This window comes from Chelonia mydas, chromosome 1 (genome assembly GCF_015237465.2).
Source record: "Chelonia mydas isolate rCheMyd1 chromosome 1, rCheMyd1.pri.v2, whole genome shotgun sequence".
Lineage (NCBI taxonomy): Eukaryota > Metazoa > Chordata > Testudines > Cheloniidae > Chelonia > Chelonia mydas.
Genome location: NC_057849.1, coordinates 344,827,209 through 344,949,104, shown reverse-complemented (window position 1 = coordinate 344,949,104; position 121,896 = coordinate 344,827,209). Strand labels below are relative to the sequence as shown.

Sequence of the window (121,896 nt, the reverse complement as noted above, 5' to 3'; positions counted from 1 at the left end):
ACACAGGGCGAAACGATGGGCCGTGCCCCTGTCTGCATGACACAGCCTCACCATCGTCATGTTTCGAGTGGGCATCATGGCAGAGGAGAGCTTTAAGGAGGGCTCTGAAGGTGGCTGCCGAGGTGGCTTTGTGGATGCTTCCAGGGAGCTCCTCCCACACATGAAGGGCAGCGTGGGAGAAAGGACCAAGGAGCTTGTTGGCAAAGTTGACAAGGGGGTGATGGAGGCTGATGCCAGGAGCCGATTGCAGGCAGGCGTCAGATAGTGAATGAGGCCTGAGGAGCTGCACTTGAAAGTCAGTCTGGTGGAACTATTCTGGCTAGGGGTGAATACAATATTACAATACAATACTACTCTTGTGATACCAGTAGTGCGGACACAGTTATACCAGTATAAAGGTGCCTTGCACGGGTACTTTATTACCCTTCCCACGCAGGAATAGCTATACCCATCTAGTAGAATAAATGCTTCTCCACTAAGGGGCTCCTACTGGTTTAATTACACCAGGAGAGTTAAAGCGATACAACTGCCTAGCGCAGACAAGGCCTGAGAGATGATAAGGGGGATGAGGCTAGGCCCCGAAGGGGCTCAGACATGCAGAGAAGCCACGCAAGAGAAGGGGGAGCCGGGGGAGACATGGCCAAAAGGCAAATGGTCTTTGCAGCGGCATTGAGCCTGGCTGGGAGCAGGGCGGGATGGCATTTGTCAAGGCCAGAGACGGTGAGAGGTCTGGCTGGGTGGATGGCCGGGAAAGGCCGGATCTCAGAGCTATTAGGCAGAAAGCAATGGCAAGATTCAGAGGTCCCCGGCTGGGAGGACTAAAGAGAGGGTGGAGTGCAAGATGACCCCCAGGCTACGGGCTTGTGTGCCGGGCAGGCGGGTGATGCTGTTTAGAGAATGAGAAAGGACGGAGGAAGGGCGTGGGGTGAAAGATTAAGTGCTCTGGGTTAGCCAGGTGGAGCTTGAACTTCCTGAGCTTCCCCCGAAATGTCTGGGTATGTGACAAGGCCTCTAGCTCCACAGGGCCCGCTCTGCTGAGATGGCCTCTCCCCTTCCCCAGTGCGACCCCCTGCCTGGGGCACAGGACAGGCCACTGGTTTGTGCCTCTCAAGGACACAGATACGAGCTCTCTGGATCAGCAACAAGATCCTTCTCCCACCCCTGCCCCTCCTGCAGCTGTCATTCCTCAGCTGTCAAAGGCTCACACATTAATTGCTTTCCCAGAAGCTACTTCCAAGCAATGAGAGTTTGCCCCAGGGCTAGTTAACTGGTGACTCATTGCGCCCTGGGGTCAGCACTTCTTCAGGCAGGTTCTGGCCAGTCCTAGGCCCTCCTTGCGTAACTCAGGGGGTTTTATAAACCCAGAGAGACGCCTGCCCTGGCCCCAGAGACTACAGAGCTCCCCTCCTCACACACTCTCCTCCTCCAGGGGCTGCCAGGGTGAGGAGCCGGGATGAAGGTCATACGCTTGGTGAGTAGGGAGAGGCAGACTGGCCTGGGATCTGAATCCTAGAGGCAGCAGAGGAAAAGCCGTGGGGTCACTCCCATCGTGCCCAGCCATTGGCCCCCCCGCCTCCCATCCTCCAGGTCCGGATTTGCCTAGCGTCTATTAGCCAGGGCTAGGCCCTGGCTAGTTTTCAGTGTCCCAAGAGACAAGGCTCCCACTCATTCCATTGGGGACATGACTCACCAGCCAGGCTGGCAGGAAGGTTTTCCTGTGGTTCCCCTGAGATTTTCCTTTGCTGGGTTTGGTCCTACGGCTCCCTCTGGCTCCTCTGTCTACACACCCCACTGTACCCCCGCCACCCCCGTGCAGAGCTTGCATCTTCCACTGGATCCCCCACATGCAGAGAGACCCCTGGATCCTCTGTGTTCAGACCCCGCTGGACCCTGCTGCATCCCACACTCAGAGATCCTGCTGCTTCTCATCTGATCCCCTGCGCACAGACCCTACTGTCTGTGCACAGACCCCGTCGTACCCCATCAGGTATCCTGCACACACAGACCCTACAGGTTCCCAGGTGTGTGTGGATGCTCCTAGTCAATCCTATACATATAGATCCTGCCTTCCCCCACTGGCTCCCACGTGTACAGATCTGCCAGACCTGCTGTGCCCAGATGCTAGCGGACGCACAGGGCTCAGGGTCCAGCCCCTTCTCCTTGATCTCCTAGCAGTGTCAGGCACACTTGCCCACCTCTCACCCTTATGCTCGGGCCCTACAAGAGTTTGCTAGAGGATAGGGGGCTTCTTGTCCCCACACTTCTCCCCGCCATAGGTCAGGGCAAAATTGAGCCCTAAATAAAACAGTGAGCCCTGTAACCATCCGTAGAAGATAGACACACAGGCCAACGGATTGTTAGGGACCATCAGGAAATGGATAGGTAATAAGACAGAAAATATCGTAGTGTCACTAGATAAATCCATGGTCTGCCCACAACTTGAATTGTGCTTGCAAATGTGGTTGCCACATCTCAAAAACGACACCTTGAAATGGGAAAAGGTGCAGAGAAGGGCAACAAGCTTCCGAATGAGGGGAGATTAAAAAGACCGGGACTGTTCATCTTGGAAAAGAGACGACACAGGGGGGATAGGATAAAGGGCTGTAAAATCACGACCGGTGTGTGAATAAGGAAGTGTTATTTACCTGTACACAAGAACCAGGGGTCACCTGATGAAATGAATAGGCAGCCAGTTTAAAACAAAAGGAAGCACTTCTTCTTAAAGCACACAGTTAACCTGTGGAACTCATTGACATGGGATGTTGTGAAGGCTAAACATATAACTGGGTTCAAAAAAGAATTAGATCAATTGCTGGAGAACAGGCCCATTAATGGCTTTTAGCCAAGATGCTCAGGGACACAACCCCATGCTATGGGTGTCTCTAAACCTCTGAATGCCAGAACCTGGGACTGGACAACAGGGGATGGATCACTCAATAATTGCCCATTTCTGTTCATTCCTGCTGAAGCATCTAGCACGGATCACTGTTGGAAGACAGGATACTGGGATAGATGGACCATTGTTCTGACCCAATATGGCCGTTCTTCTGTTCTTATGGCATAAGTAGTGACATCTCTGTACCTTTCCTCAGCATATATTTTTGACAGGTTTCCAACTCCCCTTCCCCCATGATGTTGTCCCAATTAGACTTCAGCATTAGACCCTCTTTTTGGTCCAGTGAGTTGGCTGTATGGTTCTGGAAGTCCTTCCTATCATGCCCTCCCTTTCCAGGACCCCTAGGGTTTCTTTCGAGCCATGTGTGCATTTATGGTGCCATGGGCCCGGTTGGGAAAAAAATGAGATTTAAAAAAAATGTTAATTAATTAATTCTTCTGGAATCATTAAAAAGAAATGACTAAATACATATTTCATGCCTTTCACTCATTTTAGAAAAAATATGCTTTTTATGCCATTACTACAATTCTAAATAAAGCCAATTAAATAATGTGTATGAAAGTGCTAGCAAAATTCTCAAGACATATGTGCAAAAGGTTTAACAAAGGAATAAAAGTATCTACCCCCAGACACCTCCTCTATCTATCTATCTATCCCCAGACACCCGCCACATCTATCTAATGCATTTTCCTTTATTTTAGAGAAAAATATGCATTTATATAATTAGTTCAATTCTAAACAGATTAAACACTTGCAAAAAGGGTTAGTAACTGAGGAACAAAGAAGTGTTTATATATAAATACATAATGCCTCATGCATTTTCCTCGTTTTTCGAGAAAATATTCTTTTAAGCAGTTAGTACAATTCTAAATAAATTAAACACCCGCACAGACACAAACACTCACACACCACACTCTCCTTTGTGGCTGCTATTTAACAAATTAAAGCCGAACTGTAGGGCACCCTGGTTTAAACTCTCCCACACTCCTGAGAAAAGCACCATGAGGAAAAAGTTATTTTCTCTGAAATCTTCCTGGCCGTTTTGTCATTGTGTCGCTAGATAACACAGGTATCTAAGTGTGAAGACAGAGAACAGGTGTTAGTTGCTTTTTGAAGGCCAGTAACAAGGCTATGCAGGACCTGCAGGAGGACCTTCCCCCTCCCAAATTCCTCTCTCTCCACACCAAGCTCTGAAAGGATAAAGCCGGCAGTGCTGCCTTTGGCTAATGTTAATGTCTGAAATACCGACACTCTTCCATAGCACAGGTTTCAGAGAGGCAGCCGTGTTAGTCTGTATTCGCAAAGAGAAAAGGAAAAGGAGGACTTGTGGCACCTTCGAGACTAACAAAAGGCTTTACCAGTTCTGCCACCCTCCAACGTAACACTTTATGTAAGCAGGGGGAACTTTATGTAAGCAGGGGGAATGGGCCTGCTATTGTGGGGAACTTTCCTGGCTTATACGCTACCCCGGTGAAGTGGGCTAGGGAAAGGATCTGAGTCCTCACTCCCACTTCCTTTACCCAGGGGCCCACCTGACCTCGAGGGCTCCCCTTCCACCCTCCTGTGTGACAGAGTCCTTGTAACCCCGACAAGGCTGGGCCCAGGATTCCTGGGGGGCTCGATCCCCAACTTTGTCGTGGTCACTCAAGGCAGGGGGTAGGGTGTCCCCGCTCTGAGGGGCTCTCTCCGCACTGGGCATTTCCCTGACCCACTGATCATTACATATAGTTCAAAGCAAATACAACTGGTGAAACAGCAAGCAATCTTAAAAATAAGGAAACAGCGGGAAAGGTGAAAGGAAAACCCGTCACCCCGCTCTGTGGCCCGGGGACGTCACACCCAGCGTCTCTGGACTGTCAGGGCAGTTCAGTCTGCTCCTCACAAGTCCCAGGCCCCTGCCCGGGCCCCGGCTGTGCTGCAGGGATGCTGCGGGTCGGACCCTTGCTCTGCCGGTTCCCACACGCCCTCGGGCTCTCGGTGGCAGGACCCTTCTTCCCAGCGTCAGGCCCCGTCGGGGTTCTGATCCCCGCCTTGGCTGGGGGCGTCTCCCTGCGCTGGCCCCTCTGCCCAGGGTCCCCCACCCACCCACGCACTCTCCCCAGCTGCTCACTGCACCCGGCTCCGGACGGCTCCAGCCCCAGCCCCAGCCCCGGCCCCGGCCCCGGCTCCGGCTTCATTCTGCCTCAGCCTGGGTGTGGCTCTGCCTCCAGCTCCCTGGGCTGCTTCTCTGGCCCCTCTGGCTCTGGCCCAGCTCTGCTCCCCAGCTTGCCGTGGGCCCCTGCTGTCTCCTTAGCTCAGCCCCACGCTGTCTGCCCCAGGCAGTTCCAGCTCACAGCAGGATGGGACCCCCCTGACTCCCTGATTAGCCTGCCCGCCCTGTCAATCAGGCTGACCTGGAGCATTGGCCTCTCCCCATTAGTCCTGGGGACTGTCAGTCTCAGGGTCTTGATTCTCCATCGACTCTTCCCCTTTCTTTTGGTACTGGGAGCCAGCAACCAACCCCCCGCCCCCCTCCGAGTGTTAGTAAGGGGAGAACAGTCCCCTTGTGTTTAGAAAACGATGCACTCCGGGCGCATGTGGACAGCCAGCGCATGCATCACAAGTGCACGCAAATGGAAACTGGACATACGCAGAGGACCATGCCAAGCCCTGCTCAGCAACCGGTGTGTGCTGCCTGCACGTGGTCATATGGGGGTCGATAACAGTTATTTCAGAGGAATCAAGAATAAAAACCAGGCAATCGCATGACACACGCGTGGAAGCCTGTACACGTCCCCCTGGGTGCACACAGGCCATGCACAGACAATCCCCCAAAGCACACACACTCAGACTTGTTTTTCAGCCCTAGTTTATACAACACACACAGCCCAACTTAAAGGAACTCCAACTGTGTAAAATTGGTCAATACTCCCGGGCAGGAGACAAAATGCAGGCCTAGATTAAACTATTCCTACTCTATGTAAAAGAATTCATAACACTTTTCGCTTTTCTGTCCACAACTGCTGCCTGTTTTGTTAACTTGTAACTCGTTCAGTATTTAAGGCGCCTGCCTGGAATGTATATTGATAAAACTTGGATTTCATAAATGAAAAAACAATAATGGAGTGTTCGGGAAACCCATATTTTAATATTAGGGAGGCGATGGATACAAACAAAATGTTCAACGCCTCTGAAACGGTTTATATAGTCAGTATTTTCACATTATTCACTTATTTGACCCATTGAGCAAAATACAAAAAAGAAATGAAAAATCCTGAAACGGCCACAAACACCTACATTTTATCTAACTTAGAGGCAGGAATTTGGCAGTCAGATAAAAGACCCAGCTGCAGAATTATCACACTCTGCTCTCCCAGCACCCGGTTGAGCATCTGGTTTCGGGTCTGGCGAGCGCAGGCCGGGCCGAACCCAGTCGTGCCTTCAGAGACGGTAGTCTCCCGGTACTCCAAGGCCTCTGAGGAAACAGTGCTCAGCTGCTGAGGGATTTAAATACAAAACACAAGCCAGGTTTGATTTTAGTTTTTATGCCACACTTTAAAACCTTTCGACTTTGTGTCAGGAGGCCTCTTCGGCCTTTACAAAAAATTCACCTCAGGCTGGTCTTGCTCCACAGACCTTTTGGCGGGTGTGGGGCAACCAACTGCTCTAGCAAGTTCAGCAACCATAGCCTGCTCTTCTCACCCCTACCGCGCCTTTTGTGCAGCGCCTTAAACATTCTTACATGCAGCTTCATAGATTCCAAGGCCAGAAGGGACCCTTGTGATCATCTCGTCTGATCTGCATAACACAGGCCAGAGAACATCCCAAAATAACTTACGTGTGCCTCGTCTCTTCCACCCCACTGTTTGAATGACTTGGGGTCTCCTGATTGAGTTTCAGAGCCTCAAACAACAGCAGGGCTGAGGAGCCATCTTCTGGTTCTCTTCCTCTGCCCCATCCTTGCGATTACTTTCATTGTCAGTTACCATGGTCTCATGGCTTGTCTGGCTTGGTGCTGGTGTGCCCTTCTCTGCACCTTTTCCAGTTCTAATATATCTTTTTTGAGATGGGGCAACCGAACTGCAGGCACTATTCAAGGTGTGGGTGTATTATGGCTTTATATAGTGGCATAATGATATTTTCTGTTTTATTATCTATCCCTTTCCTAATAGTTCCTAACGTTCTGTTAGCCTTTTTTACTTCTGCTGCACATTGAGTGGATGTTTTCAGAGGACTATCCATAGTGACTCTAAGATCTCTCTCTTGAGCGGTAACATCTAATTTAGACCCCATCATTTTGTATATATAGTTGGGATTATTTTTTCCAATATGCATTACTTTGCACTTATCAATATTGAATTTCATCTGCTCACTTTGTCTAAGAACATTTGGTGTGGGAACTTGTCAAAGGCTTTCTGAAATCCAAGTACACTATATCCTCTGGATCCCTCTTGTCCACATGCCTGTTGGCCCCCTCAAAGAATTCTGTTAGATTGGTGAGGTATGATTTCCCTTTACAAAATCCCTGTTTACTCTTTCCCAGCATATTCTGTTCATCTGTGCTTCTGATAATTTTGTTTTTTACTATCATTTCAAGCTCACCAGCCTGTAATTGTGAGGATCACCTCCGGAGCCTTTTTTAAAAACAGGTGTTACATTAGCTATCCTCAAGTCATCTGGGACAGAGGCTGATTTAAGTGATAGGTTACATTTAACAAGTACCAGTTCTGCAATTTCATATTTGAGTTTCATATTTGGTGCAAAATACCTCTGAGCTTTACCGTTTTCTTCCAATCCTCTCTTACATCATATCCTCTTTCACTTCAGCAAGGCCTTCAATCCCTCCCAAACCCCTCTGCGTTAGGGCTTTAGTCACCACGACGCCTCTGTTTTCAATGATTTCTCAGGTCTATCAGATGCTGTCTTGTGTATTTATCTCTATCAAATATCTAGATCAGTGGTTCCCAGACTAGTTCCGGTGCTTGTGCAGGAAAAGCCCCTGCTGGGCTGGGCCGGTTTGTTTACCTGCCGCGTCCGCAGGTTCGGCCGATCGCGGTTCCCAGTGGCCGTGGTTCGCTGCTCCGGGAAGCGGCAGCCAGTACGTCCCTCGGCCCACGCCGCTTCCAGCAGCTCCCATTGGCCTGGAGCAGCGAACCGCGGCCACTGGGAGCCGCGATCGGCCGAACCTGCGGACGCGGCAGGTAAACAAACCGGCCTGCCAGGGGCTTTCCCCTGCACAAGTGGCAGGACAAGTTTGGGAACCACTGCTCTAGGGTCACAGTTTGTGTACAATGTAACGTTTGATATAAGAGCGGGGGAATTATTTCTTGGGATCCCTTCAATGTGATGACAAATACGTAATTTTAAAAATTTAATTGTTGCTTTGCAGATACTGCTACAATATATCACTGAGCATTTTTCTTGCCAGTTAGAAACGACCAAGCATGGAGTTTTGGCCTGTTATATATGCCCAATGTGTCCGATGCCCTTGTTAATGTAATTTATTTATTTCTCACTGCTGATCCCCTTGGGAAAACGATTAGAAAGACTGGCAGAAGAAAGGTGGGGAGATAACACCTCAGGAGGCAGGGGAGAGCTTTTATATTACGAGTGCTCACCTGTGCTAAAGTATGCCGACTGACAAACAAAGCATATAACATTTGCTTTGCTAAATAAAGGTTCCAGACAGTTGTCAAAGTTTCCCCTAAAAGCCAGGTCTGATGTCTTATCCTTGGGCCCTATTTATGAATTATACTTTTTAAAGGTTGGGTTACTCTTTCTCTTTCTCTCGCTGTACGTAGCATGTAAGAAATACTTTCTAAACCATTAATTGGGGTGATTTTTTATTTCATTAGACCTTTGACTAAAAATAGTACGTTTAGTAGAAGGAGATGGAGAGGACACAATTTTAATTACCAGCTATTAGCTTGAGAAAAATAGGGAAGGTGAGGTTGGGGGCACATGTTTCCTCAGATAACCACAAAAAACTCAGAAAAATGGAAGGGTCAAGGGAAGGTGTCAAATGGGGAACCTTTATCTCTGTCCTTCAGGCAGTGAGAAAGCCATGACTTAAAATTAGGGCTGTCAAGCAATTAAAAAAATTAATCGCGATTAAAAAAATTAATCGTGATTACTCGTGCGGTTAAACAATAATAAAATATCATTTATGTAAATAATGATTATTAAATAATAATTTTGGATGTTTTCTACATTTTCAAATATATTGATTTTAATTACAACACAGAATACAAAGTGTACAGTGCTCGCTTTATATTTCTTTTTACTACAAATATTTGCCCTGTAAAAAACAAAGGAAATAGTATTTTTCAATTTACCTCATACAAGTACCGTAATACAATCTCTTTATCATGAAAGTTAAACTTACAAATGTAGAATTATGTACAAAAATAACTGCATTCAAAAATAAAACAGTTTAAAACTTTAGAGCCTACGAGTCCACTCAGTCCTACTGCTTGTTCAGCCAAGCACTAAGACAAACAAGTTTATTTACATTTTCAGGAGATAATGCTGCCCGCTTCTTGTTTACACACTGTCATCTGAAAGTGAGAACAGGCGTTCTCATGGCACTGTTGTAGCTGGCGTCACAAGATATTTATGTGCCAGATGCGCCAAAGATTCGTATGTCCCTTCATGCTTCAACCACCATTCCAGAGGACATGCGTCCATGCTGCTGATGGGTTCTGCTCAATAACAATTTAAAGCAGAGTGGACTGACGCATGTTCATTTTCATCATCTGAGTAAGCTGCCACCAGCAGAAGGTTGATTTTCTTTTTTTTGTGGTTTGGGTTCTGTCGTTTCCGCGTTGGAGTGTTGCTCTTTTAAGACTTCTGAAAGCATGCTCCACGCCTCATCCCTCTTAGATTTTTGGAAGGCACTTCAGATTCTTAAACCTTGGGTCGAGTGCTGTAGCTATCTTTAGAAATCTCACATTGGTACCTTCTTTGCGTTTTGTCAAATCTGCAGTGAAAGTGTTCTTAAAATGAACAACATGTGCTGGGTCATCATCTGAGACTGCTTTAACATGAAATATATGGCAGAATGCGAGTAAAACAGAACAGAGGACATACAATTCTCCCCCAAGAAGTTCAGTCACAAATTTAATTAACACATTATTTTTTTAACGAGCGTCATCAGCATGGAAGCATGTCCTCTGGAATAGTGACCGAAGCATGAAGGGGCATACGAATGTTTAGCATATCTGGCACATAAATACTTTGCAATGCTGGCTACAAAAGTGCCATTCCTGTTCTCCCTTTCAGGTGACATTGTCAATAAGAAGTGGGCAGCATTATCTCCCATAAATGTAAACAAACTTGTTTGTCTTAGCGATTGGCTGAACACGGAGTAGGACTGAGTGGACTTGTAGGCTCTAAAGTTTTACATTGTTTTGTTTTTGAGGGCAGTTATGTAACAGAAAAAAATCTATATTTGTAAATTGCACTTTCACGATAAAGAGATTCTGTTACAGTACTTGTATGAGGTGAATTGAAAAATACTATTTCTTTTATCATTTCTAAAGTGCAAATATTTGCAAGAAAAATAATAATATAAAGTGAGCACTGTACACTCTGTATCATGTGTTGTAATTGAAATCCATATATTTGAAAATGTAGACAAATGTCCAAAAATATTTAATAAATTTCAATTGGTATTCTACTGTTTAACAGTGTGATTAAAACTGTGATTAATCCCTAACCCACATGGGGTAGCATCAAAGACTTACAGCCCATACTCGGTGGGGACCCCAAGCTGAAATAAATTTTTCCCGAATGCCCCTTCTGGCCTTCAAACAACCCCCCAACCTTGCCAAGTCATCATTAGAAACAAGCTCCCCACAGACTAGGACCCACCAATGCCAAGTGGCACCAGTCTCTGTCCGAACAACAGATACAAAACGTGCAGGCAAATCTCCACTGTCATGATAATCAACATCCCCCATAACACACCTTTCAAAATCCATGGGTCCTGCACATGCCTATCACAACATGCAGGGTACTTCATCCAGGAGTGGCGGAAGCCCCCTAAAAATGGGGGGCCCACCGTCGCCTGAACTGTGGTCCTGCCCCGCCCCTTCCCCAGGGTTGGATTGAAGTCTTCATTCTGTGCAGTTCATGTAGGCAAAATTTTACTAAAATGACGAGGCCTCTTTACGGTGGAAGCCACTAGGGGCTGATTGCCATTTGGGAGAAGAGGATGATGAGTAAATGGAATAGGGAAATTTGGGGGGAAAGCCTGGTACAGTACCGCAAAAGGCTACGGGGGTCAAAAAAACCTTCTGACTGGCGCAGAAAAATGTGACGCACCCTAATATTTTATGATGTGTGATTATGCAAAAGGCCGCGTGGTTAAAGACGACTTGCTAATTGGCTCAGGCAGGGGGGTGTGGTTTGTCGCCTGCTCCCAGAGCTGGGAGTTTTCGGTGGGGTAGATTCATAGGTTCATGGAGTTTAAGCTCAGAAGGGACCGTTAGACAGGGCGGGCCTTAGGGAAATGGCACCCTGGCTGAACCTGTATTTTGATGCTCTGGCCTCCACTACCTCCCTGAGCTCCCCACCCATCCCCCGTAAGCCTCCATTGCCGCCCACTGATCCCCCCATTGCCCCTGGCCTCCACTGTCTCCCCACCCATTCCCCCATCACCTATATCCTCTACTGTCTCCTTGGGTTCCCCACCGCTTCCATGCCCCTTGACCCCCGCTGCCTCCCCCACATTGCCTCGAGCTCCCTTCCATGGCCTTGCACCCCAGACCCAGCACACTCCTTCCCTCTTGACCACAACATCCTGGGTGGTCACCCACATTGCCCACCCATAAGGCCGGCCCTGCCGTTAGATCATCTGACCTGACCTCCTGCATTTCACAGCCCATTCAAATTCACGCAGTTCCCCCTGTATGGAGCCCAATAGCTTGTGTTTCACTACCGCATAACTTGTGGTGTAGCTAAAGTGGATCTTCCAGAAAGACAGCCAGTCTTGCTCTGAAGACCTCCAAGATGGACAAACCACCCCGCCCCCCTTGATAGTTTGTGCCAATGGTTAATCCCCCTCACTCACTACGATAAAATGTGCCTTATTTCTAATTTGATTTGGTCTGTCTTCAGCTTCCAGCTGCTGGTTCTTGTTCTGCCTTTCTTAGCTAGAGAACAGACCCCTTTAGTGCCCAGTCGCTTCTCTCTACGAAGGTCCCTATACACTGGAACCAAGAGTCACCTGTCAGCAGCTTGTTGATGAGCTAAACAGATGGTGCTGCTCTTTATGTCTCTTGCTTCAAGGCATTTTCTCCCCCCGCTTTGAGTTGTTTTTGTGGCTCCTTTCTGCATCTTCTTCAGTTTTTCAACATCCTTTTTAAAGTGTGGACCCCAGAAATGAGGATTGTGGAATCAAACATTTTATGTCATGATCACTGGGCCTCCGCAATCACCAACTTCCAGTCCAGTGATTAATTCATCTTTGTCCATCATAATGAGGTCCAAAATATTCACTTTCTGTTGCGTAAATGGCTTTTCTCATCTTTCTCCCGGCTCTCCCCATCCCTTTTAAAAACCTTCTTGGCCATCTCTGAAAGGCGGTCGTAGAACAACTAGATCCCGTACACACGTCATTAATCCTAAAGTTATATTTACCCTTCCGATCAGGAATCCCTTGCAGCCTTCGTGCATGTGTGTAATGTAGTTAGAAATGTTCTAACTGCATACAAATATTTTTTTCTGAAAATTAGAAAAATGCATGATAGATATCATAGAATTATACACAAACATTTCTCCTTTATTCCTCTGTTATTAAGTCTTTTTTGCATATATTTAATTGATTTAGAATTGAGCTAACTGCATAAGAGAATACATACCTTTAAAAATGAGGAAAAGTTATGTATATATGTAACCCTTCTGCCCGTCAGAGTTGGCAGCAACAAGGGCCGGGTTCAGTATCTGAGGTTCCGTTTCAATAACACAATGCAAAACTGGCTTGAGCCCCGACCCAGTGACCTGGGACAATTACACCCCCCCCCTTCCCCTCAAGTGCCTCTAAGGGGCAATACTTCCCCTCTGGCAAGCACAGAGTCTGAGTGTAGCAAAAGCCTTTTAATAAAGGAGGGAAACAATGAGGCATTATGTTGGGGAAACACCACAAACAGGATTCATAACACCAACCATGAGCAAAAGACCCTCCCCCAAGTAAGTTTGGCAGTGTCCTTTTCCCCTCAGGGTCTTAAGTCCAGCAACCCAATAGTCACCCGCCCCCCACCCCCAGTTTCTGTCCTTGGTCAGTGCAGCCCCCCAGAGTTCAGAAGTTCAGAAGCTGCTGAGTTTACCTCCCAGCCCAGGTGGAAGTGGAGGCAGGTGGGGGGCATCTTACATGCTCCGCTGCTCGGGTCAACGGCCAAGTGCCACGCCTCTCCATAGGGCTCTGCTGCAGTCTTCACCACCAGCCGCACCTCTCCGCCAGCCACCCTGCTATCCACTCCGCTCTCCACGCCTCTCCGCCAGCCACCCTGCTATCCACTCCGCTCTCCACGCCTCTCCGCCAGCCGCCCTGCTATCCACTCCGCTCTCCACGCCTCTCCGCCAGCCGCCCTGCTATCCACTCCGCTCTCCACGCCTCTCCGCCAGCCGCCCTGCTATCCACTCCGCTCTCCACGCCTCTCCGCCAGCCACCCTGCTATCCACTCCGCTCTCCACGCCTCTCCGCCAGCCGCCCTGCTATCCACTCCGCTCTCCACGCCTCTCCGCCAGCCGCCCTGCTACCCACTCCTCTCTCCACGCCTCTCCGCCAGCCACCCTGCTATCCACTCCGCTCTCCACACCTCTCCGCCAGCCGCCCTGCTATCCACTCCGCTCTCCACGCCTCTCCGCCAGCCGCCCTGCTATCCACTCGCTCTCCACGCCTCTCCGCCAGCCGCCCTGCTATCCACTCCGCTCTCCACGCCTCTCCGCCAGCCGCCCTGCTATCCACTCCGCTCTCCACGCCTCTCCGCCAGCCGCCCTGCTATCCACTTCGCTCTCCACGCCTCTCCGCCAGCCGCCCTGCTATCCACTCCGCTCTCCACGCCTCTCCGCCAGCCGCCCTGCTATCCACTCCGCTCTCCACGCCTCTCCGCCAGCCGCCCTGCTATCCACTCCGCTCTCCGCTCTCCACGCCTCTCCGCCAGCCGCCCTGCTATCCACTCCGCTCTCCACGCCTCTCCGCCAGCCGCCCTGCTATCCACTCCGCTCTCCACGCCTCTCCGCCAGCCGCCCTGCTATCCACTCCTCTCTCCACGCCGCTCCGCCAGCCGCCCTGCTATCCACTCCGCTCTCCACGCCTCTCCGCCAGCCGCCTTGCTATCCACTCCGCTCTCCGCGCCTCTCCGCCAGCCGCCCTGCTATCCACTCCGCTCTCCGCGCCTCTCCGCCAGCCGCCCTGCTATCCACTCCGCTCTCCACGCCTCTCCGCCAGCCGCCCTGCTATCCACTCCTCTCTCCACGCCTCTCCGCCAGCCGCCCTGCTATCCACTCCGCTCTCCACGCCTCTCCGCCAGCCGCCCTGCTATCCACTCCGCTCTCCACGCCTCTCCGCCAGCCGCCCTGCTATCCACTCCGCTCTCCACACCTCTCCGCCAGCCGCCCTGCTATCCACTCCGCTCTCCACGCCTCTCCGCCAGCCGCCCTGCTATCCACTCCGCTCTCCACGCCTCTCCGCCAGCCGCCCTGCTATCCACTCCGCTCTCCACGCCTCTCCGCCAGCCGCCCTGCTATCCACTCCGCTCTCCACGCCTCTCTGCCAGCCACCCTGCTATCCTCTCCGCTCTCCACGCCTCTCCGCCAGCCGCCCTGCTATCCACTCCGCTCTCCACGCCTCTCCGCCAGCCGCCCTGCTATCCACTCCGCTCTCCACGCCTCTCCGCCAGCCGCCCTGCTATCCACTCCGCTCTCCACGCCTCTCCGCCAGCCGCCCTGCTATCCACTCCTCTCTCCACGCCTCTCCGCCAGCCGCCCTGCTATCCTCTCCGCTCTCCACGCCTCTCCGCCAGCCGCCCTGCTATCCACTCCGCTCTCCACGCCTCTCCACCAGCCGCCCTGCTATCCACTCCGCTCTCCACCCCTCTCCGCCAGCCACCCTGCTATCCACTCCGCTCTCCACGCCTCTCCGCCAGCCGCCCTGCTATCCACTCCGCTCTCCACGCCTCTCCGCCAGCCGCCCTGCTATCCACTCCGCTCTCCGCTCTCCATGCCTCTCCGCCAGCCGCCCTGCTATCCACTCCGCTCTCCACACCTCTCCGCCAGCCGCCCTGCTATCCACTCGCTCTCCACGCCTCTCCGCCAGCCGCCCTGCTATCCACTCCGCTCTCCACGCCTCTCCGCCAGCCGCCCTGCTATCCACTCCGCTCTCCACGCCTCTCCGCCAGCCGCCCTGCTATCCGCTCCGCTCTCCACGCCTCTCCGCCAGCCGCCCTGCTATCCGCTCCGCTCTCCACGCCTCTCCGCCAGCCGCCCTGCTATCCGCTCCTCTCTCCACGCCTCTCCGCCAGCCACCCTGCCATCCACTCCGCTCTCCACGCCTCTCCGCCAGCCGCCCTGCTATCCTCTCCGCTCTCCACACCTCTCCGCCAGCCGCCCTGCTATCCACTCCGCTCTCCACGCCTCTCCGCCAGCCGCCCTGCTATCCACTCCGCTCTCCACGCCTCTCCGCCAGCCGCCCTGCTATCCACTCCGCTCTCCACGCCTCTCCGCGAGCCGCCCTGCTATCCGCTCCGCTCTCCACGCCTCTCCGCCAGCCGCCCTGCTATCCACTCCGCTCTCCACGCCTCTCCGCCAGCCGCCCTGCTATCCACTCCGCTCTCCACGCCTCTCCGCCAGCCGCCCTGCTATCCGCTCCGCTCTCCACGCCTCTCCGCCAGCCGCCCTGCTATCCACTCCGCTCTCCACGCCTCTCCGTCAGCCACCCAGCTATCCACTCCTCTCTCCACACCTCTCCGCCAGCCGCCCTGCTATCCACTCCGCTCTCCACGCCTCTCCGCCAGCCGCCCTGCTATCCGCTCCTCTCTCCACGCCTCTCCGCCAGCCGCCCTGCTATCCGCTCCGCTCTCCACGCCTCTCCGCCAGCCGCCCTGCTATCCACTCCGCTCTCCACGCCTCTCCGCCAGCCACCCTGCTATCCAATCCGCTCTCCACGCCTCTCCGCCAGCCGCCCTGCTATCCGCTCCGCTCTCCACGCCTCTCCGCCAGCCGCCCTGCTATCCACTCCGCTCTCCACGCCGCTCCGCCAGCCGCCCTGCTATCCACTCCTCTCTCCACGCCGCTCCGCCAGCCGCCCTGCTATCCACTCCGCTCTCCACGCCTCTCCGCCAGCCGCCCTGCTATCCACTCCGCTCTCCACGCCTCTCCGCCAGCCGCCCTGCTATCCACTCCGCTCTCCACGCCTCTCCGCCAGCCGCCCTGCTATCCACTCCGCTCTCCACGCCTCTCCACCAGCCGCCCTGCTATCCACTCCGCTCTCCACGCCTCTCCGCCAGCCGCCCTGCTATCCACTCCGCTCTCCACGCCTCTCCACCAGCCGCCCTGCCATCCACTCCGCTCTCCACGCCTCTCCGCCAGCCGCCCTGCTATCCACTCCTCTCTCCACGCCTCTCCGTCAGCCGCCCTGCTATCCACTCCGCTCTCCACGCCTCTCCGCCAGCCGCCCTGCTATCCACTCCGCTCTCCACGCCTCTCCGCCAGCCGCCCTGCTATCCACTCCTCTCTCCACGCCTCTCCGCCAGCCGCCCTGCTATCCACTCCGCTCTCCACGCCTCTCCGCCAGCCGCCCTGCTATCCACTCCGCTCTCCACGCCTCTCCGCCAGCCGCCCTGCTATCCACTCCGCTCTCCACGCCTCTCTGCCAGCCATCCTGCTATCCACTCCGCTCTCCACGCCTCTCCGCCAGCCACCCTGCTATCCACTCCGCTCTCCACGCCTCTCCGCCAGCCGCCCTGCTATCCACTCCGCTCTCCGCGCCTCTCCGCCAGCCGCCCTGCTATCCGCTCCGCTCTCCACGCCTCTCCGCCAGCCGCCCTGCTATCCACTCCGCTCTCCACGCCTCTCCGCCAGCCGCCCTGCTATCCACTCCGCTCTCCACGCCTCTCCGCCAGCCGCCCTGCTATCCGCTCCGCTCTCCACGCCTCTCCACCAGCCGCCCTGCTATCCACTCCGCTCTCCACGCCTCTCCGCCAGCCACCCTGCTATCCACTCCGCTCTCCACGCCTCTCCGCCAGCCACCCTGCTATCCTCTCCGCTCTCCGCGCCTCTCCGCCAGCCGCCCTGCTATCCGCTCCGCTCTCCACGCCTCTCCGCCAGCCGCCCTGCTATCCGCTCCGCTCTCCACGCCTCTCCACCAGCCGCCCTGCTACCCACTCCGCTCTCCACGCCTCTCCGCCAGCCGCCCTGCTATCCACTCCGCTCTCCGCGCCTCTCCGCCAGCCGCCCTGCTATCCGCTCCGCTCTCCACGCCTCTCCGCCAGCCGCCCTGCTATCCACTCCGCTCTCCACGCCTCTCCGCCAGCCTCCCTGCTATCCACTCCGCTCTCCGCTCTCCACGCCTCTCCGCCAGCCACCCTGCTATCCACTCCGCTCTCCACGCCTCTCCGCCAGCCGCCCTGCTATCCACTCCGCTCTCCACGCCTCTCCGCCAGCCTCCCTGCTATCCACTCCTCTCTCCACGCCTCTCCGCCAGCCGCCCTGCTATCCACTCCGCTCTCCACGCCTCTCCGCCAGCCACCCTGCTATCCACTCCGCTCTCCGCGCCTCTCCGCCAGCCGCCCTGCTATCCAATCCGCTCTCCACGCCTCTCCGCCAGCCGCCCTGCTATCCAATCCGCTCTCCACGCCTCTCCGCCAGCCGCCCTGCTATCCACTCCGCTCTCCACACCTCTCCGCCAGCCGCCCTGCTATCCACTCCGCTCTCCACGCCTCTCCGCCAGCCGCCCTGCTATCCACTCCGCTCTCCACGCCTCTCCGCCAGCCGCCCTGCTATCCACTCCGCTCTCCACGCCTCTCCGCCAGCCTCCCTGCTATCCACTCCGCTCTCCACGCCTCTCCGCCAGCCACCCTGCTATCCACTCCGCTCTCCACGTCTCTCCGCCAGCCGCTCTGCTATCCACTCCGCTCTCCACGCCTCTCCGCCAGCCACCCTGCTATCCACTCCGCTCTCCACACCTCTCCGCCAGCCGCCCTGCTATCCACTCCGCTCTCCACGCCTCTCCGCCAGCCGCCCTGCTATCCACTCCGCTCTCCACGCCTCTCCGCCAGCCGCCCTGCTATCCACTCCGCTCTCCACGCCTCTCCGCCAGCCGCCCTGCTATCCACTCCGCTCTCCACGCCTCTCCGCCAGCCGCCCTGCTATCCACTCCGCTCTCCACGCCTCTCCGCCAGCCGCCCTGCTATCCACTCCGCTCTCCACGCCTCTCCGCCAGCCGCCCTGCTATCCACTCCGCTCTCCACGCCTCTCCGCCAGCCGCCCTGCTATCCACTTCGCTCTCCACGCCTCTCCGCCAGCCGCCCTGCTATCCACTCGCTCTCCACGCCTCTCCGCCAGCCGCCCTGCTATCCACTCCGCTCTCCACGCCTCTCCGCCAGCCGCCCTGCTATCCACTCCGCTCTCCACGCCTCTCCGCCAGCCTCCCTGCTATCCACTCCGCTCTCCGCGCCTCTCCGCCAGCCGCCCTGCTATCCACTCCGCTCTCCACGCCTCTCCGCCAGCCGCCCTGCTATCCACTCCGCTCTCCGCGCCTCTCCGCCAGCCGCCCTGCTATCCACTCCGCTCTCCGCGCCTCTCCGCCAGCCGCCCTGCTATCCACTCCGCTCTCCACGCCTCTCCGCCAGCCGCCCTGCTATCCACTCCTCTCTCCACGCCTCTCCGCCAGCCGCCCTGCTATCCGCTCCGCTCTCCACGCCTCTCCGCCAGCCGCCCTGCTATCCACTCCGCTCTCCACGCCTCTCCGCCAGCCGCCCTGCTACCCACTCCGCTCTCCACGCCTCTCCGCCAGCCTCCCTGCTATCCACTCCGCTCTCCGCTCTCCACGCCTCTCCGCCAGTCACCCTGCTATCCACTCCGCTCTCCACGCCTCTCCGCCAGCCGCCCTGCTATCCACTCCGCTCTCCACGCCTCTCCGCCAGCCGCCCTGCTATCCACTCGCTCTCCACGCCTCTCCGCCAGCCGCCCTGCTATCCACTCCGCTCTCCACGCCTCTCCGCCAGCCTCCCTGCTATCCACTCCGCTCTCCGCGCCTCTCCGCCAGCCGCCCTGCTATCCACTCCGCTCTCCACGCCTCTCCGCCAGCCGCCCTGCTATCCACTCCGCTCTCCGCGCCTCTCCGCCAGCCGCCCTGCTATCCACTCCGCTCTCCGCGCCTCTCCGCCAGCCGCCCTGCTATCCACTCCGCTCTCCACGCCTCTCCGCCAGCCGCCCTGCTATCCACTCCTCTCTCCACGCCTCTCCGCCAGCCGCCCTGCTATCTGCTCCGCTCTCCACGCCTCTCCGCCAGCCGCCCTGCTATCCACTCCGCTCTCCACGCCTCTCCGCCAGCCGCCCTGCTACCCACTCCGCTCTCCACGCCTCTCCGCCAGCCTCCCTGCTATCCACTCCGCTCTCCGCTCTCCACGCCTCTCCGCCAGTCACCCTGCTATCCACTCCGCTCTCCACGCCTCTCCGCCAGCCGCCCTGCTATCCACTCCGCTCTCCACGCCTCTCCGCCAGCCGCCCTGCTATCCACTCGCTCTCCACACCTCTCCGCCAGCCGCCCTGCTATCCACTCCGCTCTCCGCTCTCCACGCCTCTCCGCCAGCCGCCCTGCTATCCACTCCGCTCTCCACGCCTCTCCGCCAGCCGCCCTGCTATCCTCTCCGCTCTCCACGCCTCTCCGCCAGCCGCCCTGCTATCCACTCCGCTCTCCACGCCTCTCCGCCAGCCGCCCTGCTATCCACTCCGCTCTCCACGCCTCTCCGCCAGCCGCCCTGCTATCCGCTCGCTCTCCACGCCTCTCCGCCAGCCGCCCTGCTATCCACTCCGCTCTCCGCGCCTCTCCGCCAGCCGCCCTGCTATCCACTCCGCTCTCCACGCCGCTCCGCCAGCCGCCCTGCTATCCACTCCGCTCTCCACGCCTCTCCGCCAGCCGCCCTGCTATCCACTCCGCTCTCCGCGCCTCTCCGCCAGCCGCCCTGCTATCCACTCCGCTCTCCGCGCCTCTCCGCCAGCCGCCCTGCTATCCACTCCGCTCTCCACGCCTCTCCGCCAGCCGCCCTGCTATCCACTCCGCTCTCCACGCCTCTCCGCCAGCCGCCCTGCTATCCACTCCGCTCTCCACGCCTCTCCGCCAGCCGCCCTGCTATCCACTCCGCTCTCCACGCCGCTCCGCCAGCCGCCCTGCTATCCACTCCGCTCTCCACGCCTCTCCGCCAGCCGCCCTGCTATCCACTCCGCTCTCCACGCCTCTCCGCCAGCCGCCCTGCTATCCACTCCGCTCTCCGCGCCTCTCCGCCAGCCGCCCTGCTATCCACTCCGCTCTCCACGCCTCTCCGCCAGCCGCCCTGCTATCCACTCCGCTCTCCACGCCTCTCCGCCAGCCGCCCTGCTATCCACTCCGCTCTCCACGCCTCTCCGCCAGCCACCCTGCTATCCACTCCGCTCTCCACGCCTCTCCGCCAGCCGCCCTGCTATCCACTCCGCTCTCCGCGCCTCTCCGCCAGCCGCCCTGCTATCCACTCCGCTCTCCGCGCCTCTCCGCCAGCCGCCCTGCTATCCACTCCGCTCTCCACGCCTCTCCGCCAGCCGCCCTGCTATCCACTCCGCTCTCCACGCCTCTCCGCCAGCCGCCCTGCTATCCACTCCGCTCTCCACGCCTCTCCGCCAGCCGCCCTGCTATCCACTCCGCTCTCCACGCCTCTCCGCCAGCCGCCCTGCTATCCACTCCGCTCTCCACGCCTCTCCGCCAGCCGCCCTGCTATCCACTCCGCCAGCCCTGCTATCCACTCCGCTCTCCACGCCTCTCCGCCAGCCGCCCTGCTATCCACTCCGCTCTCCACGCCTCTCCACCAGCCGCCCTGCTATCCACTCCGCTCTCCACGCCTCTCTGCCAGCCGCCCTGCTATCCACTCCGCTCTCCACGCCTCTCCACCAGCCGCCCTGCTATCCACTCCGCTCTCCACGCCTCTCTGCCAGCCGCCCTGCTATCCACTCGCTCTCCACGCCTCTCCGCCAGCCGCCCTGCTATCCACTCCGCTCTCCACGCCTCTCCGCCAGCCGCCCTGCTATCCTCTCCGCTCTCCACGCCTCTCTGCCAGCCGCCCTGCTATCCTCTCTGCTCTCCGCTCTCCACGCCTCTCCGCCAGACACCCTGCTATCCACTCCACTCTCCGCTCTCCACGCCTCTCCGCCAGCCACCCTGCTATCCACTCCGCTCTCCACGCCTCTCCGCCAGCCGCCCTGCTATCCCCTCCGCTCTCCACGCCTCTCCGCCAGCCGCCCTGCTATCCACTCCGCTCTCCACGCCGCTCCGCCAGCCGCCCTGCTATCCACTCCGCTCTCCACGCCTCTCCGCCAGCCGCCCTGCTATCCACTCCGCTCTCCACGCCTCTCCGCCAGCCACCCTGCTATCCACTCCGCTCTCCACGCCTCTCCGCCAGCCGCCCTGCTATCCACTCCGCTCTCCGCGCCTCTCCGCCAGCCGCCCTGCTACCCACTCCGCTCTCCACGCCTCTCCGCCAGCCGCCCTGCTATCCACTCCGCTCTCCACGCCTCTCCGCCAGCCGCCCTGCTATCCACTCCGCTCTCCACGCCTCTCCGCCAGCCGCCCTGCTATCCTCTCCGCTCTCCACGCCTCTCCGCCAGCCACCCTGCCATCCACTCCGCTCTCCACACCTCTCCGCCACCCGCCCTGCTATCCACTCCGCTCTCCGCTCTCCACGCCTCTCCGCCAGCCGCCCTGCTATCCACTCCGCTCTCCGCGCCTCTCCGCCAGCCGCCCTGCTATCCACTCCGCTCTCCACGCCTCTCCGTCAGCCACCCTGCTATCCACTCCGCTCTCCACGCCTCTCCGCCAGCCGCCCTGCTATCCTCTCCGCTCTCCACACCTCTCCGCCAGCCGCCCTGCTATCCACTCCGCTCTCCACGCCTCTCCGCCAGCCGCCCTGCTATCCACTCCGCTCTCCACGCCTCTCCGCCAGCCGCCCTGCTATCCACTCCGCTCTCCACGCCTCTCCGCGAGCCGCCCTGCTATCCGCTCCGCTCTCCACGCCTCTCCGCCAGCCGCCCTGCTATCCACTCCGCTCTCCACGCCTCTCCGCCAGCCGCCCTGCTATCCACTCCGCTCTCCACGCCTCTCCGCCAGCCGCCCTGCTATCCGCTCCGCTCTCCACGCCTCTCCGCCAGCCGCCCTGCTATCCACTCCGCTCTCCACGCCTCTCCGTCAGCCACCCAGCTATCCACTCCTCTCTCCACACCTCTCCGCCAGCCGCCCTGCTATCCACTCCGCTCTCCACGCCTCTCCGCCAGCCGCCCTGCTATCCGCTCCTCTCTCCACGCCTCTCCGCCAGCCGCCCTGCTATCCGCTCCGCTCTCCACGCCTCTCCGCCAGCCGCCCTGCTATCCACTCCGCTCTCCACGCCTCTCCGCCAGCCACCCTGCTATCCAATCCGCTCTCCACGCCTCTCCGCCAGCCGCCCTGCTATCCGCTCCGCTCTCCACGCCTCTCCGCCAGCCGCCCTGCTATCCACTCCGCTCTCCACGCCGCTCCGCCAGCCGCCCTGCTATCCACTCCTCTCTCCACGCCGCTCCGCCAGCCGCCCTGCTATCCACTCCGCTCTCCACGCCTCTCCGCCAGCCGCCCTGCTATCCACTCCGCTCTCCACGCCTCTCCACCAGCCGCCCTGCTATCCACTCCGCTCTCCACGCCTCTCCGCCAGCCGCCCTGCTATCCACTCCGCTCTCCACGCCTCTCCACCAGCCGCCCTGCTATCCACTCCGCTCTCCACGCCTCTCCGCCAGCCGCCCTGCTATCCACTCCGCTCTCCACGCCTCTCCACCAGCCGCCCTGCCATCCACTCCGCTCTCCACGCCTCTCCGCCAGCCGCCCTGCTATCCACTCGCTCTCCACGCCTCTCCGCCAGCCGCCCTGCTATCCACTCGCTCTCCACGCCTCTCCGCCAGCCGCCCTGCTATCCTCTCCGCTCTCCACGCCTCTCCGCCAGCCGCCCTGCTATCCTCTCCGCTCTCCACGCCTCTCCGCCAGCCGCCCTGCTATCCACTCCGCTCTCCGCGCCTCTCCGCCAGCCGCCCTGCTATCCACTCCGCTCTCCACGCCTCTCTGCCAGCCGCCCTGCTATCCACTCCGCTCTCCACGCCGCTCCGCCAGCCGCCCTGCTATCCACTCCGCTCTCCACGCCGCTCCGCCAGCCGCCCTGCTATCCACTCCGCTCTCCACGCCTCTCCGCCAGCCGCCCTGCTATCCACTCCGCTCTCCACGCCTCTCTGCCAGCCGCCCTGCTATCCACTCCGCTCTCCACGCCGCTCCGCCAGCCGCCCTGCTATCCACTCCGCTCTCCACGCCGCTCCGCCAGCCGCCCTGCTATCCACTCCGCTCTCCACGCCTCTCCGCCAGCCGCCCTGCTATCCACTCCTCTCTCCACGCCTCTCCGCCAGCCGCCCTGCTATCCACTCCGCTCTCCACGCCTCTCCGCCAGCCGCCCTGCTATCCACTCCGCTCTCCACGCCTCTCCGCCAGCCACCCTGCTATCCAATCCGCTCTCCACGCCTCTCCGCCAGCCGCCCTGCTATCCACTCCTCTCTCCACGCCTCTCCGCCAGCCGCCCTGCTATCCACTTCGCTCTCCACGCCTCTCCGCCAGCCGCCCTGCTATCCACTCCGCTCTCCACGCCTCTCCGCCAGCCGCCCTGCTATCCACTCCGCTCTCCACGCCTCTCCGCCAGCCGCCCTGCTATCCACTCCGCTCTCCGCTCTCCACGCCTCTCCGCCAGCCGCCCTGCTATCCACTCCGCTCTCCACGCCTCTCCGCCAGCCGCCCTGCTATCCACTCCGCTCTCCACGCCTCTCCGCCAGCCGCCCTGCTATCCACTCCTCTCTCCACGCCGCTCCGCCAGCCGCCCTGCAATCCACTCCGCTCTCCACGCCTCTCCGCCAGCCGCCTTGCTATCCACTCCGCTCTCCGCGCCTCTCCGCCAGCCGCCCTGCTATCCACTCCGCTCTCCGCGCCTCTCCGCCAGCCGCCCTGCTATCCACTCCGCTCTCCACGCCTCTCCGCCAGCCGCCCTGCTATCCACTCCTCTCTCCACGCCTCTCCGCCAGCCGCCCTGCTATCCACTCCGCTCTCCACGCCTCTCCGCCAGCCGCCCTGCTATCCACTCCGCTCTCCACGCCTCTCCGCCAGCCGCCCTGCTATCCACTCCGCTCTCCACACCTCTCCGCCAGCCGCCCTGCTATCCACTCCGCTCTCCACGCCTCTCCGCCAGCCGCCCTGCTATCCACTCCGCTCTCCACGCCTCTCCGCCAGCCGCCCTGCTATCCACTCCGCTCTCCACGCCTCTCCGCCAGCCGCCCTGCTATCCACTCCGCTCTCCACGCCTCTCTGCCAGCCACCCTGCTATCCTCTCCGCTCTCCACGCCTCTCCGCCAGCCGCCCTGCTATCCACTCCGCTCTCCACGCCTCTCCGCCAGCCGCCCTGCTATCCACTCCGCTCTCCACGCCTCTCCGCCAGCCGCCCTGCTATCCACTCCGCTCTCCACGCCTCTCCGCCAGCCGCCCTGCTATCCACTCCTCTCTCCACGCCTCTCCGCCAGCCGCCCTGCTATCCTCTCCGCTCTCCACGCCTCTCCGCCAGCCGCCCTGCTATCCACTCCGCTCTCCACGCCTCTCCACCAGCCGCCCTGCTATCCACTCCGCTCTCCACCCCTCTCCGCCAGCCACCCTGCTATCCACTCCGCTCTCCACGCCTCTCCGCCAGCCGCCCTGCTATCCACTCCGCTCTCCACGCCTCTCCGCCAGCCGCCCTGCTATCCACTCCGCTCTCCGCTCTCCATGCCTCTCCGCCAGCCGCCCTGCTATCCACTCCGCTCTCCACACCTCTCCGCCAGCCGCCCTGCTATCCACTCGCTCTCCACGCCTCTCCGCCAGCCGCCCTGCTATCCACTCCGCTCTCCACGCCTCTCCGCCAGCCGCCCTGCTATCCACTCCGCTCTCCACGCCTCTCCGCCAGCCGCCCTGCTATCCGCTCCGCTCTCCACGCCTCTCCGCCAGCCGCCCTGCTATCCGCTCCGCTCTCCACGCCTCTCCGCCAGCCGCCCTGCTATCCGCTCCTCTCTCCACGCCTCTCCGCCAGCCACCCTGCCATCCACTCCGCTCTCCACGCCTCTCCGCCAGCCGCCCTGCTATCCTCTCCGCTCTCCACACCTCTCCGCCAGCCGCCCTGCTATCCACTCCGCTCTCCACGCCTCTCCGCCAGCCGCCCTGCTATCCACTCCGCTCTCCACGCCTCTCCGCCAGCCGCCCTGCTATCCACTCCGCTCTCCACGCCTCTCCGCGAGCCGCCCTGCTATCCGCTCCGCTCTCCACGCCTCTCCGCCAGCCGCCCTGCTATCCACTCCGCTCTCCACGCCTCTCCGCCAGCCGCCCTGCTATCCACTCCGCTCTCCACGCCTCTCCGCCAGCCGCCCTGCTATCCGCTCCGCTCTCCACGCCTCTCCGCCAGCCGCCCTGCTATCCACTCCGCTCTCCACGCCTCTCCGTCAGCCACCCAGCTATCCACTCCTCTCTCCACACCTCTCCGCCAGCCGCCCTGCTATCCACTCCGCTCTCCACGCCTCTCCGCCAGCCGCCCTGCTATCCGCTCCTCTCTCCACGCCTCTCCGCCAGCCGCCCTGCTATCCACTCCGCTCTCCACGCCTCTCCGCCAGCCGCCCTGCTATCCACTCCGCTCTCCACGCCTCTCCGCCAGCCACCCTGCTATCCAATCCGCTCTCCACGCCTCTCCGCCAGCCGCCCTGCTATCCACTCCGCTCTCCACGCCTCTCCGCCAGCCGCCCTGCTATCCACTCCGCTCTCCACGCCGCTCCGCCAGCCGCCCTGCTATCCACTCCTCTCTCCACGCCGCTCCGCCAGCCGCCCTGCTATCCACTCCGCTCTCCACGCCTCTCCGCCAGCCGCCCTGCTATCCACTCCGCTCTCCACGCCTCTCCACCAGCCGCCCTGCTATCCACTCCGCTCTCCACGCCTCTCCGCCAGCCGCCCTGCTATCCACTCCGCTCTCCACGCCTCTCCACCAGCCGCCCTGCTATCCACTCCGCTCTCCACGCCTCTCCGCCAGCCGCCCTGCTATCCACTCCGCTCTCCACGCCTCTCCACCAGCCGCCCTGCCATCCACTCCGCTCTCCACGCCTCTCCGCCAGCCGCCCTGCTATCCACTCCTCTCTCCACGCCTCTCCGTCAGCCGCCCTGCTATCCACTCCGCTCTCCACGCCTCTCCGCCAGCCGCCCTGCTATCCACTCCGCTCTCCACGCCTCTCCGCCAGCCGCCCTGCTATCCACTCCTCTCTCCACGCCTCTCCGCCAGCCGCCCTGCTATCCACTCCGCTCTCCACGCCTCTCCGCCAGCCGCCCTGCTATCCACTCCGCTCTCCACGCCTCTCCGCCAGCCGCCCTGCTATCCACTCCGCTCTCCACGCCTCTCTGCCAGCCATCCTGCTATCCACTCCGCTCTCCACGCCTCTCCGCCAGCCACCCTGCTATCCACTCCGCTCTCCACGCCTCTCCGCCAGCCGCCCTGCTATCCACTCCGCTCTCCGCGCCTCTCCGCCAGCCGCCCTGCTATCCGCTCCGCTCTCCACGCCTCTCCGCCAGCCGCCCTGCTATCCACTCCGCTCTCCACGCCTCTCCGCCAGCCGCCCTGCTATCCACTCCGCTCTCCACGCCTCTCCGCCAGCCGCCCTGCTATCCGCTCCGCTCTCCACGCCTCTCCACCAGCCGCCCTGCTATCCGCTCCGCTCTCCACGCCTCTCCGCCAGCCACCCTGCTATCCACTCCGCTCTCCACGCCTCTCCGCCAGCCACCCTGCTATCCTCTCCGCTCTCCGCGCCTCTCCGCCAGCCGCCCTGCTATCCGCTCCGCTCTCCACGCCTCTCCGCCAGCCGCCCTGCTATCCGCTCCGCTCTCCACGCCTCTCCACCAGCCGCCCTGCTACCCACTCCGCTCTCCACGCCTCTCCGCCAGCCGCCCTGCTATCCACTCCGCTCTCCGCGCCTCTCCGCCAGCCGCCCTGCTATCCGCTCCGCTCTCCACGCCTCTCCGCCAGCCGCCCTGCTATCCACTCCGCTCTCCACGCCTCTCCGCCAGCCTCCCTGCTATCCACTCCGCTCTCCGCTCTCCACGCCTCTCCGCCAGCCACCCTGCTATCCACTCCGCTCTCCACGCCTCTCCGCCAGCCGCCCTGCTATCCACTCCGCTCTCCACGCCTCTCCGCCAGCCTCCCTGCTATCCACTCCTCTCTCCACGCCTCTCCGCCAGCCGCCCTGCTATCCACTCCGCTCTCCACGCCTCTCCGCCAGCCACCCTGCTATCCACTCCGCTCTCCGCGCCTCTCCGCCAGCCGCCCTGCTATCCAATCCGCTCTCCACGCCTCTCCGCCAGCCGCCCTGCTATCCAATCCGCTCTCCACGCCTCTCCGCCAGCCGCCCTGCTATCCACTCCGCTCTCCACACCTCTCCGCCAGCCGCCCTGCTATCCACTCCGCTCTCCACGCCTCTCCGCCAGCCGCCCTGCTATCCACTCCGCTCTCCACGCCTCTCCGCCAGCCGCCCTGCTATCCACTCCGCTCTCCACGCCTCTCCGCCAGCCTCCCTGCTATCCACTCCGCTCTCCACGCCTCTCCGCCAGCCGCCCTGCTATCCACTCCGCTCTCCACGTCCTCTCCGCCAGCCGCCCTGCTATCCACTCCGCTCTCCACGCCTCTCCGCCAGCCGCCCTGCTATCCACTCCGCTCTCCACGCCTCTCCGCCAGCCGCCCTGCTATCCACTCCGCTCTCCACGCCTCTCCGCCAGCCGCCCTGCTATCCACTCCGCTCTCCACGCCTCTCCGCCAGCCGCCCTGCTATCCACTCCGCTCTCCACGCCTCTCCGCCAGCCGCCCTGCTATCCACTCCGCTCTCCACGCCTCTCCGCCAGCCGCCCTGCTATCCACTCCGCTCTCCACGCCTCTCCGCCAGCCGCCCTGCTATCCACTCCGCTCTCCACGCCTCTCCGCCAGCCGCCCTGCTATCCACTCCGCTCTCCACGCCTCTCCGCCAGCCGCCCTGCTATCCACTTCGCTCTCCACGCCTCTCCGCCAGCCGCCCTGCTATCCACTCGCTCTCCACGCCTCTCCGCCAGCCGCCCTGCTATCCACTCCGCTCTCCACGCCTCTCCGCCAACCGCCCTGCTATCCACTCCGCTCTCCACGCCTCTCCGCCAGCCTCCCTGCTATCCACTCCGCTCTCCGCGCCTCTCCGCCAGCCGCCCTGCTATCCACTCCGCTCTCCACGCCTCTCCGCCAGCCGCCCTGCTATCCACTCCGCTCTCCGCGCCTCTCCGCCAGCCGCCCTGCTATCCACTCCGCTCTCCACGCCTCTCTGCCAGCCATCCTGCTATCCACTTCGCTCTCCACGCCTCTCCGCCAGCCGCCCTGCTATCCACTCCGCTCTCCACGCCTCTCCGCCAGCCGCCCTGCTATCCACTCCGCTCTCCACGCCTCTCCGCCAGCCGCCCTGCTATCCACTCCGCTCTCCACGCCTCTCCACCAGCCGCCCTGCTATCCACTCCGCTCTCCACGCCTCTCCGCCAGCCGCCCTGCTATCCACTCCGCTCTCCACGCCTCTCCACCAGCCGCCCTGCTATCCACTCCGCTCTCCACCCCTCTCCGCCAGCCACCCTGCTATCCACTCCGCTCTCCACGCCTCTCCGCCAGCCGCCCTGCTACCCACTCCGCTCTCCACGCCTCTCCGCCAGCCTCCCTGCTATCCACTCCGCTCTCCGCTCTCCACGCCTCTCCGCCAGTCACCCTGCTATCCACTCCGCTCTCCACGCCTCTCCGCCAGCCGCCCTGCTATCCACTCCGCTCTCCACGCCTCTCCGCCAGCCGCCCTGCTATCCACTCGCTCTCCACGCCTCTCCGCCAGCCGCCCTGCTATCCACTCCGCTCTCCACGCCTCTCCGCCAACCGCCCTGCTATCCACTCCGCTCTCCACGCCTCTCCGCCAGCCTCCCTGCTATCCACTCCGCTCTCCGCGCCTCTCCGCCAGCCGCCCTGCTATCCACTCCGCTCTCCACGCCTCTCCGCCAGCCGCCCTGCTATCCACTCCGCTCTCCGCGCCTCTCCGCCAGCCGCCCTGCTATCCACTCCGCTCTCCGCGCCTCTCCGCCAGCCGCCCTGCTATCCACTCCGCTCTCCACGCCTCTCCGCCAGCCGCCCTGCTATCCACTCCTCTCTCCACGCCTCTCCGCCAGCCGCCCTGCTATCCGCTCCGCTCTCCACGCCTCTCCGCCAGCCGCCCTGCTATCCACTCCGCTCTCCACGCCTCTCCGCCAGCCGCCCTGCTATCCACTCCGCTCTCCACGCCTCTCCGCCAGCCTCCCTGCTATCCACTCCGCTCTCCGCTCTCCACGCCTCTCCGCCAGTCACCCTGCTATCCACTCCGCTCTCCACGCCTCTCCGCCAGCCGCCCTGCTATCCACTCCGCTCTCCACGCCTCTCCGCCAGCCGCCCTGCTATCCACTCGCTCTCCACACCTCTCCGCCAGCCGCCCTGCTATCCACTCCGCTCTCCGCTCTCCACGCCTCTCCGCCAGCCGCCCTGCTATCCACTCCGCTCTCCACGCCTCTCCGCCAGCCGCCCTGCTATCCTCTCCGCTCTCCACGCCTCTCCGCCAGCCGCCCTGCTATCCACTCCGCTCTCCACGCCTCTCCGCCAGCCGCCCTGCTATCCACTCCGCTCTCCACGCCTCTCCGCCAGCCGCCCTGCTATCCGCTCGCTCTCCACGCCTCTCCGCCAGCCGCCCTGCTATCCACTCCGCTCTCCGCGCCTCTCCGCCAGCCGCCCTGCTATCCACTCCGCTCTCCACGCCGCTCCGCCAGCCGCCCTGCTATCCACTCCGCTCTCCACGCCTCTCCGCCAGCCGCCCTGCTATCCACTCCGCTCTCCGCGCCTCTCCGCCAGCCGCCCTGCTATCCACTCCGCTCTCCACGCCTCTCCGCCAGCCGCCCTGCTATCCACTCCGCTCTCCACGCCTCTCCGCCAGCCGCCCTGCTATCCACTCCGCTCTCCACGCCTCTCCGCCAGCCGCCCTGCTATCCACTCCGCTCTCCACGCCTCTCCGCCAGCCACCCTGCTATCCACTCCGCTCTCCACGCCGCTCCGCCAGCCGCCCTGCTATCCACTCCGCTCTCCACGCCTCTCCGCCAGCCGCCCTGCTATCCACTCCGCTCTCCGCGCCTCTCCGCCAGCCGCCCTGCTATCCACTCCGCTCTCCGCGCCTCTCCGCCAGCCGCCCTGCTATCCACTCCGCTCTCCACGCCTCTCCGCCAGCCGCCCTGCTATCCACTCCGCTCTCCACGCCTCTCCGCCAGCCGCCCTGCTATCCACTCCGCTCTCCACGCCTCTCCGCCAGCCGCCCTGCTATCCACTCCGCTCTCCACGCCTCTCCGCCAGCCGCCCTGCTATCCACTTCGCTCTCCACGCCTCTCCGCCAGCCGCCCTGCTATCCACTCGCTCTCCACGCCTCTCCGCCAGCCGCCCTGCTATCCACTCCGCTCTCCACGCCTCTCCGCCAACCGCCCTGCTATCCACTCCGCTCTCCACGCCTCTCCGCCAGCCTCCCTGCTATCCACTCCGCTCTCCGCGCCTCTCCGCCAGCCGCCCTGCTATCCACTCCGCTCTCCACGCCTCTCCGCCAGCCGCCCTGCTATCCACTCCGCTCTCCGCGCCTCTCCGCCAGCCGCCCTGCTATCCACTCCTCTCTCCACGCCTCTCCGCCAGCCGCCCTGCTATCCGCTCCGCTCTCCACGCCTCTCCGCCAGCCGCCCTGCTATCCACTCCGCTCTCCACGCCTCTCCGCCAGCCGCCCTGCTATCCACTCCTCTCTCCACGCCTCTCCGCCAGCCGCCCTGCTATCCGCTCCGCTCTCCACGCCTCTCCGCCAGCCGCCCTGCTATCCACTCCGCTCTCCACGCCTCTCCGCCAGCCGCCCTGCTACCCACTCCGCTCTCCACGCCTCTCCGCCAGCCTCCCTGCTATCCACTCCGCTCTCCGCTCTCCACGCCTCTCCGCCAGTCACCCTGCTATCCACTCCGCTCTCCACGCCTCTCCGCCAGCCGCCCTGCTATCCACTCCGCTCTCCACGCCTCTCCGCCAGCCGCCCTGCTATCCACTCGCTCTCCACGCCTCTCCGCCAGCCGCCCTGCTATCCACTCCGCTCTCCACGCCTCTCCGCCAACCGCCCTGCTATCCACTCCGCTCTCCACGCCTCTCCGCCAGCCTCCCTGCTATCCACTCCGCTCTCCGCGCCTCTCCGCCAGCCGCCCTGCTATCCACTCCGCTCTCCACGCCTCTCCGCCAGCCGCCCTGCTATCCACTCCGCTCTCCACGCCTCTCCGCCAGCCGCCCTGCTATCCACTCCGCTCTCCGCGCCTCTCCGCCAGCCGCCCTGCTATCCACTCCGCTCTCCACGCCTCTCCGCCAGCCGCCCTGCTATCCACTCCTCTCTCCACGCCTCTCCGCCAGCCGCCCTGCTATCCGCTCCGCTCTCCACGCCTCTCCGCCAGCCGCCCTGCTATCCACTCCGCTCTCCACGCCTCTCCGCCAGCCGCCCTGCTACCCACTCCGCTCTCCACGCCTCTCCGCCAGCCTCCCTGCTATCCACTCCGCTCTCCGCTCTCCACGCCTCTCCGCCAGTCACCCTGCTATCCACTCCGCTCTCCACGCCTCTCCGCCAGCCGCCCTGCTATCCACTCCGCTCTCCACGCCTCTCCGCCAGCCGCCCTGCTATCCACTCGCTCTCCACACCTCTCCGCCAGCCGCCCTGCTATCCACTCCGCTCTCCGCTCTCCACGCCTCTCCGCCAGCCGCCCTGCTATCCACTCCGCTCTCCACGCCTCTCCGCCAGCCGCCCTGCTATCCTCTCCGCTCTCCACGCCTCTCCGCCAGCCGCCCTGCTATCCACTCCGCTCTCCACGCCTCTCCGCCAGCCGCCCTGCTATCCACTCCGCTCTCCACGCCTCTCCGCCAGCCGCCCTGCTATCCGCTCGCTCTCCACGCCTCTCCGCCAGCCGCCCTGCTATCCACTCCGCTCTCCACGCCTCTCCGCCAGCCGCCCTGCTATCCACTCCGCTCTCCACGCCGCTCCGCCAGCCGCCCTGCTATCCACTCCGCTCTCCACGCCTCTCCGCCAGCCGCCCTGCTATCCACTCCGCTCTCCGCGCCTCTCCGCCAGCCGCCCTGCTATCCACTCCGCTCTCCGCGCCTCTCCGCCAGCCGCCCTGCTATCCACTCCGCTCTCCACGCCTCTCCGCCAGCCGCCCTGCTATCCACTCCGCTCTCCACGCCTCTCCGCCAGCCGCCCTGCTATCCACTCCGCTCTCCACGCCTCTCCGCCAGCCACCCTGCTATCCACTCCGCTCTCCACGCCGCTCCGCCAGCCGCCCTGCTATCCACTCCGCTCTCCACGCCTCTCCGCCAGCCGCCCTGCTATCCACTCCGCTCTCCGCGCCTCTCCGCCAGCCGCCCTGCTATCCACTCCGCTCTCCGCGCCTCTCCGCCAGCCGCCCTGCTATCCACTCCGCTCTCCACGCCTCTCCGCCAGCCGCCCTGCTATCCACTCCGCTCTCCACGCCTCTCCGCCAGCCGCCCTGCTATCCACTCCGCTCTCCACGCCTCTCCGCCAGCCACCCTGCTATCCACTCCGCTCTCCACGCCTCTCCGCCAGCCGCCCTGCTATCCACTCCGCTCTCCGCGCCTCTCCGCCAGCCGCCCTGCTATCCACTCCGCTCTCCGCGCCTCTCCGCCAGCCGCCCTGCTATCCACTCCGCTCTCCACGCCTCTCCGCCAGCCGCCCTGCTATCCACTCCGCTCTCCACGCCTCTCCGCCAGCCGCCCTGCTATCCACTCCGCTCTCCACGCCTCTCCGCCAGCCGCCCTGCTATCCACTCCGCTCTCCACGCCTCTCCGCCAGCCGCCCTGCTATCCACTCCGCTCTCCACGCCTCACCGCCAGCCGCCCTGCTATCCACTCCGCTCTCCGCTCTCCACGCCTCTCCGCCAGCCGCCCTGCTATCCACTCCGCTCTCCACGCCTCTCCACCAGCCGCCCTGCTATCCACTCCGCTCTCCACGCCTCTCTGCCAGCCGCCCTGCTATCCACTCCGCTCTCCACGCCTCTCCACCAGCCGCCCTGCTATCCACTCCGCTCTCCACGCCTCTCTGCCAGCCGCCCTGCTATCCACTCGCTCTCCACGCCTCTCCGCCAGCCGCCCTGCTATCCACTCCGCTCTCCACGCCTCTCCGCCAGCCGCCCTGCTATCCTCTCCGCTCTCCACGCCTCTCTGCCAGCCGCCCTGCTATCCTCTCTGCTCTCCGCTCTCCACGCCTCTCCGCCAGACACCCTGCTATCCACTCCACTCTCCGCTCTCCACGCCTCTCCGCCAGCCACCCTGCTATCCACTCCGCTCTCCACGCCTCTCCGCCAGCCGCCCTGCTATCCCCTCCGCTCTCCACGCCTCTCCGCCAGCCGCCCTGCTATCCACTCCGCTCTCCACGCCGCTCCGCCAGCCGCCCTGCTATCCACTCCGCTCTCCACGCCTCTCCGCCAGCCGCCCTGCTATCCACTCCGCTCTCCACGCCTCTCCGCCAGCCACCCTGCTATCCACTCCGCTCTCCACGCCTCTCCGCCAGCCGCCCTGCTATCCACTCCGCTCTCCGCGCCTCTCCGCCAGCCGCCCTGCTACCCACTCCGCTCTCCACGCCTCTCCGCCAGCCGCCCTGCTATCCACTCCGCTCTCCACGCCTCTCCGCCAGCCGCCCTGCTATCCACTCCGCTCTCCACGCCTCTCCGCCAGCCGCCCTGCTATCCTCTCCGCTCTCCACGCCTCTCCGCCAGCCACCCTGCCATCCACTCCGCTCTCCACACCTCTCCGCCACCCGCCCTGCTATCCACTCCGCTCTCCGCTCTCCACGCCTCTCCGCCAGCCGCCCTGCTATCCACTCCGCTCTCCGCGCCTCTCCGCCAGCCGCCCTGCTATCCACTCCGCTCTCCACGCCTCTCCGTCAGCCACCCTGCTATCCACTCCGCTCTCCACGCCTCTCCGCCAGCCGCCCTGCTATCCACTCCGCTCTCCACGCCTCTCCGCCAGCCACCCTGCTATCCACTCCGCTCTCCACGCCTCTCCGCCAGCCGCCCTGCTATCCGCTCTCTGCGCTAGCCAATTGCCACGTCAGCTATCCGCTCCACTCCGCTCTCCATTCTCCACGCCTCTCCGCCAGCTGTCCTGCTGTCTGCTCCTCTCCGCCAGCCGCCCAGCTATCCGCACCGCTCACTGTCCTGCTGTCCACTGACCAACTTGTCTTCAGGCCCCCCCAACTTAACACAGCTCTCTGACTTTTAGCTGGTAATAGGGGGAGCCTCAGTGCTGGGGCACCACTAGCCCAAAGTAGGTCTAATGCTCACACTTAGGTGCTAGTGATTTCAGCTCTGCAGTATAAAACAAGACTCCTAATGGAGCCAAAAGTAGTTTTGTTATTACACCATGGAAGAAGAGAAGGAATTAAAGTAATGTTTAGAGCCCTCAAAAGGGCCCACACTCCCCAGCACATATACCCTCCCCCAGCCTGTCTCAATTCACTGGGTTTTGGAACCCACGTCCCTTGCCTAGCGAGTGCTCTTTAGTTGAGGGCAAGTCCCTCCGTCATAAAATGCCAAGTACAGTTCTACTGTCCTTGATTCACATAACCAGGATAACAATGCTTTATTACTCCTGCCCCAGTAACAGAGAGACTGGGGATCCCACAGCAGCCAAAGTGACCATTTGGGCAAGCAGTCCATCATGCTAGGCAGGGTGGGTGTGCCCATGCAAACGAGAGTGCCCATGCAAACAAGTTTCAGAGTAACAGCCGTGTTAGTCTGTATCCGCAAAAAGAACCGGAGTACTTGTGGCACCTTAGAGACTAACCAATTTATTTGAGCATAAGCTTTCGTGAGCTACAGCTCACTTCATCGGATGCATACTGTGGAAAGTGTAGAAGATCTTTTTATACACACAAAGCATGAAAAAATACCTCCTCCCACCCCACTCTCGTGCTGGTAATAGCTTATCTAAAGTGATCACTCTCCTTACAATGTGTATGATAATCAAGTTGGGCCATTTCCAGCACAAATCCAGGTTTTCTCACCCCCCCACATACAAACCCACTCTCCTGCTGGTAACCATCCCACCATCAACCTCAGCCTGGTCCAGTCCACACAAGAGATCCACTTCCTGGACACTACAGTGCTAATAAACGATGGTCTCATAAACACCACCCTATACCGGAAACCTACTGACCGCTATTCCTACCTACATGCCTCCAGCTTTCACCCTGACCACACCACACGATCCATCGTCTACAGCCAAGCTCTGCGATACAACCGCATTTGCTCCAACCCCTCAGACAGAGACAAACACCTACAAGATCTCTATCAAGCATTCTTACAACTACAATATCCACCTGTGGAAGTGAAGAAACAGATAGACAGAGCCAGAAGAGTACCCAGAAGTCACCTACTACAGGAAAGGCTTAACAAAGAAAATAACAGAACGCCACTAGCCGTCACCTTCAGCCCCCAACTAAAACCCCTCCAACGCATTATTAAGGATCTACAACCTATCCTGAAGGATGACCCAACACTCTCACAAATCTTGGGAGACAGGCCAGTCCTTGCCTACAGACAGCCCCCCAACCTGAAGCAAATACTCACCAGCAACCACATACCACACAACAGAACCACTAACCCAGGAACCTATCCTTGCAACAAAGCCCGTTGCCAACTGGGCCCACATATCTATTCAGGGGACACCATCACAGGGCCTAATCACATCAGCCACACTATCAGAGGCTCGTTCACCTGCACATCTACCAATGTGATATATGCCATCATGTGCCAGCAACGCCCCTCTGCCATGTACATTGGTCAAACTGGACAGTCTCTACGTAAAAGAATAAATGGACACAAATCAGACATCAAGAATTATAACATTCATAAACCAGTCGGAGAACACTTCAATCTCTCTGGTCACGCAATCACAGACATGAAAGTTGTGATATTACAACAAAAAAACTTCAAATCCAGATTCCAGCGAGAAACTGTTGAATTGGAATTCATTTGCAAATTGGATACAATTAACTTAGGCTTGAATAGAGACTGGGAGTGGCTAAGCCATTATGCAAGGTAACTTATTTCCCCTTGTTTTTTCCTACCCCCCTCCCCCTCAGACGTTCTTGTTAAACCCTGGATTTGTGCTGGAAATGGCCCACCTTGATTATCATACACATTGTAAGGAGAGTGGTCACTTTAGATAAGCTATTACCAGCAGGAGAGTGGGTTTGTGTGTGTGTGGGGGCGGGGGGGGGGGGTGAGAAAACCTGGATTTGTGCTGGAAATGGCCCAACTTGATTATCATACACCTTGTAAGGAGAGTGATCACTTTAGATAAGCTATTACCAGCAGGAGAGTGGGGTGGGAGGAGGTATTTTTTCATGCTTTGTGTGTATATAATAAGATCTTCTATACTTTCCACAGTATGCATCCGATGAAGTGAGCTGTAGCTCACGAAAGCTTATGCTCAAATAAAGTGGTGAGTCTCTAAGGTGCTACATGCAAACAAGATCAGCCCCTGAAGTCCTTTTCCACAGCTCACCACCAGATGTCAGGGTAAAGCTCATTCTGACTGCTTACATAAATATATAACTTAACACTTCTCTTTTATTCCTTTGTTATTAAGATTTTTTTACATGTATTTATTCTATATAGACTTGTACAATTACGTAATTTGACTAAATTTAGAATTGTACTAACAGCAAAAGTGAGGATAATGCATGAGTATATATAAAAATTGATTTTTCTCATATATATATATATACTATTACTCTGTTACTAAGCTTTGTTGCATGTATTTAATTTATTTAGACTTGTACTACTGTAGTGGTTGTGTACAATTATTTAATCAACTTGATTTAGATTTGTGCTAATTGCACACAAAATATATTTTAAAGTAAAAATAAGGAAGAAGCATGAGATTTATATTTATTGGTTTGTTTTGAATGATTCCAGTAAGGATACATTAAAAAAAGTACCAAAAAAAAATCTTGTTTTCCCCCCCAAAATGGCTGAATGGTGGTATAAGTGCACATGTGACCAAACCTGCAACCTAGGGGTCCTGGAAAAAGTAGACAGGACTTCCAGAGCCATATGGCCATCTCATTGGACAAGAAGGAGAGCATGCAGGCTAACACTGGAGTCTGATTGGTGGATTATAATAGCTGGGGGGGGGGCATGGAAACCTGTCAGAACTATAGGAGGAGGAAAGGTGTAGAGTATCACTAGTGACACAGAGCTGGGCATTGGAGCTGGTTGGGAATTTGCCACTGGATCATGAGTCCATCAGAAAATGCCGATTTGTTGAAGTCGAACTGTTCCGTGGGAATGTGTCAATTGCAACAAAACTTTTGCAGGAAGCAGACGGGTCCCTTGCCGGCGCATGCACTTCTGGGCTCTGCGGAAGCCTGCCTGGCAGTCGGCTGGGGAGTCCGGGCTTCCGGGGTTCCCAGTGCCGGCCGGCCCGGCAGGTGGGCTGCTGGGGAACCAGGTCTCTGAGAGCTTTCAGGCTCACTGACATGTTCTGTGGAACTGGGAGTCCACTGTGGAACACGGACAGACAGACACATGCACAGACAGAGTGACGGACTAACGGACAGTTGGACATACTGACCCAGCATACAGACAAACATACCACCTGGGCACACAGTTTGATCTATTGAGGCAATAGCCCCTGGTAAGGGCGACCTGGCCAGGGCCGGGTGGGAGGGGCTGGCAGGGAGGGGAGCAGGTGGGCGCTACCCTCGCTGGTCCCTCATGCCTTCCCTCGCCCCAGGACGCAGACCCCTCTGAAGTTTACCGGCCGGAGGCAGGGGCTGAGCATGGCAAGCTGAAAACAGACTACAGGAATTACACGGTGAGCTCCCGCCGCCCTGTCGTCTGCCACTGGATATCTGGGACCTACCTCACGGGCAGGGGTGTCAGTCCCCCGTGTCTAGGCAGAGACGGGTCTCGGTGCTAGGCCCTCAGGCTGGAGCCGATCTGCTCTGGCCAGCAGGCTGGCGACCCGGTGACTGCAGGAACTGCACTCCCTGCTGGGGCTAGGAGGGGCCAAGAGAGAGGCCAGGGCTGGAATAGTCCCCTATGGCCAGCGCTCCCGCCCCACTCCCCACAGCGCCCTCTGCTGGGAGAGACCGGGACTGGAATAGCCGGGAGTCCCCTATGGCCAGCGCTCCCGCCCCACTCCCCATAGCACCCCCTGCTGGGAGAGACCGGGACTGGAATAGCCGGGAGTCCCCTATGGCCAGCGCTCCCGTCCCACTCCCCACAGCGCCCTCTGCTGGGAGAGACCGGGACTGGAATCGCTGGGAGCACCTCCCACAGCCAGCGCTCCCGTCCCACTCCCCACAGCACCCCCTGCTGGGAGAGACCGGGACTGGAATAGCCGGGCAGTCCCCTATGGCCAGCGCTCCCGTCCCACTCCCCACAGCGCCCTCTGCTGGGAGAGACCGGGACTGGAATCGCTGGGAGCACCTCCCACAGCCAGCGCTCCCGTCCCACTCCCCACAGCGCCCTCTGCTGGGAGAGACCGGGACTGGAATAGCCGGGAGCACCTCCCACAGCCAGCGCTCCCGCCCCACTCCCCATAGCACCCCCTGCTGGGAGAGACCGGGACTGGAATAGCCGGGAGTCCCCTATGGCCAGCGCTCCCGTCCCACTCCCCACAGCGCCCTCTGCTGGGAGAGACCGGGACTGGAATAGCCGGGAGCACCTCCCACAGCCAGCGCTCCCGCCCCACTCCCCATAGCACCCCCTGCTGGGAGAGACCGGGACTGGAATAGCCGGGAGTCCCCTATGGCCAGCGCTCCCGCCCCGCTCCCCACAGCGCCCTCTGCTGGGAGAGACCAGGACTGGAATAGCCGGGAGTCCCCTATGGCCAGTGCTCCCGCCCCACTCCCCACAGCGCCCTCTGCTGGGAGAGACCGGGGCTGGAATAGCCGGGAGCACCTCCCACAGCCAGCGCTCCCATCCCATTCCCCACAGCGCCCTCTGCTGGGAGAGACCGGGACTGGAATAGCCGGGAGTCCCCTATGGCCAGCGCTCCCGCCCCACTCCCCATAGCACCCCCTGCTGGGAGAGACCGGGACTGGAATAGCCGGGAGTCCCCTATGGCCAGCGCTCCCGTCCCACTCCCCACAGCGCCCTCTGCTGGGAGAGACCGGGACTGGAATAGCCGGGAGCACCTCCCACAGCCAGCGCTCCCGCCCCACTCCCCATAGCACCCCCTGCTGGGAGAGACCGGGACTGGAATAGCCGGGAGTCCCCTATGGCCAGCGCTCCCGCCCCGCTCCCCACAGCGCCCTCTGCTGGGAGAGACCAGGACTGGAATAGCCGGGAGTCCCCTATGGCCAGTGCTCCCGCCCCACTCCCCACAGCGCCCTCTGCTGGGAGAGACCGGGGCTGGAATAGCCGGGAGCACCTCCCACAGCCAGCGCTCCCATCCCATTCCCCACAGCGCCCTCTGCTGGGAGAGACCGGGACTGGAATAGCCGGGAGTCCCCTATGGCCAGCGCTCCCGCCCCACTCCCCATAGCACCCCCTGCTGGGAGAGACCGGGACTGGAATAGCCGGGAGTCCCCTATGGCCAGCGCTCCCGTCCCACTCCCCACAGCGCCCTCTGCTGGGAGAGACCGGGACTGGAATCGCTGGGAGCACCTCCCACAGCCAGCGCTCCCGTCCCGCTCCCCACAGCACCCCCTGCTGGGAGAGACCGGGACTGGAATAGCCGGGAGTCCCCTATGGCCAGCGCTCCCGTCCCACTCCCCACAGTGCCCTCTGCTGGGAGAGACCGGGACTGGAATCGCTGGGAGCACCTCCCACAGCCAGCGCTCCCGTCCCACTCCCCACAGCACCCCCTGCTGGGAGAGACCGGGACTGGAATAGCCGGGAGCGCCTCCCACAGCCAGCGCTCCCGTCCCGCTCCCCATAGCACCCCCTGCTGGGAGTGACCAGGACTGGAATAGCCGGGAGTCCCCTATGGCCAGCGCTCCCGCCCCACTCCCCACAGCGCCCTCTGCTGGGAGAGACCAGGACTGGAATAGCCGGGAGTCCCCTATGGCCAGCGCTCCCGCCCCACTCCCCACAGCGCCCTCTGCTGGGAGTGACAGGACTGGAATAGCCAGGAGCTCCTCCCACAGCCAGCGCTCCCGTCCCGCTCCCCATAGCACCCCCTGCTGGGAGTGACCAGGACTGGAATAGCCGGGAGCTCCTCCCACAGCCAGCGCTCCCGTCCTGCTCCCCATGGCCAGAGATCCATATCTACCTCCTGTGGAAGAGGCTGGGGCTGGAGTAGCAGGCCTGGGCTCTCATCTGAGTCACGGGTGTGTTGTTCCAGGCCGGGCCGCTGCTCGATCGCGTGTACAACACCTACCTGCTGATGCACACGCACCAGACCGTGGACTTTGTCCGGAAGAAGGTACGTCTCCTGGGGACTCCCAGAGCCCCACCTGTGCCCCTCCAGCACTGCAGATCCAGCCCCTTCCTGAGAGGGGACTATGAATCTCCAGCGGTTGTGTCTAGGAAAGGGTTAGCCACAGCCCGGCTCCCCAGGAGCCCCAGCCCATGGGAGCCCCCTCCGTTCCCCTCCCCAGCCCAACCCAGAGCCCCTTAGGGAACGCTGCTTCCCCGACAGTCCCTGGGAACCCCAGCCCACGGGAGCCTCATCCTCCTCCCAGCCCAGAGCCCCTTAGGGAACGCTGCTCCCCCAACAGTCCCTGGGAACCCCAGCCCACGGGAGCCTCATCCTCCTCCCAGCCCAGAGCCCCTTAGGGAACGCTGCTCCCCCAACAGTCCCTGGGAACCCCAGCCAAGGGAGTGAGGCTATTGCAGACATTTCCCCACCCCATTTCTGGCCCCTAGAGCTGGCAGTGACCCCTGTGCTCACAGCTGGGCCTCACCAGCCCCCCTCTCCCCAGAGTGCAGAGTACGGGGCCTGCGCCCAGCGCCGAATGAGCATCATGGAGGCCTTGGATTTACTGGATAACATGGTGGACGAATCAGACCCTGACGTGGACTTTCCCAACTCCTACCACGCGTACCAGACCGCCGAGGGCATCCGCCAGGCCCACCCGGACAAAGGTAGGGCCAGCCCCTCTGTGCGCTGGGACTGGGGCAGCTTGGGTGCGGGATCCCAGTGGGGGTCTCCACAGAGCCGGGTAGGTAGGGACCGACCCCCTTCCTTCTCCGGGACGAGAGGCTGCTGCATTAGCAGCTCCTCGTGGGTGCAGCCAAGAAACCAGCGTGGGTTTTTCTGCTGCCAAACAGCCCCGCCCGTGGGCTGCCCCCAGCCCAGCCCCAGGCTGACCCCTCTCTGCTCTCTCTGTCACAGACTGGTTCCAGCTGGTCGGGCTGCTGCATGACATGGGCAAAATCCTGGCCCTGGCCGGGGAGCCTCAGGTGAACAGCCGTGGAGGCAACGTGTGCTCCAGTCGAATGCACTCAGTATGACTGGTTACCCCCGTGTGACCCCTGGGGATCAGCCAGGGGAGGGGGAATGAGGGGGGGCAATGCCCTAAGGGGCTGGGTGCATGCCGGCCACCTGCCAGAGACACAGAGCCCTTTGCAACGGGAGCCAGTGGGGGTCGTCCCCCATCCCTGGCCAGCTCCTCAACTGTGTTTTTCCAGCGGGACGGGCCAAGCACCCAGCAAGATTCAGAGGGAAGGGCCGCGTCCGTGGGTCCTATGGAGATCTGGAGCTATTACAGTTAATGCTCACAAATGCAAGGCGATGGGTGAGCTCACGCTGATATCTGGCTACGAGAGCCCAGGATGGGGCTGGTGCAGGGCAGATTACCCTCCCCGCCAGCTACCCACTGAAGGGACCATGGTTGGAGCCAGGACACTGGGTTAGGTGGCCCTCAGCTCGGCCCTGGCTGGCAAGCCCTTTGTTCCCATGTTCTCTCTGCAGTGGGCCGTGGTGGGCGACACGTTCCCCGTGGGCTGCAGGGTCCAGGAGTCCGTCGTCTTCAGCGACTCCACCTTCCACGACAACCCAGACACAAAAAACCCCCTGTACAAGTGAGTCCCCTCCCCCCGCCAGGGCAGTGAAGTGACCCCTAGGCTCACCGCACCCTACAGGGCAGCCACCCACTGGGCCAGCTCTGCCTGCCCCCCCGGCCGCCCCTACACCCAGCAGCCTCCCAAGGTCTGCAGGCTGGAGCAGCAGAGCGCTGGGCCTGGGGTGATGAGAGCAGCTGGGCACTGGGGCGGGTGAGGTGTAATCCCCCTCCAATGGCACAGCTGTAGTCCCGAGTCCCCGCTGCGCCCCTCAGGGGTGGGTCTGGGTCCTGCCCCCTTCCCCCCCAATGGGGGGCACGAGGCTGAGTTTCCCCAACAATTAACACGCCGAGTCGGCCGGTTGTTACTGCGGCTCATATTCCGCACCCGCCTGCAGGCACCTGGCCTGTGTCTCGGAGCCAGTGCTCGTGCCCTGTCGCCCTGCGGGGCGCTCCCCCAAGGAGAGGGGACGAGGCGGGAGGGCTGAGGCCCCGCCGGGACCTCCGCTGACCGGCTCTCTCTCTTGCTCAGCTCGCAGTACGGGATCTACCAGCCTCACAGCGGCCTGGCCAACGTGCTTATGTCCTGGGGCCACGACGGTAAGGGCGTGCCTGGTGGGGGGCTCCTGGCTGCGGCCGAGGGCTGGGCCTGGCTCCGGAAGCCCCTTGGAGAACGAAGCCGGGGGTGGGGTGGGGATTTGCTTCCAGGGCCCTTCAGGGTGAGGGTCAATGCACCAGTGGGAGCAGATCCCTGCTCCTGGAGCTCTCGGCTGCCCTCTCCTCCCGGCTCGCCCTCGTCTCGCTCCTTGGGGGCCCTCCCCTGCCCCTTGTGGTCAATGTCCCATAGGGCTTCGTTTGCACTATCTCCCTCGCCCCTGGGACCACAGCTGCACCCCCCCTTCCCACCTGCAGTTCCCAAACCCACCGCCCTCTCCTGCCCCACTGTCCCACTCCCCACCTCCTGCACGCCGGGCCCTGCTTCCCGGGCCCTCTTCTCACCTTGCTGCACCCTCGGCCTGTGCACCCCTCCAGGCCAATAGCCGCCACCAAAGAGCAGCCGGCTGGCAGAGAAACAAAATGGTGGGTGCGGGGGCGGCTCTCCAGACACATGATCCTCTCCTCTGCCCAGAGCAACCGGGATCTTCCCCCCAGCGGCCCTTCCTCATCCACAGGGGCTTAGGGCACTGTGATGGAATACCCTTGCAAAGCATCTCTCCTGTCGCCCGCTAGTGGCTGGGCCACAGAGGATAGCAGCCTACTGCTGCTGCCAGTTAACGGAGGTGCGCCAGTAGGTAGTGCATGACTTGTGTATCCCCCGTTCACAGCTGGGGAAACAAAGGCACAGACTTGCCCAAGGTCCCATTGCAAATCACTGTCAGAATCAGGAACAGAAGAACCCAGTTCTGCCTTCTCCCACCCCTGCATCCTTCGGGCTGCACGCCTGCCCTGCTTTGCACTCTCTTTGGCATTGTCAGCTCCTGCGGTGGGTGCTCCGTCCTGACTGATCTGCACAGCGCCTGGCACCGGGGCTAATATTGTCAGATGTGGGCAGCGATCAAGGGTGCCAGCAAGAAGCACCCAGGGCCTGGTTTTCAGCTGGGGGCCCGGAGCTGCAGGGCTACATGCACTCCTTACTGCAGGTTCATTTCTGGCTGGCACAGCCCCCAAGCTCCGAGAAGGGTAGCAGGGTCTTGTGAGCAGACAGGCTGGGACAGGGCGTTGGAGCCAGTCTGGGTGCCTGGGCTCATGGGGCTAACACTGCTCTTTCTCCCCAGAGTACATGTACAAAGTCATGAAATTCAACAACTTTGCTCTCCCCCAGGAGGTAAGTGGTTTGGGATTTTTGGAGGCTTTTGGGGGGGTGGGGGGCAAAATGGGGGTATGTAGCTGTGAGAACTGGTTCATGCCTGCCCCCCAGCTGAGCCAATCCCCCAGGACTGTCTCCTGCTGCCCCCAGGGACAGCACGCTGGGCATTTGCCCCATCGGCTTTCCCCTGCTGTCCAGCTGGGTTATGCTACCCCCTGCAGCAGCAGGAGGTCTTCACAGTCCGGTTCCTCTGCCTCCACCTACTCCTTGATGCCCCATTGGCACAGGGCTGATACCCCCCCCGCCCACGCAGGCTCTCAGGATGAGGTACCAAAAGCCTTGGGGACACAAAGGGGAGATTTGGGGATTGGAGAAGGAGCAGCTGCCCCCTGGGCTGGGCTGCATCAGAGTTGGTGGGATGGCTGGGTCCAGGCCGATGCTGGCCCTCTCACCCTTTCTCCTCGTGCAGGCTTTCTACATGATCCGCTTCCACTCCTTCTACCCCTGGCACACGGGCGGGGATTACATGCACCTGTGCAACAACGAGGACCTGCGCATGCTGGCCTGGGTCAAGGAATTCAAGTGCGTGCCCAGCCCTGGGGAGAGGGGAAGGGGCTGCTGAGCCAGGCCCTGAGGATCGGCATAGCGGCCATGCAATCAAAGCCAGCAAATCTGAAACCGATACTAGGAAATATTCCCCCCCCCCACAACATAGAGTACCAGCGAGCTGTGGAACTCTCTGCCACATGAAGTCATCAAGGCCAAAAATTTAAGATTCACCCAGGCCTTGGACATTTTATGTGGCCAATAGGAACACACACAGTTATTGATGCTAACATGTTTTTGCACCGATATTAAGCTTTTGGGCTTGAGCTGTGTTCCAATTATTAGAGAGCAGGAGGGGACCTAATGTGGGATCCTCCCCACTCCCCACCTTCTATTACAGAGTGCTTGCACCTTTCTCTCGCACAACTGGTTCCATCCGCTCTTGGAGACAGGATCCAGGACTGGGGGGACCTCAGGGCTGATCCCATCTGGCAATCACAGGGTTTGAGATCAGGGTGAACAGAGAGAGGCTGGAGTCAGCAGGGAATGGGGGCAGGGCTGTGGCTGGGGAAGGGGGCAGGCTCGCTGGCTGAGGCTGGTCTCTGAGGGTCAGTGTTTGGGGACTGGCTTTGGCTAGGAGGCATATATGGAACGAGTTGCTGCGCCCACAGGGAGCCCTGGAGAGAGCTAGCCCAGTTACAGACATGGGACAGAATTGATCACCTCCATGCTCCACGGGGTGGAGACAGAGAGCAGCATTGGGGTGGATTATCCTTGCCTTCCTGGGATGTTTGCCCTGTTGCTATGGGGCAGGGTGCAGCCAGGTTCCTGGGAGGTGAGTGGGGCAGGGACAGCAGAAGGGGAACAGCCTAGTTCAGCCTTTGCTTTCTGCTCCCTGCAGCAAGTTTGATCTCTACACCAAGTGCAAGGATCTGCCCGACGTGACGCAGCTGAAGCCGTATTACCAGTCCCTGATTGACAAGTACTGCCCCGGCCAGCTGTACTGGTGACCCGCAGAGCAAGCACCCACCTGGCCCCGAGACAGCATCCCCACCCACCTCCACCCTCACCCAGCTGGCTGAGCTCAATCCCTGAGCACAACAGGAGCCAGCCTTCAGGGAACAGCCGCCTTCAGGCCTGGCCCTGCATTCCCCCACCGATCAGCCTGCAAGGAGGTCCCCTAGAGCCACTGGGCTGGGCTGCTAGGGGATCCAGGCGCCCGGGGCCGGGGAAGGTACATGCGGGTGGAAGCGGCGAGAGGAGATGGCTCCGCTCGTTGCCACATTTCTCATTCTGTTCCCCACTCCAGCTCGTGGACGCCCGGGTACTTTACAGAATGCCACATGGGCAAAGAGCAAGCTGCAGCCACCACCGCCCCTGTCTGGGCCAGCCAAGCTGCCCCCCCGCCCTGGCCCACCCCCTGCTTAGAGACACCGCTTCCTCCACAAAGCACCCCTCGTTTGCCCCTCACTCTGCCCCTGCACAAGCCCACACAGTCATTATCAAGCAGCTGAAAGCCCCCGGCCCGGCTCAGAGTTTCTAGCCCCCTGCAGCCAGGGCGGGGTACGCAGGAGCAGCGCCGCTGACTGTGTCTGATCTCCCCTTCAACGGGGGCGCCGCTGTGCTGGGGGTTGTTTTCAGAGCTCAATAAACAGGTTGTTAGCATACATGGTGCTGGACCTGTCCCATGCACGCTGTAGAGCTAGCATCACAGCAACTGGGGTAGGGAGTTAGGGTACTGAGCTGATGCTGGCATGTTGGGGGCACCGGTAACTCATCTCCCCTGGCCTGGCTCTCCTGCTCCTCCTAGGGGGCAGCCGCCACCATTGCCTCTACCATCTACTCAGACCCAGCCCCACTGGGCTCAGCCCAAGGCCCTCGTGCAGCTTGCCTCAGCACCTGCTCTCCGGGCCTGCACACGCAGCATCTCCTCCTACACCAAGGCTCCTTTGTTCACCCCAGGGGTGGTTCACATGGTGGAGAGCTTGGCTTTCTAAGGGGGCAGTGAAGGGCCCATGGCCCCAGGACACAAGCTGGGCCGCTTGAAGCCATGCAAGAGGCTAGAGCCGCAGAGAAAGGCAGCTGGCACTATCAGCAGCCTGCAGGAGGTGGTACGGGGAGGATGTAGGCCTGACAGAACAATAGAAACAGGTCCAAAGGCCAAAGAACACAGAGGCTCTGCGCTGAGACCCCGACCTAGAAGGGGCAGGAGGGGAGGGTGGCTTTTCATAGCACAGCTGCTGTAGCAGCTGCCCCCCGTGTGGGCTCAGCCTTGGAGCCCAGCAGGGGAAAACATGAGCCGTCTCCAGCACCTCACACTGTTACACTAGGGGTCAGGCGCTCTATGGTGTGGATGGACAGGGGAGGGGTGGGGGCACTGTGGTGTCATGGAGACAGCTAGGGCAGAAATCCTGGTACCACAGCTACGGGGGGCAGAGCACACAGGGGCTAGGCTAGATCAGGCTGAGCCAGGCAGCTGCCCTGCAGTTTCCGCAGCCACATTTCCAGGGCCCTGCTGGCCAAGGATCCGGGCCTCAACGTTCCGAGGGGGAGGGAATGTGTGCACGCACCCACCACGTATTACAACCTGGGGCAGCCTGGCAGGAACGGTCAGCCCATGCCCTACGCACCCCCGCTCCTGTCCCAGGCTGGATGCACTGGCTCCTGGGTGAGGGGCTAACCACCCCCCACTCCTGGAAGGGAGGCAGGGCTGGAATGTCAAAGGCTTTATTTAGAAAGTTACAGGAAATGTCTCCGCTCCATTAACAGCTGCTGGGAAGCACGTTCCAGCCAGGCTCTGTGCCCAGGGAGGGGCCAGGGCAAGCGAGACAGGTGCTCATGCCCCTGAACACGATCATGGGATCGCCCAGCAACCCTGGGCAAGCACAGCAACCCCCCCCCCCCGCCCCCCACAGCAGGCTGGTACAGGAGGGGGCAGCATTAAGGCAGTAGTGGGAGGGGAGAGGATGGCATGGTTTCTATTGGGCCTTCTGCCTGCCTGTATGAGCATAGTACTGCTGTCCCTGAGCACAAGGGGAAAGGCTGGGCGTAGCTGGAGCCTGCAGCTTATCCAAGCTGGGCCACGGCTCCTTGCCTAAAGGCATCTCTGGGATGAGATCCAGGATTCCCACCCTGCCCACTTTACAGTGCCCCTAGGAACTGGAGATCTGCCTGGTTGGGGCAATTCAGCCCCCAAGAGCCACTGGCCATGGGGGCTCCTTGCACTGGGTCCGCTGTAGGGATCCCCGTTACCAAGTACCCAACCCCAGTTCTCTTCTCAGCTGTAAGGGCCAGCTCCATGGGCAAAATAAGGCCACTGTCCAGCAGCAATAACCGGATGTACGAGCCATGGCACTCAAGGGCAGCAAACTCCCCAGCGGGGGGGGAAGGGACTGACCCCACCGGTGTCCAGAGACTGCAGCCCTAAGGGAAGGGGATGACAGCTGTTGCTCCACAGAGCAGGGTGGGTGAGGGGTAGGTCAGGGCATGGCCTCTCCTTGGGCAGACGGGGATGTAAGTGACATTCCACACCTTTCCTGAGCTGGGGCATAGCAGCCTCCCGGGGAGCAGGCAGCTCCACAGCTCAAATCCTCGGGGCTATGGGGGAAAAAGCCCAGGCCAACATGGAGCCAGTAGGGGTGGAGGCTGATAACCAATGGGCCCCCACGGTAAAGCCTGTGCCCGGAGCAGACAAGATCCATTTGCCATATGGTTATGGAGACAGGAGAGCTAGGAGGAGCCATCAGAGTGGAGCCAGGCAAGGCGAGAGCGGCAAGTCCAGAAACAGGAGTTCAGAGCAGAGGTGATATCAGTCATTGCCTGGAAGAAAGGGGTGGGGGGTCTAGGGCTGGCACCTCCAGGGCTACTTCTTCTTCTTGGTGCTACGGAGGCTATCTGAAGGGGCATCTCCAGCCCCTCTGGCTCTGCCCTCGACCTTCTCCTCTGCCTCCTTCTTCCTCACCTGCCCATTCTTCTCACTGCCTGCATGGTCTCCGTCTCCCTCTGCCACATCAGGCCGCTTGGAGCCTTTGTGCCGGCTGATGGGGGCGCTGCCCAGTGTCCTGCTGCTCAGCACTCGCAGGATGCAGATGGTGGCAGCAGTGAGGTAGAGAGACCACACCACGGCAGGGCCTGTGTAGGGGTGGCTAAGCTCCCGGATGAGTTGCAGGGTCCTGGGCAGGAAGGCATCCGTAGGGCGCTTCAGGGGCGTCTTGTCCTGCATGCAGAGGAAGAGATGCAAGTGCAGATGCAGTCACAGAGCTGGGCTGTTGGAGCCCTGGCTGCCCCACCAAGCCTACGGGTGGTCCCTGCCCTGGGGGAGACAAGCCTCTCTGGAGCCACCCACCACTAGGGGCTCAATTCCTCCACCACCACTTCGCTGAGATGCAGTGCTGAGTGCTTGGTCTGAACACAGGGCCATGACATATCTGTCCCCACTGCAAGGGGGCATGTGGGGCTCTGCTGCTCAGAAGTGATTCCAAGGCAGACATACAAGGTGTGTGCACACAGTGGGACACATTGCAATCCAACCCCATGGCAGGCAGCCCTCCCTGCTCCAAGAACACTCCCCCTGGAAGTGCCCAGGAAGTGGCCCAGGCCTCGTATGGCTTACAGCCTAGATGTGGTGTTCTGCTAATCCTACCTTCAGCCCGTACTGATTGAGCATGGCCTCCAGATTGGGGTCTCCCAGGAACACAGTGGGGTAGAACTCCTCCACGCGCTGCCGCCGCCACCATTGGCGGGGGAAGCCCCTGCAGAGAAGGGAGAAGAGGCAGGAGTTGCTCAGATCAGCCATGCTGAGCGGCAGATGCGGTCCCAACTCCCACTCCTGGAGAGCTTTCCTGACAGCACAGCCGGCCCTGCCCTGAACGGTTATTGCATAAGGACCAGAATATTCCCACCTGCAGAAGCCAGGCTGGGAGGCAGCGGCCTCCGAGTGGCTAGGCCCTCTGCAGCCAAGAGTCTCCCCACTGCACACACAGGACAGATGCCAGTATTTGCCCAACTCTAGTTCCATTATTCACCATCCCATTCCTCACATCCTAACAGCTTCTGACTGCAGCTGCAGTGCGTAGACAGCTGTCACCCAGTTCCATCTCAGGGGCTGACAGTTTATTTAGAGTCTTTCCGGTTAAGTGATTAAATGTTTCCCTCCAGCATGCATTACTTCACATTTAACACTGAATTGCATTTGCTCGCCTCTTGCCCATTCCCCTGATTTGGCTCGGTCTCTGGAGTTCCTCACAGTCCTCTCTGGTCCTGACTAACCTAAAGAACAGAATCCTCTGCAAGTTTTGCTTCCTTGTTGCCACCCCGTTCTCAGATCATTAACATGTTAAGCACCAGGGAATGCTGGCCATGGGAATAAGCAGCGCAGGGTGAGCCCTGGGGACAGTGGGCTGGGCCTGCTGCTCAAGCCAGCTCCTCATCCCCTCAGATGGAGGCTGATGGCGAAAGGCGCTGGCGTCACTCACCCGTCCTTGGTGCTCTCCGTGAACCAGTACTTGTAGAGCTGGGCTCGGACGTAGGCAGGCGGCCGTGAGCTGAATGGGTATTTAGTTTCATCAACCTGTACCAGGTGGATCACTGCCAGGAACAGAGGAGTTAGCGCAAGGCCCCAGCACACCTTTACCCTAGGTTGCTCCTCCTGCCCAGCTGCATTAACACCAGGCATCAAGGCCATGCCGCGGGCCCCAGCCTGTGGAGCCTGGTGATCTCACCAGAGTCTCAGCTCTCACATTAGGGTTTCTAGCTCTCAGTGCTGCAGAGAGAAGCTTGACGGCCATGACTCCAGGGCAGCCAATGCAGAGGCCAAGCGCTCCAGCAGGAGTGAACCCCCACGATGATGCATGGGGCAGCTAACTCCCTGCCCCGTCACTGTGGGGACCCCAGTAGGAGGAAGAGCAGAGCATGCCTTACCACCGCACCCCAGCTGCTGGGCTCACACAGGGAGGCCCCTGCTGCCATCCCAGGGAGTGCAGCTTGCCAGGTTTGGGCAGGCCTAGGGCCGGGACCACCTTAGCACAGGCATGCTCTGGCTGTACTGCATGGCACTGGGGAGGCAGGGCAGGAAAGCAGCAAGGGCTCAGAGCGCTGGCCAATTTGAGGCTAAGAGGCAAGCAGGGAGTGGTATGGAAGACACAGCTCTGTTCATGTCAATCCTGACCCAGAGTTCCCCCTGCTATCCCAGCCCTGGACTTCTCATGCACGCAGCTCTGCCGGTGCCCCTCAGCCCCAAGCCACAGCCCACTGAAGTGACTAGCTCCGTCGACAAAGCAGAGTAACACCCACTGCCCAGGGCACCACGTGAGTTTACTGGGTGGGCAGGGTGAGGGGCTGATCACAGGGTGAGAGTGACCACCCCGAGCTCAGCCTGGGACACAGAATGGCTGGGCATGCGTGGCCCCCTCACCTTCTTTCTTGCCCTGCAGCAGGCGATAGACGAAGCTGGTGAACCAGGGGCTGTGAGCGTGATCCCCCAAGGCCGCAAACCACATCTGCCAGTCGAGGCGGGGCTGGTGCGGGGCCACCACAGGAGGCCCTGCGCTGATGTTCCCTGGCTTGTACATGAACTCAATCTCCTGCAGGGACAGAGGAGAATGGGGCAAAGGTGCTTCTGAACTGCTACCTCACCCCACATGCAATGGGGCTCGAACATTCTGGACCAACATGGTTGGAATGAGGATGCCACCGGCAACGCCCCAAAGCACTTTACAGCATCACTGCCCCGTTCCTAAATGCAGCTACCTATGGGGTGGAACACAGCAGCTGTTTAACAGCACACAGCACCAACAGTTCAGGGCAGGAACTGAAGGATGCCACATCTAGATGCATGGGGCCTTAGACCAGAAGGCCAAACTGCAAATGGGGCTGACAGCCAGCTCTTGCTGGGGGGGGGGGGGGGGGGCGGGGGGCTCATTGATGGCCACATGGCACAAGCAGCACCTCCAGAGCACGTCACTCCTGTTCAAGCCCCAGGGATGGTCACCTCCTCTTCAGGGAAACACGGCCATCTGGCGCCGCAAGGCGTCAATGGGGCTAACTAGTGTTGATTTCACTGCTGACGTCCATCAGAGGCTGGGTCTCGTGGTTAACCTAGACTCCCCCTCCCCGCACATCCCAGACGTATCCCCCCTGCTTAGGGAAAAGCTACAGCAGCGGCATGAGATCACTGGCAGGGCATAGCAGCGAGTTACCGTCCATTTCTCCTTGTCATAGCTTCCTTCCACCACCACCTCTGGCCGGCCCCCGACCCCCGTCATCCTGCGGAAGAGCCCATATGAGTTCACCAGCTGGTAGCGGTCAACAGCACTGAACATCTGGTGGATGCTGGGCCACAGCTTCCCATTCGACTCGTACTCTAGGTAGGTGAAGGGCACCTGGGAGGCAGCAGCAGAGAACAGGCCGGCTTAATCACCCCGTGCAATAGGCACCGGGGAGGGACAACGCAGCAGAGTGGGCCAGTTCATCTGCTGGCCCTGCCCAACGCACACCAGGAAGCAACCCTGGCTGGTGTCTGCAGCAGTCAATACCCAGTGCTGTCCACCCAAGCCCTGAGGAGAGTGCCAGCCAATGCCCAGAAGATGGAGCTTTACCTTGACCTCAGGGCATGACTAAATCACCCCTGCAGTTACCCAGCCAGAGTATCTAACTCCCTGTTACCCATGGTGGGGATTCTGTGGGCTGGTCACATACTATGCCACACAGCATTTCCCCAGACCCAGCCAACCCTCCAGCACCAGTGGCCCTTCCAAAATTTGAGGTTGCCTTAGAGACAAGCCTCACGAGCGGGGAGAGCCGCCAGGACGCAGCCTTGGCAGCGTTCACAGCTTTGTTCCCCAGCGCAGGTTGTTCTGCCCTGCTGCATCGCCAATGTGCTCCCCCCAGCAGGTGGCACTGCCCTCTACCTCGCCTCAGGGGATGGGCCTAGGGCCAGTAGTCCGAGCCCGAGACTGCAACGAAGCTAGAGCTGCAAGAGCTAGGTAGCGTGATCCGATCACCCGGGCTTTAACCATGCTCCTGTCTCTCCCGCATCCTGTATGTCTTCTGACCCAGAAGGCCCCAATGCCTTGAGGCAGAGCCTCACCCTGCATTGTAATGGATAGCGCTCAGTCTCCACCTGCTTTCTCTTTTCCTGAAGTGCCCACAGCACCCTGAACCCTGCCCGCCCTCTACCAGCCTGGGCTCCCTAGAGGGTGGCTGCAGGAACCAGACACCACCCCATGCAGTGACCCTGCCTGGCCTGTACTAGGTATGGAAGGGGAGTGACTAGCCAACCGCCAATCCCCAGATCACACAAGACATGATAGGCCGCTGCCCCACACCATCCCACCCACTCACCAGGCTGACGGCAAACATCCCTGCTGCTGCAGCAGCGAAGACAGCCCACTGGAGAGTAGCCCAGAGCTTCCAGGGAAAGCCCCGGACGCAGGCACACCTGTGTGGGAGGCAGGAGAAGGACAGGTCAGCAGACAGGGCCAAAGTCCCCCATTAGCCACACGACTGGAAGTGAAGCACCCACTGAACAGCAGAGCTGGGGGAGGGGCTGCAGACTTTGCCCCACTTCGAGAGGCCCAGGCTGCCAGACGACACCGCTGTACGAAGGGTTTGCCAGCAGCAGTCCTTAGCTGTCCACCAGACTAGAGACTTTGCAGCAAACACAACTGGAGTTTAACTTCAATCCCATCCCCAACCCCTTAACCCACAGAAGCGGGGCTTTTCACACGAGTTGCTGGCCCAGCAGGGGGTACAGGCTAAAATTCCAGTTAGTGCAACTCATCAGCTGCCAGCACAGCTGTTCTGCAGTGTACTGCAGGCTAGCTCTCCTTGAGTGCAGGTAGCCCACCAGTGCCTCTCCCCTGACCCCCATGTGCCCAAGAGGGGCAGACAGGCTCCCCCACAATACCCTCAGAGCTAACTGCAGCACTAGGAACCCTGGGAAGTGCCCCAAAGAGCTGCACTCGTGTGCTGCGCCATGCCAGTGTAGACAGCAGCGAGTGCTTTAAGCAGTGTGGCTGCTCTCACTCGAGCCAGGATAACTGGAGAGGGGTAAGGAGAGTGTAGACAATTCCAGCCAACTCTGCAGGGAAGTCTGACCCTGTGGGGCCCCTGAGGCTGTGGGTGAAGGGTTAAGCCTAGCAGTGCCTCATCAGCCCATGAGCCAACCTGACAAGACTCTCCCAGGGCAGCCAGTGGCTACAGCATGAAACTCGATCTGAATGCAGTGTTGCTGCAGACCATGCCAACAGCCAGGAGCTGTGGGGATCCTGGGATCCCCCAGGCAGACAGCCTGCCCCACTGATCTGAGGGGTGCCAATTCCCTCAGACCTGCTGTACTCTAGCTCCAAGTCATGAGTAATCAGATCTGTGCATGGATTGGCTGCATTGTTCTACCACTCCAGACCCCATGGCTGCACCTCCAGGGCAGTTCCCCTCAGCTTCAGGAGGGGATGATACAGCAGAGAACTGATGCTTGCCACAAAACCCCTCCAGTTCAGAGGCACAGCAAGCAGCAGAGCCTGCCCCTGGAACAGCGACTCACCTGTACATGGCAGAGAGAATCTCCCAGGCCAGGGAGAGGAGGCCCAACCCCACTAAAGGGAGAGTTACTGTCTTCAGCCACTGGATGAAGTCATGATAAGTGAAAGCTAGAGAGGAGAGGTAAAACCACAGGAGTCAGACAGTGCCTGGGCAGGGAAGGGGGGACGCACAAATCACCCCTTTCCTCCAGGAAGTAGTGCAGGTCATATGACACAGAAGCACCGAGGGGTGTCACTGTTGGCAACAAGGTGGCTCGTTTTGAGTCACTCAGCCAAAGTCAACAGGCTCACCAGGACATGAACCAACTTCACCATTGGGTGGAGTAAAAGGGTCGGGGAGCCAAGTTGCACCTGACCTGAGGGGGGCCTTGCCAGGATGCTGCCTGGATGGTAGCTGGGTCAGGAGCTGCTCAAGGTTGTGTCCTGCTAGTGTCACTCTCCTGGCTGAGCTGCAAGGCCCAGAGGGGATCACAGAAGAGATGGGATACCAGCCAGAGGGCACATCAGCACCCAGCTGTGGGCTGTGCATGCTGTCCCACCATGCAGTGAGGGGAGGAAGCACCACACCTGTTTTGGATTCAATGAGCTGCTTTTCCCAGTTGAAATGCAGGCCGAAGTCCTGGATGCTCCAGTAGATGAGTAACCCATAGACAGTCAGCTCCAGCAGCGTGGACAGGACAGACAGCAGGCTTGGAGGCCAGGCTGCAGGGTAGGGGAGGAAACAAGTGATGTTACAGGGACTGAGTGGAACTGATGCACAATGCTGTCTGCCAGAATCTGATCAGAGCCTGAAACAGCTCCAACGGAAGCATAATTGTGCCATGGGGGCCTGCTCAACTATTAACTCTGAAACCCAACAATGGCAGTTTGAGAGGCACTGTTAATCATAGAATCCTAGAATATCAGGGTTGGAAGGGACCTCAGGAGGTCATCTAGTCCAACCCCCTGCTCAAAGCAGGCCCAATCCCCAATTTTTGCCCTGGATCCCTAAATGGCCCCCTCAAGGATTGAACTCACAACCCTGGGTTTAGCAGGACAATGCTCAAACCACTGAGCTATGCTCCACATCCTTCAACAGCCACCTCCCCAGATCCAGCAGATACCCCAGATATAGCAAAGAATCCGTTACTTACAGCCAGGCACTCAGGTACCACAGAACATGCTCCAAGGAGCAAGTCTGGGATGCACAACTTAACACACTTAAAACCGCCTTCACCAAGCAAGGCCTATCCGCCAGAGAAGTATATTGCATCATGGAACAAGCGACACTAATAACCTGAGAGAACTTGCTTCAATCCAGAAAAACATCCACTGACCACACACCTCTAGTTGTCACCTACCACCCCACACTGGAACTTGTACTGGCATCAAATAATTACTACCCTGACTCGATTGGGACCCCATCCTAAAAGAAACCTTTTCCAACCCCTCTCTTCTAGCCTTCAAGCATGAACCCATCATCATCAGAAGCAAGTTCCCCATAATTGAGGGCACGCCAATTCAAAGCGGCACCAGACCCTGCCAGAACAGCTGCAAAACCTGCAGTCATATCTCCACTGCTACAATGATCAAGACCCTATGCAGGCCTATTGCAACACATGGCGTACCTCATCCAGTGCATCAAACTTCACAACAGCTATCACGACGTTCTTGGATGAGCTCATGCAGAAAAATGATAAGACAAAACCATCTTATCACCAGAAGTGAACATTTCTCACAAAGTGATCACTCCACACCTGAGCTCTCAGTCCTTGTCCTGAAAGGAAGCCTGCACAGCACCTTCCAAAGACGAGCCTGGGAGCTTCAATTCAGAACTCTGCTGAACACTAAAAATCATGAACTAAACAGACACACTAATTTTAAGTCTCAATACAACAATCTGTGACCTAACAAATCTTTTCTCCTATGACTGAAGGGGTGTTAACGGCCCGCTGCACCTTGGTTTCTTACAATGTGTGTTAATTCCTTATGCTAACATTTAGCTGAGACACTGCGCATGGCTACCCTTTGGGTATGTCTACACATAAAACGCTGCTGCAGCTGAGCTGCTGTCATAGCTTTAGTGTAGACACCACCTACGCCAACAGGAGGGCTTCTCCTGCGAGCGTAGGTGATCCACCTCCTGGAGAGATGGTAGCTAGCTGAATGGAAGAATTTTTCAGTTGACCAAGCACTGTCTATCCTGAGGGTTAGGTCGGCATTGCCATGTTTCTCAAAGTAGGATTTTTCTACACTCCTGAGAGATGTAGCTTTGCCAATTCAAGTTCCCGCTGTGGACCAGGCCTAAGTATCTTTTGAGACCTGAACAGCTGGGGAGGCTCAAAAGCTTATCTTGTATTGAACCAGCTTCTGCTGTTGAGAGACATCATCTCACCCACCTTCTCTCTCACCATTCTTTTAGCAGATGCATGCAGCCAATGTGCTTCTCCCACAATTCCTGCCCACCCCACAGCACCCCTGATTGTTTCAGTGCAGCTGTGTTTATTAGACCTACAGCCCCCTAAAAGTTAATTATGGGACAGTTTAAAATAGCCAAGCTGAGTCTCCTGCAGGATCTCCTGTCTGCACCAGGGCGCTGCCCCCTTGCTACAGGGCTCAGAGCAAGCTCCTTGCACAGCACATGGGACTGATCACCGAGAATTCTGCCAAGGGCTCCCCCTCTGCCACTTCCGGATCAGACCCAGGACCTGCCCACCCCCAGAGCAGGATCCACCTCACCCTGTGGAACAGCTTGAGCCCAGGTGAGCTCAGCCCACAGCAGAGCCCTAACCCACACAGACTCACCGCTGGTGGGTCTCCTTTTGCTGCGCCCCAGCCCCAGGTGCTCGTCATCCAGCAGCGAGAAGCACAGGACAATGGTGAGCAGGTTGAAGAAGTTGTAGTTGCCCGTGATGATGATCAGCAGCTGGAGCAGGACCTGCGGAGGAGGGCAGGAACTCAGAGCCATGGCTTGGGTCCCATCACGGCATGAAGTGCAGGCCTGTCATCCCCAGCACCTCCCTTCCTGAGCCCGGGGACAAAGTGCCAAGAGAAACACCCAACATCCCCTCCCAGGCTCCCTGCCCAAGAGGCCTCCACTCTCAACATTCCCCCACGGAGGGGTCCTGCTCCCTGTAGGGGAGCTGCCCCACACTGGCACTGCCTGCCGCTCAGCCTAGGAGGCAGCTTGTAGACTCCAGAGGGTTAACAGAGATCCACACAGCAGCATGACCATCCTTCTGGCTGGCACCAGCAGCCAAAGGGCCAGGATCGTGGCACGAGAGGCAGGCATCCAGGGGAGAGGTGAGGGGGACCCTCCCTGTCTGGCCTTGCAAGGCAGGGGGAAACCCATCTTGCTTGTAAGCTGCACCCTTCAGTCTGAGGCTCTGCTGCCCTCCAGTGAGCAAGGCAGGAACACCCCCTTCTGGGCCCAGAACTTGAAGGGTCCACGGTCACTGGCATTTGACCACTGTGAGCCTGCAATGCATGATGGGAACAGACTGCTGGGATGCTCATTTCCATTGTATCCCCCTTGGTCTCCTGTCCCCTAAGTCTTATACCCGAAAGCGAGATCTGAACTAATGGCTCCCACTGGGCAACACGTGGGACAAGCACCAGGCCCCCGAACTCTCTTTCCTGCTCCTATCCGCAGGGGCGCATCCGAAGCCTTCCAGCCCTCGCTGGCTGTGGACGTACCTGGCAGTAGAAGGCGAAGAGGCGGAGGCGGCGGATGGGGGAGAAGAACAGCAGGGGCACAGCGATCTCAATGACGTACGTGGCCACCACGCTGAACTTCTGGAACCACACAGGGAGCTGGTGGGCAAACCAGGCGGCCGGCGTAGGGATGCACTGGGTCTCGTAGTGATAGGTCAGGGCTGCGTGGGAGAGAGCAGGGTCAGGGCCATGAAGGGATGCATTAGACACAAGCAAGGAAGGAGGAGCCAGTGCAGGGTAATAACTGGATGTGGCTCAGAGAGTGGGAGAGCCAGGACCCTATGGGGACAGAGGCCATGCAGGGATATGCAGAGATGCGGGAGCAAGCTGCACGCAATATTAAGTGCTGCCCTGAACAAGTCACTTGGGCTGCACAGCAGTGCATTTGCCATGAGGCCTGGTGCAGGAAACCCTGCCAGTGTCTGGAAATGGCAGCATGGCCTAGTGGGCTGAGCACAGGGCTGGGAGCCAGGAACCTCTATCTCATCCAGGCGCTATGGCCCACCCAACCTGTAGGAAAGGGTCAGTGACGCTAACTCACCCCCAGGGGTGCCGGGGAGGAGTGCTTGCATGGGTTGAGAGAGCAGCCACAGCGATGCCGTCCCCGCACTGTGGCCATGCCAAGCCCCTCACCTGTGAGCCCCCACCACGTGGGGCAGCGGCTGGTCAGCTTCACCACCCCCGAGGCGAACATGAGCCGAAAGAGCAGCCAGCGCATCAGCCAGAAGGTGATGTTGTCATGTGGCCGCCAGGCTGTGGAGCGCCACTTCAGTAGGTGCAGGGGGGCCACCAGCACGGCCAGGAAGCCTGTCTCCAGCAGGAGGCTGTCCCTGCAGGGAGCACACCACACAAGGCATCAGACAGAGGGGCCAGAGGCTCCCTGTTTGCTGGGGCCAACCTCCCCTCAACTGTCCTGGCCCCATGGGGGCCTCATAGAAGCCCCCTCCACATGCCTCTTTGTCTGGCAGCCTCCAAGAGGCCAGGTCTGAAAGGTCACGGTCAGGCTGCTTCACCTGGCTGCAAATCGTTTCTAGCCACCTGCATGCGGATAGCATGCATGGCTGCACAAGAGCGCTGACCACCCAGACTGCTCCTACAGAGTGCCCGTATCCAGGGGTCAGCAAGGCACTAGCAGGGCTGTCCTGCGACCAAGCCCCCAGAGGCTGCAATGCCGGGCACGATACAGCTGAGCTGCAACCTCTGTCTACGTACAGCCACGGGGCCACCAGTGGCTAACTGTCACCGCGATGAGGCACCAACCCCATTTGCCCACCACCTGTACACAACACCCTAGGCAACCCGGAGCTTGGGCCCTCCTGGAGGATGTAGCAGTGGCCATCGCTAGCGTAGACTCTCCAGGCTTAGCTGGTGATCCCTCTTCCCTAGAGGGGAGGCGAGCTTCCCCAGCTGATGGTCTCAGGTACCACTACAGAGTCAGTGTCTTTCTCCTGCCTTTAGCATGTTACTGGAGTGGTTTTTGAAAATAGGACAAACTGTGGCCCCCTCCCCACAATGCCTGTTTAAATGGCCCCAGCGAGCATTCATAGGGAAACAGGAGTCCCACAAACCTAGACATACAGCAGCCATCTTGAAAGAGAACGGCCACCTCCCCCTACCCCAGGAACATGTGGCAGGCGGTAACAGTCAGAACCAGTTCCTAGCACACCAGACCAAGCATGATTTACAAGTTGGATAGTTCCCAGGAATGCTCAGCACAAGAGGCCTGCCTGACTACACTGAGTTAGGACAGCAGTGTCCAGGCAGCACGGCGCAGGGATCTGTGCTTCAGTGTTGCTTCTCTGAACTGATTCAGCACAGCACAAGACCTGCCACTCTGAACCCCTACAGAGCTACAGTGCAGCCACACAAGAGGTCATGTGAACACCTGCAGGATACAGCTGGGGCTTCCACGGTCCACCCATCGGGGGCCCATCCTGCCGGGGAACCAAAGCTGCGCTTGGAAAGGGCTGAACGACCCAACAGGAGTGGCCACGTGTAGATCTGGGGAGACGGAATCACTTACCACTGGAAGTACAGGAACACCTGCCCCACCTGTGGGGAAAGGGAGCACAAGGGTATCAACAGGTGATCAACAGGGTGCATTACGGAGTGACAGGTACAAATAGGTTCTGATCACAGGATCGCCCCATTCCCATCTTCTCTATCCCACCCAGACTAGAGCGGAGAAGAGTGCAAAGGCTCATAGGAAGACAACGCCTTCTCCTGGGCACATTTCACGTAGCAATGCCAGCTCCCTTGTGGCAACAGGCCCCGAACCAACCCCTGGGAATTGAGACAGGGCACTGTCACACAGCCAAGAGCTGTGGGGCCATGGTAAGGCCACAGCACAATGCCTGGGTGAGGGGAGGGGTGCAAAGACAGAGGGGGCGGGGAGCTGGGACACATCTATGTCACGTGCTCCAACAAGGCTGGATGATGCTGGGAGCTACTGCACCAGCCTCCTCTCCAGAGAGTCTGCTTCAGGCCTCGCTTGTTCCAGTGGGATGGGCTGTCTGGGTCGAGCCTGGCACCCAGATGATCATCCAAGGAAGACTCAAAGGACAAGGGACTGTGGGTTGGGATTGAGGGGGAGCCCAGGGCTGGGCTAGCGGGGGGCTGAGAGTCAGGATTGGTGGGCATTTGCAGCTGAATCTTGCTTCATACCAGCCTGCACTATGGCTGCCTCTAGCCCTGGTGCTATTAGCGTCTCACGCCCACTAACGCTTTAAGCACGCTCAGAGATCAGGGCAGGACGATCAATACTGACAGTGTAACAGGCTGACTCCAGAGGCCAGCTCCTGACTCGCCCACAGCTGTGGACATGCCAACACTATACTAGAAACGCAGGGGATTTGATTATTGCCAGATTCTGAGCCAGTGCTGCTCCAGAGGGGAGGAGCCCTAGAGGCTCCAATAAGAGGAATGATGTTTCTCTCCAGTGTCACCTTAAAAGGGAAGAGGCAGCAAGTGGAACATCCCTAAAGCCAGGAAGGTGCTAGCGGGCCTGCGTGAAAGGGAGGCAAGACTCCTGGCAGAGGCAGAGGATGCTCCTCCCAAGCCTCGTGTTAGGATATAGATATTCAGGCCTGTCTGTAAAGGCCTATACGCTAAGAATTTAGGTGTGTTATTATCACTTAGATAGTTCTAGAGGTATAAAAACAGAGAATCAAAAATCACTGTCTGCCAGCGTAAGGGCCTTCCCTTACTGTGACAGTCTGAGGCCCTGTGCTTAGGCTAAGGCCTTGCCTAAGCAACAGGGGCAGCCCTAAGCTGGGAAGCGACCGATCACCTCCTCACATTTCAAACTAGTCACATTGAAATAAGGTGCTATTGGGCTGTTAGGATACAATCCTGTCCTGATAATGCCTATCGCCTCCAGAGAAAGGGAAGTGCCTAGAAGATGTAAAAGGAAACTTAGTTTGATTTCTTGCCAGACAGGATGCTCTCGCTTATCCATAGCTGGGGTGTGAAATCCTCACTTTTGTGTTGTTCTATCACTGCAGTCCCCATTTCCCTATTGTCTGTCTGTATCATCTCTGTCTGGTTCTGTGATTGTTCCTGTCTGCTGTATAATTAATTTTGCTGGGTGTAAACTAATTAAGGTGGTGGGATATAATTGGTTACATAATCATGTTACAATATGTTAGGATTGGTTAGTTAAATTTCAGTAAAATGATTGGTTAAGGTGTAGCTAAGCAGAACTCAAGTTTTACTATATAGTCTGCAGTCAATTAGGAAGTGGGTGTGTGTGTGTGGGGGGGGGAAATGAGAACAGGGAATGGGGTGGGGAAATTGGAATCATGTTTTGCTAAGGGCAGGAATGGGAACAGGGACACAGATGTAAGGCTCGGTGGTGTCCAAGCTGGGAAGGGGGACACTAAGGAAGGAAACTGGAACCATGCTTGCTGGAAGTTCACTCCAATAAACATCAAATTGTTTGTACCTTTGGACTTCGGGTATTGTTGCTCTCTGTTCATGTGAGAAGGACCAGGGAAGTAAGTGGGTGAAGGAATAAGCCCCCTAACACCTCGGCCCAGAGGTCACTGCCCTGGGGACAGAGAGGGCCTCTGAGATACTGCACCTAGCAAACCAAACTCCATCAGTTTGGAAGGTAGAGAGCACCTCCCCATGGCCCTGTTTCAGAGGCAGCTACCGTCCCAGCCAAGAGGACAGTCCATTTACCTTTGCTTTTCCTGGCTACACAAAGCTGCAGCCAGGGTATTTCACTCCCCCTGCACAGCTGGGGACAGCACTCATGGCCACAGTAAAAGCTCCCCACCCTGTCCCCTTTCCACACCTACCACCGCAACAACTGGCAGGGCTGCTGCAAGCTGTGGGTGGTTTGGCAGAGGCGGCTGCTGGCATTAGAGTACTTTGGTCAGACTGAGCCGAACTGGAGTGGAGCTCTTTGGAGAGGCAGAACCACCCAGCAGGCTCTCAGTGGGGACCTGGCTGGCTGGCACGGGGCCAGAGCCCTATGTGGGGGTGAGTATAACATCAGCACAGTGTTAGTGCTGGAGCAGGCTGTCAGCACTCACTGCTTGGTGCACACAGGGATACCAGACAGGTGTACGGATTTGGGGAGAGCACCTGGGATGCAGCGATCCCAGATGGCTGGTCTCCTTAGTGTCCCAAACTGACCCAACTAGCTCCACTCTCCTGCACCGATCCCTGCAGGAATCACTTCTGATTGAGATCTGCCAGGAAACGACTCCCGTCTCAGCAACTGGGAGAATCTCTGTTCTGATCAGAGAGATCAGAGCCAGAAATTAAATGCAACACACTAGTATTAATGCAGTGTTAAGGCCAAAACATCAAACACTCAATAGCCAGGATATTCTGAAAGCTAAGGTAGCAATGACAGGGTTAACTCAGCCATGCTGCCTACGCAAGGGAATTCAGGGTATACAATACAGCAAGTGCCGCCTTTTGCATTTAATTCTTCTGGTGTGAGAAGGAAGAGAAACCATGCTTACAAACTGCCAGGATACCTGACTCTCACCACAAGTTCCTCAATAAGGAGCTATGGGGCCCAGGCAGCCTGCAAGCACCACCAGCAGATTAAGATCCCTTAAGTGTGCTTAAAATGTTAGGCACCACTATGCTTGTGTGCAATATCCTGTCCTCAGTGGTGGTGCACTTAGCGAAGTGATTCTTTGCAAACCTGGCTTGCTTTGGAGAGCTAAAAGATTTGGGGTTTTTGTTTTTTTGAAGCAAAGTATAGTGTGATGTTTCTAGCCCAAGTCATTAAGTGAGTAAAATTCCTGCTAAGAGCAGGTGAGACTGTGACATACCCACTTCCCAAGAGGCTACTCCAAAGCCCAATCCGTAGTCACAGACCAAATATGGAGAATTTTAACCCCAGAAGGAACTGGGGGGGCATTATGGAGCCACCAGGAACAGGGATGGAGACTTGAATTCAACCTGAGATGGCAAGACCAACACCTGCTATGGAGAGAAAAATCACCCACCCCATCCCCCTGGGCAGAGGTGAGGGAAGAGGACTGACAGGAGGAGAGCTGGGCTGCTTTAAAGAGCGAGAAGCTAAAGAAGAACAGCAGGGAAGAGGATCAGGTGAGCAAACCCTGCCCCAAGCAGGGATTCTGCTAACCCACTGCTCTATTAGGACCCAAGCTACAGGTGGGTGCAGAGCAGCAAAGAGGGCACTCCCACCATGTACCTGTCACAGATGAGAAGTCTTCCCCTGCCCCCACACTCCAAGGGATTGCCTCTACCCCCAACCCACCCCCCAGTGCCCACATACCTGGTAGAGCGAGAGGTAGAACACCCAGAGCAGCAGGAAGACGAGGCTGTCCCGCAGGGGCTCAAGCACCAGGGCGCCGAAGGAGGTCAATATTCCCAGCAGGCACAGCAGCTCCATGCCCTGTTCCGTGTCCAGCCCCAGGTGTGGGCCAAACCACAGCAGCGTTGGGGAATCCCGCAGCTGCTCCCAGAAGCCCTTCCCGGAGACACGCAGCATCTTGCGGGCTGGCAGGATGCCATCTTTCCCATAGAGCCCTGGGTGGGGGGGGAGACAAGAAAGAAAGTTGTAACCCCCAGCAACCTCTCCCCCCAGGTAACTATCCATCCGCTAGAAACATGCGGTCCTCCCTTCCCAAGGGACACCCAGCCTTTCTGGTGAGTAAGTTTGCCCTGGGAGGAGGTCCCACTGAATACCACCTTCCCCAGGATCAGAGGAACAGAGCTAGGTCCAGAAGCCTAGCAGCAACATTCAACCCTCCATTGCTGGCACTGAGCCCTGGAGAAGGAATGAACATACCATGGGAAACATCCACCTGCAGCTCCTGGGGTGAACAGCTGCCTAACGATCCATGGCCATAGCCTGCAGGGCTGCCAGATTAAGCCTGCCCACGTGGAATGGTTACAAGGACTCGGCTCACCAAGCAAACCAGGCCTCTGCCCAGCCGACTGGGGGAGCAGCTGCAGGAGAGCAGAGTGATGCACATTCCATCCTGGTGGGCCCAGCAGCATGCAGAGGTATAGCAGCCGGGACCACTCACACCTGTTGTAAGGGCCCAAGCACACTGTACTTAGCGTGGCCTGGACCCATACGTGATCAAGGCCTTAAACAGACTTGAAGCCTTTTAGTCTTTGCCGAGCAAGGGCTCTCTCTCCTTCCCCAGCCTGCAGGGTACGCTCCCTTGCGGGACGTGAGTGTTTCAAGGGCAGGGGCCCAAACTGTGCCACAGCCATCTTCTTTCACTCTCTAGAGCAGCTCTGGACTCTTGGGGATGGGGTGTGGGGGGGAATTATCCTCTCCCTGTGGATTTTAGGGGCCACTCCAGATTTAGAGATGCCAACATCAGAAAGACCCCCCTGCTACGCTCCAGCACAGCCTCAAACTAGGGAGATTAAAAGCCCTGCTTGGAATGGCTAAGCACTTGGCCGCTCGCCCGGCTCCCAGCCAGCAATTGGCAGGAAACAGAGAAAAGGCTCTCAAATAAAGTGGTTAAACAGAGGCTGGAAGTACTGGGCAAAGGGAGGGACCAGCTGGGCAGAGCAGCAGCTACTTCCTCTGAGTCCCCAGGAAGAAGGCAGCAGCTGGAAGGCCTCGAGGAACGGCTTCCCAAGGTAGCGGCACAGAACTCTGCACCTGGGGTCAAGCACAGCCTGTATTTGCAGGCACAGCTCGCAGGGAGAGACGTAGCAGCATGAATGGTGTGATAAGGAGTAGGGTAGTGCAACTGGGAGCAGGGTAGCATTCTGTGGGCATGGGTAATGTATACAGAAGAGAAGGGTAACGGGAAAAGCTATCAGGAGGGGGGTACTAGGTAAAGAAGGCACTGGGAGGGCACTAGCCTACAACTCAGGGGATCCTGGTCAATTCCCAGCTCAGCCAGACTTCCTGTGCAATGCAGTCTGTGTCTTGGGAGGAGATAATATTGTCCTACTTCAGAGTTAGGATTAAATACTCATGTTTGAGGGGTACTAGCATAGCAGGGCAATGGGGACTCTATGCACACCTAGACAGAACCCCCTCATCCTCCACCTGGTCTCACACACCTCAACCCACCACTTCCAGACACCAACCAGATCTGGCCCAGGTGGAACCAACTCCTATTGACTTCAGGGGAGCTACACCTGCTTACACTGGGGGACAGGGGGCAGGATTTAGTCCCCACAGAACACCAGATGGAGGCAAGTTACATAACTTGGCCACTTAGCCATCGTGGGTCACTGCTGAATGAGGCCCTTCAGCTGGGACCTGCTCTGCTCCCCCTCACCCCAAAACAGCAAGAGTCAATGAAGTGTAACAGAGGTTTCCCCCTCCCCGACAAGGGCCTTCACTGCCCATCCTCATGCCTTGGTCCAGGAGCCTCACTGCACTGAGCCAATCCTCCCCCATGGAGTGGCTGACTTGTTCCCCTTGTTTCCGCATCACCCGCCTCCCTGGTGTTTGGAGTCTCAGGGTGGCATCTGACCCCGCTACAGGCAGGAGACCAACACATGCTGGGGAGGGATAGCTCAGTGGCCTGAGCATTGGCCTGCTAAACCCAGGGTTGTGAGCTCAATCCTTGAAAGGGCCGTTTAGGATCTAGGGCAAAAATTGGGGATTGGTCCTGCTTTGAGCAGGGGGTTGGACGAGATGACCTCCTGAGGTCCCTTCCAGCCCTGATAGTCTAGGATTCTATGTCCTACCGCTCCTCGTTCATCTTCGGCCTCTCTGTCTGCTCCTCTTCTTCCTCCTTCCCAACCCCACCTCCAGGGAGCAGCCCAGAGCACCAGCCTTGCCCCGCCAACTCCTGCATCTTTCCTCCCCTTTGCCCCAACGGCATCCGGGCCTGACACAAGGCCCAACAGGAGCCACCCAGGCCATTCGATGGGTTTCTCCGCAGGCGATGAGGTGACTGAGGTACCACAGCCCGTCCCTAGGGAACTCCCCGCCCCCCGGCCCGGACCCCCAGTGTGGGGGGCTGGGACCCCTCGCGGTCTGTCATTACCGACACCGTGTCGCCGAACCAGCAAGCCCCTCCCCCCGAGGTACCCCGCCGGGCCGGGCCTGCGCCCCCCGGGGCTGTGCTCCCCCCCCGCCCCTCCCCCCGCAGTACCCCCCCCAGGGCTGCGCCCCCCCAGGTCCCCCCCCGGGGCTGCGCCCCCCCCAGCCCCTCCCCCCGCGGTACCCCCCCGGGGCTGCACCCCCCCCAGCCCCTCCCCCCGCGGTACCCCCCCGGGGCTGCACCCCCCCCCCAGCCCCTCCCCCAGACCCCCCCCGGGCTGTGCTCCCCCCTCGGCCCCTCCCCCCGCGGTACCCCCCCCAGGTCCCCCCCCGGGGCTGCGCTCCCCCCGCGGTACCCCCCCCAGACCCCCCCCCGGGACTGCGCTCCCCCCGCGGTACCCCCCCAGGTCCCCCCCCGGGGCTGCGCCCCCCAGCCCCTCCCCCCGCGGTACCCCCCCGGGGCTGCGCCCCCCAGCCCCTCCCCCCGCGGTACCCCCCCGGGGCTGCGCCCCCCAGCCCCTCCCCCCGCGGTACCCCCCCAGACTCCCCCCCGCGGTACCCCCCCCGGGGGCTGCGCTCCCCCCTCAGCCCCCCTCCCCCGCGGTACCCCCCCAGGCCCCCCCCGGGTCAACGCTCCCCCCGCGGCCCCCCCCAGGGAGCTGCGCTCCCCCCTCCGCCCCAGGCCTCGAGCTCGCGGCAGAGCCCCCCCGAGACCCGTTCCCCAGCCCCCGCGGCACCGCCCCCGGCAGCCCCGCCCTGACGCCTGGGGACAGAGCCCCCGGGCCCCCGCCCCGCCCCGCACCCGGTATCTGCAGGTAGAGCGAGGCGAAGGCGGCGACGTAGACGGCGGCCAGGCCGCCCAGGAGCAGCTGCCGGGCCAGGCGCGGCGGCTCCCCCATGGCGCGAGCGGCGGCGGCGGGACCCGGCCTCCGAGCGCCCGACACGTCCCCGCGGCCCGCGCGCTCCCACGGCGCCGCCCCGCGCCAGGGGAGACCCGCCCCCGCCGCGACGTCACCGCGCCCCCCGCGCGCGCTCGCCGACGTCACCGCTCGTGAGCGGGAAAAACGAAAGGGCGGCCGGCCGCGGGGGCTGAGGCGGAGCGGAGCGATTCCCCCTGCGCCGCGGGGTGAGTGTGGTACGGTCCTGGTCTCCCCGACGCGACACCTCCCGCCCCCGCCCCGTGGTACGGTCCGGATACCCCAATGCCTCCCCCACCCCTCCGGTACCGTATTGTCTGGATTCGCCCCGCCCCGGCGTGCGGGAACCGACTGGGGGCGGGGGTGTTCTGTTAGGTGCCGGTTTTGGTGGGACGCATTCCGGGGGGTACCGTCACGTGACACTCTTTGGAACGGGCGGGGGCCGGCGCTGGGGGGGCGCTGGGAGGATGAGGGGCAGAGCTGGGGGGCAGAGCTGGAAGGGATGGGGCCAGAGCTGTGGGGACGGGGAGCAGAGCTGGGGGGATGGGAGGCAGCTGTGGGGCTGGGGCAGAGCTGGGGGGATGCTGTGGAGATGGGGGGGTGCTGTGGGGACAGGGAGCAGAGCTGGGGGAATGGGGGGATGCTGTGGGGCTGGGGCAGAGCTGGGGGGATGGGGGGATGCTGTGGGGCTGGGGCAGAGCTGGGGGGATGCTGTGGGGACAGGGAGCAGAGCTGGGGGAATGGGGGGGTGCTGTGGGGCTGGGGCAGAGCTGGGGGGATGCTGTGGGGATGGGGGGGTGCTGTGGGGCTGGGGCAGAGCTGGGGGGATGCTGTGGGGATGGGAGGCAGCTGTGGGGACAGGGAGCAGAGCTGGGGGAATGGGGGGGTGCTGTGGGGATGAGGCAGAGCTGGGGGGATGCTGTGGGGATGGGGGGGTGCTGTGGGGACAGGGGGCAGAGCTGGGGGGATGCTGTGCGGATGAGGGGCCAGAGCTTGGAGAGGTGTTTGGGGGGCCAGAGCTGGGGGGGCGCTGTGGGAACAGGGGGACAGAGCTTGGGGGACGGGACAGCTGAGGGGGATGCTGTGGGAACGGGGGGCAGAGTTGGGGCAGCACTGGGGGGGTGGGGGCTAGAGCTGTGGGGGCGCTGTGGGGATGGGGGGGTGCTGTGGGTCGGGGAGCAGAGGTGGGGATGGGGGGCTGCTGTGGGTTGGGGAGCAGAGCTGGGGAATGGGGGGGTGCTGTGGGGACGGGGAGCAGAGCTGGGGGGATGCTGTGGGGATGGGAGGCAGCTGTGGGGAATGGGGGGGTGGGGATCGGGGCAGAGCTGAGACGGTTGCTGTGGGGATGAGGGGCCAGAGCTTGGAGGGGGGTTCGGGGGGCCAGAGCGGAGGGGGGTGCTGTGGGGAAAACCCCAATCTGGTATCAGGGTCTTCCCCAAGATACACTAACCATCCTGAGTCTGATGCATCCCTGGGGAGACCCTGGTTCCTTTAGCCTTGTCCCCTTTTGCGCCTGCGTACCATGATCGGACGTCCCCTGTGTCCTAGGGCCGTGGTTCTCCGGCTTTCCAGACTACTGTACCCCTTTCAGGAGTCTGATCTGCTTTGCACAGCCCAAGTTTTACCTCACTTAAAAACTTGAGACTAAAAATACAAAAGTGTCACAGCACACTATTACTGAAAAATTGCTGACTTTCTCATTTTTACCGTGTAATTATAAAAAAATCAATTGGAATATATGTATATTGTACTTACATTTCAATGTAGAGTATACAGAGCAGTATAAACAAGTTATTGTCTGTGTGAAATTTTTGTTGGTACTGACTTCGCTTGTGCTTTTTATGTAGCCTGTTGTAAAACTAGGCAAATATCTCGATGAGTTGATGTACTCCTTGGAAGACCTCTGCGAACCCCCAGAGGTACACGTACCCCTGGTTGAGAACCACTGCCCTAGGGTCTGACCCCTCCCTGAGTCTTTATTGCTCCAACTTTTCACACTCCCTGACCCTCCCCCCACCCCATCTGCTCTCTTCGCTCCTGGGTCTGACCTCTCCATCCCTCTCTGACAGCCAAATACTGCAGTCAGCATGGTCCTGTATGAGGCACCAAGGCCCACTACCTGACACTGGCTAAAAAAGGGAGGGGAGGCGAGGCACCCTCCACAGCATGGGAGGGCAGGATGGGGAGCAGGAGAGGCACACGGGATGGGCTGGTTTTGAGGAGAACACTCAGGTGTGCAACGAAAGGCAGCTCCTTCCTAAAGCGTAAGAAGATCCTATGTGTAAAGTGAAGGAGGACTTGTGGCACCTTAGAGACTAATAAATTTATTTGAGCATAAGCTTTCATGAGCTACAGCTCACTTCATTGGAGTGATGCCCATGTTCAGAGTACTCTGGCCATGAGTGAGCCTGCACCTGTGTAAAAACAATGAGGAGTCCTTATGGCACCTTAGAGACTAACACATTTATTTGGGTATAAGCTTTCGTGGGTTAGAACCCACTTCATCAGATGCATGGAGTGAAAAATACAGTAGGGAGGTATAAATACACAGCACATGAAAAGATGGGAGTTGCCTTACCAAGTGTGTGTGTGGGGGGGTCAGTGCTAACAAGGCCAATTCAAACAGGTGGATGTGGCCCATTCCCTACAGTTGACAAGAAGGTGTGAATATCAACAGAGGGAAAATTACTTTTTGTACCAGACTGGATCCTAAGACCCAGGAGTCAGGTCATGTGTGCTTAACTGTTTGCAGAATTGGAGCTCAGGTGTGCAGATTAACTATTATAGAATCATAGAGTATCAGGGTTGGAAGGGACCTCAGGAGGTCATCTAGTCCAACCCCCTGCTCGAAGCAGGACCAATCCCCAACTAAATCATCCCAGCCAGGGCTTTGTCAAGCCTGACCTTAAAAACCTCAAAGGAAGGAGAATCCACCACCTCCCTAGGTAACGCATTTCAGTCCTTCCTACTGAAAAAGTTTTTCCTAATATCCAACCTAATCTTCCCCCACTGCAACTTGAGACCATTGCTCCTTGTTCTGTCATCTGCTACCACTGAGAACAGTCTAGATCCATCCTCTTTGGACCCCCCTTCAGGTAGTTGAAAGCAGCTATCAAATCCCCCCTCGTTCTTCTCTTCCGCAGACTAAACAATCCCAGTTCCCTCACCCTCTCCTCAGAAGTCATGTGTTCCAGTCCCCTAATCATTTTTGTTGCCCTCCACTGGACGCTTTCCAATTTTTCCACATCCTTCTTGTAGTGTGGGGCCCAAAACTGGACACAGCACTCCAGATGAGGCCTCACCAATGTCGAATAGAGGGAACGATCATGTCCCTCCATCTGCTGGCAATGCCCCTATTTATACAGTCCAAAATGCATTTGGCCTTCTTGGCAACAAGGGCACACTGTTGACTCATATCCAACTTCTCATCCACTGTAACCCCTAGGTCCTTTTCTGCAGAACTGCTGCCTAGCCATTTGGTCCCTGGTCTGTAGCGGTGCATGGGATTCTTCCGTCCTAAGTGCAGGACTCTGCACTTATCCTTGTTGAACCTCATCAGATTTCTTTTGGCCCAATCCTCTAATTTGTCTAGGGCCCTCTGTATCCTATCCCTACCCTCCAGCATATCTACCTCTCCTCCCAGTTGAGTGTCCCTTGCAAACTTGCCGAGGGTGCAGTCCACACCATCCTCCAGATCATTTATGAAGATATTGAACAAAACCCGCCCGAGGACCGACCCTTGGGGCACTCCGCTTGATACCGGCTGCCAACTAGACATGGAGCCGTTGATCACTACCCGTTGAGCCCGACGATCTAGCCAGCTTTCTATCCACCATACTTCTTTAACTTGCTGGCAAGAATACTGTGGGAGACCATGTCAAAAGCTTTGCGAAAGTCAAGGAACCACACGTCCACTGCTTTCCCCTCATCCACAGAGCCAGTTATCTCGTCATAGAAGACAATTAGATTAGTCAGGCATGACTTGCCCTTGGTGAATCCATGCTGACTGTTCCTGATCACTTTCCTCTCCTCTAAGTGCTTCAGAATTGATTCCTTGAGGACCTGCTCCATGATTTTTCCAGGGACTGAGGTGAGGCTGATGGGCCTGTAGTTCCCCGGATCCTCCTCCTTCCCTTTTTTAAAGATTGGCACTACATTAGCCTTTTTCCAGTCATCCGAGGCCTCCCCCAATCGCCATGCGTTTTCAAAGATAATGGCCAATGGCTCTGCAATCACATCCGCCAGCTCCTTTAGCACTCTCGGATGCAGCGCATCCGGCCCCATGGACTTGTGCTCGTCCAGCTTTTCTAAATAGTCCCGAACTACTGCTTTCTCTACAAAGGGCTGGTCACCTCCTCCCCATGCTGTGCTGTCCAGTGCAGCAGTCTGGGACCTGACCTTGTTCGTGAAGACAGAGGCAAAAACTAGCCCAACAAGGCCATAATTCTGACCAGGTGCTGCTAATGTATAAATAATACAATCAGTAATTTATGAAACATGCTTCGCTTTATTTCTTTTAGCTTGGCTTGGTCAGTTTCACTGGGATTTCTAGTCAGTTTCATGGTCAGGTTTGTTTATTTCCAGGCATTTGTGTAGGTCTAAAATCAGATAAATATTTTTTTATTTGTAAGTTCTCAGACACTAGCTTACTGTTACCGTGTGTTGTGTCAACACAGGGGAATGTTTATGTCAAAACAAAGCCCTGTTTTTTGTTTGAATTAAAACATTTTTATTGGCCTCAGGTTTTACAAAAGCCGACTTTTTATAAAAACAAAATTGGAGCCAGCTTTGAGCTGACTGCATCCCATTGAATGACTACAGGCCACATAGGACAGCATTGTCAGCAAACTGATGGACCTGTGTCCTCGTTGTGTCCCCTCCTGGCAATTCTAGGGATCTGTTATGATGGAGGATGTGGAGTCACGCTTCCTGCACCTTCTGCAGCCCATCCGGGATCTCACAAAGAACTGGGAAGTGGATGTGGCAGCCCAGCTGGGGGAGTATCTGGAGGAGGTAAAGCATCCTTTCCTTCCACAAAGAACAGGGTGGCGGGGAGGAATGTCAGTATCCAAGTGCCACAGTATGGCCAGTGGCCATGCAGCTGGAATTCCTAGCATGTGGTGCTTGTTTCGATCCCTAATGTTCTTGTTTCGATCCCTAATGTTCCTGTCCCTCAGGCCAGCCCTGACACGTTGTCACTGGCATTAAACTCTAAATATCAAGTCCTGGACCTCAGACCTGTTCCTTTTGCTCCCTGCCCTCCCTGTGAAGTGCTCCTGGATCCACAGTAGTTTTAGAAATGATGCTCAGCACAGACCTGTTCCTCGGAGAACCATTGCCACCTATGGAAGAGCTCTAGCCTCAAAGGTTATAAGAGAATGCAGTCTCCATTCACTCATCTCATCTCGTCCCCCAGGTGCAACTACAGGTTTGCTGTGGGGCCAGGGCTTTGTCCCCTCCAAAGTATCTCTTCCTGCTGTGTTGTCTCTCAAACCCAATCTGTAAAATCAGCTTATGTCGTCCCATGTGTGTGTTCTGTAGCTGGACCAGATCTGCATTTCCTTCGATGGCGGCAAAACCACCATGAACTTCATAGAGGCAGCTCTGCTGATCCAGGGTTCTGCTTGCATCTACAGCAAGAAGGTGGGGAAGCCAAGGAGAACTACCGTGACTCACTCCTGTTGCCCGTGCATGGCCAGGAGGAGAGCTTCTGTGGAGTTTGCCAGCTGGAGGCTTGTACAGTGGGTGTTTTGGGGAGTTTTGCTTGACTCTGAAAGTGTTAGGCCACCTGCACATGTGCTGATTTATTAAATGTAGCCCTGAAACAATAGACATCACTCAGCCCCCAATGTGGCTAGCCCCGTCTCTATTTGTATATGGACGTGCAGCCTGCAGACGCTACCAGTCTCACGACATAGTTCTTTGTTCCTCAGTCAAAATGCTCCCCTAAGCTGGAGTTAAGGCTGAAAGTGTCAAGACCTGGTGAGAACACTGAAGTTATCAAAAACAAACATTGGGGCCTTTTTAAGGACCACGTCCACACTATCCCCTAATAGAGGCAGCCTCCCTGAGATCCTTACATCCCACCCTCTAACCCTCTTGCCTTATTTTGGCAGGTGGAATATCTCTACTCTCTTGTTTACCAGGCCCTCGACTTCATCTCCAACAAAAAGTAAGTGAAGATTTTCCTTTTCCGGGAGGTTGCCTCTTGCAAAGTCTGTCTGGGCGGGGTCCCACCATGATAATGGTAATGACTTCCACCAACCCAGCTCCAGCAGGCTAATGCATCTCTTTCTGACCTGTAGTTCCTGTCCTTTTTATCACGTTCATGTTTCTTTGCCCCTCCCTAGACCCTTCCAAGCAAGGGTCTTGTAGCACTTCGCAATCACTAACTAATCCTTCCAACACCCCTTCCCTTAGATATAGGTAAATTATCCTCCTTTTACAGGTGGGAAGCAAAGTGACTTGACCAAGTCTACAGAGGAAGTCCCCCGCAGAGCGGGGAATAGACCCATGAGTCCTGACTCCCTGCTCAGATCATAAGGCACGCTCGGTCTTTATCTGGTTTTAAACTGTTGTCATCCAGGACCATCTCTGTGGCTATTTTTTGCTGGTTTTAATGCTAGGCTCCTGTCCTGCAAAAGGATCCTCCTGGAATAATGTTGAAGTCAGTGGGTCTCTGTGCAGGTTTGAGGGGTCTCTGGTGGGGATCCAGCTGTAGGACTGGGGCCTTAGCTGGTGTGATCATTTTATCCCAAAAGGCTTTACAAGCAGTCTCAGTGCACAACTTAATTACTGTAACGAAACACACAATGCAGCCCAGTGAGTGAGGTATTAAATAGAAAGAGGATCTGGGCAGGATGGCCGAATAGGCCTGGTATGTGGGGGATTTTCGGCACCTCGCTAGCAGACGGATGCCATGTAGTAGCAGTTTTCAAATGTAGCATGTCGTCTCTTTAGTAACTTTTCCATCCCCGTATATCCCCATTCGAACTGGCCCATGCTCAGTACAGGTCTTCGGTTAAGAGAGGAGAGATCTGTTCAGGGTGGATGGCAGCAGCCGTTCTGAAACGGAAATCCCCCGGACGGGTGAAGGTCTGCTAATGGCTCTGGCTTTGAACAGGCACTTGGCTCCAGCCACACGAACCCACCTCCGAAATGGAATTCACTTTGGGCTCCCCTGCTTCTCTCAGCCAGAGGCCTGGCACACCGGGGGCACTTGCTAGGGCCTTGCTGAGGCGGGAAGGGACAGAACCGACAGGGAAGGATGCTGCTGGGGGGCTGGAGATGCTAGAAATGGAGTGTGTTAAACAGTTCTCTCCAAGCTGCCTCCAAGTGAAATATGCCTCCACTTCCCCTTCCCCATTCCCGGACGGAAAGGGAATCGACTCAACAAATAAGGGATTTGCTGGCCAGGCCTAAGCCCCCCTCCCTACTGCAGCCAAATCCCACATTTTGTCACTTGCACTCCTGCACAGGAGTGGTGGGCTCCAGCTCCGAGCCAGGCCTGCATATAGGAATCAAGTGCACTTTAGTTGGCTCCCATCAGAAGAATAACTTACCGATGTGGCTGTCTCCCTCCTGGGCTATTTAACGCTGAGCCCTTCGATAGCCCTTCACAAGGACAAAAGAGGCCCTGGGAGCTTCATCTGCTGCCCACTCCCGGGCTGGAGGAGACATGTTACATCCCTGTGTCTTTTGTCAGAGTAACTGTTGCCCCAGGGCACACCCAACCAATGACTCGGACATCCTGGGCTCTGCCCCTGGGAACTGCCCAGCTGACAATAATGGTTTTAAAAAACTCCAGTGCCCTCTTGTGTTTTTTCCCTCCCTGACCCAGGCGGGACAAACAGCCTACGTCGGTGGGGGAGGACGGCACCGACGCTGACGTGAGCGCTGGGCCCAGGACGGAGGAGGAAGAGGTAAGACAGCAGGCGTGGTGTGTATCCTTCCTGCGTGCCAGCAGCGGGCGTGCAGGCAGTATTCCGGCGGTTCTCTGCCTGGAGTGTGCTGGGTGGGTTAAATGGTGGTGGGTGACCTTCGGCTGCAGCCTCGGGTGCCAAGTCGAATTGTGCCCGGCCTGATTAGTTGCTACGATCGCTTGCCAGCAGGCCACTCCCAAACTGCTCTTCTCTGGCTATGGGGTATTTAGACTCGTCCCTGCCCCCAAACACCCTGGGCCTGAGGGTTTGGTCTCTACTCGCCACCATAAGTGCAGACACAGCTGTAGAGTGCAGACACACCTGTAGCTACACACCGGAGTGAAAGGCTCCTGCAGTGGGACACTGCACTGCTGAAAGTAGCCATGTAGACGTGGGAGGCCCTGCTTGGGCGTGTATATACCCGGGGTCAGGCCTGTGGGGGACTGTATTCTACTTGCCTAAGATGCGTCTACACTGCTAGCTGGGCTTGCAGTATCTGTCCTCTACACGCCACTATGCAAAGTGTAGCTTTGTAGCATTTCAGCCCTTCACCTTGTGGGACAGAGCCCTCAGCCTCTGCAGCCCTCCAGCTCCACCCCACAGACTAAACGCTGGACCTCCACGGCTCTCTCTGTCTCTTGGGACAGAGGGCTCTCAGCTGAAGGGTGTGTGAATGCTTGCCGGGCCACTCTGAGGGCTGGGAGAGCCTTCAGCAGGTGCACAATATAGCTGTAATGGCTAACCAGCAGCGCGGCTTGTGGAAGCCTGGCGGGCTGCCCTCGGGGGAGCAGTGGCTGCCCTGTGGTGTCTGTGGAGATAAAAGGTTCCCAGCTCCAAGGCCCCTGGGAGCTAGGGATGTTTCTCAGGGCCTGTTGTGGCTCCCAGGCTCAGCGCACTGTGTGTGTGTCACATTGCCTCTATACAGATAACAGTGTATCGGTGAATTCTGCTGCTATCCCCAAACTCGCTGGCCACCATGTTCTAAGGCATTTCTGCTAAGAGACCAGCTTGCTTTGGAAGGAGTTTGCCACCAAGTATCTGGGAACCCATAGCCCCTGTGCACCGGTTGGAGAGCTCCCACTGGCTCTCTGCCTCCTCTCCTCGGTCCCGGGTTCAGATGCGGATCTGCAGACCTGTTCTCGTTTGGGTCAGGGTGGACTGAGCCCAGGGCAAGAAATCAGGAGTCACTCCATGATCTTGGGCACGTCACTTCCCTCCCCCGTGGCCCAGAGATCCCGACCTGCCTTCGGGGGTGGTGTGGGGATCAGCAGAGTGTGTCTGTATGGCATGTCAAAGAGACACAGCTCTCTGTGAAAAGTGCTCCATGTTACTGCTCTCTCCCTGCAGTTCCTCTCATTGGATGACATCAAGGACACCAACGTGGTGAGCGTGGACATGAAGAAAGATCACCAGCCTAATGTAAGTGACATGGTCCCCATCCTTCATGCCCTCCCTGCCCCTCTCATGTCCCTTCTGCCTCCTGATCAGGGGTTTCCGAGACTAGAGTCTGCCGTGTCCTATGCGCCAGCTTGCCCACCCCAGCACCCCGTCTAACTGAGCAGTGCCATTAGGGGAGACCTCTGCCAGCGAGGAGTATTTCCAGCCATTCCTGCAGACAGAACCCTCCTCAGCAGCAAGTGGTGACGCACCGTGGGTACCAATGACTGTCATCTGGCTGGTGAGAGCTGGTGTTTGTACCCTGGCAGGACGGCATTGCCCAGCGCCCAGCCTGCCCTGATAGCCCTGAGAAGCAGATGAAAAAGCTCTCTGTATGTGTGAACGCTTCTTCCCAGCTGCAAGGGCCCTGTCTGTGGAGTGCAGCTGGGCTCCTTTCTTCCCGCGATGGGCAGCTGGGAACATGCTGTCCTATCTTTGCAGACTGTGAACATTGTCCCCTTGACTCCGATGGCCCTGGTACCCCCAGAAGAGGCAGAAAAGAAGGACAACCCCCTGTTCAGGTAAAGGCTTCCCTTGTAATGCCTTTCAGTCACTCCTCTCCTGCCATCTGCTATCTCTCTCTCTTGCATTTTCTCACCATTGGTGTTAGGGTCTGGCCCTACTCAACATCTTCATTAACGAGCTAGAGGAGAGAGAACAGTAGCGGGAGGGAAAGAATCCAGAGGGCTCCCGTGAGTTCAGAGATGTGGGCAGGACATCACATGAGATTCTTCATGGGAAACGCAACTGGGGGGAAGAACAATCATGGAGGCACAAGCCTGGGGAGCAGCCAGGGATAGAGGCGGGAGAGTGAGAAGCCAATCCGATTGAGATTGCCATGTGAGATGGGCCACCATGAGCCTGGGTTAAGAGAGGCCCTGTGTCCTGGAGCAGGGAGGGGATAGCCCCCCTCTGCCTGGCTCCAGGGAGATCCTAGCTGGGATTCTGCACTCAGCTCTGGCCCTATTATATTGGAAAGAGGGGGTCTGTCCAGGGGTGGGGGAAGTTCAGAGAGCAACAAAACATTTGGGGTGCAGAGGTTGAGATTTGGGAAGAGATGAGCGGAGCTAAACCTGTCCTGTCTGGCTAAACAACAGGGGGATGTGACACCAGTCTGTGCTACTTAGAAGGGCATGGCCAGCCTGGAGACAAGGAGATCTTGGTCTCCCTTATGTAGGCCCCCTCACTAGGATCTGAGCCAACAGAAGTCCCATTCATTGCTGGCTTGGGGATGTGACTGGGCTCAATGGGACCCAGTGGGTCTCTCCCAGGTCTGGGGGTCTCTCCCTTCTTCCTAGCACCCCATGTGACCTTTTACGAACCCACGCTCCGGCTGCGCCCTGGAAACCAGCGATGGGGCTGGGTCAGAGCCGTTCTAATGCTGCTCTTTCTCCTCAGCCGGAAGGGGGAGATCCTGGCCAGCCGGAAGGATTTCCGCATGAACACGTGCACCCCTCACGCCAGCGGAGCTCTCATGCTGGAGCTGGCGGGCCTCTCACCCACGCAGTGCTTCCAAGCAAGACACCAGGCTGGGGCCCCCGGCAGTGCTACAGGTGCAGGGCTGGGCTGGGGATCTCCCCTTACCTTCCCACAGCCACTCCAAAGACCTTCTGGGAGGGGATGTGGGAGCCGCAGAGTCCCCGTCCTGTTCGCTGCTCCCCCTTACATCTGTGGAGAGGCTCTTCATTCCTGCCCTTTCAGCATCCCTGTCCCCTTCCGTTCCCTGGGACGGGCCAGGTAGGTTGCTTAGCGGCTGCATGACTCCCACGTAGGGCCTGGAGCACTCTCCATTGGCTGGACCTGCCTCCAGCGAGGATGCTGCGGGGACGATGACAGAGGCTTGCTGCAGCACGGCACGGGCGGGAGAGACAAGGGGATTGGCTGAGGCAGCTCGCCCCATAGGCAGCGATGCCTTCCGGGGGGCTCCCGGGTTCTCCTGTGCTGTGGCTGTAGCCCTGTGCTAGGTGCTTCCCCTCCATCGGAGAGGCCGACCTGAGGGGTATGGGGGAAGCTGGCTATAGAAGCCGGCCTCGTTTATGGCAGGCTGGAGTGAGCCTTGGTCACCAAACCAGCAGCTATTCAAGGGGGGTACTCGGGGAGCCAAGGGATGAGACCCCAGAGGGGTAATGCTTGGGGGACATCATTAACAAGTCTCCCCCCTCCCCTGATTCTGCCTCATCCCTGCCAGGAGGGCAGAATGCCGCCCTGGGGTCTGGAAACGCACCCATGGAGGTCAGTGCCTGTGAGACTCCTGTCCCGGTCTTGAACTTCTCTGAAAATGAAGGTGAGAGATGCTGCCGGTTTGCTGTGTGAGATCCGGGGTTTCAGAATTGCAGGAGAGGTTTCCTCTCGGGAGGGCGGAGGATGGATGGCTTCCGAGGCTGGTTGTGGCCCCATGGATGGAAAGGGACCCATCTCTTCAGGGACTGACTGTGCCCCTCTCTGGTAGGCGCTGTGGCACCAGAGGGTGGTGACGACGACGACGATGCAGGAGGGGGAGGTGATTTCTTACCTGATGCCCCAGAAGGGGGCGTGGAGACCAGTCCTGCTGCTGTCGAGCACATTCAGCCGCAGAAGGTAGGAGTAGGGCCGTCGTCGTGGGGGCGGCATGGGGAGGTGGGACTGCTGCACTCACTCCTGTCCAGCAGCCTGGGGTCCCCACAGGCCCAGCTGATCACTCTCGCCTCTGTACGATGCTTCAGGAAACTAACTGCCTTGTTCTCTGCCCGCTAGAGTGCGCCCGAGGGCAAGGGGTACATGCTGCGGGAAAGGGCCCCTGCCGTGGAGCCCAGCGCCCACGTAAAGGTGAGAGAGGTCTGTAGGGACCATCCAGAGGGGCAGCAGAGTCCCTTGGGGAATGAGAGCAGTTCCCAAATAGTAACTCAGGGGAGGCTGGTGATCTGGGAACTTCCCCACTGCACTGTGTATGCCAGGGAGCAGCTGCCAATGGGCACAGGCCCTAGAGCTAATCGCTGTGAGTCCTGAACTGGCTGCCTAAGCCATGCTTTGGTGACAACGGGTGCTCCCTGCCTGCTCAGGGAGGGGGACTGCAGCGGGGAATTGAGTGGGAACTGACAGCCTGGCCATCAAGCTGTCCCATTCACTGTTCACTCATGTTCTGTGCCAGGAGATGCTGGATCTGTGGCGAAGCCTTGACCCCTTTGACGACTCTGAGGACAAGCCCTTTAAGAAAGGTAACGAGGGGCCAGCTGACCAGTGACTTGGCCTGGCTGCTCTCCGGGGTTTAGCAGCTGCTTGACCATAGCAGGGCCTGGGATGATATCCTAGCCTGGGTGTTTAGCTCCAGGAAGCAGGAACCACTGGAAGGGCTGCGTGTGCTGTGAGCAGGGAAGCCCCCATCGTAGCACCTCCTGCTGTCCATGGAGCAAACTTCCGTTCCCCCTAGATGGGAGTGGCTAGTGGAGTGAATGTGGCTGCCCCTGTCCTGAGCTGAGCCGTGTGACAAGGAGCGAGTACGTGTCCCTGCCTGCCTGGACTGGAGCACCCAGCCTGCATTGCCTGCTGGGCCTGGGGGTCTCTCTGGGAAAGGCCCCTGGGCTGACAGCGGGAGCGGCTGCAGTCCAGGCTGTCGTATATCATGGGCTGCACTTTGACACCCTGACGCTGGAAAGCAAAGGGAACTTCCTCCTTCCTGAGCACCCCCAAACCTGCCTCCCAAGGCGCTTGCAGGACTGCTCTGTGCTGGGAAGAGGGGTGGTGTCAGGCCCCCGCAGCACGTCTTCCAGTGCAACAGAGTCACAATGAGTTCGGAGGTGCCTCTGAACTGAAAGGCAGATCTGGCAGGGACTACGCTCACGGGCCTTGTCCTGAGTCCCGAGGCACGTGACTGTATGGCTGGGCGTCAGTGGCTCCTAACACTCACCCAGCCACCCTGGGGTCTCCCTGGAACCGGTACTGGCGGCTGCTGCTGCAGAGAGTGGCAGAATCCCCTGCTGCTTCCTTCCTTTCTCCACCCACTGTGACTGCAGCTCATTCCCTTCTCTGCACCCGGCTCCAGGCAGACCCTTCACGGTGCCGCGTGACCTGGACGATGTGCCCGGCAGCAAGCGGAAGAGGAGGGCACCCAGGAAGCTGCAGGACTTCATGAAGTGGTTTTCTGCAACCCGTGAGTATCTTTGCTCCAGCTCTGCTCCCCTCCCCTGCAGCCTGCTCCCTGGCAGGGCCCTTCTCTGCCAAGAGACGTGGCCTCTCGACGCCCACAGCCTCAGCATCCTAGCCCTGTGGCGGCTGGTGGCTGGACTCTGTCCTGGGGACTCCCCTTGTCCTGCCGGTGTCACATGGGACCACAGCCCGACCCGTTCGGCGGCCCTTGTATTCAGCCTGTCGCCTGCCTGCCGTTTGGCGTGGATCACAGAACTGGTCCCAGGCTCCATCCAGCCCAGTGACGAGCACCAGCTGCATCAGGAAGGGACTGGAAACCCCAGAACAGAATATGCTGCTCACAGCAGGGCTCCGTGTGCTCCGCAGCAAGCTGGTCCTAAATTCTGCCGTGCGCCCTGGATTCTGCCGTGCCCGGCGCAGCAGACTGGAATTCTCCAGCCGGGCAATGGGCGTTGAAAGGCAGAGTGGCCACGTCAGCCTATTGTGATATCAAATTCCATTTAGTTCAGGCTGTCCCCCCACCTCAGGTCCACACACACCAGAGATTCTTGCGTTGCCCAGCGTAGAACTGCACTGTGGAGATTGTCAGGGGAGAAGGTGCGAGCCTGGGGAGGGGGTTTGAAATCATGGGATAGGCCATACTAGTTGGGCGTTCTTGCCGAAATGATCGGCCGTGAAATAATTAATGGTACTGACGTTTAAAGTGTCGTCATCACAATTCAGAGTCGGTCTAACTGGAAAGAATGGTGCAGAGCTATTGGTTCAGACTGTCTGCAGACTCAGGCAGATATAGCTGCATCAGTTACGCGTGGGTCACATTGTCAAGGTTTTCTCTATAAAGCTGAGGGCCCACAAGCTTCCTAAAAATGAAAATTCATTCTGTGGAGCCCTGTTCCGCTGCCAGGGGCGCATTGCTCATGGGCCCTGCCCGTAGGGGCCGGTTCTTCCCATCACCTCGCAATTACTCTGGTTTCTATTTCTTATATGTTGTTCCCTGCCTAATAGAACTGTGGGTGTTCTCATCTACAGATACACGTCAGGTCCTTTCTGAGCTCAGTAAGGTCACTACGAGAGGACAGAGCGCGGCACATGGCGTTTCCTCTCATCAGTGGCTGCCCTTTGCTCGGGTATCATGAGAGCGCAGAGAGCTGTGTCTGATGTGACCGTCCCTAACCCACTTGTTTGCATCCCTCTATTAGGTCCTCTCGCCGCTTCTTCCCCCCGTGATGCAGGTCTCCTTAGGCTGCTCTGCCTCTCCAGGGAGGTTCTGGTAACCCTGTAACCGTCGTATGGTACCAGGGCTGGTAAAGGAGCTTTGCATGGCCACAGGGCTCTTGGAGAGGAGGTAGCATCATCATCTGGCATCCATATGTTTGTCCATCTTATCCGGGCCCTATTGCTATAGTATCGGAGCCTTGCCACCTATAATGTATTGCTCCTCCGCACCCCCCGAGGCCTGGCAGGGTATCCTCCCTTCTGGTCACCTGGGGACTGAGACCCAGAGACGATGTGACTCACCCCAGGAGACACAGGGAGTTGGAAGAACAGGGACTTGAACCCAGGTCACCCCAATCCTTGGCTGGTGCCTGAAGCACTGGGTCAGCCACGCATCTGTCCTTAATCCCACTCCTGCCCCCAGTAATCTGCTGGCTGGTGTCCGACTGACAGGGCTATCCCCGCAGAACCCGGCTGTCTAGTGTTGCCCATTTCTGGTCTCTCCCCAGAGAACGACCGAGCTGACAGCAGAAGAACCAAGAGGAAAGGGCCCACGTTTGCTGGTGAGCGGGACGTGGCTGGTGATGTGCGTGTGAGGCAACCTCCCTTCGCTGCCCACTCTGCTTGCGCTAAACGCCCCTCCCCTCCCACACCCAAACACCTCTGGAGCCTGCTTTTCACGGAGCCTCGCAGAGCGAAACCAATGAGTGCGTCTGCGCTGTCCCAGCCCCAGAGCATTCCTCCCGGCTTGTCTACACTGGAAAGCACACTGCAGTGTAGACATTAGCTATGCCGATGGGAGGGGTTCTCCCAACTTGCAGGCCAATCTGTCTCCTTGAAAGGTGGGAGCTAGGTCAACAGAAGAACCCGCCTACACGGGGTCTTAAGTCGGCATCACTGCATCACTTCGGCATGTGGATTTTCACACCCCCAAGTGATGCAGCTCGGTCGACATGCTTTTCTAGCATATTACCAGCCCTCAGGTCCCACATGGCGGGAGATCCCGCCGGTGAGGTGGAGGGTCAGGGAGAGAATGTGCCTTGAGCCCTCTCCCCATCTGGACACGCACGTCCCCACCCCAGGGAGCGCTGGGCCAAACTGGTTGGGGCGGGATGTCCAGCCAGCTGTCTCACTGAAGGGGGATGGGAACTGCATGCCCGGTTGGTTGGCAGCAGCTCCCGCCCCAGGGCTCTGGCTGCATGTGTCTGTCCTGGAGCTCTTTCTTCCCTTGTGGCTGGGGGTGGAGCTCAGCCAGTTTGTGACTGCAGCCAAGCCAGGGCTGTGCCTAGAGCCTGCGGGCAGGAGCCGTGCCGGGCGTCCAAGCCATGCCGCCTGGCTCCGTCCGTCTCTGCCTGGCGGTACAGTTCTCATGCTCCCACTGTGTCTTGGCAGATCTGGAGGTTCTGTACTGGAAGCAGCTGAAGGAGCGGCTGGCCGTGCAGAGGAAGCTGCAGAGGAGAACGGTGAGGCAGCAGCTACGCTGGGGCACGAGCGTGAATGTGGAGGTGCCCTTGATCCGCCTGCAGAAAGGGGCAGGTTCCTGTGAGCACTCGTGCTGCTATGGGGCTGGGTGGCACTTGGGCAGCCACAGAGATTGGCCGGTGGCTAGGGCACCTTTCCCTGGCGTGCCCCCCACAGGGCAGGGACCACGTGGGCAGCCCCACCCGGCACGTACTGCTCAGGGGCTGTGGGTATCATGGCGATGTAAATCCCAAGGACGGCCGCTGGCTGGTGGCAGGCAGGCACTCACATTGAGACCAGCGGTGACGGCTGGGCCTGTTACCTCTCCCAGGGCCTGCTGCTGGGGAAGCATCTGCAGGAGGAGGAGCTGTGGGAGGAGGCTGAGGAGGAGCTGAATGCTGCGGACGAGGAGCAAATGGACGACTACCTGGATCACGACGGGGGGGCAGGTACTCCCGAAAGCCTCAGAGCCTGGGGCAATCTGTGCACCATCATTGCCACCCTGGGCACGGGATCCTGGCCACAGTGCCTCACTCCTGCCCTGGAGGTCTGGGCCAGTTAGTGCCCATCAGAGGGGTGGCATTTGCTACGTTGGGCTCAACCCCGCTAGAAACTGGAGTGAGAATTCATGCTGGGGCTGTTGCAGCTGCCGGACAGTGTCTGCTCTGACCTGGGCCATACCTGAGCTAGACAGGCAGGCTCTGTGCCCCGCTCTGCCCCTTGGAAGCCAGCGCAGGATTTCCTGGCCCAGGGCAGCTGCTGTGTGACGGCTTTGTCCTCTCTTGGGTGGGTCAAGGACAGAGCAGGCTGCAGGGACTCCCCACAATCCCTGCTCCCCTTGGCTCAGCGGTTCCGCACTCAGCGCGTGGGAGCTAAACGGGGCTCGATGTCCGGGCAGGAACTTTCCCACGAACCCTTGACCAGAGTCCTCTCTCCTTCTGCAGATGACTTCTTGGAGCAAGAGGACATCCACCCAGAGGCCCCGGAGCAGCTGGCCGAGGGCGACCTGGGTAATGTAGTCCCAGACTGGTGCAGCCTCATTTACCCCAAGGGGCCTGTGCGGGCAACGTGCCCGAGCCTGGAGCTACAGCAAGGATGTGTAACGCAGAGCAGGCATTACCATAGCTGGGCACCTGTGGACTACGTGTCCCAGCATGCAGTGCTCTGCCTTACAATGGAGCACTGCATGCTGGGACCTGTAGGCTCCATGGGTTGCGGTTAAGTTAGAGATGCCTAGAGCCCTACCAAATTCACAGTCCATTTTAATCAATTTCATGGTCAGAGGGTTTAAAAATTGGTCAATTTCACATTTTCAGATATTTACATCTGAAACTTCAGGGTGTTGTAACTGGGGGGTCCCAACCCAAAAAGGGGTCTTGGGGGCGGGGTGTCACAAAACTGTGGTAAGGGGGTCGTGGGATTGCCACCCTCACTTCTGCGCTGCCTTCAGAGATGGGTCTGATCTCTCTCAACGCCCCCGGCCCCACCCTCCCCCAGAGTGGCTGTGCAGGGGGAGTCCCATTCCTCCCCAGCCTGGGGGACCAGCAGCTGGAGCCCAGTGCAAGGTAGGAGTCCCGGGTGGGGGTGCCCCCAGCCCTGCCCCTCCAAAGCTAGATTTCACAGGGGAGGTCTGATTTCATGGCCCATGACGTGTTTTTCATGGCCTTGAATTTGGTAGGGCCCCAGAGATGTGGTTGGCTGCACCAGGCCCCATCTGGCCTGTGGGTTCATCAAAACCTGCCTATGTTAGGAGAGTGGTGTGTCTCCCCACCCTGAACACGTGCGTGTGCACATTTGCACATACCCAGCTGCTCAGGTAGCAAGCTCCATGTGCTTTCTGTGGACAGTGAGCCCCATGGCGCTGGGGAAGCGCCGTCCCTGTCAGTGGCTTGGCAGGGCGCCCGTGACAGCTTGCGCTACTCTCAGCTACAGCTTCCCCTTTGCTTTCAGGCCCCTGCGCGATTCCTGACTCCCTGAGCTATGAGGAGCTGGTGAGGAGAAACGTGGTACGTACCCATCCCCTGGGGGTGGTTGGGGCAGAGCGCAGGGCCTCTCTGCCTCAGCCTGGCCCTGCAGTGCCACCTGCCCATCAGCCCTTCTTGCTGCCTGGGTAGCTGTGCCCTTCCTGATGCTGCAGCTAAGGGCCGTGGCTTTCCAGGGATGCCTGTAAATGTTCATTCCCTCCTAGCCCAGGAACAAGAGGGATGGTGGGGGGCAGGCGGGGCTTGTTAGCAGGTCGGAAAGCCTCGACCCAGCAGGGCCAGAGACAGCACTGGATTCTCTCAGCCTCTTAGCTGTCTGATTCCCCCATTTCTAGGCCGTGCAGTTAGAGGGCCAGGCCTGAGCTCTCCAGCAGAGATGGGGAGCTGCCCAGCTGCTCCTTGGGGTGAGCCCTCAGCGCTGAGAGGTGAGCACCACCACACCCATTGCAGCTGGGGGGCAGCGCCCCTGCCAGCGCTGCCTTAGGTGTGGGGAGCAGCCACGTCTGGCAAAGCTGGCACAAGTGACCCCTGCCCACGTCTTCGTGTCAATGTTCCCCTGAGCCAGTGGGGAGCTGGGAGTGAGGCACAGCCGGGGCGGACGCTGGAATCTTCCCCCCTCCTCCTTTTCCCTGATCCCCCATCTCTCTGTCCCCAGGAGCTGTTCATTGCCAACTCCCAGAAGTATGCCCGCGAGACGGTGCTGTCCCAGCGCATCCGTGACTGGGAGGACAAGATGGAACCCAAGCTGCAGGAGCAGGTGAGGCCGGAGCATGGGAACCTGTCCCCGGCTGTGGGGGAGCTGCTCCAGGTGGAGCACGGGCTGGGCTCTCTGCAGGGATGAGCCCCAGGGGTGGGTGGAGTGCGCAGCAGAGGGCTAGGAGCGAGGGTGGCTGGGCCCCTGGCAGTGGGGCTTGTAGGGTGTTGCTGAAGTGAGGCTTGAGAGCATGTCCCCGTCCCCCCCCAGCTCTGTGCAGATTTGGCCAGAGCTCTCGGCCTGGTACTCTGCTCCCTGCAGGGAAGCCCAGGCCTGGGTCCCAGTCCCTGGCGGGCATCTCCTCTCACCCTGTTGACTTAAAGGTGCTGCCACCCCACTGCACTACAGGCTGAGCGCGTCTCTGATTAGCTGCTGCCTGGGGAATGAACAGTGGCATAACCTAGAGCAGGAGCCCAGGCCTGGGGGGCTCCCAGCACTGTTGCTACCCCCCTCTGCCAACGGCCCCCAGTCCTGACCCACAGCCTGGGCTTTCCCCATAGCTCTGCCGGTGCCCCTCAAACCCAACCTGCTGTCCCGCCCTTGGCTCCCACCACAGCTCTGCTGGTGCCTCTCAGCCCTGGATAGAGACAGTTGTAATGTGGTTTAGGGCAGGGGGCTGCCTGGGTCATCCTCCCGCTCCCCCAGGAGTTGGCCAGCTTTTGCTAGTGGCCGTGGGTGAGTGGGGTGGGGCTTGGCCTGGCCCCTCAGTGCTGGGCACAGTGTCTAACTCCCCCTTTCCCATGCAGGAGGAGCGAGCCGCCTTCGACATCCACAGCTACGGGGACCAGCTGGCGGCGAGCTGTGGGCAGGTGGGCGAGTGGCACTCTTTCGCCAGCCTGGTGGCGGGGAAGCCGGCCTTCGAGGTGTGTCGCTCCATGCTGGCCTCGCTACAGCTGGTGAGTGTCTGGGCTAGGCGGAGTGCCCTGCTCCCCACGGACAGCAATCAGCCCCTCCACCCTGCTGTGGGGTGTGCGGGTGGCCGGCCTCGCCCCTGCGAGAGTCGCCTGCGGTTGGAACTCCCACGCAGGCTGCTGCCCTCTACCCTTGGCTCTCAGCGCAACTCCCCAGGGCCACTCCATGCACCTGCATTGCTGCCATGTGCCCCTCTGCAGGCCCTGACCTGTACTCCCTCATCAGTGGTGTGCCCCAGCAACAGCCCCATGCCCCCACTCTTGGATCCCAGTCCTAGCCGGTCCCCTAACCCTGCTGTTGCCCCCTTACAGGCCAATGACTACACGGTGGAAATCAGCCAGCAGCCAGGCCTGGAGGAGGCGGTGGACACCATGAGGCTGCGACTCCTGACCCAAGAGCGAGCGCACGAGCGATTCCACACCTACATGGCCCCCTCCGTGTCAAACTGAGAGCGCCCGCGGGTTTCTGGGGTGCATGGCACCCCCAGGGCTGCTGCGTTCCTAGCGCCCTGCCTATTCCCTGTGTATATACTGAGCTCTGGCAGCACGCCCTGTACAGCCTGTCCCTTTCGCTGCCTCAGCTGTCTTCTGTGGGCCCAGCGCCTCCTCATGTGGGGTGCGCCCCTCTTCTTCTCCCTTTGCTCTGCCTCTTTCGATTGGCACAGCCTGTGCAGTAATAAACCATGGGTATGGTCTTCGGAAGCGCTTTCCCTGTGAATGGGGGGGATTGGGCCGCCAGGTGAGGAGCAGGGCAGGTTCAGGCTCCAGGGCGTATAAACAAGCTATGCCCTCCCCATTCCCAAGGTGGGCCCAGCTTTTGACCCCAAATGCTCACAGCCTGGGTGTGGAGGATCCTGTCTCATCCTTCCTATTCCCTCCCCCCAGTCCCCCAGCATGTAACTGTTAAAGAAAAACATGGCTCTGCCTGGAGTGATTCCTTCCTCAGCTGCCAGCATAGGCAGCCCCAGCACCCCAACCCCTGTGGCAGCCATAAGAAGGGGATTAGACCCACTGGCCAGCCGGCCCAACGTCCTGGTGTCTTGACAGTGCCAGAGGCTTCTGAGGGGATGAACAGAACAGGGTGATTTATCATGTGATCCAGCCCCTGTCCTGTCCCAGCTTTTGACAGTCAGAGGTAAGGGCCACCGAGAGCATGGGGTTGTCCCTGACCAGCTTGGCTAATAACCACTGCTGGAGCTGTCCTCCAGGAATTTACTTAATTCTTCGTGAAACTCAGTTCCACTTTCAGCCTTCTCAACATCCCCTGGCAATGCATTCCCAAGGGTGCCTGGGCATTGTGTGAAGAAATACTTCCCTTCGTTTGTTTTAACCCTGCTGCCTGTTAATGTCATTGGGTGACCCCTGGATCATGTGCTGTGTGAAGGGGTACACAACACTTCCTGGTTCACTTTCTCCACATCCTTCATGATTTTACAGGCCTCTATTATATACCCCCCTTAGTTGTCTCTTTTCCAAGTTGACCAGTCCGTCTTTCTAATCTCCTCAGATGGAAGCTGTTCCAGCCCCCTAACCATTTGTGTTGCCCTGCTCGCTACCATTTCCCACTCTAAGAGCTTTGTTGAGATGGGGCAACCAATGTTCCAAGTAGGGGCAGGTGCGCCATGGACTGAGCGTGTGGCCCATGCTGCTCTGCCTCTCTTCTCCCCACCACGTGAGCGCACAGGCTCCATAAATGCAACGTGCTGCCTGAGCCTGCCTGGGGGTGGTGGGGGGAGCCGCTGGACACACCTGGCCTGGGACCTGCCGCAAACTGGCCTAGTGGAAGGGGCCAAGTCCTTTCAGTGGTGGCATTAGAGCTGCAGGGTGCGGATTCGACAGCAGGAGACCTGGCTCCCCAGGGTGGGCTGAGCCCCACAGACCAGCCAGCTCCTCCCAGGAGACTTGGTGGGAAATACACCCCCCCTCCAATATCATCCAGGATGGCTTTGAATAATCCTTAGGTTCAGTGCAGCTTCCACCTCCCTCCACCATCCCGCCTGCGGCTTCCAGCACATGGTGCTGCATCAAGCCAACACCCACAACATACAGGACAGCCGCCCTGCTCCTGCCAGCGCCCCATCATCCACAACCGCTCGCGCGCCCCTCACGCCGTTCTCTGTTCTAGGAGGCTCAGGGATTTTGGCTGCTCTGCCTGTGCTAAGGATTAATGATAGCACCGCAAGCAGGGCTGGGAGCTGCAAAGCAGCAGCTGGGTCTGATGATGACAGGCCTGGTCCAGCCAGTTTTGAGAACAGCACTCACTGTGCAGCTCCAGGGGGATCCTGCCCAGCTGGCCCAGGAGGAGAAGAGCTCCTGTGGCTGTAAGGGGAGGGGGTCCTGTGGCTGCAGGGGTGTGTGTGTGTGTCTGTGTCCTGCCCACCTGGCCCAGGAGGAGACAAGCCCCTGCGGCTGTAGGGGAAGGATCCTGGCCACCGGGCCCAGGAGGAGCCGAGCCCCTGCGGCTGTAGGGGGTCCTCCCCACCTGGCACAGGAGATGAGCCCCTGTGGCTGTAAGGGAAGGGGCCCTGGAGGAGCCGAGCCCCTGCAGTTGCAGAAGGCCCCTTCCCCGCTGCCTGTTTCACAACGCTCAGCCTGGAGCAGCAGTGCTGGGCTACAGAAAGGAGATCAGGCCCCGTCGTTCTGCCCTAGCTGCAAGCAGGGCGTTTATTGCCGTGTGGTGCTCAGCTGAAGAGCGTCTGGTAGGTCTCCATGTGCCCCTTGATGCTCTGGACGATCTGCGCCTCGCTCTTGCTCCGGTTGTAGTAGTCCAGGAAGAGCCCGTCGGGGCTGAGCAGGTAGATGATCACCGTGTGGTCGACGATGTAGTCATCGTCCTCGTCCCTGGGCCCGGCGCTGTAGTACACACGATAGGCCTTGCCAGCCTCCCGCACGTGCTCCGGGCTGCCAGTCAGCCCCAGCAGGCGCGGGTGGAACTCCTTCACGTACTTGGCCACAGCGGCCACGTTGTCCCGTTCGGGGTCCACCGTAATGAAGACCGGCTGCACCTGGGGCAGCTGTGGCTCCTGGTCCAGCAGCTGCACCACCTGGCTCATCTTCTCCAGCTCCTCGGGGCAGATGTCTGGACAGTGGGTGAAGCCGAAGTAGAGCAGCACCCACTGCCCCAAGAAATCGGCCTTGGAGCGGGGCTGCCCGGTGTGGTCCACCAGGTGGAAGTCCCCCTGGCCGATGGCCAGCTTCTTCAGCTCCTGGATGCGCTGCAGCTTCTGCTGCCGTTCCTTTTCAGAGCGGATGTAGAGCCACGCACCCAGGACTGCCCCCCCAAAGAGGCAGGTGATGAGCAGCCGAGTCCTCAGCTGTATCCGTGTGGCGGAGCCGCCGGTCGACGGGGGCCCCTGAGCGAACAGTCTCCTGGTGACCCTGTTCCAGGAAAGGGTCTGACCTGCCCACCTTCGCTGCTGAGTCCCTGCTGCTGCACCTGGGAACCACCTTGCAGGCTTGGTGTACCCGCTACTGCCAACTTCCCAGGCTTTTAAGCAGGGTGACGGCCAGACTGTTTTATTGGCTGTCGATACGAACCACCTGGCGCAGCCGGCTGGAGGGCGTCTCTGGGCATGTTCCCGGAAAGCCCAGGATTTCCCCTGGAGGCTGAGCTGCTGGGCACCGCATGGGGCCAAGGGCCAGCGGCTCCGGAGCGGGAGGGTCTGAAACATCCTGGGCAAAGCTGAAAGGACAAAAAAGCCTCAAGTAACGAGTGTTTTGGGCTGGGCTCATCCGTAGCATTTTGCACTGCGGGAATTGTGGGCGGCCTGCGGGCCAGGCCCGGGGAGATCGTGGGAAGCCAGAACACAGAACAGAGATGGGAGAAACAACCGACTTTAGACCCTCATGGCAGGAGGAGGCTGGTAACGCTGGAGCTCAGGCTAGAGGCTCCTGGACCATGGGGCGACCCTCACCTCCCTCGGCTCTGTGCGGATGGACCTGGCTCCGGCCTTCCAGCCACGCCCCTCCCATTGCAGCCCTGGGCTCCCCCCAGCTCTGCCGATGCCCCACAGCCCCTTGGTACGCCAGCCCCATACTCTCCCAGCTCTGCTGGTGCCCCACACTCCCGACTCGCAGCCCCCTGCCAGCCCAGCTCTGCCGGTGCCCCCCACTCCCGACCCGCAGCCCCCTGCCAGCCCAGCCCCCCCAGCGCTGCCAGTGCCCCCCACTCCCGACCCACAGTCCCCCGCTAGCCCAGCTCCCCCAGCTCTGCCGGTGCCCCTCACTCCCGACCCGCAGCCCCCGCTAGCCCAGCCCCCCCCAGCTCTGCCAGTGCCCCCCACTCCCGACCCGCAGCCCCCCGCTAGCCCAGCCCCGCCGGTGCCCCCCACTCCCGACCCACAGTCCCCCGCTAGCCCAGCTCCCCGAGCTCTGCCGGTGCCCCCCACTCCCGACCCGCAGCCCCCGCTAGCCCAGCCCCCCCAGCTCTGCCGGTGCCCCCCACTCCCGACCCACAGCCCCCCGCTAGCCCAGCCCCCCCCCAGCCCAGCCCCCCCCAGCTCTGCCGGTGCCCCCCACTCCCGACCCACAGCCCCCTGGTATGCCAGCCCCACACTCCTCCAGCTCTGCTGGTGCCCCACACTCCCGACCCGCAGCCCCCAGCCAGCCCAGCCCCCCCAGCGCTGCCAGTGCCCCCCACTCCCGACCCACAGTCCCCGCCAGCCCATCCCCCCCAGCTCTGCCGGTGCCCCCCACTCCCGACCCGCAGCCCCCGCTAGCCCAGCCCCCCCCAGCTCTGCCGGTGCCCCCCACTCCCGACCCACAGCCCCCCGCTAGCCCAGCCCCCCCCAGCTCTGCCGGTGCCCCCCACTCCCGACCCGCAGCCCCCTGGTACGCCAGCCCCACACTCCCGACCCGCAGCCCCCAGCCAGCCCAGCCCCCCCAGCGCTGCCGGTGCCCCCCACTCCCGACCCACAGCCCCCCGCTAGCCCAGCCCCCCCCCAGCCCTGCCGGTGCCCCCCACTCCCGACCCGCAGCCCCCCGCTAGCCTAGCCCCCCCAGCTCTGCCGGTGCCCCCCACTCCCGACCCGCAGCCCCCAGCCAGCCCAGCCCTCCCCAGCTCTGCCGGTGCCCCCCACTCCCGACCCACAGCCCCCCGCTAGCCCAGCCCCCCCCCAGCCCTGCCGGTGCCCCCCACTCCCGACCCGCAGCCCCCCGCTAGCCCAGCCCCCCCAGCTCTGCCGGTGCCCCCCACTCCCGACCCGCAGCCCCCAGCCAACCCAGCCCTCCCCAGCTCTGCCGGTGCCCCCCCACTCCCGACCCGCAGCCCCCCACTAGCCCAGCCCCCCCAGCCCTGCCGGTGCCCCCCACTCCCGACCCGCAGCCCCCCGCTAGCCCAGCCCCCCCAGCCCTGCCGGTGCCCCTCACTCCCGACCCGCAGCCCCCGCTAGCCCAGCCCCCCCCAGCCCTGCCGGTGCCCCCACTCCCGACCCGCAGCCCCCGCTAGCCCAGCCCCCCCAGCCCTGCCGGTGCCCCTCACTCCCGACCCGCAGCCCCCCGCTAGCCCAGCCCCCCCAGCTCTGCCGGTGCCCCCCACTCCCGACCCACAGTCCCCCGCTAGCCCAGCCCCCCCCAGCCCTGCCGGTGCCCCCCACTCCCGACCCGCAGCCCCCCGCTAGCCCAGCCCCCCCAGCCCTGCCGGTGCCCCCCACTCCCGACCCGCAGCCCCCCGCTAGCCCAGCCCCCCCAGCCCTGCCGGTGCCCCCCACTCCTGACCCGCAGCCCCCCGCTAGCCCAGCCCCCCCAGCCCTGCCGGTGCCCCTCACTCCCGACCCGCAGCCCCCCGCTAGCCCAGCCCCCCCCAGCTCTGCCAGTGCCCCCCACTCCCGACCCGCAGCCCCCCGCTAGCCCAGCCCCGCCGGTGCCCCCCACTCCCGACCCACAGCCCCCGCTAGCCCAGCCCCCCCAGCCCTGCCGGTGCCCCTCACTCCCGACCCGCAGCCCCCCGCTAGCCCAGCCCCCCCCAGCTCTGCCAGTGCCCCCCACTCCCGACCCGCAGCCCCCCGCTAGCCCAGCCCCGCCGGTGCCCCCCACTCCCGACCCACAGCCCCTGCTAGCCCAGCCCCCCCCAGCCCTGCCGGTGCCCCCCACTCCCGACTCGCAGCCCCCGCTAGCCCAGCCCCCCCAGCCCTGCCGGTGCCCCCCACTCCCGACTCGCAGCCCCCGCTAGCCCAGCCCCCCCAGCCCTGCCGGTGCCCCCCACTCCCGACTCGCAGCCCCCGCTAGCCCAGCCCCCCCAGCCCTGCCGGTGCCCCTCACTCCCGACCCGCAGCCCCCCGCTAGCCCAGCTCCCCCAGCTCTACCGGTGCCCCCCACTCCCGACCCGCAGCCCCCGCTAGCCCAGCCCCCCCAGCCCTGCCGGTGCCCCCCACTCCCGACCCGCAGCCCCCGCTAGCCCTGCCCCCCCAGCCCTGCCGGTGCCCCCCACTCCCGACCCGCAGCCCCCGCTAGCCCAGCTCCCCCAGCTCTGCCGGTGCCCCCCACTCCCGACCCGCAGCCCCCCGCTAGCCCAGCCCCCCCAGCCCTGCCGGTGCCCCCCACTCCCGACCCGCAGCCCCCGCTAGCCCAGCCCCCCCAGCCCTGCCGGTGCCCCCCACTCCCGACTCGCAGCCCCCGCTAGCCCAGCCCCCCCCAGCTCTGCCGGTGCCCCCCACTCCCGACCCGCAGCCCCCGCTAGCCCAGCCCTCCCCAGCCCTGCCGGTGCCCCCCACTCCCGACCCGCAGCCCCGCTAGCCCAGCCCCCCCAGCCCTGCCGGTGCCCCCCACTCCCGACCCGCAGCCCCCCGCTAGCCCTGCCCCCCCAGCCCTGCCGGTGCCCCCCACTCCCGACCCGCAGCCCCCCGCTAGCCCAGCCCCCCCAGCCCTGCCGGTGCCCCCCACTCCCGACTCGCAGCCCCCCGCTAGCCCTGCCCCCCCAGCCCTGCCGGTGCCCCTCACTCCCGACCCGCAGCCCCCGCCAGCCCAGCCCCCCCAGCCCTGCCGGTGCCCCCCACTCCCGACCCGCAGCCCCCCGCTAGCCCAGCCCCCCCAGCGCTGCCAGTGCCCCCCACTCCCGACCCGCAGCCCCCCGCTAGCCCAGCCCCCCCAGCCCTGCCGGTGCCCCCCACTCCCGACTCGCAGCCCCCGCTAGCCCAGCCCCCCCCCAGCTCTGCCGGTGCCCCCCACTCCCGACTCGCAGCCCCCCGCTAGCCCAGCCCCGCCGGTGCCCCCCACTCCCGACCCACAGTCCCCCGCTAGCCCTGCCCCCCCAGCCCTGCCGGTGCCCCTCACTCCTGACCCGCAGCCCCCCGCTAGCCCAGCCCCCCCAGCGCTGCCAGTGCCCCCCACTCCCGACCCGCAGCCCCCCGCTAGCCCAGCCCCCCCAGCTCTGCCGGTGCCCCCCACTCCCGACCCGCAGCCCCCGCTGGCCTAGCCCCCCCCCAGCTCTGCCGGTGCCCCCCACTCCCGACCCGCAGCCCCCGCTAGCCCAGCCCCCCCAGCCCTGCCGGTGCCCCCCACTCCCGACCCGCAGCCCGGCCCCGAGCTCCCCCCTCCCACCTGGCGGCAGCGCCGTGGTCTCTCTCCGTCGGCAGATTCGCTCCGAGCGCGCGCGGGGGCGGGGCGCGCCCAGACCAGGAAGTGCCGTGTCGAATCCCCCAACGCCAACTCGCGCACCCAGGGCCCCGCCCAGCGCATGCGTGGTTGTACAGCCCCCTCCCCTTCTCAGAGCGCGGGCACTCGGGCCCCGCCCGGACGCTCACTCTGCGCCTGCGCTCTGGGCTCCGCGGCTCATGTGTAATACCCGCCTGCCGGCAGCAGGGGGCGCTGCCCGCACAGCGCTGGGCTGCGAGGGCTCGACCCCCTCCCCCGACGGAACCCTCTGCTGGGGGTGTCCCCCTCCCCCCCGGTGCTCCCCAATTCCCCCCTCCCCACACAGAACCCCCATCTAGGGGTGTCCCTCCTCCTGCAGACCCCCCTACTGGGGGCTCCCCCCTCCCCCCGCAGAACCTCCATCTGGGGGTGTCCCCTCCCTCCTGCAGAGCCCCCAAATTGGGGGTGCCCCCGTGCAAAGCCCCCTATTGGGGGTGTCCCCCTCCCCACAGGTTTCAAAACCCCCATCTGGGGGTGTCCACCCTCCCCCCACAGAGCCCCCTAATTGGTGCCCCCGTCCCCCACAGCACCTGGGGTGTCCCCCCTCCTGCAGAGCTCCCTGCTGGGCGTGTCTCCCGTGCCCCTGCAGAGCCCCTCCCCAGCCAGGGGGCTATGATGGGCATGGGGGGCAGCCCTGGCTGGGGATGCCCCCCCCGGCTCCCCCAAACTTGGGGGTGCCCGATCCAGCCCCAGCACGTGACCCCTAGTGGGAGGGCTGCACGCACGTCGAGAGACCCGGGGTGGGCCCTTGCCAGGAGTGGCCCGCTGAACACCCCAGTGCAGGCCGCCCGCGGCCGAGGAAGGTGTCGAACGGAGTCGCCGGCGGAAGCCGCTTTGTCCCCACGGGGGGCGAGGGCAGAACGGCAGCTTGCGGCAGCCCGACGTGAGCGGCCTGCCTGAATCGTGGTGGCAAGGCCAACACCCGAGGGTGCCAGTGACAGGACGGGCGGACTGGGTCGTTCTAGGGGGCAGCACCCCTAGAGCCAAGTGTCTGGCCCAGCCAAACCACCTGGCTGCAGTGCAGCAGAGGGGGAGGGACAGGCTGTTACCACCAATGGCCACTAGGGGGTAGCAGAGCAAGACGCTTTATTGCCCAGTCGTTAATGCTGGCAGGGGCTGGCCGTGGGGCTGAAGGGTGGTGGCGAGTTGCACTGTCCAGGAGGCAGAGGGTCCATGGGGGCAGCGGCTGCATGGGGCGGTTGGGAGCCAGCTGGCAGGGGATCCCTCCCTTCAGGCGGAGCAGAGCAGTTCCTGGCTGCTCCCCAAGCCCTGCTCCTCTGTCAGCTCCTCCAGTGACCGGCTGCCCTGTGGCAGGACGACCTCTGCGACCTTGCAGCTGGGCAGGAAGGGCTCCGAGGCTGCCAGGACCAGCGCCCCCTGCAGGGTCTGTCTCTGATCGTTGCTGAGCTCCGGGGTGTCGTAGTGAATCCGGATCCAGGGTGAACCTACAGAGATGGGGGGCAGGGGCTGAGACACTTGTCACCCCCTGCTGGGCGTGGGGAAGGACAGCACTGGGAGGGAGCGGGGCTCTTGGGGTCACCTGCCGGGGCTGGGATGGGCAGCAAGGGCCTCGTTTCCTGGGCAGAGATGGGATCAAAACAGGACCCAAAGTAGAACCAGCTGGTTCCTAACCCAAGGGAGGGGAGGCAGGCGCGTCCCAGGTCTTCTTGGGGTCTCAGAAGTCATGGGCTGGTCGGGGTTCTCCAAGTGGGCACCCCTCCTCACGAGTCCCTACCATTCCCTCCACCTGCTCTAATCCCAGCCAGTTACCCCATTTGCAGTTTGGTGGGGGGTAGTGCCAGGTGTCTCCCCCCTCCTCAAGCCAGTCTCCAGCTCAGGGGCCCTCAGTCCAGAAGTGCCACCTACACCCAGGCAAAGGGAACCCAAGCGAGCCCCCAGGCTCTGGACTACTGAACCGGCAGTGCCAGCTGCAGAATAACTGCCAGGCAAAGGGCACTTGGGTGCAGCTCGGGATGGGTGCCCCAGAGCAGGTCAGATACTATGGGAATGGGCAGCGGAATAAAACCCTAAGATAGACAGAAGTCCTGGCTGGACTCTGCCCCCTTGTCTGGCCCCAGGAGCAGACCCCAGGGCAGGCAGCGCAGAGCCGGGGGTGGTTGGAGAGCCCTGCATGCTGGCGCCCTGGGCGGGGCGTGCTTGGCTCTTACCTTTAGCCACGCGCTGCCCCACCGTCACCAGCAGCTCGGCCCCCACAAGGTGGTTGATGGGCTGCCCCTTCTGGGTGCGGCCGGCGCCCAGCTCATGCAGCACCAGGGCGATGGGCAGGGCCTCGACCCGCTGCACTGTGCCTGGGGAGGAGGGCGGAGACGGGCCAGCAGTTACCGAGGCACCAGACCAGCCTGCGAGCCGGGGTCACAGGGAGCCCAGATGTGGGGATGGTGGCGGGAGTCTGGGGACATGGAGGTGTCCCTCTGGGCCAGGGCGGGGGGCACTAGCCTGGGCCCCTCTCCCCAGCACCGGCTCCCTTGGTTCCTATTGCGAGGAGGGGCAGAGAGCAGCTCCCCCTGCAGGCTGGGGCTGCCCCACCCTCGTTGCCCGCCCCCGCTTACCGTCCTGGGCCGCGGGCAGCTCCTCCTGGGCCCGAGCCCGGCCGAGCACCTGGTAGCGCTGCTCCTCCGTTCCTGTGCACAGGGCCCGGGCCACGCCGGCCTCCACCCCCTGGGCCTGCAGCATGGCCTGGAACTTCCCCAGCGCCGAGCCATCCGCCAGCGTGGCTGCGATGCGGGCAGCGCCCTGCTCCACCGAGCCGGCCTCCCCGCACTGCCACAGCAGACAGCCCCCTGCGCAGGGAGAGACGGGCTGGGGTCTCGCTCCTGCCCACGGAGACCCCCCTCCCTCCCGCAGCCCCCTCCCGCCCCTCTGCCCCAAGGTGCTGCTCCTCGTCCCGTCGTCCCCGACACGCCCTGCCCCCAGGCTTGCCCACGGGCCCCGTTCCACCCAGTCACCTTGCTGTGACGGGGAGCCCAATGGCCATAGCCGCTCTCAGCTACTGGCCTCCGCCCCCCACTTCTCCTCACGGGTGCGGGGGGATGTGACTGTAGCCTGGCCAGGGGCAGGAGGGGACAAAGGGCTGGCGCTAGGAGGTGGCCGCTCTGTGTGGAGGTTCACTCGAGCGCCTCCACGTTGGCTCCTCGCACGGCCCGCGTGTCTCACTGACCCGGCTCCGGCTGTGGGGGGGCCTCGGAGCTGCAGTCTGACCCTGATAAGAGCCGCACGGCCCTGGGTGTGGGGCATGGGGGGGGCAGGGACATGGGCCTGGGGCTGCTTGGGCCCCCCGCACTGCGGGCAGGTGGAGGGTCTGCCAAGGCTCCCCACAGTTGCCTGCCCGGCTCTTGTCATGGCTGGGCTGTGGCTCCGAGGGGCCCCCCCAGCTGGAGCCGGGTCGGGGAGAGCTGCGCTGGGGGAGAGCTGGGCAGGCAGCTGGGGGTAGGCAGGGGGCTGCTTTCACCCCCACCTTTTGGGAGGGCTCCGGCGTCCTTGCCCCGGCTGGGGTTGGGGTTAGTGGGGGCCAGCCTGCAGCCAGGGACTCTGGGTGGCTGGAGCCAGGGCTCGAGCTGCCTGCCCGTCTGGCTTTCGGGGGCTGGAGCGCACTGCCTGCCGTGCTGGGGGCCGTGCTCACCTGCTTACCTGCCTGGGGATTCAGGGCTGAGGGGAGTGGGGAGTACTCGGGTGGCCCGGGGTTGGTGGGGGGGCTCTGGGCTCCGGCGGGGGAAGGAGGGTGGGAGGTATGGGGCCCTGGGCAGATGGGGCGGTCCAGCTAAGAGCTAGCCTACCCAAGCCCCCGGGTCACCCGCCGCCCATGTTCATGGCATTAACCCTCGGGCAGCTGTTGTCTCCCCCAGCACTGCAATTCCTGAGCTCCCCACACCTAGCGTGGTGACCAGCTGGTGCAGATCCGCCGGCCCCTGGCCCTCCAGGCACTGCAGGGCCTCCAGCACCTCCAGGGAGTGGCCCACGCGCTGGCCCAGGGGCCCATCCATCTTGCTGAGCATGGCCACCGTGCAGATCCCCAGCCGGCTGCCCACCGACACCTGCAGGGATGGGAGGGAGGGGCCGAGAGTGTTTGGGACAGCTGGGCCTGGGGACAGGAGCCTGGCGTCCCCCCAGAGGACGGGGGGCAGCTCCCACCCTGCGTCACCATCTCATGGGGGCTGCAGACCGTGCGGCTGGCTGATGGTCCCAGCACCCCTCCCTTCCTGCCCTGCCCGGCCTGGCCTCACCCTGCTGCACATGACAGACTCGGCTCCCCGGGAAGAACAGACCTTTCTCTGTGGGTTGTCTTGGAGTGACGGGCACATCCCAGCTCCCCTTGTGCCAGAGCACAGGTCGCCCGCCCCTGTGGCACGGGCACGGGAACGGGGCACGGCTCCCGGTGTCAGGGACCTGCAGGAGGCCTCTAGCCCCATAGGGAGAGGGCCGGGGAGGCCAGTCAGCACAGGGATTGTGGGCGGACAGGAGGCGCCTGCAAGCAGAGTAGGGAGGAGGTCTGGCCACTCAGGGCTCCAGGGGTGGGTGGGGATGGCTGTGCCCCCTGTCCCAGGGTTGGTGGGTCTGGGCGCTCACCAGGCTCTGGGCCAGGGTCCGGGCGCTCTCCAGGCTGGTGTAGAGGGCAGCACTGCCAAACTTCACGTCCAGCACCAGGGCCGAGACCTTCTCTGCTGCCTTCTTGCTCAGAATGGAAGCTGCAGAGTCAGGGGGAGCCGGCTCAGAGATGGGGAGGCCTGGGCACCTCCATTGCTGGGGCAGGGCGCTGCTGCCCCGGGGACTGCTGCCACGCCCTGCCTTGATTTCTGCTCTCTGGCTCCCACTGACCGTCTCCCCTCCTGCGAGTCCCCTGGCACCCTCCGCTGGCCGACCCGCTGCTGGGCAGCGACGCCATGCACGGCACAAGGGGTGAACTCTTTGCTCTGAGCCAGCCCAAGGGGAAGGAGTTCACACCAGGGCTGATGGGGGCTGGACTTTGGGGTGAGAGGTCAGCTCTCTTCTCTCTGAACGTGGGTCTCCCAGTCCAGCGGGCAGCCTCCTGGGCCCCCCACGGTCCTCACCATTCCCAGTCCCCCCTGGATCTCAGACACCGCTGACTGGGTGAAGAGCGCTGGCCCCCACTGCGCCTTGCGGGCTCTGCCACCCCAAGGGGGCAGCCACAGTGTAGATTCCAGGGACGCCTGCCCCATCGGGGCCACCCCACTTTCCTCTGCCCCCTGCAAAGGCCCCGGGGGAGGCAGCCAGGCGTCAGGGTGGGGGCAGTTGCTGTGGTACCTGTGATGAGGGGCAGGCTGTCAACGGTGGCCGTGACGTCCCGCAGGCCGTAGAGCACCTTGTCTGCTGGGACCAGATCCTCGCTTTGCCCCACAATGCAGCACCCCACACATTCCAGGATGCTCCTCATCTGCAGCAGCGGGGAGGGGATGTCACCATGCACCCCCCAAAGCCAGTTACCCCAGCAGGGCCCTTTCTGGGCAACAGCCAAGTGCAAAGTAGCTGGCCTGTGCCAGGAGGTGGGCAGAGCCCGGATGCCCGCCCCTGGTGATGGGCAGAGGCACTGGGTGCAGGATGCCCAGCTGTCTGAGGGGCTCAGTGAGAAGCCTGGATGAGGGGAGCGCCAAGGCACTGACTGGCTCTCCCCCGGCTCAGGTCTCCCCCTGCCTCCATCAGACACCCCTTTCATGGGCTGAGCCCCTATGGATGCTTGCTCTGTGCCCCCTCCCATTGTCCCAGAGGCACGGGGCACCAGATTGCGGGCAGCATAATACCAGGCAGGCCCTCGGGTCTCCCTCCCCTGGCACGGACCCAGCCCCTGCCGCGGCCCCCTCACCTGCTCGGAGCTCTGAGAGATGTTGAACCCTGGCACGGACTCCAGCTTGTCCAGCGTGCCCCCAGTATGGCCCAGACCCCGGCCACTGATCATGGGCACCTGGCAGGGGAGGAAAAAGCCACAGGCCTTGGTGAGAGGCAGCCGGGCAGGAGAGATGGGGAGGGATGAGCCCCTTTCCTTGGTGCCAAAGGGAATCCACACCAGGCAGAGGCTCTGCCAGGGCACCCATCTCTGCTGGCAGCTGTGCAATGGCAGACCCAGGCCAGCAGCAGGGCACCTGGGTGTACCCACTACCATGCTGCCAGCCCCACCTGCTGGGAGACACAGGTTCCCAGCACACCCGCCTTCATCTCCACCCTTCTAGGCATGGCTATGGGCTATGGGGACCCGGGCAGGTGCGTGGGGTTGCCATGAACCCCTGGGCCCCACTCAGGCCTCTGCACAGGGAGCAGAGGCTGCCGGGCCTTGGCACTCACCTTGCAGCCGCAGGCAGCCAGGGCCGGGGCCAGGGGCAGGCTGACCTTGTCTCCCACGCCCCCTGTGGAGTGTTTGTCAACCAGGAGCCTCTGCCAGCTGTCAGGCCACTCCAGGACCCTTCCCGACACCACCATCTCCCGGGTCAGAGTCAGCGTCTCGTCCGGATCCATGCCCCGCAGCCGGATGGCCATCAGCATGGCCCCTGGGGGACAGAGCCAGGGCTGAGTACCGGGGGTTGGAGGCAGAGCTCGGGGGGATGCGCAGTACCTGCACTGATGGGGACTGGGCAGGGTGTGATGGTCCAGGGTCGCACAGGTCTGGGAATGGGCAGGCTGGGGTGTGTTGTGGGGAGAGGAGGGGATGGGCGGGAGTCACAGCCCCTGGGGTGGGCTCTCCCCACCCTGTCCCCACCCAGGGGAGCAATTAACTCCGGGCACCATCGCTGCGTCGGGGCCAAAGCAGACGGGGCTCCCCTAGGATCCACGTCCAACTTAGCCTGGGAGCCCATTTCTCAGCTCAGAGCAGAGATCCTCAGAGGTCCTCACCCCCCAGGGAAATGGGACACGCAAGGTCACCAGGTGTGCTGCCCTCTGGGTCCCCCATCTCCCCAGGACCTAACCCCTGGTCCCCATCCTGCCAGGGACCTGCCTGCCCTCTGTGTCCCCTGTCCCCCCAGGACCTAATCCCCATCTCTCCAGGACCCACCTGCTCCCTGCATCCCCCACCCCCAGGACCTAACCCCTGTTCCCCATCCCTCCAAGGACCCGCCTGCCCCCTGGGTCCCCCATACCCTCAAGACCTAACCCCTGTCCCCCTCCCCTCTGGACTTGCCTGTCCCCTCTGTTCCCCATCCCCCCAGGACCTAATCCCCATCTCTCCAGAATCCACCTGCCCCCTGCATCCCCCACCCCCAGGACCTGCCTTCCCCCTGGGTCCTACATCCCCCCAGGACCTAACCCCTGTTCCCCATCGCCCCCCGGACCCCCCTACCCCCTGGGCCCCCCATCTCCCCAGGACGTACCCCCCTTCCCCCACCCCCCCGGGACCCTCGCGCCCGCCCCCGCCGAGGTCCCCGGGTGGGCTCTGGGGGTGCCCGGCCCATCTCACCCATCTGCCCCTCCTGGAGCCCCCCGCGGGTCACGGCCCGGACGAAGTCGCGAATCTCCTCGTCCCGCAGCGTCTCCCCGTCCCGCTTCTTGCGGATCAGCGCCGGGAAGCTGCTGCCCGAGCCCGGGCCGGTCCGGTCCATGGGGCCGGGCGCTGCGGGGACAGGGCCGGGGCATGGGCGGCAGGCGGGGGCTGCGGAGGGCGCTGCCCGGTCCCGCGGGGCGCTCAGCGGAGAGACCCCAGGCAGGGACTCGGGTCCCGGCCGGGAGCCCCCTCGCTGGGACATGGGGCGAACACTGGCCCGGGGCCGGTCTCCAGGCGTCCCTGCCCCGGGCAGCTCCTGGCCCAGCCCCGGGGAAGCCGCTGGCTCTGCCCCGGCCGCGCCCCGCTCCCGGGACCGGTCCTGGCTGAAGGGCCCCGCTGCCCCGGGCCGTCCCGGGCCGGGAGAGGTGTGTTGGGAAACTCCCATGTGGCTCAGCCAATCGGGGCTTAGTTAGAGTCATCCTGGGGACACCCGGCCGGGGGGAGTTGGACCTGCTGCTCCAGCCCCGAGATCAGCCGTCTGGGCGGGTTTGAGGTGACCCTAGCCCGGTGAACCCCCAGGGCCCCCTGCAACCATGGTTCAAATCTCAGGGCACACAGAAGACCCAGGCCTCTCTCCCTCAGAGGTGCGGTTTGCCCTGATGCCCTGGGCCAGAGTTCCCCGGCAGCGCCAGGCACTGGGCCCTCTCCCCTCTCAGCTGGGGTGTGGGTACTGTTCAGGGGGACAGGTGCCTGTGAAATCCCCATTCATTAAATCCAGTTTCCTGGCTCTCTTCCCAGAGGATGCTGGCAAGCCAGGGAGCTGTCCTTGTTTGCGGGGCATGGGGACAGCTGGGCTGCCCAGTGTCTGAAGTCCAAGGGTATGTTAGAAGTAAATTTTTTCTCTCTCTCTGGGCTCCAGGCTGGTCAGGTGACCTAAACTGGCCTTGTGAGGCCCATTTGGGCAGCTCCTGCCCTCAATGCAGCCGAGGTCACGGCTCTATTGAGGGTATGCAAGGACAGTAATAGCTTAATGCCATCAGCCAGTGCGGACTGGGCCAGAAATCCACCAGCCTAGGCTCTCTGTAATCAGCTGCGGACCTTCCATCTCTCTCCAGGTACTTATATGACCCAGCCATAGTTCTGAGCTCCTCACCCTTGTTACTGGATTTATGGCCTCCACTCTTCCAGTGAGGGAGGGCAGTGCTGTGGTCCCCATGTTATAGAGGGGAACTGAGGCACCGGGAGACACAAGGACGTGGCCAGGGTCACACAAGGAGTCTGCGGGGAGTCAGCTTAGATCTTCAGAGTCCCTGTTCAGTGCCTGCACAAGGAGACCACCCTTCCTGAGCTCTAGACAGAGGGGCCCGTCGCACGGGGACGGGACCAGAGGGAGGACTCAGGGAAGACACAAATTGCGGGCTGGGGTTGCACAGAGTCGGCCAAGATTAAATCCAAGCCCAGCTCAGCGTGGTTCATACTGGCTCGGCCGTGGGGAGGTGATGTGGGGAGGAAAGTAGTGGTCTCAAGCTGCAGTGGGGGAGGTCTAGGTTGGATATCAGGAAACACGATTTCACTAGGAGGGTGGTGAGGCACTGGAATGTGTTACCTAGGGAGGTGGTGGAATCTCCTTCCTTAGAGGTGTTTAAGGTCAGGCTTGACCAAGCCCTGGCTGGGATGATTTAGTTGGGGATTGCTCCTGCTTTGAGCAGGGGGTGGGACTAGATGACCTCCTGAGGTCCCTTCCAACCCGGATACGCTATGATTTTATGACGTCCAGCTGAGCCGGGCTCCCGTTGAGAGTGGCGGATGCCGTAACTTACTGCGAGTGTGGTTATTAGACGTGTGCATGTGGGTTTATTGTACCCAGCCACCAGGGGTAGTGGCTGCATGGTGGCTCTTGGGCTGGGCTGGGCTGGCATTGGCTTCGCTTTGCGTTTCCTTCAGTCACATTGCACACGCTCAGGGCCAGCCATCCGTGCAGCTCCGCAGCAACCCGCAGTTGACCTCGGTGTCAAGCAGGAGTGAGCTCTGCCTGGGTGAGAGGGCAGAGCTGTCTCCATGGCAGCAACTGAAGCAAATCCTCTGTCTAGGCAAAGCCTGAGAGGTTGGCCAAGTGTCATGGGCTTCCTGTGGGTTTGGGTGGGTTGCCTGTTCGGCGCCCATGGAGTCAGCCCGTTCGAGTTCTGTGCTGAGCAGCTGCCAGTCAGGGATGTTCCACCCGGTTGTCATCTCAGTTTGCCACCTGGAGCTCATTACGGCTCCTGGAGAGCCAAGCGTTTGCTGCTCGGGGGGAGGGAGCTCCAGGGCTTGGAAGGGCCGGTCTGTGCGTTTCTGGGCAGCAGGACTCGGCCCAGTTCTGATTGGCAGCTGTCGTTGCTGGTGTTGATTGTCACGGGGATGCTCCACTTGCCGCTTGTCTGGCACCCCCTCCTGGTCACTCTGGGGATTAGCTCTCAAGGTCGACGCCCCTTCCCGTGCTCGCATGCCGTCACACTGTCTCTCTCCCAGGTCTGCAGCAATTCTCTCATCTCAGGACCCGCAGCGTCCTCTTTGTGACTCCGCCCTCCAGCCTGGTCGTTCGCCAGTCCCCCCTTCTGGGGTGTATCAAAGCCTTTCCTTCAGCAGTCCTAGGTAGTTTTCCCATTCACTCCTCAGGTGCCACTCCCTCAGCAGCTGGCAGGGGAACCCGGGCTTGCCCTCTCTCCCGGTTCCAGTCCAGCGATCCTCAGGCCAGCAGTTCTGGGCTTCATTCTCCCAGCCCTCACTGCACCTTTCCTGGCCTGCTTCCTACAACTTCTGGTTTCCCTCTTTACTCTGGGTGAGCCACTCCCAACCCTTCTCCCTCCTCGCAGGGAGTGGCTGCCCTTTCCCAGCAGCTACCCCTGTCTGTTGCCAACTTCCTGGATTTATAGGCCCTGCCTAGTCCTGCCCAGCTGAACCTGCTTGCAATCCATTCCCACTCCCTGGCTCTTGCTCCCGGTGCAGCCAGTGGGGTTAATCGGCCTATCTGGCCACCTTACAAATTTCCAGTCCTGTGTGGTATGGACGCCCCATCACATTGACCCCTGAAGTGATCAGGGAGGTCTGTAGTTTTGCGTAAAATATAATTCGTCTGCCAAGTGTGCTTATAGAAATAATAATAGGAAGTAGGAGAACAGAAATAATTGGGTTGTAAGCTTTGCTATAGTAACCCCGAAAGGGCAGGTACACTGCAAGTTGCGCAAGTTAGAGGGAGTTTTGGTTTTTTTTGGAAGTTGGTAACTAACCAGTAAGACTGCAATAACGTACAGGAATTGTTAAGGTATTGGGGTAAGTTACCATAAATGCAGTATTGATAGCTGCAAGCATGCTATGGCTAAAATGTTGTAAAATATAACAGTATATATTGTTTGGGTATCTGTGTTCTAAATGTCAAATCTAATCTCAGCTAAGTAACATGGTGTTGGGATAAATATTATTGATCACCCCGACAGGAGGCGAGTGTTGACTCTGGACTGATCTTGAGAGAGCTGCCTTGGGTCAACCCATGATGGATAAGCTAATGTGCCCAGGCTTGTTGATTAGAGGTAGATTCAGCTCATGGTAATTAAAGCTGTGGCAAAAAACCCACGTTCTGCACCACGTATTCTGAAGTGATCGGAGCGGCTTGTGCACTGAAATTTTGAAGTGCACCCTGAGTTAATATTTGAATCATATTCTTTTTTGATTCTGCTTGGCTCTGCAATGCCCTGACGTATTTTTCATTCTGGTATTTTTGAGATTTCACCTATTTAAATGGTTCGCCCTCAAGTATGCTACTCTGTTATTTTATGTGGGCATTTTAGCCTTTTGCTGTAGTGAACTCCTTTATGTACACAAGGTAAAAGGTCATTGTGAATGAATGCTTTGTATCTCCAAAACAACAGAGCTAATTTAGTAACCAGAAAGGGAGTGGGAATGCAAATAGGCTCTCACGTGTTTGTGAGCCAGCCTGTGACTCCCATCCACTTTCTTCAGTTCAGGGAAGTGAAAGGATTTAGTCCCTGATAAAAAGGCCTATAAAAGTTGTGGCACTCCCAACGGTGATGCAAGAGTGTGAGTACTAACCTCAGGGCAGATTGTTAAAAACCAGGGCACAAACCCTAAGTTGGTTGTTAATTTGAAACTGAGGGCATGGCTACACTTGCAGTTGTAGAGCGCTTTGAGTTAAACCAGCCCTTGGAGAGTGCAGTAGGGAAAGCGCTGCAGTGTGTCCACACTGTCAGATTCAAGGGCACTGGTGTGGCCACATTAGCAGCTCTTGCAATGCCACAGAGAGCAGTGCATTGTGGTAGCTATCCCAGCATGCAGGTGGCTGCAACGTGCTTTTCAAATGGAGGTGGGGGGTGGAATGTGACAGAGAGTGTGTTGTGTGTATGTGGGGGGAGAGAGAGTGGGTTTTTGGGGGGCTGAGAGCATGTCAGCATGCTGTCTTGTAAGTTCAAACAGCAGCAGACCCCCCTCCCGCCCGACTTTCTCTCACACACTCACAGCAGCAACATATCACACTAATGGTTGCTTTGTCCCGGAGTAGATAAGCAGCCGGCTGTCAGAAACGGAGCTTTGAAAGGGCATATCCCCATTCCTACAGCTGAGTTCAAAACAATGACAAGAGTGGCCACTTGTCTTCAGGGGATTAGGGGACGTTTCCGGAGGCCAAGCACAGTGCAGTAATGCAACACCTTGTTCACACTGACGCCGGGGCATTTCAGCTGAGGCGCACCAAGCCTTATGCTTCTTGTGGAGGTGGATTACCAGGAGCGCTCCAGCAGCAGAGTCCCGGTGCTCTACGTGCCTTGCCAGTGTGGACGGGTCGTGAGTTAGGGTGCCTGGAGCTGCTTTAATGTGCTCTAACTTGCAAGTGTAGCCAAGCCCTGAGATTTTCACCAACCAGCTGCTCCAAGTGCCAACTTTGCAGGCACTTTATCAGCTTTAACACAAAATCACAGACCGTCCTCTTGGACACACTTGTCTGTCTTGTCACCCAGGTGAGTGAATCTCTGTGATCACCCCTTACACCAAGAACCGCAGCAATATTCCCGTTATTCCTAATCCCAAAGGACCAGGCAAAATAACCAGAGAGTTATTTACAAGGTTAAAGCGAGCAAGCATAGGCCAGGTCTACATTATAAACATATACGGGTCTAACGACATCGCTCAGGGGAGTGAAATATCCAGACCTCTGAGCGATGCAGTTACACCGACCTCACCCGCACTGTAGACAGCACTAGGCGATGGGAGAGCTTCTCCTGTTGGCATAGCTACCGCCTCTCAGGGAGGAGATTTAACTACGCCGACGGGAGAAGTGTAGTAGTGTAGCATCTTCACTAAAGCTGCAGGTCTATACATGAAGAGAAGCCCATAGACACATCAATGAGCTACACCCTTAGGTTTCAAAAGGTAATATAGGCTTCAATAATCAGCAAGCTCTATTTGTCCTTTAGGGCTAACCCAGGCTAAGTAGCTGGGGACCTCTTGCTTATGCCTAGAAACACCTCCCCCCTCAGCCCCCGAATCCAAGCAGCATAGAGATACCTAGTACCTTTGGCTTGGGGTTTTTATCTCCCTCCTTCCCTGTGCTCTGAGCTGCAAACTCAGCTGCTGGGAGGAGTCCCCTTGCCTGATTTATCTTCAGTGGGAGGAGAGCAGAACAATAAGAGTCTTTAGTCCTGTTTGATGCAGATGGTTTCTCAATCCAGGGGAGTTTCCAGTTGTAAAATCCAAACTGAGCCGGTCTTGTATCGATGGGTCTCCTCCTTCAGGAGGGGCATAACAATTTCTGTAGCTCTTCACAGTTCCCTTTCCTGAATCGTGATTCATACAGTCACAGAGGCTTACCCTCCACCCGCTCAGATATTACATTAGAATACGGAACACAGATTATAGAATCATAGAATCATAGAGTATCAGGTTTGGAAGAGACCTCAGGAGGTCATCTAGTCCAACCCCTGCTCAAAGCAGGATCCAATCCCCAACTAAATCATCCCAGCCAGGGCTTTGTCAAGCCGGACCTTAAAAACCTTTAAGGATGGAGATTCCACCACCTCCCTAGGGAACCCATTCCAGTGCTTCACCACCCTCCTAGTGAAATAGTGTTTCCTAATATCCAACCTAGACCTTCCCCACTGCAACTTGAGACCATTACTCCTTGTTCTGTCATCTGCCACCACTGAGAACAGCTGAGCTCCATCCTCTTTGGACCCCCCTTCAGGTAGTTGATGGCTGCTGTCAATCCCCCCTCACTCTTCTCTTCCACAGACTAAACAATCCCAGTTCCCTCAGACTCGCCTCATCAGTCATGTGCCCCAGCCCCCTGATCATTTTTGTTGCCCTCCACTGGACTGTCTCCTGTTTGTCCACATCATTTCTGTAGGGGGGGGGGGCCCAAAACTGGACGCAATACTCCAGATGTGGCTTCACCAGTGCCGAATAGAGGGGAATAATCAGTTCCCTTGATCTGCTGGCAATGCTCCTACTAATACAGCCCAATATGTTGTTAGCCTTCTTGGCAACAAGGGCACCCTGCTGACTCATATCCAGCTTCTCGTCCACTGTAATCCCCAGGTCCTTTTCTGCAGAACTGCTGCTTAGCTAGTCGGTCCCCAGCCTGTAGCGGTGCATTGGATTCTTCTGTCCTAAGTGCAGGACTCTGCACTTGTCCTTGTTGAACCTCATCAGATTTCTTTTGGCCCAATCCTCCAATTTGTCTAGGTCCCTCTGGACCCTATCCCTACCCTCCAGCATATCTACCTCTCCCCGCAGCTTAGTGTCATCTGCAAACTTGCTGAGGGTGCAACCCATCCCATCATCCAGATAATTAATAAAGATGTTGAACAAAACCGGCCCCAAGACCAACCCCTGGGGCACTCCACTTGATACCGGCTGCCAACTAGACATTGAGCCATTGATCATTGTGGCCCGGCAATCTAGCCAGCTTTCTATCCACCTTATAGTCCATTCATCCAATCCATACTTTTAAAACTTGCTGGCAAGAATACCGTGGGAGACCGTGTCAAAAGCTTTGCTAAAGTCAAGATATATCACGTCCAGATATATGAGTTATTACAAGTTAGATTAATGCAGGCAGCGGCTCACAAGCATTCAATAGAGTCTAACTGCTAAACATTTTCTTATAATTGTAATACCTATTTTATCAATATTAATCCACAGGTGAGTCAGATTGACTCCAGCTATGTATCTGCTAGTATCCAGGTGAGACATGGGGATCTTAGCATGAACTGGCCCTTGGCCTGCCAGCATCACAAAAGGAAAATAAAAATATTGGAAAAAACAATTTAGCAGTTAAAACTCTGAATGTTGGCGTTACCTTCACAATTTAGGGCTCCCAATTGCTATCCTCCCTGGGCCTACGGTTCAATGTCTCTCTATGGCTTGGTGCAGGGGTTCTCAAACTGGGGGTTGGGACCCCTCAGGGGGTCACAAGATTATTACACGGGGGGTCGTGAGCTGTCAGCCTCCACCCCAAACCCCACTTTGCCTCCAGCATTTATAATGGTGTTAAATATATAAAAAAGTGATTTTAATGTATAAGGGGGGGTCGCACTCAGAGGCTTGTTATGTGAAAGGGGTCACAAGTACAAAAGTCTGACAAGCCCTGGGTTGGTGGGACCTTTTCCCAGTGAAAGACCTTTTACCCAATAATATCCTTAACTTGTATTTATTAACAATTAATCAACAAAAGTCACTAAGCACACAATGCTTACCACTCCCGATACGGCAGACTAACTTCTCCTGATGGCCAGTCAGGATAGGATTGTCTGGGGTTCTGGCTTCTGCACGGAATGATGGTGCAGAGTATTGAGTTCTGGAAGGTTTGATCTTGGGCTGTGTCCAGTAGTAAGGTTCCAAAGAACTTCCTTTTGGACCCCAGTTTATATAGTTAAACGTAGATCCTGCTTATCTGTACCTTAACCAATCATTTTTACTAAAGTATTATGATACAATATTTTAACCAATCCTAGCACATTGCGAAACAATTCTTTAACCAATCCTAGCACACTGCGAAACAATTCTGTAACTAGTCCTAGCACATTACCCCTCTACGTACAAGAGTAAATTCAAATATTGTGAAGCCAGTTACGCAACAGACAGAAACAATTTAAGACCAGACAAAGTAAAACAAAAGGGAAGTATAGCTTTCCCAGCTTGAAACTGCTGATATGTGTTTCTGCCAGAGAGAGTGTTATCTTGCAAAGTTTTCCTTTAAACATCTTAATGTCTGTCTGTTGATCTGGCCACTGTTGGTGCTATTCTTCCTTATGCCTGGAATGCTTTCTTAACAACCAGATATTCTGTTGTTTTGTACAGTTTAGATGGGACGTGACTCTCCACTTTTAGCTAATGGTTGTGTGACGGGGCAAGGCCAGATGGCTATAGAAAAGTAGTGGGAGATAGATATATTAGCTCCAGGCTAAACAAATCCCTGGTACCAGGTTAAGTGAAATGGAAGCTGCTCCAGGTCAATTAAGACACCTGGGGCCAATTAAGAACTTTCCAGAAGGCAGGGAGAAGGCGAGGTTGATTGGGACACCTGAAGCCAATCAGGGGCGGGCTGAAACGAGTTAAAAGCCTCCCAGTTAGTCAGGTGGGTGTGCATGTCAGGAGCTGTGGGAGGAAGCTGTGCTGTTGGAGAGACTGAGTAGTACACACCGTATCAGGCACAAGGAAGGAGGCCCTGAGGTAAGGGTGAAGTGGAGCTTGAGGAAGTGAGGGCTGCTGTGTGGGGGAAGTAGCCCAGGGAATTGTACATGTCATGTTTCTAAAAGGTCAGCTACCATAGCTGATAGTATTAGGGTTCCTGGGCTGGAGCCTGGAGTAGAGGGTGGGCTCGGGCTCCCCCCCCCCACCTTTGCCCCCTGATTAATCACTGAGACTGGGAGACAACAAAGACTGTGCAAGGAAGGATAACTTCTCCTCACCTCCCTCGCTGGCTTATGATGAAAATGGCTCAGTAGACTGTGACCCTTATCTTGAGAGAGAGAAGGGTTATGTGCAGGGTCACAGTGAGCCTCTGAGGCTAGTGAAATCTGCCAGGAAACACAGGACCCACGGAGGCAAGGACAGAGCTTTGTCACAGTTGCTACTACTGCTCCTCAATCCAAAAAGGCCTTGGACTACAGAGGTTCCCTCTGAAAAACATCAGGGACCAAATAACCCTCCAGTTGATTTTGTAGGATCACTGCTTCCTACACAAAAGAAAAACCAATATAATAAAAAATAAAATCAGAGCAAGAGACTCGCGTTACTGGTCAAGTATTCCAAGGTTATTGATAATTATTATAATTCTAATAGAGGGTCCCTTTCCCTTATCGGTCCCAGGTTTTGGGGACAATGCAAAGCACCAACCGAATTATGAAATTAAAAGATGGTTAAGCTGGTGCATTGGTATGTGTAGTAGAAAGAGAGCCTGAAACATAAGGCCTTGTATCAGAGGACTGGTGTGAGGCCTAAGCCCTTAACTAAAGGAGTGGTCAAGCTTTGCTGATATAAAGCAAAGAAGCAAAGTGCGCGGAAGTCAGGCTCTGCCTGCGTGCAAGCTCACAGAATCTGACAAGACCAGGGCTGGTATTGCAGAAACGCACAATCCTAAGAGGTGCTAGGCACAGAGCACTCACACAAACACATTCCAGAAGGGTGGTACCAGAACACCTTGGGACCAACACATTCCCTAAAGAGAACAGGAACACGCTGACTTATCCTAAAGACAAGATCAGAGTAACAGTGCAATGGATAGAGATGAACAAGGTGATGGGTGATAAGTGGCTACATCAGAGGGTGTCAACTAACTACGTCAGAGGGGCAGTACGTAACTTGTTTGTATCGATGTGTAAAATGGAGTCTCAGAGGGAATGTCTTTGGCCAGCTGAGTGGGGAATGGAAAGTCCCGCCATTCACTGAGCTGCGTCCATTGTCATAGGCATACATGTCCTAGTATCCTCGTAGTCTTCCAGGTGCAATTACCGTGCTTTGTTGACAATAAACCTGGCTGGGCACCTTCGCACCTTAACAGATCTTGTGGTCATTGGGCGGTTCGCTCAAGGACTGCTGTGCTGTCTGTCTGTGCAGAGCTGGGACAGCACACAGAGAAAACACACACACACAGCCAAACATCTACCAACAGTATGTTGCTGTCAAAAAGAGAAAAAGGAAAATAAAACACAAAAACCTTGGAGGTTGGTAGCCCTTCTCATATGATGTATCAGAGCATGGCTGGTGCCACACGTGCTTAAAATCATATCACATTATTAACAAGCTTAGTTTAGTTGTATAATAAATTCAAATCACTGGTAACAAACAAAACGTAAATAGGTTTTGCCTTGCTAATTAATTAAAGCTGTACCAGGAGGAAGGTCTGTCCCCACAGAGAAGGGCCACAGATGAATCCCAAATCATGGTGGGGCTGCTCGTCCTGCATCAGCAGTCTCCATGGTGCGCTCACCAACCAGGGCCTGGCTGAATCATTTGCTTTGCACCTACAGCCAGGCGAAAATTCACATGCGACGTGCCACACGTAGAAAAAAAAGTTTTCACTAAAAGCAGCAATCGAGAGGTAACTTTTGGGACTGAGATTCAATTTCACATCAGTCAGAATCCAATCTTGCAGCCTGATGCACCAGTGACAGTCATAGCATTTGGGAACTGTTTATACATGTCATCCTAAGGAGCTTTAATAACCAAAATACGTTGCCTGTCCAGCTTGTAACAATGAAACTTTCGTACCAATGTATAATACTCCCACACATATGTCAGGTCTGTATGCAATAGGTATTCAGTTGGGTTACAAGAAACAAAACCAAATTGTGTTAAAGATGGTGGTTAAAGAAGGCTGATCAATGGAACACCCAAATGTGAAGAACCCTGCCTACTAGTATTCATGCAGGTGCAGTGTCTCTGAGGTGATCACCCCTGTGTGTGGTCAGGAGGAGAAATAAAACGTGCAAGATGGGTCCAAAGGAGCAGCAGCTGGTATGTCATCATGTCTGGTGTAGTTGACAAGGTGGAAGATTCCATGCAAAGACTAACCTATACCCTGAATGCTCAGTATTTCCTAGTAACTCACTGAAAATGTTATAATTGTTGGGGAAACCAGCTGTGCTGTTATCACTCCAAAGCTTTGTTTTATATCATTGTTAAAAACTATTAGAGACCCACAGGCATTATTCTGGTTCCTGTTTTTGAGAACATCACCTGAAAAAGAAGATCAGGTCACTGCTAATTAGTGAAGTGTTGGGGCTACTGTCAAGATTATCACCCTAACAATGGGGGTCTGTTGACCCCTTACATGATGATGGAGAGCTATAGTTTTGGGTAAAATATAATTTATCGGCTAAGCATGCTTATAGAATTAACCATGAAAGTTATTGAAGCTATAATAGGAAGTAGGAAAATATCAATAATTGGGTTATTGGGCTTTGTTATTGTTAAAGGCCTGTTTTATTAAATGTAAGGCCTTGTGTGACAGTCATGTTAGGGAGGGTTTTTTGGCTGAAATGATCAAGGCCTCAGGACATAACCTCGGGTCACAAGTTATGTCTTCTCATTGTGTGCAAGTAAACAAATAATCACAAAAGGACAGTTACACCATAAGTTGCACAAGTTAGATGCGGCTTTGGGGTTGGTTTGTTTTTTGCAATTTGGTAACTAGGCAGTTAGATCGCAATAATGTATAGGAATGATTAAAGAATGATTGACAGTTTACTAATATTAGTGATTAGAGGTAAGGTTATGAACACCTGGAATGCCACATGTGGGTAACAGGCAGGTATTAATCTTGTTTTCCATGAAAATGGATCAAACATGGTTGTGTATCCGAAGAGTGACATAAAGAAGGGGTATGAAAAAATCCAATCTAGTTCCCTATTTTTGGGTTCTGCAGGTTCCTCAATTGTTGTCAACTAATTTGTGGCCTTCTGCAATATTTCACTGTCTATGTCCTCATCTCTTTATGTCTTCTGATTGTTGTAATTACTGTATGTTGTAAGTCTGCCATGCTTCCGGATGGGTTAAAAGCAGTGGCTCTGTGTGGGGCTTTCTGTTGTTTGGGTATACTGATGAGTAGAATCACATGGTTTTTAAGTAAGGGTTTAATTGAATAAATATATCTCACAGATCCTGCCAGACCCACGGTCCCTTCTGTGGAGCCCACCTTGGTAAAGAACTTGTGATACCTGACAAATAGTGTACGTGGGGGATTATTAATAAACATCATAAGTGCGGAAAGTTTATAGTTTCATTGTTTGATTGGGTGAGACTGGAGTCCCCATCTGTGCACAAGGAGGCTGTTGAGAACGGCAGAGGCTGGGTTTTTACTGGGGTTGAATTGGTTGTTAAAGCTGAGCTTCTTGTGTTAGTTTTTGTGGAATAAATGGGCCCAGAGAGTCAAAGGTGTTACCAGGACCCTGTCACTGTACAACACTAGACAGGAAAGCATATTTCAGGGTTTGGAGGATAGAGACCTCAGCCTGCTTAGTCACATGGCAAACACACTATTAACACCCTTCACAACGTTTTATAAAAGACACAGAAAAAGAGAAGGAAAAACAGTGAAAGCATTTGGAAATGAAAGAGTTAAGGAAGATTTTCATCTGAGGACTCTCCCTTACTCCCTTTTCCTGGAGTTGTAGAGTTTTATAGCGAGAACCTGTCTGTCGGGCTGGTATTAGGTGGTATTAGATAGTATTAAAGATGGTCCTAACTGTCCTGTCTGGGGAAAAGAGAACAAGTTAGTTGATATGGGCTGGAGCTGCTGCTGTTGTTAATATCAAATCTTGTTTCCTTAAAGACAAAACAAAACTCCTGCAAAAGGGGAGAGACAAGAACCTCGAAGCGAGAAAATGGAGCACCGGAAAACATCTCTGGTGCTGACTGAAAAAACATGATGCTGAAAAAACAGCAAAGAGTCTTGTCAGCTACCCTGAGACCTGGCTGACATGTACCCTCCAGGTCCAAAGCAAAAGCAATCCCCATTCTAATCCGCAGTTTGGGAGCATCTGGTTCCAGGAAAAAATTCTGCTATTAAAATAATACAGCCCTGTGCACACACACGACTGTAATGAGCCTGCAGTGCTTTGAAGTCCTTTGATTTGAGGAAGCCTCTGATCATCGAGCAGAATATCACTATGAGAGCTGGTTGGTGTGGAGGTGAACAAGCACATTGAGGTGAAGGTTACCCAGGGAGCGAGTGGCAGAGTCAGCAATAAAACCTAGTCTTAGTGATTACTCACCCCCTGCTCACCACTGCTCCTGAACTGCATTGGGCACTTACTATTCAAGGTTACTGATATATCCCAGTGCATAGGATGACCAGACGTCCTGATAAAGTCGGGACTGTCCTCATATTTGGTTGGTTGTTCCGTGTCCTGACCGACGTACGGTTGGGACACCATTTTGTCCCGATATTTTGGCTTGGGGCTGGAGGAATACACTGGTGAGAGCTTGCCTGGGGTCCCAGCGGTGCTTATTTGCGGCGGCTCCCAGGAAATGGCGGGCCGCAAGACGCTGCGGCCCCTAGGTACAGGGGCGGCCGGGGGGTTGGGGGGAGGGAGGGGAAGAGGTGTCCTTGCGTGCTGCACCTACCATAAGTGCTGGCTACATCGCGGGCCAGACAATGGGAGCTGCGGGCACAGGCAAGGTGCAGACCGCGTCCCCCCCCCCGCTGACCCTGACCCTGGGGTGCTGCATGCTACTCATGCCCCCAAATAAGTCCTGCCAGCTGGAGCCAGTGCTTGTGGCAAGCGCAGCACATGGAGTGGAGACCCCGCCGGCCGCCGCTGACCCTAGGAGTCCGAGGAACCTGCTGTACGGGGAGATTTTGGCAAACCAGTAAAGTGCCTAAACCACTATTGCTTGTTGCTAACAGTAGCCAAGTCAGCAGGTCATAAATTGGTCACGCAACAGCCTCAGCGTACCAAGGCAGGAGGGGAAGGGGTTTTGGGTGCCACAGACAGGGCAGCTTGACCCCACATCCTTCCTGCTAGGAACGTTGAAATTGCTGATCTACGTACTTTAGAAAAACAGGAAGTCTGTCTATATGTGCCCCCGGGAATGTCTGTCCGGCCCCCAAGGCATGGAGACTCTGGAAAAAAAACACAGCTGGTAAATGATGACCATAAGAAAATCTCTTGCTTGATCTTTAAAACCTGCTTGCTTAGCAAGTTTTCTTTAAGGGATATGTCATTTTGTTACTAATGTATAAATAAGGGGAAAAGTTTGAGGTAACCGGACTACTCAGAAGGAGCTCTTCAGGGACACTCCCTCTGGACACATCTTGGGGTCCCCACCGGCAGACAGAAGTTTGGCCAGCAGAAGCCTGTTATGGTGCCACTCGAAAGCCACGCTCAGCTTCGGTAATTATCGAGGGTTGGGGTGTTTTACTAACCTGTTGCGGACGTGTGTAAGTGCTTGAGACTAAGTAAAGTTTAGTTTTAAGTGAAAGCACTTTTGTGTTGTCCTGTTTGTGCCAGCCATCGATCGGTCGGACGGCCGTGTCTCCCCTGATTTAATTCCTGACACCACCTTGCACAGAGTAAAAGTTACCGAGAGCTTTGGGTTGAAATAACCCCGGGTAACAGAATTGGGAGGCCCCAGCGAGGATTGGTAGAGAGGAAGAGATGGATGGCACAAACAGTTTGTAGTTTGTCCTTTGCAATAGGAGGTGAAAGAGGGCGAGGTGGGGTCGGTCCCTATAAGTTCCCATGTCGCAGTTCATGAGTTAATCTATGGATACATTCCGTTAATGGGACTCAGAAAATGGACCCTGGAAGCCCGATGCGTCCACTGGCCCCGGAGCCTTTCTGAAGCTCCACAAGCGCTGGGATATCCGGGTTAGTGCAGGAAGGTGGGGAGATCTGAATGTTTTGGCAAAGAAAAAGGCTGCTTTGCAGGGGTTGTGGGTGGTTGCGACAACACTGGATCAGGAGATAGATCGGTTAAAAGACCAGGTGCAGGAATTGGAAAGAATCAGAGCTGAAAGCAAGGGTCCAACCCACAGCACAGCCAGGGTCCGGGACGTAGGAACAGACTGTGAACTGCCCTTACACTTCAGAGACGGCTGTTTGTGGTGTCCCTCAGCCCACAGGGTGGGGTGACCTGTTCCTTTAACCTCTCCCATTTTTCCTTATTTATTTATGAGCTGCTGTTCAATAAATTGTTTTTGCTTTGAACTATATGCAATGGTCAGTGGGTCAGGGAAGCATCCAGTGTGAAGAGAGCACCCCGGTGTCGGGACACCCTACCCCTGTCCTAAGTGTCCATAACAAGACTCGGGGCTGAGCCCTCCAGGAATCCTGGGCCCAGACTTGTTGGGATTACAAGGACTCTGCCACACAGGAGAGTGGAAGGGGAGTCCTCGAGGTCAGGCAGCCTCTGGGGAAAGGGAGTGGGAGCGAGGACTCAGATTCTTTCTCTAGCCAATTCAAATGGGGGAGTGTATAAGCCAGGAAAGTTCCCCACAATAGTGGGACCATCTTCAGCTCACATAGAGGTTACATCCTAACAAGGAAACCAGCATCATTAATACTATCCCAGCCATGTTCTGTGAGATATTTTTTTTAATGGACTGGAAATCCCAGGCATTAATGACAGAAATTTTATATATTGATACTTCTTAGGGCTTGTCTAAGCTTAAGGCTAGATTGACACTGTTGGGATCAATGCAGTGGTGTTGATTTAACGGGTCGGATGAAGACCCACTAAATCAATGGCAGAGCGCTCTCCCGTTGACTCCTGTACTCCAGCTCCCCGAGGAGAGTCAGGTAAATCGGTGGGAGAGCGTCTCCTGTCGACACAGTGTGGTGTAGACACCACTGTAAATCCACCTAAGTTATATCATAGAATCATAGAATATCAGGGTCGGAAGGGACCTCAGGAGGTCATCTAGTCCAACCCCCTGCTCAAAGCAGGACCAAAGCCCCAACTAAATCATCCTAGCCAGGGCTTTGTCAAGCCTGACCTTAAAAACTTCTAAGGAAGGAGATTCCACCACCTCCCTAGGTAACCCATTCCAGCGCTTCACCACCCTCCAAGTGAAAAAGTTTTTCCTAATATCCAACCTAAACCTCCGCCACTGCAACTTGAGACCATTACTCCTTGTCCTGTCCTCTTCTACCACTGAGAACAGTCTAGATCCATCCTCTTTGGAACCCCCTTTCAGATAGCTGAAAGCAGCTATCAAATCCCTCCTCATTCTTCTCTTCCGCAGACTAAACAATCCCAGTTCCCTCAGCCTCTCTTCATAAGTCATGTGTTCCAGTCCCCTAATCATTTTTGTTGCCCTCTGCTGGACTCTTTCCAATTTTTCCACATGCTTCTTGTAGTGTGGGGCCCAAAACTGGACACAGTACTCCAGATGAGGCCTCACCAATGTCGAATAGAGGGGTACAATCATGTCCCTCGATCTGCTTATACATCCCAAAATGCCATTGGCCTTCTTGGCAACAAATGCACACTGTTGACTCATATCCAGCTTCTCGTCCACTGTAACCCCTAGGTCCTTTTCTGCAGAACTGCTGCCTAGCCATTTGGTCCCTAGTCTGTAGCGGTGCATGGGATTCTTCCGTCCTAAGTGCAAGACTCTGGACTTGTCCTTGTTGAACCTCATCAGATTTCGTTTGGCCCAATCCTCCAATTTTTCTAGGTCCCTCTGTATCCTATCCCTACCCTCCAGTGTATCTACCTTTCCTCCCAATTTAGTGTCATCTGCAAACTTGCTGAGGGTGCAATCCACGCCATCCTCCAGATCATTAATGAAGATATTGAACAAAACCGGCCCGAGGACCGACCCTTGGGGTACTCCACTTGATACCAGCTGCCAACTAGACATGGAGCCATTGATCACTACCCGTTGAACCCAACAATCTAGCCAACTTTCTATCCACCTTACAGTCCATTACTCCAGCCCATACTACTTTAACTTACAGGCAAGAATACTGTGGGAGACCATGTCAAAAGCTTTGCTAAAGTCAAGGAACAACATCTCCACTGCTTTCCCCTCATCCACAGAGCCTTTTATCTTGTCATAGAAGGCAATTAGATTAGTCAGGCATGACTTGCCCTTCGTGAATCCATGCTGACTGTTCCTGATCACTTTCCTCTCCTCTAAGTGCTTCAGAATTGATTCCTTGAGGACCTGCTCCATGATTTTTCCAAGGACTGAGGTGAGGCTGACTGGTCTGTAGTTCCCAGGATCCTCCTCCTTCCCTTTTTTAAAGATGGGCACTACATTAGCCTTTTTCCAGTCGTCCGGGACCTCCCCCGATCGCCATGAGTTTTCAAAGATAATGGCCAATGGCTCTGCAATCACATCCGCCAACTCCTTTAGCACTCTCGGATGCAGCGCATCCGGCCCCATGGACTTGTGCTCGTCCAGCTTTTCTAAATAGTCCCGAACCACTTCTTTCTCCACAGAGGGCTGGTCACCTCCTCCCCATGCTGTGCTGCCCAGAGCAGCAGTCTGGGAGCTGACCTTGTTCTTGAAGACAGAGGCAAAAAAAGCATTGAGTACATTAGCTTTTTCCACATCCTCTGTCACTAGGTTGGCTCCCTCATTCAGTAAGGGGCCCACACTTTCCTTGACTTTCTTCCTGTTGCTAATTGTTGCTGTGATTCTATGATTCTAACATACCTGAAGAAACCCTTCTTGTTACTCTTAACATCTCTTGCTAGCTGCACCTCCAGGTGTGATTTGGCCTTCCTGATTTCACTCCTGCATGCCCGAGCAATATTTTTATACTGTTCCCTGGTGATTTACCCAATCTTCCACTTCTTGTAAACTTCTTTTTTGTGTTTAAGATCAGCAAGGATTTCACTATTAAGCCAAGCTGGTCGCCTGCCATATTTACTATTCTTTCTACACATCGGGATGTTTGTCCCTGTAACCTCAATAAGGATTCTTTAAAATACAGCCAGCTCTCCTGGACTCCTTTCCCCCTCATATTATTCTCCCAGGGGATCCTGCCCATCAGTTCCCTGAGGTTGTCAAAGTCTGCTTTTCTGAAGTCCAGGGTCCGTATTCTGCTGCTCTCCTTTCTTCCTTGTGTCAGGATCCTGAATTCGACCATCTCATGGTCACTGCCTCCCAGGTTCCCATCCACTTTACCTTCCCCTACTAATTCTTCCCGGTTTGTGAGCAGCAGGTGAAGAAGAGCTCTGCCCCTAGCTGGTTCCTCCAGCACTTGCACCAGGAAATTGTCCCCTACGCTTTCCAAAAACTTCCTGGATTGTCAGTGCACCACTGTATTGCTCTCCCAGCAGATATCAGGGTGATTGAAGTCTCCCATGAGAATCAGGGCCGGCAATCTAGTAAACTCCGTGAGTTGCCGGAAGAAACCTCGTCCACCTCATCCTCCTGGTCCAGTGGTCTATAGCAGACTCCCACCACGACATCACCCTTGTTGCTCATGCTTCTAAACTTAATTCAGAGACACTCAGGTTTTTCTGCAGTTTCATACCGGAGCTCTAAGCAGTCATACTGCTTCCTTACATACATGCAACTCCCCCCCCTTTTCTGCCCTGCCTGTCCTTCCTGAACAGTTTATATCCATCCATGACAGTACTCCAGTCATGTGAGTTATCCCACCAAGTCTCTGTTATTCCAATCACATCCTAATTCCTTGACTGTGCCAGGACTTCCAGTTCTCCCTGCTTGTTTCTCAGGCTTCTTGCATTTGTGTATAGGCACTTGAGATAACTTGCTGTTTGTCCTGCTTTCTTAGTATGAGGCAGGAGCCCTCCCCTTTCGCACGCTCCTACTCGTGCTTCCTCCCGGTATCCCACTTACCTCAGGGCTTTGGTCTCCTTCCCCCAGTGAACCTAGTTTAAAGCCCTCCTCACTAGGTTAGCCAGCCTGCTTGCGAAGATGCTCTTCCCTCTCTTCGTTAGGTGGAGCCCATCTCTGCCTAGCACTCTTCCTTCTTGGAACACCATCCCATGGTCAAAGAATCCAAAGTCTTCTCTCTGACACCACCTGCATAGCCATTTGTTGACTTCCACGATTCGACGGTCCCTACCCCGGCCTTTTCCTTCCATGGGAAGGATGGATGAGAACACCACTTGCACCTCAAACTCCTTTATCCTTCTTCCCAGAGCCACGTAGTCTGCAGTGATCTGCTCAAGGTCATTCTTGGCAGTATCATTGGTGCCCACATGGAGAAGCAGGAAGGGGTAGCGATCCGAGGGCTTGATGAGTCTTGGCAGTCTCTCCGTCACATCGTGAATCCTAGCTCCTGGCAAGCAGCAGACTTCTCGGTTTTCCCGGTCGGGGCAGCAGATAGATGACTCAGTCCCCCTGAGGAGAGAGTCCCCAACCACCACCACCCGCCTCCTCTTCGGAGCGGTGGTCGTGGAACCCCCATCCCTAGGACAATGCATCTCATGCCTTCCAATCGGCGGAGTCTCCTTCTGTTCCCTTCCCTCAGATGTATCATCTAGTCCACTCTCTGCATTAGTACCTGTGGAGAGAACAAGAAAACAGTTGCTTACCTGTATCTGCATTGCTGGTACATGGAAGCTCCCCTTTCTTCTTCTGGAGGTCACATGCTGCCAAATTTCTTCACCGTCCTCCTGTCCCCACTGCGTGGCCTGCTCTGAAACTTCAGAACATTGTGCCCGTAGAAGCATATCCTGACATCTGTCCAGGAAATCTTCAGTTTCTCTTATGCAACGCAGGGTCGATACTTGTTTCTTCAGACCTTGAACTTTCTCTTCCAATATGGAGACCAACTTGCACTTTGTACAGAGAAAGTCGCTTCT

The 121,896-nt window shown here is 58.8% G+C and overlaps 5 protein-coding genes across 9 annotated transcripts; 2 read left to right on the top strand and 3 right to left on the bottom strand.

Moving 5' to 3' along the window:
* The first annotated feature begins 1,340 nt into the window (after nucleotides 1–1,340).
* MIOX (myo-inositol oxygenase) lies at nucleotides 1,341–46,294 on the top strand. Of its 3 annotated transcripts, none has more exons than XM_037889474.2 (10): nucleotides 1,341–1,471; nucleotides 38,056–38,136; nucleotides 40,615–40,695; nucleotides 41,195–41,357; nucleotides 41,608–41,720; nucleotides 42,187–42,296; nucleotides 42,807–42,874; nucleotides 44,050–44,099; nucleotides 44,551–44,663; nucleotides 45,529–46,294. In XM_037889474.2, the coding sequence occupies exons 1-10, from the start codon at nucleotides 1,454–1,456 to the stop codon at nucleotides 45,635–45,637; spliced, it is 906 nt and encodes a 301-aa protein (XP_037745402.1). In that variant the 5' UTR covers nucleotides 1,341–1,453; the 3' UTR covers nucleotides 45,638–46,294. The 3 variants fall into 3 exon arrangements, with proteins under 3 accessions (XP_037745402.1, XP_043377462.1, XP_037745403.1); XM_037889475.2 differs by having other exon boundaries at nucleotides 1,368–1,471; nucleotides 41,608–41,675; XM_043521527.1 differs by lacking the exon at nucleotides 41,608–41,720 and having other exon boundaries at nucleotides 1,366–1,471.
* A 1,044-nt stretch (nucleotides 46,295–47,338) lies between these two features.
* LMF2 (lipase maturation factor 2) lies at nucleotides 47,339–67,306 on the bottom strand. The gene is made up of 14 exons (XM_037889471.2): nucleotides 67,120–67,306; nucleotides 63,624–63,877; nucleotides 59,883–59,911; nucleotides 58,493–58,689; nucleotides 57,842–58,020; nucleotides 56,951–57,083; nucleotides 54,734–54,868; nucleotides 54,169–54,274; nucleotides 52,968–53,064; nucleotides 51,824–52,006; nucleotides 51,040–51,208; nucleotides 50,102–50,213; nucleotides 49,270–49,378; nucleotides 47,339–48,843 (listed from the first exon to the last, which is right to left on the bottom strand). Exons 1-14 carry the CDS (start codon nucleotides 67,214–67,216, stop codon nucleotides 48,490–48,492), a joined length of 2,154 nt encoding a protein of 717 aa, XP_037745399.1. The 5' UTR covers nucleotides 67,217–67,306; the 3' UTR covers nucleotides 47,339–48,489.
* Nucleotides 67,298–87,740, top strand: NCAPH2 (non-SMC condensin II complex subunit H2). Of its 2 annotated transcripts, none has more exons than XM_037889472.2 (21): nucleotides 67,298–67,443; nucleotides 72,128–72,247; nucleotides 72,776–72,877; nucleotides 73,351–73,406; nucleotides 75,075–75,156; nucleotides 76,504–76,575; nucleotides 77,035–77,114; nucleotides 77,992–78,146; nucleotides 78,782–78,877; nucleotides 79,043–79,170; nucleotides 79,327–79,398; nucleotides 79,721–79,787; nucleotides 80,612–80,719; nucleotides 82,440–82,493; nucleotides 83,323–83,393; nucleotides 83,723–83,840; nucleotides 84,336–84,401; nucleotides 85,342–85,397; nucleotides 86,029–86,130; nucleotides 86,874–87,023; nucleotides 87,351–87,740. In XM_037889472.2, the coding sequence occupies exons 2-21, from the start codon at nucleotides 72,137–72,139 to the stop codon at nucleotides 87,486–87,488; spliced, it is 1,884 nt and encodes a 627-aa protein (XP_037745400.1). In that variant the 5' UTR covers nucleotides 67,298–67,443; nucleotides 72,128–72,136; the 3' UTR covers nucleotides 87,489–87,740. The 2 variants fall into 2 exon arrangements, with proteins under 2 accessions (XP_037745400.1, XP_037745401.1); XM_037889473.2 differs by having other exon boundaries at nucleotides 67,408–67,500.
* A 1,932-nt stretch (nucleotides 87,741–89,672) lies between these two features.
* LOC102946652 (protein SCO2 homolog, mitochondrial) lies at nucleotides 89,673–94,736 on the bottom strand. The gene is made up of 2 exons (XM_037889458.2): nucleotides 94,575–94,736; nucleotides 89,673–90,720 (listed from the first exon to the last, which is right to left on the bottom strand). The coding sequence occupies exon 2, from the start codon at nucleotides 90,707–90,709 to the stop codon at nucleotides 89,720–89,722; it is 990 nt and encodes a 329-aa protein (XP_037745386.1). The 5' UTR covers nucleotides 90,710–90,720; nucleotides 94,575–94,736; the 3' UTR covers nucleotides 89,673–89,719.
* Nucleotides 94,737–95,736: 1,000 nt separating this feature from the next.
* LOC102930002 (thymidine phosphorylase) lies at nucleotides 95,737–110,009 on the bottom strand. Of its 2 annotated transcripts, none has more exons than XM_037889447.2 (10): nucleotides 109,854–110,009; nucleotides 102,088–102,240; nucleotides 100,980–101,182; nucleotides 100,504–100,602; nucleotides 99,948–100,077; nucleotides 99,252–99,370; nucleotides 98,557–98,719; nucleotides 97,238–97,468; nucleotides 96,836–96,976; nucleotides 95,737–96,112 (listed from the first exon to the last, which is right to left on the bottom strand). In XM_037889447.2, the coding sequence occupies exons 2-10, from the start codon at nucleotides 102,227–102,229 to the stop codon at nucleotides 95,898–95,900; spliced, it is 1,443 nt and encodes a 480-aa protein (XP_037745375.1). In that variant the 5' UTR covers nucleotides 102,230–102,240; nucleotides 109,854–110,009; the 3' UTR covers nucleotides 95,737–95,897. The 2 variants fall into 2 exon arrangements, with proteins under 2 accessions (XP_037745375.1, XP_043377405.1); XM_043521470.1 differs by lacking the exon at nucleotides 109,854–110,009 and adding an exon at nucleotides 102,333–103,635 and having other exon boundaries at nucleotides 102,088–102,290.
* Nucleotides 110,010–121,896: the final 11,887 nt, after the last annotated feature.

Bases quoted from the DNA above. Each gene is read 5' to 3' on its own strand.
- MIOX (XM_037889474.2), top strand. The intron at 42,297-42,806 runs GTGAGTCCCCTC...TCTCTTGCTCAG, and splicing joins ACAAAAAACCCCCTGTACAA to CTCGCAGTACGGGATCTACC. The intron at 44,664-45,528 runs GTGCGTGCCCAG...TGCTCCCTGCAG, and splicing joins GCCTGGGTCAAGGAATTCAA to CAAGTTTGATCTCTACACCA.
- LMF2 (XM_037889471.2), bottom strand. From the start codon at position 67,216: ATGGGGGAGCCGCCGCGCCTGGCCCGGCAGCTGCTCCTGGGCGGCCTG. The intron at 59,912-63,623 runs GTATGTGGGCAC...CTTTCCCCACAG, and splicing joins TCTACCTCTCGCTCTACCAG to GTGGGGCAGGTGTTCCTGTA. The intron at 58,021-58,492 runs GTGAGGGGCTTG...TCTCCCACGCAG, and splicing joins CACGTGGTGGGGGCTCACAG to CCCTGACCTATCACTACGAG.
- NCAPH2 (XM_037889472.2), top strand. From the start codon at position 72,137: ATGATGGAGGATGTGGAGTCACGCTTCCTGCACCTTCTGCAGCCCATC. The intron at 72,248-72,775 runs GTAAAGCATCCT...TGTGTTCTGTAG, and splicing joins TGGGGGAGTATCTGGAGGAG to CTGGACCAGATCTGCATTTC. The intron at 73,407-75,074 runs GTAAGTGAAGAT...TCCCTGACCCAG, and splicing joins GACTTCATCTCCAACAAAAA to GCGGGACAAACAGCCTACGT.
- LOC102946652 (XM_037889458.2), bottom strand. From the start codon at position 90,709: ATGTTTCAGACCCTCCCGCTCCGGAGCCGCTGGCCCTTGGCCCCATGC.
- LOC102930002 (XM_043521470.1), bottom strand. From the start codon at position 102,556: ATGGGAGTTTCCCAACACACCTCTCCCGGCCCGGGACGGCCCGGGGCA. The intron at 99,371-99,947 runs GTACCACAGCAA...CTGACTCTGCAG, and splicing joins CAGCCTGCCCCTCATCACAG to CTTCCATTCTGAGCAAGAAG. The intron at 98,720-99,251 runs GTGAGCGCCCAG...CCATCCCTGCAG, and splicing joins GGACCCTGGCCCAGAGCCTG to GTGTCGGTGGGCAGCCGGCT.